The 114051-nt window shown below is 51.7% G+C and overlaps 1 protein-coding gene across 2 annotated transcripts; it reads right to left on the reverse strand.

Annotated features, from left to right (window-relative positions):
- Positions 1-31040: 31040 nt before the first annotated feature.
- Positions 31041-98515, reverse strand: MGAT5B (alpha-1,6-mannosylglycoprotein 6-beta-N-acetylglucosaminyltransferase B). 2 transcript variants are annotated; one of them, XM_043905407.1, is made up of 18 exons: positions 97827-98515; positions 93942-94054; positions 84774-84921; positions 74534-74649; positions 73960-74033; positions 72756-72926; positions 71848-72012; positions 70987-71156; positions 53757-53888; positions 52291-52424; positions 47895-48025; positions 47461-47466; positions 40672-40827; positions 39526-39672; positions 39224-39340; positions 33564-33638; positions 32984-33240; positions 31041-32573 (listed from the first exon to the last, which is right to left on the reverse strand). In XM_043905407.1, exons 1-18 carry the CDS (start codon positions 97892-97894, stop codon positions 32375-32377), a joined length of 2379 nt encoding a protein of 792 aa, XP_043761342.1. In that variant the 5' UTR covers positions 97895-98515; the 3' UTR covers positions 31041-32374. The 2 variants fall into 2 exon arrangements, with proteins under 2 accessions (XP_043761342.1, XP_043761343.1); XM_043905408.1 differs by lacking the exon at positions 47461-47466.
- Positions 98516-114051: the final 15536 nt, after the last annotated feature.

Here is a 114051-nt window from a genome sequence, read left to right on the forward strand (position 1 = left end):
AGTTCAGATATTCCCGGTTCCTCTACACGTCACTCCTTCCAGCAACCCCTTGACTCCAGGTAACCACAATGAATCTGGAGCATCGCCAAAACAGCCATAAATGTTAAGTCCCATTCTGTTATGCATTGAACAACTGTCCTTTATGAAAAGGATAAAAATCTCATGAGCAGAAATTGAAAAGTCTGCAAAAATATGTATCTGTTAATAAAACAGTGGAATTGCAAGGGGTGGAAGGATGTCTGTCATCTTGGGGACCCTGTCCCGGGGCACTCTCATGGGTAAGATGCAAACATCTTCACCGTCACCCCACTCCCTCCAAGTCATCTTTGGAATCCAGATCCACTTTACCAGGGCAGCAGTTGGGGGTCCCTGAAACCCAGAAGAGAGTCAGAATTTTGTGAGTTGAATTCCTTTTCCAGAGCCCCGGAGGTGATTGCTATTTAAAAGGGAAATTTTAGGGACTTCCCTGGTGGCCCAGTGGCTAAGACTCCTCGCTCCCATGCCTGGGGCCTGGGTTCGATCTCTGGTCGGGGAACTAGATCTTGCTTGCTGCAACTAACTTGCTCGTGGCAATGAAGATCCCAAGTGCTGCAATGAAGACCTGGCAGAGCCAAAGAATATTTGTTTTTTAAAAAGGAAACTTTAGGTGTGGTAAAAAAAAAAATATTATAATGTGCATCAGCCCTCTTTATTCTTTTTATGGTAAAACTGATTTTTAAAAAATATCTTATTTATTTGGCTGTGTTGACCCTTGGTTGCAGCGCAGGTGGGCTCTCTGTGGCAGCAGGGGGGCTTCTCTCTAGCTGTGGCTTGTGGATTCAGTAGCCCCTTGGCATGTGGGATCTTGGTTCCCCGACTAGATATTGAACCTGTGTCCCCTGCATTGGAAGGCAAATTCTTCACCACTGGACCACCAGGGAAGTCCTGGTAAAACTGACTTTTGACTCCTGTGTTTAGATCTGGGAAGAGTGTCCAGGAGGTAAAGGATGGGCAGTGACAGAAGCTTGTTGGTAATGGTCCAGCCAAATGTTCTAAGGCAACGGGCAGTTCACAGGGGACGGACACAGGGAGAACTTGACCCTATCTGCACCTTTGCGGGGAAGGAGCTACGAGGGCTCTGAGCCCTAAAGCTTCTGGTCAAGGGGACCAATGGGCTACTTTGTGGGCGGTTTAGCAGAGCCTTGGAGCTCCCCTGCTCCCCTTATCATCCCCATCTCTATCTTCACTGTCAGGGCTATCACAGATGAAGCTGCCATAACTATTTCTGTAGGAGTCTTTGAATACATATGTTTTCTTTCCTCTTGAGTAAATACATTTTCATTTCATTTGGGAGCAGAGTGATGGGTAGAAGGATGTTTAACTTCTTAAGAAATGAACCAGTTGTTTTTCGAAGTGGTTGTGCCATTTCTTCATTCCCACCAGCAACATCTGAGCATTCCAGTCCCTTAATATCCTCTCCAATAGTCATCTTGAGAGGTGTGTGGGGTTATCTCAGGATGGTTTTAATTTACTCACATTTCCCTGCTGGCTAATGATGGTGAACATCTCTTCATGAGCTTCTTTGCTAGCTGTATATCTTCTTCTGTGATGTGCGTGGTTCAAATCTATTGCCCGTTAAAAAACAAATGTGTCATTTGTCTTCTTCTCTCATAGCAAGAGTGTTTTATACATTTTGGGTTGGGAGTGGGTGGGACATGGTGGCCAGCTCTTCATCTTTTCACATACTAATCCATCAACTCTATATCCTGAATCCTTCAAAGCTTATTTTCAAAACCCCAGATCCCAGGTTTTTGCCAATCAGAAGTCTTGGTTTTAAAACTCATAAGTAAGCCAGAAAGATAAAGACCAATACAGTATACTAACGCATATATATGGAATTTAAAAAGATGGTAACGACAACCCTATATGCAAAACAGAAAAAGCGACACAGATGTACAGAACAGACTTTTAGACTCTGTGGGAGAAGGCGATGGTGGGATGTTCTGAGAGAATAGTATTGAAACAAGTATACTATCAAGGGTGAAACAGATCACCAGCCCAGATTGGATGCATGAGACAGGTGCTCAGGGCTGGTGCACTGGGAAGACCCAGAGGGATGGGATGGAGAGGGAGGTGGAAGGGGGGATCAGGATGGGGAACACGTGTAAATCCCTGGCTGATTCATGTCAATGTATGGCAAAAACCACTACAATACTGTAAAGTAATTAGCCTCCAACTAATAAAAATAAATGGAAAATTAAATAAATAAATAAATAAAACTCATACTCACCTTCTGCTTTTCTGCTCTGTCCTACCTCCCTTGGCTTTGGCAAGCGAGGTGATAAGCTGGACAGCTCATTTCCAAGCAACTTTGTCCTTACCCGACCCAGGGTCTCTGCCTGCTTCCAGAGAGTCACTCACCATCCCGCAGTGTGCTCTCTGAGCACAACCTCCCAACATCCAGGTGATAACCAGAGGGGTTTCAACAAAGAAAGCCTTTAATGTCCAAACCTACGAATTCTGGGTTGTGAAATTTCGAGCTGGGATGAGGGGATACCAGCTTTCCCCCTTGGAGTCTGTAACTCCTCTGGAATCCTGTAATTCTTGTCTTTGCATAAAACAAGCACCTTTCTGAGTCCCATGTGAACCCAGAAATAGGCAGGTAGGGCTCTGTTTATGGGCACTTGGATATCCCCCCTCCAAGACGGAGCTGCCTTATTACTTCATAACAAACCTCTGCTTCTCCCAGTTGCCAGTCCCCAGTGCTGCTGTTTCTTTTTCCACAACATCTACCAGCACTATTTGTTATGCGTGTGTTGTGTCTGTGGTACCTTGTCCAGTTTCCCCCACAAGGATGTAAGCGCCTCCAGGGCAGGAATCTTTGTCACATACATCCATCCCTGCATCTCTGGGAGTGTGTCTGGCACAGAGGAACACCAGAATGACTATTGCTTCAGTAAGGATAATCCCAGGAGGCCAAGTTCCTTGGGGTCAGCCTCGGGGCCTCTCCCTCCTGATGCCCAGTTTCCCCAGCAGGGGGTCCTTAAGTTGTTGGGGTCTCTAAGGGGTGGGAGAATGCTGTATCTCCCCATCCTGTACACAGAGGCTGAAATTACATCAAATTCCTCCCCCACTTCCCCAATACTGCCTTTCTGCCTGACATGATCCTCAATTCCCTGAATTTGCTAGCAAATGGTAGAGGATTCCCTCCAGTACCTCCCTAGTCAGCTCAGGAGACACTGGTGAGGTCTAAAGCTGTTTCTATGGCAACAGGATCAAGGATTTGATGCTGAAGGGCTTGGTACAAAGAGGGGTGCCTCCTGCCTTCCTGGGGAGGGATGTATGAATTGGGTATGGGTGAGGCACTTGGAATGGGACCTCATCAGGAAGTGGAAACCATGGAGCCATTGATATACCTGGATGCTTCTTGTAAATGTGACCCTCGGCGCCCACATCCGTAGAAATGCGTCTGGATTAGTATCCGTGAGGTGCCCAGCATGGGCCTCGCATGCAGCAGGAGTCAGTAGAGAGGGCCCTTGGTCACCAAGAGCCCTGGCATCTGGGGGCCACCACTCAGGGTCAAGGGCTCAGAACCAGCGGGAAGGGTGTTGGCTGGGAACAGTTCCCAACATGTCCTGACTCTTTCTAATCCCATCCCAGTCTCCCAGCTTGTAGAGCCTTCACTCAAAGACCCTTTCTTGTCCCCACCTCATCCCCGCAGCTCAGTTCCCAAGAGACACTTGACGGTCTCGCTGCTCCCGTCACAGCAGACCTGTCCAGGGGTGTGCTCCTTCGGGGCCTGCTTCCAGCTGGAGAAAACGCACACGGGGCTTAGTCAAGGCACCCAGGTCTCTGCCGGGGTGTTTCCTAGATGGCATCTTGCCTTTCCCAGGGGACAGCAGGCTGGAATCCGTGTAGCATTTGTTTCCACCCCAGCTCTGAGGAGTGGCTCTAAGGGCAGGGAGTCCAGGTTTCCAATGGGCTGCAGGGCAGACTCTGCAGGCATAGGTGTGCAGAGCTCAGGAGTAAGCCGGCCACAATATTTTTACAAATGTGAGTAATATTAGTCTCATAGGTCTGTCTTTCAATCCCTCCCAAGTGGCATGATTAGCCATAGAATATATTAGTCCCTAGAAAGGCCTCAAGAAACCACCAGGTCTGAGTTCACAGACAGCTACAGGGCTGGGTATGGGGGATGGAACTGGGTGTGGGGTGCCCCAGGGTGTGGAAAACTGGAGAGCAAGTGACCCTCTAAAGGGGGACTGCTACCCAGTTCCCCAGGGGTGTCACCACACAGGTACCTCCTAGCTGGGCCACCTCAGGCAAGGCCACCTCTCTGAACCACTGTGTCTGCATCTGTAAAATGGGCCAGATGAGAGAACCTACTGTATCTCGAAGGATCCAACGAGACAACGGGTACACACAGCTTGTCCAGGGTCAGTAGATGGCAGCTGTCTCTGTCACTCCTCTCTCCAGGCCCCTCCTGTGTTTTGCTCGCTTGACAAGTATTTATTGAGCACCTGTGTGGTGGGTGCTGGAGCCACCCAGACCCCTACTCAGGAAGGAAGGACTGGGGCCCTGAGTCACCGACACCCAGCCCACAGCTGGCAGCCCCTCCTGGGGAGGTTTACTTCAGCTGAAGACAGCTGCCTTGCATGGATGACATTCCCTTCGCAGAGTGACCCGTGCCAAAGGACTGATCGACACAGGGATATAAATAAAGTCTGGGCCTCTCCTCCCACCTCGGGATGGCTCTGCGGGGTCCCCTGGGGATCCTGTTGTGACCACATCACATCCCAGCTTCCCCCTTGGCCCAATCTGCTTCCTTCCCTCCCCCCAGAGGTGTGATCCCAAGAGAACCCTATCCACCTTGTGATGCTAATCTCTGGCCCAGAGTCTGCCCCCTGGAGAAACCAGCCTCGGGTGCTCGAAGGGTCCAAAAACACCCACGTGGAGTCGGATTTCGGAGCTGGGTCACCTACCAACTGGTTGGCAATGAGGACCCCAGCTATGGTGGGGGGAATTGTAGATCATGGTGCAGGTAGCAAACTTTGTGAAAAATTTCCGCTGTTGCCCTGGCATGGTGGGGGAGGAGAACGCACCAGCTAGAATGGAGTGTGTGTTAGTCACTCGGTCATGTCCGATTCTGTGACTTCATGGACTGTAACCCACCAGGCTATTCTGTCCATGGACTTCTCCAAGCAAGAATACTGGAGTTGGTTGCCATTCCTCTTTCCAGGGATCTTCCCAACCCAGGTTGAACCTGGATCTCCTGCACTGCAGGCAGATTCTTTAGCGTCTGATCCACCAGGGAAGCCCCAGCTGCTGTGGTATATCTGGCATTTGATAAACACTGAGGAAACCCCTGAAGATGAATGATGCTTTGGGAAGAGATAATATAAAGCTGAGAGGGATTAATGCACAATTAAAAGCCAATTGTTGGGACTTCCCTGGTAGCCCAGTGACCAAGGCTCCGTACTTCCAATACAGGAGGCCCAGGTGTGATCTCTGGTTGGGGAACAAGATCCCACATGCCACAGTGAAGAAAGACCTGGCATAGACAAATAAATAAATTTTTTTCAAAAGCCAAGTGTGAAAGATGGAGGGCCCTCTTGGAAAAACATGACAGACTCTGATCTCTTGGGATGAGGCCTCAGTTTTGCCCCAAGACACGGCCCTAAAAATAGCAGAACTCTGTAGAAGGCTAAACTCCCAATCCAGGAAGATCTGCCATTGCCAAGGGCAGAGCCCTGGTTGGAATGAGTAGGACCCTGATACATGGGATCAGAACAAATGCGCTGATGTTCCCCAAATCTTGAATCCCAAGATTTCCCCAAATGCTGTGAGCCTGCAGAGAGGTTCATGACCACACGTGAAGGGCCAGCACCCCTACTGCTTGACAACAATGTGGAGGCATCTCCCCTGCAAAGCAAGATGCATCCTTTCCAGAAACTGCTCCCTGGCTACCAACAAATGGGGCAAGGTTGCAACATAGCTCAGCTGAGGGCACTCTGGGCCTAGTGAAAGAGGAAGACCAGACCACAAAGGAGCTTGGGAAACAGCCAGCCAATTCCTGCAGGAGGCAGACAAGTCTATATGGGACCAGTGCCAGAGGTGCTTGACCAGGTAGGTGGAACCTGGGACTAGGGAGGGGGGAACTCTGCTGGGCAGGGACCCCTGGATGTGATTTGAGCACTGTATTGGAACAGATCCCAGCGGGGTAGGAAGGTGATGACCCAGATCGAGAGGTAGAAATGTCAGAATTCCATACGGTCAAAAAGCGAGACAAGTGGGCATGTTTGAGGAGATACACCAGGAAAAGCCAGAAAACCATCAGATGAGCAGGCCCCATGGGAAGGCCCAGAGGACACACCATTTACCAAAGGGTGTGGAATGTGCTGGAGAGAGGGCAGCAGCAACTCCAGGAGGTGCCTTGGAGACTCCTCGGTAAGCCCAGGGTGATGGTAGGCGGTACCATTGTCCTACCAGCATTGCTGATAGCAATGGGAGGGAGAGGACCTCCACTCCAGTCTCCACAGAAGCAACAGAGGCCATGTGGCAGCACTTAACCATCAGCATCTCGGTGAATGCAATGAGCACAATGAGCGTAAGTTCAGAGGCCGCCATATTGGTACCACGCCTTGGGGCCTCCAGGGCCATATCCATGGCCATTACAAATGCATATACCCCTGAAGCCAACAAGTCTACTGGCAATGTATCCCACAGCTGTCCCACATTAAGAAACTTAAAAGCTTTTGCACAACAAAGGAAACTATAAGCAAGGTGAAAAGACAGCCTTCAGATTGGGAGAAAATAATAGCAAACGAAGCAACAGACAAAGGATTAATCTCAAAAATATACAAGCAACTCCTGCAGCTCAATTCCAGAAAAATAAATGACCCACTCAAAAAATGGGCCAAAGAACTAAACAGACATTTCTCCAAAGAAGACATACAGATGGCTAACAAACACATGAAAAGATGCTCAACATCACTCATTATCAGAGAAATGCAAATCAAAACCACAATTAGATACCATTACACGCAAGTCAGGATGGCTGCTATCCAGTCTACAAGCAATAAATGCTGGAGAGGGTGTGGAGAAGAGGGAACCCCCTTACACTGTTGGTGGGAATGCAAACTAGTACAGCCACTATGGAGAACAGTGTGGAGATTTCTTAAAAAACTGGAAATAGAACTGCCATACGACCCAGCAATCCCACTCCTGGGCATACACACCGAGGAAACCAGATCTGAAAGAGACCCATGCACCCCAATGTTCATCTCAGCACTGTTTATAATAGCCAGGACATGGAAGCAACCTAGATGCCCATCAGCAGACGAATGGATAAGGAACTTTGGTACATATACACCGTGGAGTATTACTCAGCCATTAAAAAGAATTCATTTGAATCAGTTCTAATGAGATGGATGAAACTGGAGCCCATTATACAGAGTGAAGTAAGCCAGAAAGATAAAGACCAATACAGTATACTAACGCATATATATGGAATTTAGAAAGATGGTAATGATAACCCTATATGCAAAACAGAAAAAGAGACACAGATGTACAGAACAGACCTTTGGACTCTGTGGGAGAAGGCAAGGGTGGGATGTTCTGAGAGAACAGCATCGAAACATGTATATTATCAAGGGTGAAACAGATCACCAGCCCAGGTTGGAGGCATGAGACAAGTGCTTGGGGCTGGTGCACTGGGAAGACCCAGAGGGATCGGGTGGGGAGGGAGGCGGGAGGGGGGATCGGGATGGGGAACACATGTGAATCCATGGCTGATTCATATCAATGTATGGCAAAAAAACCACTATAATATTGTAAAGTAATTAGCCTCCAACTAATAAAAATAAACGAAAAAAAAAAAAAAAAGAAAGAAACATAATCCCAAACTGGAGGTTGCTTGTCAGTGTCCTACGGTGGCGGGGGTGGGGGGGTATTGGTGACTAGGCTCACAGGATCATCTAATTTTTATGGACGTGTGCACCTTGGTTTGACCTACTTTTTAGTGTGGGTTAGGAAATTTTACAGTGCTGAAGGGCAGATGTCAGCTTGCAGAAAACTGTTAGCTATGCAAATGATTCTTGTCTAATAACAATTCAAATGAATTTTGTCTGGCAGAGATGCAAATAATTTCTGTCCTGTAGAAATGCTAATCCCAAAGGGTACAGTCTTAATGCCCTGGAGTTTATATATTAACCAGTTTTCTATGTAACCCAGCTGCCTTATTCCGGATTTCTTTCAGTGCCTATATGTATCCAGTCTCTCGAATTCTCTTTGAACCAGTTTTGCCGTCCTGCTGCTTTCTCCTCTAATGAGTTCAAGGTCTTTGACACACAGTCACTTTATAGTGGAACAGGAATCATGCTTTTTCACTTTTTGAAAATAAAACTTTGACCCCCTAGCACATATACACATAAAAGCATTTGTGGCATTATTGCTTGAAAGAGATGTATTAGAAATGAATGTCAATCAGAAAGGAACAGGTTAAATTAATTATGGTGCATAGACAAAAGGCATACTGTGCAGCTCTTACAAAGGATGAGGCAATTGCATTTATATGGAAAAATCTCTGAGATTTAATGTTCAATTTAAAAATAGCAAGCTTTAGTATGACATGAGCTCGTTTGGATAAAAGAGGTGAATACCCTCCCCTTCTCTCTCTAGATAAAATTGATAGATTGATTGATAGATAGATTTCTATATATCTCTTAACCTGTATCTACATACACACACACATACACACACATTTTTCTAAGTGCATCTCTGGAAATCTACATAAGACACTTGTAACTATTAACCTCTGGAGAGAATAGATGGATTGGAAAAAGGGAGGTAAGACGGCAAGACACTTTTTACTGCAAAATCTTTTACTTTTTGTGTTTTGTATCATTTACATATATATTCCAACAAGCAAGTTAATAAAAATTTAAATAGGGGAAAAGAATGCTCAGAAAAGAACACAATATTCTAGAGGTAATAGAACAGTGTACAGGGCTTAAGACCACAAGCTCTGAGATTTGAATTTCTCTGACTGTGGACTAAGTCTATAATGGCTTTCCCCTTAAGGTTTATTGAAGTATTGAAGCTAAATACAGTTAAATTTATAGTTTGTACATGTACATTTTGACAAAAGTATGCAGTCACCTAACCACAACCATAATAAGCAAGGTGCAAAGCATAACACTTTCAAGCGTCATCTGTGTGATTGCGTCATGACAGCTCATTCCTCTTTACAGCTGAGAACTGTTCCATCGCATGAACACACCACAGTCTTATCTGTTCACCCATTGAGGGGTATTGGGTTGTTTCTAGTCTTTTGTGGTGATGAGCCAAAGCTGCTGTAGACATCCTCAGATGAGTTTCTGGGTGAACATATTTTTTAACTTTTCTTGGATGTGGGAACTTAGTGTTACCAAACCAAATGTGGGTAATGGCTTGACACCTGCGTCAGTAATGACAGTCTGATGACACTGGGTTGTGGTGAAGGCAAGGGCAGAACTTATTGCAAGCACCAGCCAAGGAGTCCAGGGTGGCTAATGCTCAAAACTCCCTGATGAGTGTCAGGGAAGCATTTATAAAGGAAAGGTGAGGGGGAGTCGCAGGGTATGTGATCAGCTCTTGCACAATTCCGAGTGGCGGATGGTGAGGTGGCAGGGCGTGTCACAGGGGTTAACCTCATCAGTCCTCAGACTCCAGTCGATCTGGAGGCTACATGCTCATGGCTGTGATGTAGTTAACCTCTTCCATCTGGTGGGGGATTTTAGTACCCGTAAAACAACTCAGGGATGTACATCAGATACTGCCATCCATGTGCTTCAGGAAGGAAGTAAAGATTCTGTGGCCACCATAAGGCTGATTGCTAAGTTGTTACCAGTTTTCCTGACCCAATTGTTATTTTTATCACTACCTGTTCACACCCTTTCAATCATTCATTCCTGAGCCAGGATTTTGTGTCTCAGAGGAGGCCTGGGAGACTACAGGTATCCTACAAACAAGAGGCCGGCAGAGGACATGGGAAACGTGGCCTGTCCTGGGAAGACCCCATGGGGTCCTGCTTGGCTACACGAGGAGAGGGCTGCCAGGTCTGCTTAATTTTGTAAGAGGCGGTCAGATATTTTCCAGAGCAGCCGTCCCATTTTTCATTCCCACCAGCAGTATTCTGAAAATTTCTGTTGCTCTGTATCCTCTGCTACTGTGTCACTAGGCTTCTCCATCCCCTCCGGAGTGAGAATTCAACAGAAGCCTCCTCGTAAGGTCATGTTTATTTTAGAGAGAGCTCCTCAGCTGCCCCAATACCTCCCAGTGCTAACGGGTAGGGCTTTACAGTACCCTCCTACGTGCCACAATCCTGCTTGGTGGCCTTAGTTTTCCCTAACAATTGTTTTAACATCTTTAGCTGGGGTTTGGTTGGGCGAGAAGCCCAGGGACGGGGAAGGGTGAGCAGTCACTGGGGCTCTTGTCTTATAAACAGACCCTGAGTGACTCCTCTGTCCTCAGCAGCCCCTCTTTACTCTTGGGTTCTTCAGTGTCTCTTGACCTGAGCCCTGAGCCTTGGGGGGTCCTGCGGCCAGTCCCTGATCCCTCTCTCTGCACCTGTCACAGCCTATTCTGGGCTGAAACACGCTCTCCCAGGGTAGCCCCACAAAACCCTCCTATCACTGTCTCTTCCAGGGACCCGGGATCCCCCTTCCCAGGGCTGTCTTCACCGTTGTGGCTCTTCCTCTCCTGCTTGTACCCTTGCCTTTTGGTGGGGACTTGATGCTAGTATGCACAGCTCTCAAAATGGAAGCCTCACCCCAAGATTGAATTGGGGCTCGGCAGGAAACAGAAGCTCTCACAACATGAATGAAATTGGACATTGATCGACACTGGTAACACCCCAGGCGCAAGGCTTCACATGCTTTTCTCATTTATTTATTTTTAAAGATTTGGTTGCATCGGGTCTTAGTTGGGGTACATGGGTGTAGCTGCTCCAAAGCATGTGGGGGGGTCTTAGTTTCCCAACAGGGATCGAACGCATGGCCCCTGCATTGCCAGTTGGATTCTTCACTACTGGACCACCAGGGAAGTCCCTCATTTATTTCTTGTTGTTATTCTTTCCCCATTTTACAGTTTAAAACTGAACCAGAAAAATCATCTCACTCCAAATTGAAGGAAACCAGAATTCCAACCCCAGCATGTTTGACACGAAGGTCCAGGTGACTCTGCAGCCTCCCTGAGGCCCTGCAGGACCATTGTCCATGGGCAATACAGCTCCAGCCTTCAGGAATCAGCAGAGTCCTCACTGAGCAACGGGGTGGGGGAGGGGAATGTTCCTGTCTACCCAGACCCCTGCATCCTGAATCCTCACCCATATTTGTGTTCCAAGAAAATTGCCAACACTAGCTTTCTCCAGGCCCCTGCTACCCCTTGCGGTGTCTTTCTCTCCTCCAGGTTATGAATGCACCTCAATTAGAGCCTCACCTGGGGCCACCTCCTGCTCTCATGGCAGTTGTAGGAGGAAGGAGATGAGATGCCTGGTGGGGATACCTGAGATCATGTCATCCAGTCCCATCACTTCATGGCAAATGGAGAAACAATGGAAACAGTGACAGACTTTATTTTCTTGGGCTCCAAACTCACTGCAGATGGTGACTGCAGCCATGAAACTAAAAGATGCTTGCTCCTTGGAAGAAAACAATGACCAACCTAGACAGCATATTAAGCAGAGATATTACTTTGCCAACAAACGTCAATATAGTCAAAACAATGATTTTTCTAGTAGTCGTGTATGGATGTGAGGGTTGAACCATAAAGAAAGCTGAGTGCTGAAGAATTGATGCTTTTGAACTGTGGTGTTGGAGAAGAGACTTTTGAGAGTCCCTTGGACTGCAAGGAGATCACACCAATCAATCCAAAAGGAAATCAGTCCTGAATATTCATTGGAAGGACCGATGCTGAAACTCCAATACTTTGGCCACCTGATATGAAGAGCTGACTTATTGGAAAAGACCCAGATGCTGGGAAAGATTGAAGGCAGGAGGAGAAGGGGATGACAGAGGATGAGATGGTTGGATGGCATCACCAACTCGATGGACACAAGTTTGAGCAAGCTCCGGCAGTTGGTGATGGGAAGCCTTAGGTGCTGCAGTCCATGGGGTCGCAAAGATTCGGACACAACTGAGCAACTGAACTGAACTGAAGGCAGAGCTCCTCCCCATAATCCCCCACCTGATCTGCAGGTAACACCACCTGTAGAGCTTCAGAGAAACTGAAACATATTGAAGGTCTGGGCTTCCCCGGTGGCTCAGTGGTAAAGAATCCATCTGCCAATTCAGGAGACGCAGATTGGATCCCTCAGTCAGGAAAATTCCTTGGAGAAGGAAATGGCAACCCACTCCAGTACTCTTGCCTGGGAAATCCCATGGACAGAGGAGCCTGGCGGGCTATAGTCCATGGAGCCACAAAGAGTTGGGCACAAATGAACAACTAAACAGCAACAACATTGAAGGCCTACCAAAGTCACTAGCATTAGGGACACTGTCTCTAATTTTCCAATAACCCTTTCAGGTAGAGAACAACCATCTCCATTCTTGTGATGAGGAAGCTGAGTCTCAGAGGCTAAGAAACTTGTTAGAGACCAGCAGCTGGTAAGTGGCATCAACATTAACCTGCTGGTGTCTGAAAGGTGCTCACATCCGTGTGTCTCATACACAGTGACAGGACTCCCACCCCCACCACAGCCTGGCGTGGCCTGGGGAGGCGGCTGAGCCCAAGAGGCCCCAGGCCTGGACATTCTCAAGGCCGCTGGGTTGGGACCCTGGGGAATTTTGGAGGGTGAAATCTGGGCACCCCTCTCCCCAAGGTCCCAGAGGAAAAAGCCACATTGTTGTTGGGCAAGATTCTGGGTCAGTCTTCTGTTGCCTGTGGGGTCCTGCTGGCCGCCCAAGACCACGCAGCCCCTTCAACCCCTGCACAAATCGACTAGGCATTTCCTCACCTGTGCAGAGCGGGAGAGGCAGCCCTGACAGAGGGTGGAAAAAACCCAAGGAGGCAAGCAGAGAAGGGGGTGTGGTACGCTGGAAAGGAAAAGGAAGAGGAAGTGAAATTTGACTTTTAAAGGAGAACGGTCCCCAAAATTGGTAATTGGAGAGAACTTTGGAGAAACACCTGGTCCGGCGCCCTCGCCCCTCCGCACTTCCCACCCCCAGCCCCTGCCAACTTTCCCAGCAGAGTGCGTACCAGGGCGCGAGGCGGGGATGGGGTGGCGTCTTGGTTCCCCGTAGACACGGAGGGGCTGGAGGGAGTGGAGGAGGCTGGGGGCCAGCAGCTCGCTGGGTGGGGAGGGCGCTCAGGAGCGGGAGCGGGGTAGTGAGGACTGGAAGGAGCTCCTGCTTCGTGCCAGGCTCCGTGCCAGGCGCCCGCATGCTGAGCTCGTTAAATTCCTACACCGCCCTCCCCCCGCCCCCGCCCCCCAACCTCGAGCCTCAGGAGGAGGTCTCACAGTCTCCAGGTGAGGAGGGGGAAGCCTGGCCTTGGGAAATTTCCATTCTCACCGCCAAGCGCTGACAATCAATCGATCCTGCCCTCTGGGCACCCTTGCCCTGAGCCCCCAGTCTCCTTCCCCACCTGGGAGGCAGAGAAGGAAAGGCTTGAGGTTGTTACTGGCCACTGGGGTCCCCTGCATTCCCAGGCAGGGCTCCTCATACATAAAACAGGAGGAACCTTTTCCTCCGCAGTTAATCAAAACCTCTGGGCAAAGGCTGCAAATGAAGGGCCCCTGTCAAGTCATTTCCCTTGCAAATGAAGCCACTGCTCAAGCATCTTTTCCTCTTTTAAACCTCATCAACTCAGCAGTCGACCCAGGAGCCTGGGGCTGCTCGGCTCGCCTGGTTCTCGAGCAGGTAGCTGGCACGTTTCAATTAGCTTGACGAGTCCCCTGTGAGTAGGGGGGCCATCTTCGGCCCCTGACCACCTGCCCTCACTGAAGCCCAGGGGACTGGGGCTCCCGCCCCCAGCTGTAATTAGTGGATTTACAAGGCTGGTGCCCCAAAGCCAGGCCCAGCTGAGAGATCTGAGCAGGTCACCAAGCAGACACACCAGATCTTAAGGAGCCCCCAGTAGGGCCTTGGTGGAGGGACCTCAGCTTGCAGAGCTCAGCCCCAGATAAACCAAGAGATGAAGAAAAGATCCATTACTCACTCTCTGGGCACCTGGAGTTTCCCTATCTGTAAAATGCGTTAATATGATTATCTGCCTTGTAGAGCCATCGGGAGTAGTAAATGAGATGATCTGGGCATAGCCCTTGGCACAGTATCTGGCACTTATAAAGCATTTCATAAATGTTAGCCAGGATTTATGTCAATATTCTATCAGCACCAACACCAGACCACCTCTGCTGTGGACAGCTGCCAGATTGTAGCATCAGCCATTCACCAGAAGAGCAGGAGCTTCGATAAGTTACCTAACCTCTCTGTGCCTTCCTGTTCTCATTCCACAAATAATGTACTTATTTTGTGGGGTCAGTGAGGGGACTTAACTCAGATAAAAGGGCTCGAGGATTCTGAGAGGCACACTGACTCTAGAGCCAGATTCCCAGGTCCAAATCCCAGGTCCACTTGTCTGTGTGACCTTAGGCAAACTGCCTTGCCTCTCTGTGTTCCCTGGTCTTCCTCTGCAAAGTGAAGGATTACAATGTTACCCATGTTGAGGACTAGGAGAGGTCACTAAAGGATAATTTCTATAAGTAAAATCGTGGCTCAAACAGAAAATGAACATGTAGCAAAGATTTTCTTGAACTCGTTAATTCCTGAGGGAACCACAGCCAGTACAAAGGAGAATTCAAAGAACACACACATGTGGATAGTTGGGAATGCGGAAATGAATTTACAGAGGCAAACCTGCGATAGTCAGTTGCATTCCATTAGACTCAGCTCCTATGCATTCCTATGGACAAAAATTGTGTGCCTTACTATCCGTTTTCTACAACTTGAAATTGTAAAATAGCTCCAAGATGACACAAAGTGGAGATAACCCCAAAGGTGTGTGAGACAGGACACACAGCAAGAGGTTGGGGATTTTTGTCTGTGTCGGGGTCTTTCAGCATATACATAGAGCTTGCCATAGAGTGAGTGCTATACAGGTTTTTGTAAAAAAAAAAATAATGTGAAAATACATAAATGAAGGTCGACCAAGTGAGAATAGGCAACACCATTTATTCAAGGTTCCTATAGCCCCCATCACTTTTCTTCCAGAAGAAACACAATCAGGCAGAGGAGCGGGAAGGCTTTGCAGGGGCCCCACGTGTGTCCTGGGAGCCGGCAGCCTGGGCAAGCTGGTCGAGAGGGTGGTCCACTGGCAGCGGGTCACCCGACGTGATTGGTTAGAGGTGCATATCTGGTGCTCTCTGATTGGTCCTAAGTTGGAGGTGGGGTCAAAAACTAGGGATGCTACTGGTTATGAATCAAATCCTGACTGTTTGGGGCCAATTGTTACAGGGGTGGTTGTTAGGCTCCCAGGATGTTTGCTAGAGACAGTGGTCTGACTTCCCCCAAATCTGACTTATAAGCCAGCAGGCCAGCTTTCTGGACTGGTTACTGTAAATAGTGGGTTGGTTTCCTGGGCTGGTTGCTGCAGGCTGTGAGTCAGAGTTCTATTTTTATATACAGTCTGGCCATAGCCTTTGGATATTGAGTCTTTCAGTAACCACAGTGCCTGATGCCTTGGACCCTCCATCAGTGGTAATTACCATCAGCTGATACTCACTAATTACACATGATAGCTAATCCTGACTGGTTTAAGCAGAATTGGGAACTTACTGCCTTGGGAGCTCAGAAGCTGTCGGGCGGCTGGAGAGCCAGGCCAGGGAGGACGGGAACCAGAGTGGCTCCAGCCCCATGCCTGACAACACCTGTGTCAGCTCCGTGTCACTCTTGGAGATGAGGTCCTAGGGAGGATGGGCGTCTCTGTTGATCTGCCTTGGGTCATACGCGACCAAAGGAGAGAAGTGACTGTTCTCCCAAGGAAACCGGGGTTTTGACACCGCAAGAGCAATGCTCAGTTACTGCATCTCCAGAAAAATACCAACATCCACTCAACCATCCCAGGACATGGGTGCCATGGAAAATCCATGTTTCCAAGTGGGGACAATGAGGCACACTGGAGGTCAGTAATTTGTGGGATTCAAACAAATTCAAAGTCTGCTCTCTTCAAAGCCCAGACTCTTCCCCTCTGTGTCCTTTTGCCTTGTTGTGTAGGTAATCCTGGTGTTCCCTGACACTTAGGTACTTCGGAGCTCCCACCTGCCCGTGGAGTCCTTCCTGTCCTTTAAATTTGGGTCCTTCTCTGCTTGAACACCCTTGAAAGTCCATTCGCATCACTAATCACTATGTGTGGCCTCCTTCCCCAGCAGTGGACAAGCTCCTGGAGGTCACCTGTCAGTAAACATAGGAAAACTTTAAATGGAAATCTTGAAATCCAAGGGTCTATGAGAGAGGAACTAACAGCAAGGAGAGTGAGCAGACGTTCTGGGGTTGTTCATTTTCTTATTGTTGAATTTTAAGAGTTCTTTGCATATTTTGGATCACAGTTCTTTATCAGATGTGTCCTTTGGTAAATATTTTCTCCTGTCTGTGACTTGTCTTCTCATTCTCTTGAAATAGATCACACTTGACTAAATTCAGTTAAATCTTACTCCAAAATCCTGCTTCTGAGAGAGGCAAGAAATTTATGCCCCTCTCCACCCTCTCAGAGATCCCACAGGAATGGGGAAGCCCCCATCTTCATCCATGGGTGATCCCCATGGAGATGCTTCTCTTCCAAGATACTGATGGTCCATTCAGTTATGGGCAGCTCCATCCCTGGAGGTACATTTGGGATTGGGATTCTTTGCCAGGGTTCCCAAGGCCAGAGCTCTTTAGATCCATCTCTATATCTGTGCACCATCCCTTCTGAAGACCTGTCATCACTGGTAGGGGTCCTCATGGACCTGTGACACAGGTTTCCCCACCATCAGAATCATCCAACCTCAAAGCTCTGATCTGCTTCCTTCCTCGGGAAGTTGTATCCAAGAGTAGCTAGTGTCCCCATTTTGAAAGCCCCGGAACTGTCCAGCCCTAGTAATTCAGTCATCTGGACTCAAGCCCACCCCACCTTGTTCTTTTGGGGGTGGGCAAGAAAAAAGAGATCTCTGAAGTCGGGTTCTTTTACAGGAAGGACAAATTAGACATGCCACAAGGGAAATTAACCTGTCTCAAATGGTCACCAGGAGCCCAGAATAGTGCCTTTGTTCGAAGCTGGGTTTTCTGAGTTCTGGAATTCTGCCAGGAGTCACTGCCTCCAGGGAGCTTTTTCTTTCCCCACCTCCCAACCATCCCCAGTCAACCGAGCCACCCCCGCCCCCTGTGTTGCCATAACATCATGGCTGCAGCTCTGATGCCACAGTGATGGGATGGGGGAGTCACCAGTCCATCTCCCTGATGGGCTGTGAACTTCCTGAGAGTAGGGCTGTGTCTTACAGAGACAACTCAAACATCTGGCACAGATGGAGCCAACGTATTCCCCATTGTTGTTCGGTTGCTAAGTCGTGTCCCACTCTTTGCGACCCCATGGACTGCAGCACGCCAGGCTTCCCTGTCCTTCACTATCTCCCTGAGTTTGCTCAAACTCATGTCTCTTGAGTCAGTGATGCCCTCCAACCATCTCATTCTCTGTCGCCCCTTTCTCTTCCTGCCCTCAGTCTTTTCCAGCATCAGGGCCTTTTCTAATGAGTCAGCTCTTTGCATCAGGTGGCCAAAGAATTGGAACTTCATCATCAGTCCTTGAAGGTGCCAACTCCAAGTCTTGGGTTGGTGCAGGAGGCGCCCCACCTTGGGGAAGCTCCTAGGCTGATGGGGTTGGGGGTAAGTGCTGGAGTCCTTGGCCTTTGGGTTCACCACACCTGCTTTGACTCCATGTTATGCCAGTTTCCTCTGCCTACACATACCCCCCTGCTGGTGAGAGCAGCTCCTTTGAGATGCCTTTTGCATTTTCATTCATTTCTATTGAATAATTGAAACCAGAAAATTAATACTTTCAACCTAAACCTGAATTGCTGTGTGTGTGCTTTTTATAATTGTAATTCCACTGGAGTCGGAAACATTCGAGCAAGTCCTTCTTCTCCAGGGATGGAGGGAACAAAGCTCTGTCTGGAGGGCTTAAAACACAGTGCTGGGCTCAGGCTGGGCACCCAGATGTCTTTTTTTAATTAACGGATGGATGGAAGGAAACAAGGACCCCAAAGATCAAGCCAGCCATAGAAGCTTCCAAAATTAGGGATGATTCTCCTTACTTTCTGGCCTGGAACCAATTTTGTTTCTTTCATCAAAAATGAAGTGGAAATTGCAGAATACCAAGGGGCCGAGGACCTGCCCTGAAAAAGTTTTGCTTTTCCTTTCTTTCCTATCTGATGCCAGTCCACCTCACTTCTGGATGTGACCTTCCTCCAGCCTTATCCCAAAGGCAGAATTCTTAAAGTATGGGCACCATCCTGGGCCCTGGAGCATGTTTAGTGATGACGGGGAAGCAGAAAGCAGAGAGCTTTGGTCTGCAGTCCTTAGCGTGGTCCCTTTTGGGGACAGCCATGTGACAACTCTAACAGGCATGGACACCCTTCTTGTCCCTTTTACTACTACTTCCCCACTCCGGGCAAGAATTAGGGGTCCTCGGTGTTCCCATTAGCCTTAGTTGGGATGCAGAAGGATGAACATCTTGGATTTTAGGGAAACATAAAGAGCAAGTGAGCAGGGCAAACACAGATGGTCACGTTCACGTGACCGCTGATCTGTGGGAGGAGCCCTGGCACCCGGATGTGTCCTGTTAATACCATTCTTTCCCCAGGAGAAGGGGAAGGACACAGTTATTATCCAGAGTCAGCAGTGACTCATGGCCTCCTGGAGGGGGTTTTCCCAAGGGGGTCTCAACAGGAAAAGAATAAGGCTGATGCATCCAGGGAAGCCAGGAGAGAACCCAGTTGGAGAGAGATGGAAAGCTGAGTGGGAGCCAGTCCCCGCGAGAAGCTACCTCCCGGGTCCACCTTGGAGGCCCCTGGAGAGGTGGGAGATGCAGAGGGGAGAGTTCTCTAGGCTCCACCACCTGTCCTTGTTCACGTTTGGGATGCCTCACCTGGCTGATCATCACAAGCCCTGGTAGCTTACGGTTCTGCTGCTACATTTTTCACTGTAATCTAAATGCCTCTCCATTTTGGGGTCGACCACAGTACCTCGAGGGTCTAGCTCAGGTACAGAACTGGAGTTTAGGACTCAGTGTAGAAAGGAGTCTGATCACCACTGTCCACATTCCTGTCTTTGCTCCACCTGCATCTCTTTTTGTTTTTTCCCACCTTGCTCCTCCCTGCCTCAGGGCCTTTGCACAGCCTGTTCCCTCTGCCTGGGGTGCTGTTCCTTTTGCCTCACTTCCTCCAGCTTCCTGGCCAAATGCCGTCTCTGTAAGTACCTTCTTATAAATCAATAGCCACCTTCACACTCCCGCTCCTTGCTGTAGTTTTCTTTGTTTTGTTTCTTGTCTATCTTCCACCAGCTGCAGTATAAGCTCAATGGGAACAAGTATCTTTTGTGCACAGATTCCCTACATAGGATTCCGCACATAGTAGATTCTCAATAAACACTTCCTGAATGAACGAGCAAATCACAATTGCTGGCAAGGGAAGGAGAGCAGGGTGTTGGGTCTAAGAAGTAGAAATCTCAACTTTGGGCTCAGTTGGCACAGAACTGGGCTATGTCTTGCCCCTTCCTGGAGGGCAGCCATCTGCTTCCCTCCCCGCTGGTGGCCACAGCTGCACCAGCTCTCTCAGACTTGAGGGCCCACTCTGATCTCTGGGGGGCCCCCTCCCCAGGGCCCCTCCCATGCTTTCTGGCTGCACCTTTATCCCCATGACCAGGCCCCCCACTCCCACCTTCCCAGGCCCCATCTGCAAAGTTGGGATCAGAGAGAGGAATGGGGGCATCTGAGCCAGCTTTCCATGGCAAATCAAAGTTTAAAAGATGCCACTTTTAATTATGCTTGAGCACAATGTACCCTGAGGCTTTTTGTGGTAAATGGCTCTCAATAAACAGTTTCTTCATTAGTTATTTAATTATTTTCTTAAGCAGTGGCAAGGCAGGAGGCAGGGTCCTGCTCAGCCCACAGCCATAAGTCAGCTGTCAAACCCTGGATGAGTGGGGCTCTGGGCAGCTGCCTGCCTGGGCCCGGGGGAGCAGGAGCAGCCTGTATGGAGCCGGAGCCATGAAGTGCAGACTTTGGGAGGAAAGAAAGCAGGGGAGGAGGGAGGGCCACAGTGGCACAGACACCCCTTCCACCCCATGAGACATCCTTCTGGGGAGCCCCTCCATGGGGTAATCAGGACTTTAGCAGAGGGGGAAAGAGAAGAGAATTATCACTTACTGAACAGTGACTGAGGCACCTTACATGTGGCAGAAACCCATTTTTCATAAATGAAATGCAGATAAGACATAAAAAGCCCTAATTTGTAACATGTGCCAATTTCCAAGGCGTAAACACTCCCACCACAGCCAGTTTCAAGACACCAACTATGTGATACTTGGCTTGTAAAATTGCTAAAAATTTAAAAACCGTTTCTGCGAGCCAGTAGGAACTAGCCCCCCCCTCCAGCCCCCCAGTATATATGATGGGATTCAAAACTTCTCTGCAAGGAGGCGTGATGGTTAGTTAATATCATGTGTCAGCTTGACGATGCCACGTGTGCCCAGATATTTGGTCAAATGTTATCCTTGGTGTGTCTCTGAGGGTGTTTCTGGATGAGTTTAGTATTTGAGTGAGTAGGCCAAGTAACGCAGATTGCCCTCTCCCATGTCAGTGGGCCTTGTCTAATCAGTTGAGGACCCGAATAAGACAAAAAGGCTGACCCTTCCGTGAATAAGTCCTGACTGTCTTGAGCTGGGATATTGACTGTTTCCCACCTTTGGACTAAAACTGAAACACTGGTTCTTCTGGGTCTTAAGCCTGCTGATTTTGGATTGGAACTTACACTATTGGCTCACCTGATTCTTTAGGCCTTTGTACTCAGACTTGAATTACACTATCAGATCCCCTGGGTCTCCAGCTTGCTGGCTGGACATCATGAGTGCTGCCAGCCTCCATTTTATAGATAGATAGATATCTCCTATTGGTTCTGCTTCTCTGGGGAAACCTAATTAATACAGAGGTAGCTGTGGTCACCAGAATAATGCCCCTACCCCATCAAAGATGTCCATGTTCTAATTCCAAGAACCTATAAATATGTTACATCATCTGTTGATTAATTTTCTGTGTTGACTTCACAGGGCCATAGTGCCCAGATATGTGGTTAAACATATTGTGGATGTTTCTGTGAGGGTTTTGGGATGAAATTAACATTTAAGCAGGTGGACTTTGAATAAGGCAGATTGCCTTCCCTAATATGGGTCGGTCTTAACCAGTCAGTTGAAAGCCTGAATAGAACAAAAGACTGAGCTCCCCTAGGAGAAACTTCTACCTTCAGACTTGAACGGGAGCATCAACTCTTCCCTGTGTCTCCAGCCAGGTGGTCCACTTCAGAGTTTGTACTATCCAGTCTCCATAATCATATGAACCAATTTCTTAAATCTCTTTTGATATATGTACCTACCCTGCATATGCACATACATACACATCTACCTCTCTCAAGAACACTAACACACATGGCAAGGGAGAAGACGGGAGAATTACAGTTGTAGATGGAATTAAGGTTGCTAATCTGCTGACTTTGAAATAGTCAAAGTCAGGGAGATTGTCCTGGATAATCCACAAGGGCACAGTGGAACCACAAGAGGGGCAGGAGGGTCAGTGTCCAAGTGATGAAGTGAGACAAGGACTTGACAAGCCATTGACAGCTTTGAGGATGTAGAGGGGCCACAAACCAAGGAATGCAAGCAACCTCCAGAAGGAGGAAAAGGCAGGAATAGGTCCTTCCCCAGAATCTCTAGAAGGGTTGCAGCCTTGCTGACACCTTGATTTAGCCATGAGACCCATCTCCGACTTTGACCTCCAGAATTGTAAACTGATACATTGGTGGTGTTTTATGCCACTAAGTTTGTGGTCATCTGTTACAGCAGCCGTGGGAAACTAATCCCAATATGTTTTGTCCACAGTTAACTAGACGATGCTCCTAAAGCTCAGAGAAGCGGATTGCCCAGGTTGCCATAGTGATGAGCATCAAAGGGGTTTGAGCCCAGGGGGTGTCTGATTCCAAAGCCCAAGTTCTTTGTTCTGTCTCATGAGAAAAGCCACTCTAGAAATATAAATGCCCTTGGGGAGGTTACCAACTTAGTTCTACTTCAGCCTAAGTAACTGGAAAGTTTTCTTTACAGAATATAAACCACCACAAAAGGCAATGTCCAGGTGAAGGCACAGCTGAGCTTGTGAGAAGGACAGAACCTCCGCCTCCTCAGGGTGGGTGTGGCCCAAATGAAGCTGGATATGAAGACTACCAGGTGGTCAGAGTAAGCCAGCAGACTTTAAGTCTATGAGGCCGAGGAGTGTTTCTAAGCCCTGCACCAAGAGGCTTGGGTGTTGACCCCTCCCTGGAAGCCAGAGGCGTGGCCTGGGGTTTGGGGTCGGGAAAAACAACCTCTTAAGGACCACAGCTTCAAAAGAAATTACCTGTCCCAGGGCAAGGAGATGAGGAGGAGGCTGGTCTGTTTTCCTGGAAGAGGTGAAATACGAGGGGATGCCGGTCGAGCACTTTCCAGAATGGATGGAAACCAAGCATTATCAGATGCAGGAAGCCCGGCGAGTCCCATTCCCCAGGCCTGGGTGCTCGTGCCCAAGACACGGGCACTAGATAGGTGAACTTGTATCTCGTGGGTCAAATGCCACGCCAAGTGCTTAGGCTGGTTGCCAACGTTTGTTGAATGAATGAGTGATAGGGAACAAGATGGAAAATGAGGATGCCAACTTTAGACAAAATGCGTAATTCACAATCTCTACCCACCCCTCCATCCCCACCTCCTGAGGACCCCAGAACGTGGTGGCCAAGAGAGGGCGGTTCCGGAGGTCCGAGGCAGGGGCTCGGGCAAGGGTATCAAGCATCCAGGGGCGTCTAGCATGGGTCCAAGGAGCCCCCACACGGCCCAGCCCCCCAGCTGCAGTTTTCTCCAGAATCACTCTCTCCAGAGCCCCATATTCAAATAAGCTAGAAGTCGAGCCTGGGCTATATTTAGAAGAGTCAGAGAGAGACGATCTAAGGCTGAATCAAGCAGAGTCGACCTGGGAAGTCCGGCTCGAGGGACCGAGCCTCTCCCACTGGACGTGCCCTGATGACGCTCCCAGGTGCCCTGAGAGCCCGCACTGGGGGTTTGTGCGGGACCGCCGGCGTGATCCGCAGCCTGCCTGCACGCCTGGGCACCAGCGTTGTTTCTCCTTTGAGGGCTCTTACCGAGTCAGCACCACGCTTTTATGAGAAAAGATGGACTGGGCTGTGTTCTGGGGCCGACAGCCTGGCCAGGGAGCCATCCGGCTTGTGACCGCGGGCATTCGGCTCCGACCTCTGGGCCAGTAACCTCTCGCTCCTGTTATTATCTTTAAAAGCAGCAGCAATCTGACCCCTTGAGTATTAGTTTCCTGCAGTTGCTGTAATCAATTCTCACAAACTGCGTGGCTTAAAACAGCAGAAGTTTTTTCTCTCACAGTTCTGGAGGTTAGAAGGCTGAGCTGAAAAAGGTGTTGGCAGGGCCACGCTCCCTCCGAAGGCTCTGGAAAAAAACTTCCCCTGACTCTTCCAGCTTCCTGTGTTGCAGGCATGCTTGGTGTTCCGTGCTTTGTAGCTACATTGCTCTGCTCCGTCTCCACATGGCCTTCTCCCCTGTGTGTGTGTGTGTCCAAATTTCCATCTTTCCTAATGACTCTGGGCCCATCCTGATCCGATCGGACCTCATCTTAATTACATCTGTGAAGACTTTCCAGATAACATTCACAGCCACCGGGGTTGGACTTCGATACATCTGGGGTGGGGAGGAGTGTACAATTCAACCTTGACACCATCCATCTCCTTCTACCCAAGGACAGCATCACCCCCCACCCCCGTCTCCTTCAACCGTGGCAAAGAGAAGGTCCTCCAGGTGGAGGTGGAATATGGGGTTCAGCTGCAAGCTGGGTGCCGCTCTCATGAGCCTGACTGATCTCACCGGCCAGGTACCCGGAGGCAGCCCTCAGCCTTCATAGCCCACTCACTCAACACCCACCTCATCTCACTCATTGCATCCCGGGTCGTACCTGCCTCACCTCTTTTCATCCTCAAGTCCTCTGTGTGCTGGGATCATTTCCCTCGGATCACACAGGAGGAAACAGGAGTAAAATCAGGTGAGCCCCACGGCAGCAGGTCGGGTGTCCGGAAGCCAGCCCGGGCCTGACTCGGCCCTTGTAAGAGCTGGAATGGGGGCTTTCACCCCCGTTTTCCCTTCCAAGCTGGGGGACAGGAGTCTGCGCAGGAGGAACCTGGGGAAGAGCAGGAGGGTCCTCTCCCTAGCACAGTCCTGAAACGATCCCCCTCCACCTCCACTTAAGGAAATGTTGTGACCACTTTAAAGGTAACTAGACAAGATGCTGGAGGAACCAGAGTGACCATGGGGCAGAAAGATAGAAGTTAAAACATGGGCCTCTTTCTCCTGAGACTTTACCCTGCCCTGGCTCATCTCCCCAGACATGACAGGAGGAACATGTGGGGTTCTGGGGGGGACTTTGAGTCAGCCAAAGAGAGGGGGTGCGGCTGTGGTGCCAGGACATGGGGGAGGCAAATCCGCCAGCCCCGACCCAAGGTTAGAGGGTCCCTGGTGACCAGGAGGAGAAACGGGAGTCAGGAGCGCCTCCCAGCCCTCTGCAGAGACCAGAGGAGACCCTGGCCCCTCGGCAGCCCTCCCGCCTCCCTGGTTCTTGGCAGGCACGCTGGTCGGTAGCCTCCCTGACTCTCCCTGCTGTCCTTGAACTCAGGATTCGGTCTGGGAGCCAGCTGAGGCCTGTGTGTGCTCTTGGCCCCAAGCCCGGGCTGGACCCAGTCTCTTTCCTCCTCACTCCCAGGCTTGGCAGCCTCCTGAGCCCTAGGCTATAGGGAGTAGCTGCTCTGGGTCTGGAGGCTGCAGGGGGTGGGGGTGGAGGGGGTGTAAGCCTTTAAATGAGGCCTCCTCCAGCACCCTCAACCTAGCCGAGACCCTAAGAACAAAGCTGAAGGTTGAGGGAGCATAACGGAGCCATCCAGGCATGATGGGGAGGCCCGTGGTTCATGTTGGATGCACATTAGAAACACCAAAGGAGGTTCTCAGGCCTTCCCATCACCCAGAGATTTTGGTTTAATTAATCTGGGTGCATCCTACATGTGAGGATGGCTAACACTCCCCACGGAGGACTGGGATGGGGCTTCACCATGCTTGTGGCCACTCTGTGCCTATTTCAGCAGGGGTGGGGGTGGAGCAAAGTGTGGCCAGCTTCGGTTTTAGGGAGGAAGGGCCCCCTTAAAACTAGCATCTGGCCTTATATTGGAGTTGCAGTTTCTTCCCAGGGCCTGGCTTCTTTCTCCTGCCACTCACCTGCCCTTCCAGCTTCACCTGCCACCTCACATTAAGATTTTAAGAGAATTCAAATGTAGGCTTCCATACAAAAAACTCTCAAAACTTACAAAACTTAACAATAAGAAAGCAACCAGAGTTTAGAAATGGGCAAGAGACCTGATCAGACCCCTCACCAAGAAGATATATACCGATGGCCAGTAAGCATATGAAAAGATGCTCCACATCCTATGTTATCAGGGGATTGCAAGCTAAGACCCTATTAATAATAAGTAAAACACCTACCCTACTCCAGTGTTCTTGGCTGGGAAATCCCACGGACAGAGGAGCCTGGCAGGCTCACAGTCCATGGGGTCACAGAGTTGGACACTACTGAGCGACTAAACAACAACCCAGTTGGTCTAGACCAGTGGTTTGCAACGTGTGGGCATTATCTTGGTAAGAACTCAGGTTCCCAAGCCCTACCCCAGACTGACTGAATCAGAAACTCGGTGGGGTGAGGGCAGCCTGGGCTTTAATAAGCTCAGAGTCAGATGACTCTGATGCTGCCAGAGTTGGAGAACCACTGGCCTAGAACAGGGTTTCTTGCCTTGGTTCTGCCGATGTTCCAGGCCGGATGGTTCATGTTGCTGGGGGCTGTCCTGTGCCCTGTAGGAGGCTGATACACATCCCTGGCCTCTACCTACTGATTTCTGGTAGCAGGCCACTCCCCCAGCCCCGTGTGACCATCAAACATCTCCAGACAGTGCCAGTTGGTGTCTGGGGAGCTCATTGTCCCTGTTGAGAACTAGGGGAGCGTCTCAAACACAGAATTATGCAAAACCATGAATACATCCTATGGCTTGGGCACCATGCTGGGCTATCCCTCTATTGAGTCATTTGATCCTTGCTTTATGGCAAATTCCATCTCTCTGCTTGCAAGTTGTGTGACCTTGGGCAAGTTACTTAAACTCTCTGTTACCTCAGTTTTCTCAACTGTCAAATGGGGGGTAAGTCAGTTCACTTCAGTTTCTCAGTCGTGTCCGATTCTTTGTGACCCCATGGATCACAGCACTTCAGGCTTCTCTGTCCATCATCAACTCCCGGAGCTTGCTCAAACTCATATCCATCGAGTCAAGGATGCCATCCAACCATCTCATTCTCTGTTGTCCCCTTCTCTTCCTGCCTTCAATCTTTCCCAGCATCAGGGTCTTTTCCACTAAGTCAGCTCTTTGCATCAGGTGGCCAAAGTATTGGAGCTTCAGCTGGGGGATAACTAGAGCCTACCTAATAGGATGGCACATAAAGTGACCAATTGTATACCAAACTCTCAGCATGGTGTCTGAAGCACAATAAATGCCCAGGAAATATTGGCCTTTTTTTTCTAAATTGAAGTCTAGCTCATTTACAATCCTATATTAGTTTCAAGTGTATAGTAAAGTGATTCAGTTATATATATATATATATTTAAGATTCTTTTCTGTTATAGATTATTACAAGATGTTGTCATTCTCTCTGCTGTACAGTAAATCCTTATTATCTATTTTATGTACATGTGTGTGTGCTAAGCTGCTTTAGTCATGTCTGCTCTTTGTGACCCTATGAACCATAGCCCGCCCGCTCCGCTGTCTATGGGATTCTCTAAGCAAGAACACTGGAGTGGGTTGCCATGCCCTCCTCCAGGGGATCTTCCCCACCCAGGGATCAAACCTGTGTCTCCTTTATGGGCAGGCGATTCTTTACCACTCGCGCCATCTGGGTAGCAGTGTGTATCTGTTAACTTCGTACTCCTAATTTCTGTCTCCCCTATCCTTTCCCCATTGGTAACCATAGGTTTGTTTTGTCTCTTTCAGTTTTGTAAACAAATTCATTTTTATTATTTTTAAATACATATAAGTGACATCACGTACACCACATCTAATGAGATGACTGTGTGGATTTTGTATCTTGTTGATGTGGTGTATCACATTTGTGTATGTTGAATCATTCTTGCAACTCTGGAATGAAGCCAACTTGATCATGGTGTATGATCCTTTTTATATATTGTTGGATTCATTTGCTAATATTTTGTTGAGGAGTTTTGCATCTATATTCATCAAAGATATTGGCCTATAATTTTCTTTTCTAGTGTTTTTGTCTGGTTTTGGTATTAGGGTGATAGTGGTTTCATAGAATGACTTTGGGAGTGTTCCCTCCTCTTCAGTCTTTTGGAATAGTTTGAGGATTTGTGTAAGTTCTTTGTATGTCTTTTTAGAATTCTCCAGTGAAACCATCCGGTCCTGAACTTTTGTTTACAGGGAGTTTTTTGTTTTATTAAATTACAGATTCTATTTCACTTCTAGAGGTCAATCTGTTCAAATTATCTGTTTTTTCTTGACTTAATTTTGTCAGGCTGTATGTTTTTAGAAACTTGCCCGTTTCTTCTAGGTTGTCCAATTTGTTGACATATAAATGTTCATAGTGTTTTCTTATGATTTTATTTCTGAGAGATCAGTTGTCATTTCTCCTCTTTCATTTCTTATTTTGTTTATTTGGGTTCTCTCTGTTTTCTTGTTGCTGAACCTGGCTAGAAGGTCATCGATTTTTTTTATCCTTTCAAAAAAACCTTATTGATCTTCTGTCCATCTAGTCAAGGCTATTTTCCAGTGGTCATGTATGGATGTGAGAGTTGAACTATAAAGAAAGCTGAGCACCGAAGAATTGATGCTTTTGAACTGTGGTGTTGGAGAAGACTCGAGAGTCCCTTGGACTGCAAGGAGATCCAACCAGTCCATCCTAAAGGAAATCAGTCCTGAATATTCATTGGAAGGACTGATGTTGAAGCTGAAACTCCAATACTTTGGCCACCTGATGCAAAGAACTGACTCATTGGAAAAGACCCTGCTGCTGGGAAAGATTGAAGGCTGAGGAGAAGGGGACGACAGAGCATGAGATGGTTGGATGGCATCACTGACTCAATGGATATGGGTTTGGGTGGACTCTGGGAGTTGGTGATGGACAGGGAGGCCTGGCGTGCTGTGATTCATGGGGTCGCAGAGTCGGACACAACTGAGCGACTGAACTGAACTGATCTTCTGTTTGCTTTTTTAAAAATCTCTATTTCATTTATTTACTCTCTAATCTTTATTATTTCCTTCATTTTGCTGACTTTGGGATTTTTGCTCTTCTTTTTCTAAATTCTTTTAGGTGGTAGGTTAGGTTGTTTATTTGAGATTTTTCTTGTTTCCTGAGGAAGGCCTGTGTCTCTATGAACGTCCCTCTTAGAACTGCTTTAGTTGCATCCCATAGATTTTTGTTTTCATTGTCACTTGTCTCGAAGTGTTTTCTGATTTCCTCTTTGATTTCATTGTCAGCCCATTATTTCTTAGTAGCATGTTGCTTAGTCTCCATGTAATCTTTTTTTCTCTCATTTTTCTTTCAGTGGTTGCTTTCTGGTTTCATACCATGGTGGTCAGAAAAGATGCTTGAAATAATTCCTATTCTCTTAAATTTGTTGAGGCTTATTTTGTATTATACCTTGTGGTCTATCCTAGAGAATACTCCATGAACACTTGAAAAGGGAAAAAATTATTTCCGGTTGTGCTGGGTCTTTGTTGCTGCACGCCGGGCCTGTTCTTCATTGTGGTGTGCAGGTTTCTCACTGCGGCAGCTTCGCTTCTCGCAGAACACAGGCTCTAGGGCATAAGGACTTTAGCAGTTTTGATGCACGGGCTCAGTAGTTGCCGCACAGGCTTAGTGGCCTTGCAGCATGTGGGATCTTCCTATATCAGGGATCAAACCCGTGTTCCCTGCACTGGCAGGCAGATTCTTAACCACTGGACCACCAGGGAAGTCCCCATGCTATGTCTTTTGATCATTTAGTCCACTGAAATTTAAAATAGTTATTGATAAGTGTGTATTTGTTGCCAGTTTAAACCTTGTTTTCTAGTTGATTTCAGTCCTTCTTTATTCTTTTTCTTTAGTGTCCTGATGGTTTTCTCGTGTATTGGGCTTGAGTTCTTTCTTTCTAGTTTTTTGTGATTCTTTTGTATGTGATTCTTTTGCTCTCTGGTGACCCTGTGTAGACTGTGTGTATTTTTGGTGTGAGGGCTGTTTTTGGTTTGGGTGCCTGCTACGTCTTTCCTCAGGGTGTGCTGGCCATTGTCCTCTTGATGGGGAGTATGTTTGGTGTTGGGGAGACCAGAGCCTACACTGGATGTTGGGTGGAGCAGCCTCTTTGCTCTGTGGTTGTCACAGCCCTGATGGGGGCAGGGTCTGCTCCCCAGTCGTTGGGAGTTAAAAACCCCAGATCTGGCTTTAAGCTGCAGTGTGAGGTAGGCAGGAGTGGAGTGCTCCTACTGGGAAAGAAACCCTGGTGTATTCCTCCCCACGGGTTGTCCACAGGGGACATGCAATTCAGTGATGCTGCCCACCACCCAGTGTGCGTACCAATGAAGTCTGCTGCTGCTGGACCCGCCCTGGACTCACCTCTGCTGAGGGAACACTGACAATCGGCTCAGATGTCAGCCCTGCCCCTACAAAGCCCATGGCCACTGTAGCCACACCCTGCCTGAGCAAACTGACAGTGGATCCTACGGCAGACTCATGGCCCATCTTGTATGGGTTGACAGTGGTGGACTAGACCACATTCTAGGCCCTTTGGGCTATTTCTATGCAGCTAAATCGAGCCTTCTCCCTGGGTCCGTCAGCTGAAACCCCATCCACTGCACACCCTGCACATACTGGCAGGAGTGTGTTTCTGGCTGGGAAGTACAGCGATGTGACAGCTGTCAGTGCTGGTCTCTCTCTGCCCTACCTGGCAGCAAGGCAGCACCTGCACAGTCCTCTTGAGCAAAGACCAGGCCATTTCAGCTCCCTGTCTGCCCAGCAGGCCTCCCAAATGGCCAAGGGGGTTCCCAGGATGAGGGACCTTTTCCTTTTTCACAGCTCCCTCCCAGGGGTGCAGATTCCATCCTGCTTTCTTTCCCCCCTGTCCTACCCAGTTACATGGGGATCTTCCTTGCAGCTTTGGTTGTGAAGGATCTTGTGCCAGCTTTCAGCTGGTTTTCTGTGAGAATTGTTCCATGTGTACATGTATTTTTGATGTGTTCATTGGGAGATGAACTCATCTTTTTCCTCTGCTGTCTTGACCTCCCTCTCGTAGTCAGTCATCTTATCACGATCCAGCTCAGAGATTCTCCTCAAAATGCATTTCTGTTCTCTGACCTCACAGCAAGCACAGCCAGCAGAGATCAAACCCAGGCGGACAGAACCGGGGACAGCCTGCTGGTCAAGCAGGGTCCCTAAAGTCACAGTGCTGGGGTGGTCGGAGGGGCCCGTGGACTTCTGACACCTGTAGGGATTTCCTCTGAGCAGCCTGCCACAGCACTAACCTTGTAGATGGAGTGACAATGTGGAGGAGGGGCCCACGGGCCCCAGATATCTGCCCCCCACCCTGGGTGTTCACACCCCACTCCTCCTCCAGGCCTGGGCATCCCAGGAAAAAGATGAGAAACAGCACAGCTCCTCCTCTGCACCTCACATCCCAATAAAATATTTATTATTTCAAGAAATAAATTTTTAAAAAAAGAGAGAGAGAAAAGAGTATCTCTATTGCTTTCCCCCGACAGGTCAGGTCCTTGGTGACTATTGAGTTTCTGTAGCCACAGGGGCCACTCAGGCCGAGAGGGCTCTCTGATGGGAGGTGTCCACCCTCAGGCCCACAGCGGGGCTCGTCCCCCCTCTCTGGACTCAGGGTCCTGTGACTGCCTCCCCAAAAGGGTGGAGGGGCAGGCCTAGGTGGGTGGGGCAGGTTTCCAGAAAGGGAGTGGGATTAAAAACCAACTGGGGTGGGGTGGCAGTGTTTCTGAAGTCCTGGTCTTTTTCCTCAAGCAGGGCTCTGGACTCAGGGTGAAGGGGAAGGCATGCCACACGAAGATGGATGGACAGCTGGATCCAGAGGAGGTCTGAGGCTGGAGGAAGCTGGAGGTAGGGACGCAGATGCAGCATTGATGGGGTGGGAGGGCACAAGGGGGTAGCAGGTCTGGGGAACCAGGAAATAGGCCAGGTGTGCTGTGGGGCTGAAGGTCCATCCCAAGCCTACGAAAGATGCTTGGGAGGTGGGGCGGGGCCTGAGGCTTTGGAAGCAAGTCCACGGTCTGGAGTTGCAGTCATGCTGGGGGAGATTTCAGGAAATGCCCAAAGTGAAGAGAGTTGGAACAAGCAAGAGGGAGACAATTCAACCCAGGTTCCAGGTGGTCCCTGCAGCCTCTGACTGTAGTCCCCAAGTGTGGAGGGCAGAGGGAATTTGAGAAAGCTAATAGGAGGCATAAACAGGGTCCCCCAGCCTGGCCTTCGCTCCGGCCCCCCACCCTTTCTGTCCACATTGCAAATAGCTCCAGAGGGACAAGGTTGACCCCTCACGCATCACTACCCACTCTGCGGACTGTTCAGTGGGCCATCAAGCAAGCCTCACCCTGCTTCCTCTGTCGTATACCCAGAGGGCCCCTCCTGGGCCCAAGAAGGACAAGAACCCTCTCCATCTGGTTCAGATCTGGTCTTGCACCAGCAAGGGACCTCTGGCCACCTGCTCCTGGGCCACTCAGTGAGACCCTCACACCAACCCCCAGCTGCTTGGCCACTGCACTGCCATGCGCCCCTGGGAGGAGCATGAGGAGCCTGCCTAGGGCAGGCACCAGGTGCTTGGCAGAGTCTCCCCCCTCCCTAGACCTACGCACCAATCTGTCCTGCCCACGTCCCGGTCAAGGAAGAAGGCTTCAGTTCGGGGGCGTCGAGGGGAAGGAGGGTCACTGGAGCTCGGAATCTGCTGGTGCTTTCTCCTGCAGTGGGGAGGGCCAGCTGGGTGGTCACCCTCACAGACAGTCCTGGCACAAGGCCACCTGGCCCTTGCGGAAGTCTCGGCAGGGGCAGAGCCGCCGGTATTTCGTGCTGGAGCCGGCGCAGCTGAAGAGCAGAGGTTCCTTCTGCAGGAAGCACTCCTGGCCGGGCTGGGCGAAGGCCGGGTACAGGTGGTTCATCTCTGACTCAATGCCGTCACAGGGCACCTGCAGCCTGGGTGGGCACCACCAGAGGTGGTCACTGCCCATTTCCCCTGCCCCGGCCCACCCATTCCAGACCCAGGGAGGTTTCTAGGAGGTGCTGGGAGAAATGCTGGGGTGGGCAGCTCCTGAGCGAGTGGGCAAGAGGGTGGGGCCACAGGCTGATGCATCAGGGGAATGGGGCAGTTTCTGCGGCTTGGACCTAGAAGATGCCCAGACAGGCTGGGCAGGGGTCTGAGGCTTTGCCAAGGGTGTAGAGCTGCAATGTGGATACCTGTCTGGAAGGTGCCTTCCAGATCCTTCCTCTCTGGGAAGCACTGAGTCCCCCTCACCCTTGCTGGCAGGCCAGGGGGCAAGGCGGTCAAGGCAGTGAGGGGCTACAGGGGAGGTCAGCTGGGCTGGGTCAGGCAGGGGCTCACTCACTTCTGGAAGGCGTCCTGGCTGTTGAGGAAGGGGAAGAAGGAGGGCTCGCAGATCAGCCCGTGGTCCAGGCAGGCATCCGTGCAGGACCTCCCCGTGGCAGCCAGCCAGGCCCGGAGGGAGTGCGCTGGGGGCCAGGCCCCCGGGGCCAAGCTGGCGTTGCGGGTCCATTCCAGGTGGGTGGCGTTGGGAGCCAGGATGAAAGGGCTCTGCGGGGCTCGGGCCCCAGGTGGGGCAGGACCCAGGGATGCACAGAAGTCCTGCGGGAGGAAAGCAGTGTTAGGAGGGAAAAATGGGGCGCCTCTCTCCCGCCAACTCATCCTACACCCTACTACCCCCTCACTTGCTAGCAAACTTTTAAACAGCTTTATAATAAAATGAAAAATAAAAGTCTTTGCATTTCCATACTATGATATGGAGGCTGGGATGCTAGAGCTGGGGGTCCAGGAGAGGGGTGCTCCAGGGAAGGAAACAGACTGGAGAAAGACTAGGGGGTTAAAGCACCCTGCACCCCAGGCAGAGGTGGGTCCTCAGACTCTGAAGCTGCCCCACCCCAGAGACAGAGAGTGGGGGACCCACACACCTGGTGCTGGATGTAGGCATGGATTCGCTCCAGCATCCCCTCACACGTGTACTCATAGGGCAGGTAGGGGTCCACCTGTGGGAGAGACAGGCGGACACATGGGTCAGGAGAAACCCTGGGGCTCCCCAGACCTGGCCGCTTGGCTCTGGGAGCAGAGATCTGGGGGCTCAGGCATCCTGCACTCAGCAAGCCGATCACCCCATCCACTAGGACGCCCTGCTCCCCAGTGCACCCCGCAGTGGCCCCCAGGAGCTCAGGGCAGCGCATGTCTCCTCAGCTCCTTTCCAGCTACACCGTTTCTCCCCTTTCCCTAAAGCTCAGTGTTCCATCTCCACTTGGGCTGTGATGTCTGCTCTTTCTGAGCCAACCCCTGGATTCATCCTCACCTTCCCAGGTGGCTCAGTGGTAAAGAAGCCACCAGCGGGAGACATGAGTTCTATCCCTGGGTCAGGAAGTTCACCTATAGAAGGAAACGGCAACCTACTCTTATATTCTTTGCTTCCCTGGTAGCTCAGCTCAGCTGGTATAGAATCTGTCTGCAATGCAGGAGACCCCGGTTCAATTCCAGGGTCCGAAAGTTCCCCTGGGGAAGGGACAGGCTCCCCACTCCAGTATTCTTGGGCTTCCCTGGTGGCTCAGTTGGTAAAGGATCTGCCTGCAATGCAGGAGACACAGGAGATGCAGGTTTGATTCCTGGGTCAGGAAGATTCCCTGCAGGAGGGCATGGCAACCCACTCCAGTATTCTTGCCTGGAGAATCCCCACGGACAGAGGTGCCTGGTGGGCTATACAGTCCACATGGTCACCTAGAATCCAACACGACAGTGACTAAGCACAGCACAGCTTAGATATCACCGCCTCCAGGAAGCAGACCCAGAGGACCACCTCCTGTTTAACTCCTGTTAAAAGACCATTTCCTTGGCCCCCACGCCAGACTTCCCCAGTAGAACCGGCACCTGTGTCATCATTTCTGACGTGTCCCTTGTCTCCCTCAGGTTAGGAGCCCCATGGGTTCTGGGACCATGACTTGTCCACCTGTGGCTGCACCCAGTGCCTGGTACACAGTCGTCACCAGGGAAGTGGTCACAGAACAGAAAAGTATCCCGGCTCTGCCTGTGTCCTGCCCAGGATGCAGAAGGTTCACACAAAGGAACGCAAGGCATCTCTCAGCTTGAAGGAATGAGATCACATTTGTGAAGCTTCCTGCCCAGACCAGGTATCTGGGAGCTCCATGAACAAGGGTGCCCCAAACGGAGGCCACATACTGTCCACCTAAATATCAAAGTTACAGAGTAGTGCATGCTGGGGCTGATGGGAGCAGATGGATTTGGCAGCTGGGGCCCGAGAAGTGAAGGGAAGAGAGAGAGGAAGTGATGAGGAATCCGCCTCCTGGAGTGGGGACCCCCACCTCTCCTCCACTCTTCTTACCTGGCCATCCCTGCCCTGTTTACACCAACCCCCCAGTGGCCCAGCACACAGCCAGCTTGGAGGAAAGATTGGCCAGGTGGGCAGGAGGCAAGGTCAGGCTGACATGGGAGATAGTCCATCTCAGACTCAGAGAAAGATCTGTTTTAGCCTTCAACACCCCTGCCCCATCACCGTGTGTGTGTGTGTGTGTGTGTGTGTGTGTGTGTGTTGGCACTACACCCAGCCAGCCCACCTCCTGTTAATGCCATTTTCCAGCCAGAAGCACCAGAAATCAGGTAGCTTCAGCCCGGGCAGTGAAATCTTGCAGGTCTGCTCAAGGCCACACTCCCCCCCTCCAACCCACCCCCACTCACCCTTCCTCCTCATCAGAGGTGGGTGGAGTCAGAGCCCAATCCTGCCTCCTGGAGACCCCACCTTGAGGGGCCGCAGGCCCATCCTGAGGCCTCTGATCAGGGCGACATGCCCAACATCAAGCTGAGGAGGGTCTTGGGAAGCGGCAGCCACCACCAGGACCGAGTCTCGGGACAAGACCCCTCCCATCTGACCTTGCCCCAGTCCGCACTTCACCTGCACTGGGAGCAGGTGTCTTTAATCCAGGGGCAGTTCCAGGGTCCCAGAGAATTCCCCGGGTCCACACCCAGCCACATCCTTCACAGCCCATTGACCAGCACAGCTTTTCAGCCCTGAGCTCTGCACGGTCAGTCCCAGCCCGAGCTGCTGGCTGCCGAGGCCCCGGCCGCCAGCTGCTGTCCTAGCAGTTCCCCAGTTGCCTCGGGTACAAGGCTTCAAGTCCTGGTTATAAATAAACCCCCTGGAGAAGAGACTTCCCCTCCAAATGTCACTGCCTTCTCTAGCAGCAGCCACCGAGTTATCCCCTTTGTGGTTTGAAGCCCATCACGCAGTGATTCAAAGCTGTGCCCCCCCTCCCAATGAGGGGACCATTCAGAGCAGCCACATCCCACCTGCCGTGAATCTCCCACCGGACAAGCCAGCCTGCCTGGAAATTACCCCCATTAGGTCTAATTACAGGTGTGCACAGTGATCCGTCTCACAGAATGGCAGGTGCTGGTCCTGCTGGAATTACCGGCCTGTGATAATGAGCACGGCAGGCGGGGAGAAAGCAGGCGTCCCTCCCCCAACCTCCCTTCCCCTCCTCTCCCTCCCCTCACCTCGAATGGCCTCACCCTGGACAGAGAGATGCTTGAAGGGCAAACCCACCGAGGCTGAGAGACCTGAAAAGAGCCCCCACCTGGAGCCTCCTCGCTGCTTGGGGGGGTGGGGGTGGCAGGCAAAGGGTGGGGGCCGCCGGGCTGGTGCCTCAGGTCCGTCTCGGCCCTTCCCCCTCCCTCTCCCTGCAAAAGGCCCCACAACTTGCAGAAGAAGCTGTGTCCCCCGATGGCGGCCCTCATTCTCTCTCTGAGCTCCTGCCAGCTATCTCTGTTTTCTAAACTAGGATGATCAGATTTACCCAGGGGGCTTGTTTAAAATGCAGACTCCAGTCCAAGTTCGATGCATGAAACAGGGCACTCAAAGCCGGTGCTGTGGGACAACCCAGAGGGATGGGATGGGGAGGGAGGTGGGAGGGGCGATCGGGACACATGTACACCCGTGGCTGATCATGTCAATGTATGGCAAAAACCACAATATTGTAAAGTAATTAGCCTCCAATTAAAATAAATTAATAAAAAAAGAGTAAAACGCAGACTCCAAGCCACACCGGTCCTTTGAAATCAGAAGCTGGGGACAGGCCCAAGAGTCTGCATTTTAAACACCTTCCAGGCTAACTGGGAGGTGGGGTAGGAGTCGGGGTGGTTAAAGGCAGAGGGGCCTTGGGCTGGTTTGGAGTCCAGCTACAAGAGTCAGCCTGGTGAGTCTGCAATACCTTAGTTCCTGGACCCTTATGTTCCTGTGATTTTTAATTAACTAATTAACTCAATTAAACAGATGTTCATGGTTTTAAAAAATCAAGAGAAAACAAGACAAAGCAAGTTTTCCTCTGACCCCAGATGCCCAGACCCTTCCTGGGGGCAGCACGTTATCAGTTTCTTGTGTGTCCAACCAGAAATAATGTGTGAATAGATGAACGGGCTCCCCTGCACAGACCACCCCCCCACCCCCCGCATTTTAGGTCTGCAGCTGGGAAAACCGTGTCCACAGGGCTGGGATCTCACTCACTGAGTTTCTCTCCAGGGAGGGATCCTGGAGGTGGGGCCAGACCTGCGGCCTGAGGGTGGACAAAAGCCTTCGGAGGTGCCCCTCTCACCCCCACCTCTGCTCCCACCTCCGGGTGGAAGCCTCGGATGATTGCTTTGGCAAGGGGTGGGCAGAGGGAACGGGAAGAGGGTGGGGGGTTTCCTCCAGGGTAGCATCCCACCGCACCCTCCCCCATACCTTCCATGGAGGTGTCTGCTCAGCCCCGTGTTGAGAGCTGACCCCTCCCCCCTGCCCATCCAGCGATGGATGGAGCTGGGGGAGGAACACCTCGGTTTCCTCATTTCTCAGATAGGAGAGCTCGGGATCTGAGCACCCCACCTCCCACAGGTCCCTGCTAGCATTGAGCACCAGCTGCCTGCAGGCAGAGGTAACCTCCATTACACACCCTGACTCACTGTCACACTAGAACCTTCCTTCTTGGGATCACCCCCCAAATAAACTACTTGTAGTCAAATTCCTATCTGGGGTCAGCTCCTGGAAGAACCCAGTCTCAGTCTGTGACCTGGAGGAACTCCCAACAGAGGAGGATTTGCTTACGTGGATGCTTCAGAAGCGGGCGGAGGGCTGTCCCCGCACCACTGATGGAGGGTCCCGGGGTTCAGCCGTTTCGCAGGTCAACCTGGCCATGTCTGCTACAACTAGAGATGTACCTAGGCTGTAACACGGCAGTTTCCTTGGCACTTTCTCTAAAGAAACAATCACACCCACTCAGAAGGGAAGGACAAGGGTGTAGTGGGTAGAGGAAGGGACTCTCTGGGGCCATTTGCTGAGAGGGTGGGCTAAGTGGAGAGGGCTGAGTGGGAGGGACTGACCCATGGGATGCAGGAGGGTGTTAAAAGATGCCAACCTGGCAGTCCAATGGTTAGGACATGGGGCTCAATTCTTGTTTAGAGAACTAAGATCCCACAAGCCACATGGTGTGGCCCTCTGCCCGCCCCCCCCAAAAAAGAAAAAAACAAACAAATGCAAACCTGCCTATGGTCAGGGCAACCAGGCAGAACTCTGGACCTAGAGTTAAGTATTTAAGACTGTAGGGGGATCTATGCCCGCTGGCCTCTGCCCTGAGCCCAGCAGTGCCCCCAGCTCCCCCGGCAGGTGGACGTCCTCCTGGGCATGGCTCTCCCTTGCAGAGCCCCTGCCCCACATGCTCTCTGACTCTGCCACAAGCCCACCCTGAGCCACACATCCCCCCAGGGAGGGCACACTCAATGAACGAACAATGTGGTACTGGGCAGGGAAGAGGACCCAGCAGGAGTGGTTATTTTGGCTCAGCCTGGGGTCCGAGCTACCGCAAGAAGTGGGTCCAGAGGGACTGTGGCAAGCAGAAACCCCCCACCTCCACCCCGTTCACACAGTCTGACCTCTTCTCTATATAAAGGGACCATGAGAACACACAGGGAGCTCTCAGATGCCAGAGGTGCCAGGAGAGGAGATGAGCTCCACAAGCCCCTCCCTGCCCCCTCCCATACACAAGTGCACCCCACCCCCAACACCTACTTGCTGGAGAAAACACAAATGCTCCACCCACTTGCTACCCAAAGGTGACACCACCAGCGCCACCCCAGATCTGGTCTGAAAGGCAGGGCATCAGCCCCACCCAACCTGCTGAATCTGAACCTGGGCTTTAACAAGATCCCAGGTGATCTGTGTGCACTTAGACGTGCTGCCCAAGACCACAGAGACACCAAGAGTCCAAAGGACCTTCACGCATTCATCCTGGAGACCACCCTGCACCTAACTTGTGCTAACACCACCTGGCCTACAAAGACATTCAAAAAGTGACTCTGGATCCAGGGCTGCCATGTAAGGTTGTGCAGGCTGCACACTGCACAAAAGCATATCTCCATCTCCACTTCCTTGACAAACACACACACATCCAAGTTGGTGAGTGGGGCCCCTGCGCAAATTTGCCAATCCAGGCCTGAGAGTCTGAATTCACCAAGAGGAGCATCTTTTTCCAATTACAGCAAAGACGCAAAGTATAGGATATTGGCGGTCCTGACTGGATCCGAGCCTCACCTGGGTTGTCATGATGGCCTGAATGGCTGCTTCAAACTCCTCTGAGTTGTTGTAGTCGACAGTCCACACGTGGGGCTTGCCAATGAAGTTCTCTGCATAGGGATGCTGGGAAAACACCTAGCCAGGGCACAGAGACAGTCAGCTTCTCTCTGTGCTGCCAGGCTGGGCTGGGTGAAGGGGAGGTGCCCCCACCCCATCTGGGCCATATCTCCCTTCATCCCAGGCTTCAGTCTTCCCCTTCCAGGAACTTTGGGATCCCATCTCAGAGCCCCTGGATGTGGGCTCAGGCCCTTCCCACTCACCTCTCTGGAGGTGGGCTTGCCCCGGAAGAACTCGTGGTTGAGAGAGCTGTGGGGTGGGCTGAACCGGGACTGCAGGAAGACACAGCCATTGGCGATGGCCTCCAGGGGGGCAGGGCCCTCATAGGGAAAGCCAAACCCTATGAAGAGCTGCAGAACCAAAGTGGCATGATGATCAGGGAAGGTTGGGTATCACAGCCCAGGAGCCCCAAGAAGTTAGGGGTGAGGTTGAGGTCAGGACATTCACAGGAGGCAATCGGGGCAGTAGGGAGCGCAGGCCAGCTGTGTGCCTTGGCCATTGTGAAATGAGGAGGTCTATTTAGGTAATATCAATGGCCTCTTCCTGCTCCAAAGACTATGATTTGGAGAGGAAAGAAAAGAACAACGGTTCCCAAGCTTACAAGGCTTCAGGCCACTCCTACATTTGATCTCAAAGGACCTTTACTCACTCACCCAAAAGACATTCATTCAGCACCTGACTTGTACTAGGAGGAGTGCTCATAGGGTTGGCCCCTGGAAGATAATATAAGTGATTCTGAATCTGGGGTTGCCATGTGATGTTGAGGTTGCTCACTGCACAAAGGTATCTTCTTCCACCCTAACACATACGCACCACACATATCCAAGATGCCTAAGGAAAGGAGCTATCGTCAGATTAGGAGAGGACCTAGCAGCTAGCTAGAGACCTTCCAGCTTCAGCTGGCACTTCAGGGCCCAACAGCAGGATCATGCTCCAAGGACACATTTCAGGGACTTCCAGGAGCAGTCAGTGGCCCGATGGAACTCTAGCCTGGCTGCTCCTCCTTCCTTTGCACCTAGAATTTCTACCCCCTCAGTGGCTCTGAAATCCATGCCTGACCCAGGAGTTGTCTGGACTGGAAGGGAAGGCGGGAAGCCCAACTCTTTTTTCACATCAATGAACCCCACCCAGCTCCCTTTCCCTGATGGGTATCCCTATCTCTAACCCTGGCTCCGACTATCACCTAGGAGGCCTGGACACGAGGTTCAGGGCAGCAGAGTGTGCAGGGGCATGTCCACATGTAGAAGGGGGCATGAATGATGGTGGCAGATGTGGCAGGCATGTTTGGGCTCCCTCCTGGGCGCCTATGGCCGGGTTGAGGTGAAGATGGAGGAAGGGGTGGGGCTCACTTTGGCCTTGCGCAGCAGCTGCTGGAACTCAGGCTGCGGCAGGAGGCCATGGTTCTTCACAAAGGCCGGGACTTCAGGGGGCCGCTGGCTCTCGTAGTACACAGTGCCGTGGATCTCCATGTACTTGTTCAGAATGCTCAGGAACTTCTCCTTCCCCTGCAAGAGGAGAAGGAGGAGATGGGGGCCTTGCTCTGACCACAGATGGCAGTGCCCACTGAAGAGACATCACTGGTCGGGAAGTCAGAAAACATGGGCCCAGTGTCAGGTTGGTCCCTAACCAGCTGTGTGACCTTGAAGACGCCCCCCTCTCCTCTCTGGACCTCAATTTCTTTATCTGTGAGTTGCAGAGGTTGGACTAGACCAGGGGCCCTAAGCCTGTTTAGCCATGGACCTGTTGTCTTCCAAACATCTCCCATAGAAACCAACATCCAATGCATCCAAAAGTTTGTTTAGTCGAAGCTATGGCTTTTCCAGTAGTCATGTATGGATGTGAGAGTTGGACCATAAAGAAGGCTAAGCACCAGAGAACTGATGCTTTTGAATTGTAGAGCTGGAGAAGACTCTTGAGAGCTCTAGGACAGCAAAGAGATCAAACCAGTCAATCCAAAAGGAAATCAACCTTGAATATTCACTGGAAGGATTGATACTGAAGCTGAAGCTCCGATACTTTGGCCACCTGATGAGAAGAGCCGATTCACTGGAAAAGACACTGATGCCAGGAAAGACTGAGGGCAGGAGGAGAAGGGGACAACAGAGGATGAGATAGTTGGATGGCATCACCAACTCAATGGACATGAGTTTGAACGGGAGACGGTAAGGACAGGGGAGCCTGGTGTGCTGCAGTTCATGGGGTCATAAAGAGTTGGACATGCTTAGTGACTGAACAACAAATGGAGCTACTTGGCCTCCTCTGAAACCTAATGACCTCTGAGGACCTCTGCAGAGGTGTGCAGTATAGATGAATAGATCACACCTCAGCGCCTGGGCGCCCATCTGACCCTACAGCCTGGGTCCTGAGCTGGGAGCTGTGGTCAGTGTAGGACCTCAGTAGGAATAAGCATGGGATCATCTGCTGGGTTCTATTTTTTAGAGTTTTTTGAGGCTTGCAGAAGAAAGGAAGGGATAAGCTGAGGGGAAAGTAGCTATAAGATCATGAATCAGGGCGGGACTTAGAGCTCTTTTCAGGGCATGTTGGTTCCCAGTAGATCAATGGGTCAGAGAAAAAGAACCCATGGTTCCCCATGTCCTACCAGTCAGCATGAAGTCAGACCACCAGGAGCTCCAGCCCAGGATTAGTTTATAAACCACATCTCTTGAAGAATGTTATCAACAAATATTAAAATAATTAACAATTCACATTTTGAAACTCAAAGTGCATAAATTTTTCTCAAGGCCTTACACATTGAGTAATGCAGATCAGCCCTGTCTCTGAGAATGACCAGGAAAGATGGGAAAAACATCTATGATTGCCCTGAAAGTCTAACAAAGAATGAAAAATTACGAGGCCAAGACCTGGGAGAAAGAGAAAAAGAGACTGTTGAGGCTAGTGTCGGGTTTGGTTTTCCTCCTCGGGGGCCCACCCGCTGATTCCAAGGGCAGGATCTAGGCAGCTGAGCAGACCTGGGAGATGAAAGTCCAAGTTCAAGGCCTGCTAAAGATAGGGAGTGTTGATGGAAACTACACTTTGGGTTGGAATTCTGAGAAATTACATCATGGATGAAAGGGTAGACCAGAACTAGAAGCACAGTTAACAGTGGCTGAATTCTTTAAAAACGGTCTCAATCACTATCACTGATTAAGGTGATCTAGGGGACTTCCCTGGCAGTCCAGTGGTTAAGAGTCCAATCTTCCAATGCAGGGGGCGTAGGTTCAATCCTTGATTGGGGAACGAAGATGCCATAAGCCATTAAGCATAGCCAAAAAAAAAAAAAAAAAGGCAATCTGGGATTGCAAGGGCCTCAGTTCTAAACCAAGAATAAAAGAAAATCCTCTCTGGAGGAAGAGAACATTATTCTTGACATCAAGTTATTTCTACGATTTTTCATATTCACTTTCCAGAACCACCCCTAACTCAAAAAGAAAAAGAAAAAGGAACCAATGAAATCCCAATCAACATCCCAGCAGGCATTTTTATAGAAATTGACAAGCTAATTCTAAAACTCATTTGGAAATGCAAGGACCTAGAACAGACAAAATAACTTTGAAAAAGAAGAAAGTGGGCAGACTTATCTGATCTCAAGACTTATTACAAAGCTACAGTAATCAAGACTGTGATGCTGGCATCTAGTTAGACAGATAGATCAATAGAACAGAACAGACAGTCCAGAAATAGACCCACACATGTGGGGTCAATTGATTTCTGACAAAGACACAAAGACATTTCAGTGGAGGAAGAGACAGTCTTTTCAACAAACGGTCACGATCACTCGATATCCATATGCAAAAAGAAAAAAGGAAAGGAGAGGGGAAGAAAATACAAATTTTAAAAAATTGTTTTTAAAGGACAGGGGAAAAAAGTACTTCAATCCATACTTCATATCGTATATAAAAGTTAATTCAAAATGGATCACAGGGACGTCCCTGGCGGTCCAATGGTTAAGACTCTGACTTCCAATGCAGGGAATGTGGATTCAATCCCTGGTCGGGGAACTATCATCCCACAAGCTGTGCAGCTTGGCCAATTTTTTTTTAGAAAGGAGAGACATTGGGGCAGAAGCAATATTTAAAGAAATGGTAGCTGAGAACTTTCTAAAATTAGTGAAAGTTCAAACTACAGAGCCAAGAAGATCTACAAACTCCGTGTAGGATAAGAAACAAAACAAACAAACAACAAAAACCAGTGAGGCTTATTTTAGTGAAACTCCTGAAAACCAAATAAACAGAAGCCTCAAAAGCAGGCGAAGGGAAACACACACACAAATTACCTTTAAAGGAACAATAAGACCCACACTGACTTGTCAGCAGAAATGATAGAGGGCAGAGGACAAGCTAGAATTTGTACATGATGAACATAACCACTAAGAAATTTTTAGAAAAATAAAAAACAGAGCAAACCCAGACTAGGGTGTTTCCTTCTAGAGAAGGACAATGATCCTAAATGGAATCTCAGTGACGTAGGAAGGAACACAAATCAATAAAAAGGATAGATGTGGGTAAACGTAAATAAACACTGACTTTATAAAACAACAATAATACTAATATATTGTGTGGTATAAAATATTTGGACAGTATTAAAATACCATAAGAGCATATCAGTTGGGGAGAATAGAAATAAAACATTTAAAGATTCTTTTACAACCCCATAAAAGCTTTACAGTATTGACTTATATTAGGCTTTGATAAGTCAAGGATGGATGTTATAACCTTTACGGTAGCCACTGGAGAAGACTCTTGAGAGTCCCTTGCACTGCAAGGAGATCCAACCAGTCCATCCCAAAGGAGATCAGTCCTGGGTGTTCATTGGAAGGACTGATGCTGAAGCTGAAACTCCAATACTTTGGCCACCTCATGCGAAGAGTTGACTCGTTGGAAAAGACCCTGATGCTGGGAGGGATTGGGGGCAGGAGGAGAAGGGGACGACAGAGGATGAGATGGCTGGATGGCATCACCGACTCGATGGGCATGAGTTTGAGTAAACTCCTGGAGCTGGTGATGGACAGGGAGGCCTGGCGTGCTGCGATTCATGGGGTCGCAAAGAGTTGGACACGACTGAGCGACTGAACTGAACTGAACTGAAAGAATACAAAAACATTAAGAAAACCAGAACCAAAAGAATATAAGAACATAGTTAGCTAAAGGAAGCTGGATTTTTAAAAATATATCAATGTGAAAGAAGATAAGAAGTAAGGGGGGAAAACATGAAACAGCTGAGAAAAAGAAAAAGAGGACTTCCCTGGTGGTTCAGTGGTTAAGAATCTGCCTGCCAAAGCAGGAGACACAGTTCGATCCCTGGTCCAGGAAAATTCCACATGCCCCAGGGCAACCAAGCCTGCCTGCTGTAACCAGAGAAAGCCCTTGCGAAGGAACAAAGACACAGCCAAAAATAAATAAATACATAAATTTTTTTAAAACAGAAAAGAGAAAAGAAACCAACTAATAAAATAGTAGACTCAGAGTCAGATAATATCAGTCATCACACCAAATGTAAAAAGGATTACTTATTATAAATTGACTCATGCCCCCATAAAAATATCAAATCAAGGATGTAACATGTGAATAAAATGTCTTCAAAGCCCCTGTTCAACTTCCTGACCCCATTACCAGAGCAGCTGTTGTTAACAGTGTCTCAAGTGCCTTCCTCAGATCTTTTATGCATGATAAGCAGATGTACATTTTCTTTAAACCACACACATACATGTACAAATGGGTTCATGTCACATGCGCTGTTCACCAACTTTTCTTCACCTAATCATATATACACATACATACATATGTGAGTATTTATGTGTGTAAATGTAGTTTTACAAAACAATAGTTACCCTTAGTACATATAAAGTCCTCTGATATCCTTTTATTCTCTTGTTTCTAGGCTATCCTACTTCATTTAGAAAGGCTAATTAAGACTCAGAAAAAGACAAACTGTAGGATCTCACTCAGCTCATCTCTTGAATTGAAAAGAGTCAATCTCATAGAAACAGTAGAATGGTGAGTGTCAGGGGCTGGGGGAAACGGGACCATGGGGGTCAAAGCAGACAAACTTTCAGTTACAAGATGAATAAGTCCAGGGATTTAACATCCAGCATGGTGCCTATAGTTACTCAAACTGTACTGTATACTTGAAATTTTCCCAGGGAGTCAACCTTAAATGTTCTCACCACGCACACACAAAGTATGCAAGGTGATGGATGTGGTAATTAGCTTGATGGAGGTGCTCATTCCACAATGTATATGTATACCGAGTCATCATGTTGTACACCTTAAATACATACAATTTCTCTTTGTCAATTATACCTCAGTAAACCTAAGGAGGAAAAAAAAAAAAAATAAAGCTGAGTTGCAGTTTGAAAAGCCGACCTTAGGTCCCCCACCTGGCACTTCTGATGTCCAGAATGATTCCTCCAGCAGCAAGGCTGGATTTGCCCTGCACCTGGATAAGTAGTCTTTCTCCCATCCTCTCACTCCCGGTCCCTGGAACAGACTCTCATAAAACAGCAGTATCTAAGCCTTAGCCTCCAGCTCTGGGGACCCAGGATAAGACAAACCTCCTCGACACAAAAGTCATCAAAACTCTCTCCCGGATCCCGGCTGCCGTTCCCCTAAGGATGTGACAAGCGCACCTTCTCCTTCCTCCTCCGCCTCTCTGCCACCCGGTCCCCCGAACTCCGGATGGCATTTGTCCCAGAATGCTGCTGCCATTCCTTTCTTCACCCGGCCGCCTCTGCCTGCCTTTGGTCACAAAGACCAGAGCAAAGATGTCTTTTTTGGAAGCAGTTTCTTTGAGGTCTCTTGCTGTGTAGCATTGCTCCTGGCTATCCCAGAATCTCCTGAGCCCGAGATAAAACCGTTCTCTTCCCAGAGCTCATGACCTCTCATTCTCTTGGGGCAGTCTCTAAACAGTGTTCTCTGGCACAAGCAGACACCGTCTGTGCTCACTCCCTTGCCCAGTGCCCCAGGCATCCTGGCAGCCAGCTTGTCTGGCATCATATGAAAATGACCCCTTGCTTCTGTCCCCACACTCCACGGTGGGCACTGATGTCTCAAACAGGGCTTGGACCCTTAGTCCAGCCTCCAGAGCTTCTCTCTGCCACCATCCAAGGCGTCATAACCGAGGAGGCTATTAAGGGTCCTGGCTCTGGAGTTAGATGTGGGTTCGAATACCAACCCCACCCACTTAACTAGTTGGTCATACTAACCCCACAGTTGATGGTCAAGCGAGAAAATACATGTGAGCACCTGGCAACAGTAAGCTCTGGCTGGATGAGTATTAACCATGGCTGAGACCTCATAGGGTTGTCTTGGCACAGATCATGAGATGTCCCTTAATTCCTCCCCCTTCCTCAGTCACAGAACTCCAGGGCTAAGCTGGGCACATATGGCTAAAGCACGGCTACTTCCAAAGTCCCCTAACCCTGGCTGTGGCCACGGGACTGAGACCTAGCCATGAGGCCATATGGCGCATATGGTGTGTAATGTTCGGGAGATATGCTAAACCTGGCCTTCCTCCTCCTCCAACCCGCCCCCCCCCACCCCGCATCCCCAGCTGAAGGGCAGATGTAATGACTGCACCGCCTGTGGTCAGCTTAAACCACGAAGCAAGACTGCAGATGAACACTAAACGCAGTGAGTCACCCAGGGGAGCGGAGCCCCAGGGGTCAACCCAACACTGACAGCTCCAGAGGGTGTCAGCGGGAAAGAGCACACACTTCCCTCTTGTCTCAATTACGGTTAGTGGGGGCTTTTCTTCAACAGCCGGACCTGATTCATACAGCGTGAGAATCATTAACTAAGATGGTCATGTGACAGCTTGACACGGGGCATGGGGGCTGCCCAACGGTTCCCACGATGGGCATCTTTATTATTACCCTTTACCCTCATGTCACCTGTCTTAGGTCAGCTGTCCATCCTAGGAGCTGCCCTGCTCCACACCGAGCTGCCGCCTGACCTCCAGGCCCCAGAGAGAGCCCACCTGAGACCCCGATGTCCCCATCACCCTCCTCCCACCTCGGTCTGGTCCATCCACAGGCACTACCAAGCCCAGAAACCCCAACTTGGGAGCACCCCTGGGGAGACCCTGCAGAGAGCGGGGAGCAGCAGGAGGTGGAAGGAACATGTGGCAAACAGTCACCATACCTGGAGCTGCCTCGTTGCCAGGAGGGAAGAGAGAAAAGGAGAGAGAGAACAGGTCAGTGGCCAGATGAGCGGTAAGGTCCCACACAGATGGTGCTTCTTGGAGGGACTTTGCCCTGAAGCTGGGGTTCCAATCCTTAGTCCTCTCTTATTTCTTCCCTGCCTCCCACCCCCAGAATCCCCACATGTAGCCTAAACCCCTTTGGTGGGTTAGTGTTTGTGGATCCATACCAGTGAGGGTGGGGGATGAAGCCTTTTGAATTTGTTGCAAAGAGTGGGGGCAGGGAGGGGAGTGAGGCAGGAGTCCCAGGGCGGTATTCCAATGGCAGTTCTTTTTTGACCACTAGGGGGGCCGTTTCCACCGTCCAGGGCTGGGGGGTGGGAGCTTCCTGGGGGCCAAGGGTTGGTGCTGGGGGCTGGGGGGCGGCGGGTCTCACCTTCCAGATACTCGCCTCCTTGCCGTACACCACCGCCATGTTGCTGGCCTTGCCATCTTTGATGAGCTGCTTCTCTGTCTCGTTAAGCTCCTCGGACACGAAGCCCATGAAGGAGTTGTCCGGGGTGTGAGCTGCAGCCAGACCACGAGGTCAGGAAGGGGCATGCCCTGGTTTACCCAGACTGGCCCCATCGGAGGGGACACCCGTTTGGCGGGGAAGTGGAAGGGGGCTAGGAGGTAAGGGGTGCGGTTTTGGTTGGGCGCTGGGGAGAGCATCCATCCGTCGGGGCCCCGGCCCCCTTCCGCGGCATCTCTCACTGCCTCCCCACTCTCTCTCCACGCAGACCTGTGCTCACAGGGCCCTTCTGAGAGGTCTTTCCTGACCCCAGCCCCTCTCCGTCTCCTTTCCCTCCTTTATCTTTTGCCCCAGAACTCACTGATCAGACACGACAGTACATAGTGATTTGTTCGTGTGTTACTGTCCGAATCTAAGAGGGCAGGAGCTGTCTGTGTCCCAGGCCCCTGGGAGCGCCTGGGCCGGCTGGTTCACGCATGCGCGGACCCATCTTCGCGTTCACACCTGCAAGCTTCTGCCCCTGCCCTTCGCTTAAGCGCCCACTGCCCTTTTCCACGATGAGAAAACCGTGTTCCGCTTCAGGGCCCCACTCGCACGTCACCTCCTCTCCTCCCAGGAGCCTTCTCTGGGATCTGAGTGCCCTCCCTTTGCGGGCCTGTCCGCCTTGCTTAAGTCTCCGGCAAAGCGCGGATTTGCACCCTGACTCGCTTCCCAGAACCCAGAGCACCAGGGGCAGGATGTGCGTTTCAGCTGCGGCTCGAGTTCCTCTGCCACGCTCCAGGCATGTCACTGATTAGCTCTGTCTGCCGCGGCCGGCTAAAGGAGTGGGCACAGGTGCCATCCATCTGCAAGGACCACGGTCTCCCTCTTTCATGCAAAGGACCTCGAGCAGAATGCCTATGGAACCGAATTACACCTACTCTACCTTCCCGGTGGGAGAGGTTGCATGCGCGAAATAGGGTGTCAGCAGCCATATGGCCTTGATTTCCCAGAACAACCCTGAGGCCAAACACCCCCTTTCTTCATTTCAGATGCACGTTTTACACATTTTAGCATTTCTGTAATTGGGATATACTTTTTTTTTTCTTTTGGCCGTGCCACTCGGCATGTGGCATCTTGGTTCCCCCACCAGGGATCGAAGTCGCGAACCCTGAGGTGGAAGCACAGAGTCTTAACCCCTGGACTGCCAGGGGAGTCCTGGGATGTATATTTTAATTCAAATGTGTAGATTTAACATAGTATGTCTACCCAACCCCCTCAATACCCACAAAATTCTTAATCAATATCTGGTGCATCTTAGAAGAGGTGGTGGTTTTCTATCCAGAAAGCTCATGGATACTTGAGTGTGAAAATCTGACCATTATAAGGACAAGTCTTTGCTGGCTGCAAAACAAAATTATCTCCTCTCTGGGCTTCCCTGGTGGCTCAGCTAGTAAATAATCCACTTGCAATGCCGAAACCCCAGTTTGATCCCTGGCTAGGGAAGACCCCCTGGAGAAAGGATAGGCTACCCACTCCAATATTCTTGGGCTTCCCTGATGGCTCAGATGGTAAAGAATCCACCTAAATGCAGGAGACCTGGGTTTGATCCCTGGGTTAGGGGAGATCCCCTGGAGGAGGGCATGGCAACTCACTCCAGTATTCTTGCCTGGAGAATCCCCATGGACTGTAGCCCGCTAGGCTGTCCATTGTCCATGGGGTCGCAAAGAGTCAGGCACAACTGAGCGATTAAGCGCACACTAGGGTTTCAGAGGCTTGGGGGTGGGGGTGGGGAGAGGGAGGGGCTGGAGGCCAGGAGTTGTTTCTGTGATGCTCAGAGCTCAGGAAGCTCTCCTGTCTCAGGAGGCTCTGCCCAGGCCGGGGAGAAGCCCCAGGAGGGCAGACAGACTCTTCTCCCTGATTCACTTTGCCTCCCCAGCCCCACCCTCGCCTCTGTACTTACTCTCTGGCTCCAGCTGGGGCTGCAACCAGGCCTCCCTCCTGCTCACCACTTTCTCCCATTTTCAAGAAAATCTCATTTTGCCAACTCCATGAGAAGTGACAGGTTTAGAAAAATTAGCTAAACTAGTAGACATGGGACAGGGAAGCACTGCAACCAATTAAAATAACAGGGACCATGGAAAAGAGCTCCTGGGGCAGGGCAAGGTGGGGGGAGGCAGCCAGCCTCCCAGTGGCTCTTTGGGTAAATCAACCAGCTAGATTGGAAAGAGGTCTGCTCATGAATTCCTTCCTGGACTTAGGATGTCATTAAGACAGGCAAGTCTGTGTTTCTTTCTCTCTCTCTTTAATTTATTCAATCAATTAACATTTTCTGAAGACCTCAATAGGCTCCAGGGAAATAAAGCTAAATCAGTCAGTGGCTCCTTTTTGAGTGTTTCCTAAGCTATCAGTGGAAATAAATGTATAAGCAAATAACTCATATTTCAATATATGCTTTAACAGAATTAGGTTTAAGAGTTATAAACACATTCTGCCTGAAATAGATAAGGTGATTAGTGAAAGTGCTGGTAAAAAGAAGAGACATTAAAAAAAAAAGAGAGAGAGAGAGACATTTGACATGGGGTTTTGGAGGATGAGTAGGAGTTTGCCCTGGTTGGGGAACTAAGATCCCGCAAGCAAAGCACAAGCGACATGGCATGACAACAACAACAACCAAAAAAGTCTTCATGACATTTCCTAGCTCAGGAACATGCAGTGACTCTCAAATTACCATATCCAATATAAACTTAGGAATCGTTGCTAAAGAGCCACCTCTCTGCTTCCAGATCCTGTGTTTTTCCTCTCTGCTGTCACATACGCTATTTCTACAGTCCAGAGCATCACCACCACTGCCCACCCATCCCACTCCAATCTCTCGGCTGGGAGCACATTGCCACCAGATGACCTGTTAGGACAGTCACTCTTCTCATGGAGAAGCCTCATGCAGCCCTGCAATGGGCCCCGGGGAGGGAGTCTGGCACCCACAAAACCATGTGACTTCAGACAGGACATTCTACCTCTCTGGGCCTCAGTTTCCTCATCTGGGCTCCAAGGAAACATCCCACCTTCCCAGTCAAGCCACTAGTGGTGGTTTGGTCACTCAGTCGTGTCCAGCTCTTGTGACCTCATGGACTGCAGTTTGCCAGACTCCTTTAACCATGGGATTTTCCAGGCAAGAATACTGGAGTGGGTTGCCATTTCCTTCTACAAATCAAGCTTGTGTATTATTCAAAAATCTCATCTACCTCTAATGCAGCCTAGAACCTGAAGAGTAACACAAAAGAAGTCACTAAACACCCAGAAGGGATGCAGTCACTTGACGGACTGAGTAAAGATCAGCTACTTTACTTATAAGCAAATTCCTCGGGACCCTGCCTGGAACCAAAGTCACTCTTAACTTAGAGACAATCCTGATGAGGATGCTTTGTCTGACTTTCTGACCCACAGCCTTCAAAGAGCCGCCAATTAGGTGTGCAAGATGCCGGGGAGGCAGATAGCCTAACAACGATTAAAAGTGACAGCTGACAGCCTCCCAACTAGGAGAAAAAGCACCACATCACACAGCGACAGGACAAGGGGCCACTTGGCAGGGGACGCAGCTCTGCACAGCTCCGCTGGCCCCGCAGGGCAGGCTCCATGCCAGAGAGATAGAGCGTTGACCCCGAGTTGTCAAGAAAAGGTTAAATTATTTTCAGCATGCTGCATGGAAGAGGGGAGGTCAGTGTGTACACATTTTAAAGCCTCATTAAAAAATCTCGAAAGCTCAGCTCAAATGGCCTCCCTTGCCTGAAGCGGCTCCAGCCCCCACCCACGGCCTGACTTCTCATCATCCCCAGTGTTGGAGCCTCCTGGAACACCTGCATTTCCAGAACCTTCTGTTCTTTCCATGTCCATCTTCACTACATCTGTTTCCGCTGCTTAGAAAGCCTCTCTGTGCTGCCCCTCACCACTCATTAGGTCTCCATCACTTTGGAATGCCTCTGGAAGGCCACAGAATCCTCTTTGGTCTGAAACCCTGTGCTCAGCTGCTCTCTGAGGGCAACCTGTGGTCCAGGAGGACAAAGGCTGCATCCTCCAGGTGTTGAAAAGGCCACCATGCCGCCCCACCCCCACCCCAGGCCGCCCCTCCCCCTCCACACACCACCAGAGGCTTCCTTTGTGGTTCACACCTTTGCTGAGAGGGGATTGAGGCTTTCTTAGCCAAGGCCGATGGCTGGATGCATCCCTCTCCTCACACAGGCTCCGAAAGAAAGGAGAGGAAGGAATGGGACCTGCCTTCTCCCCACCCCTTGGAGAGGCCCCACCCAGCCCGCCCCACCCCGTGTGGTGGCTGGACACTCACGGAACATGGTCATGAACTGCTTGGGGTTGAGGTTCCAGTAGCCCCAGTTGGTCCGGTAGCCATGCAGCGTGGCGTATTCTTCATGGTTGTATGCAGGTTCAGTTCCAAAGGTGTCGATGACCCGAATGCGGCACCTGCCCCCACCCCGCCCCCCAGGAACCCGGGTCACCAATCTCCCGGTGTCTCCCTGGGCTGGGGTGGCCCCAGCCATGGGCTCTGGAACCCAAAGGTGGCTGGTCAGGGTAATGCAATGTGTGGTCAGGGCTTGGGCTCAGACACTAGCTGGCTGTGTGAACACAGGCAAGTGCCTTAACCTCTCTGGGTCAGCTTTCCCATCAGTCAAAGGGGGATAACAACCACCAAATCATCTCAGAGCCTTGTGTGAACCATGGACCACTAACTCAGAAACTATTAGTTTTTACAGCTGCCCCAAGGGAGACTAGAAGGGGAGGCCCTTCCTGGATGCGGGCCCTCCCCCTTGCCCAGGATTCACCTGCACCATTTGCACTTTCGTGGGCAGGGAGTCTCCAGCCCCTCTGCTTAGGAGCCTGACACCCCCAGGAAGTGCCTGGCCTCTCTGGGCTTAGATGCAGAAGAGAAGGGCCCCAGGGAACCAGCTACGGCGTGCCTCAAAGTCTCCTCTGCAAGAATGGCTACTGCAGGTGGGCCTCCCAGCCGATGGGGGCTCTGTCCCACCCTGAGGCCAGAGCCCAGAACCTCTCCCTGCATCTTGGCCACCCCAGGAGTGGGCACCTAAAGAAAACCGCTGAGGCTCAGATGCCCCTCCAAGGCACTCCCCAACCCAGAGTCCTTCCAGGTGACCCAGCAGTGTCCGGACTGCTGCGGTTAGCACTCCTCCCCGCCCCAGAGAAGGGGCAGGGTTGGGAGGAGGAGGCCCCGAGTGCACGGAGAACATGCATTAATAATAAAAGCAATAACGCTGCCTGTCCCTTTTTTTCCTAATAAAATCATGTGGGATAGTCAATGAGGCTGGAGCACACGTAATAAATAGCAGGGCTCTCTGTGCTAAATTAAACCCCATATCCTGCTGGCTGCAGAGAGATGGAGCGATGGCATTGGCCTTCCTCCCACCCAAGAGGGGACCGGACGGGGGAGGGGTGGGGAGGGCGTTGCTAGGTCCTCACACGCAGGGGTCATGCCTGATCCTGTGCCATCTTCCCTCCACCACTCCCTGCTGTTCCTCTGCCCTCTCCAGCGGGGTCAGCCCTGACCTCATGCCCGCCGCCCCCCAGCCTGCCCAGCAGCAGAGAGGCCCTGGAGTGCCTGGCTGTGGTTTATTAATTGTCATCCAAGTCAGCCCTAGCCAGGAGGCAGAGCTGTCCGGGAAGGAAGGTAGGTGGTGGGGGGCATGGGAGGTGAGCCTTCGCTCCACCCTGGAACCCGGGACAGTGCAACCCCACCTTGGGGAACAGTGGGCAGTCGCCACCCTCCCGCTGCCCTCTCACCGGTACTTCCTGAAGGAGAGTCCCATGTGCTGCCTCATCTGCTGCAAGCCGTGGTAGTCGGTGTAGATGAGGTCGAACGGCAGGGGCATGGTGAGCGGGCAGTTCCCCCGGCCTGGCGGCACCCCTAAGTTACTGAGAGAAGAACCCTTCAGAGTCTGAGCCCTAAGAGGGACCCACAGACCCACTTTCCCATCCAGCCTTGTGTTTGGGGGATCTGGACCTCACCCTGGTTCCTACAGCCCAGAATAAAATGGGGAGGTGGGGACACTGTAAAGGAAAGTAAGGTCTGTGCATGAATCCTGGCTGACTCTTGTAGAGGAAGCCAACAGGGCCGCCATGTACAGTTGCACAGGTTTTTCACTGCACAAGAGCCTCCAACGAGGGGCAAATGGAACGGAGATCCGGCCTGGGCTACCTTGCCAAGCCTGCGCCTGGCCTGGGCTACATGCCAGAATGAAGGGAACCTTCTGTTCATTTGTACAAACCTGATCCCCACAGAGCTGTGTCCACCCAGAGGGGGTGTGGACACTCACAAAGTACCATGAACACCAGTCGAGACCCTCAGCGCAGCTTCAGCATTTGTTTGGAGCTGAAGGGCCCCCAACCCCAAGTCCCAGAAGATACAATCCTGCTCTGCTGACTGGTTCCTGGCCACGGAGAAGCCCAGCCCTGGCCCACTGGGGGACCCTGCCTGCTGGGTCACTTAGTTGCACGATTTCCTCTGGGACAGGGCTGCCTCTGGTAACTCAGTTCAGAGTCTCTGGGTCATCACACTGGAGCCTGGAGGACATGGCCTCCCTTCTCCCAGGTCCACCTCCCTGTAGACAGGCTTAGAGGCCCCTGCCCGGCCCCCACAGTGCCAGCATGAACTTTGTCCTGCTCACCCCTGCCCACCCTCCAGGAGCCCCTGCTAAGCCTGCCTACACACCCCCTACAAGGATGATGGGGTTTTTAGATCAGTGACTCAGTAAGTCTGTACTGAGTGGCTGAGCCTGGCAGGGAGTAGTGTCGGCCCCCAGGGAAGCCCTCCTTTTCGGGGGGGCCCCCAGCAACCTCTCACATCCTGCTGATTCCTGCCTCCCTTGGGTTCATGGTCCAGATGCTGGAAGGCATCCGTGAGAGCCCCCTCCCAGTGAGTCCCTGCAGGGATCCACCCGGCAAAAGGGCCACGATTATCATCTGTTCCCTGGGTCACATCTCGAGCTCCTTGAGACAATTAAAGCAGGCGGAACAGTGGCACCTGGACGCCTCTGCACTCTCCTGCTCACACTCAGCAGCACACCAACAGAGGCTCTGGATGCACCGTCCCCCAGAGCAAACTGCCCTAGCGCAGCCTTTTCAGCGACGTTTATGACAACCTGATGACAAAGCCATGATGGAACGATGTCAAGGGGAGCTTTGGGAGACGAGGATCAAGGTGTCAGGGGTTGGCCTGTGCCAGCAGAGAAGGGCAACAAGACAGAGGGGGGTTTCTCTGTACCGCTCCCCACCAGCCAGTGCACCCCAGCCTCACTCAGCTTCCCCACACCAGCGCCCCAAGTGTGAGAACCTTTGCTGCTAAGTGGGCACTGTGTGTGTCTGTTAGTTGCTCAGTCATGTCCGACTCTTTGCGACCCCACGGACTGCAGCCCACCAGGCTCCTCTGTCCATGGAATTCTCCAGGCAAGAATACTGGAGTGCAAAAATCTTATAACCATTTTCTCCCCATTTCTCTTGTGTGTGTGTGTGAATATGCCATAGTTTATTCATTCAGTGGAAAGGCATATGGATTGTTTTCTGATTTTTGCTCCTGTTGCCCATTGTTGATATAAATATCCTTATACATACACCTCCTGATGTACATGTGCAAGAATTTTGGGGGATATATAATCAGAAATAAAAATTCTGAAGCTCTCAAGTATTTATCTAGGAGTAATTGTTAAATTTAATAGATAATACTCAACTATTTTGCACAGTAGTTTCTTATCTTTAAACTTAAAACAGGCAAAGCTCCCCCACTCCCCACCCATCCAATCTCCAGTGATCCCTCTATCCAACCAGATGACCATAGGCAGGATTCTCAAAGCCAGGACTTCTAAGGCAGGGCCCGCCTCTTCTGCTTTTTTGTTGAAATACTCAGAAAGCAAAGAAGAAATACTTCAGCTTTTTTGTTGAAGTCCTCAGAAAGCCTAGACCTCAGAGGTCTGGAGCTATCACAGGAAGCAGCGCCCATAACCTGGAGACTTTATGAAATATCTGGTGGTATTTTTTAAGTGTCAAGCAGGTTTTATATTCTACTCTGTGGGATCCTGTTTTCTTTCAAGGATGGCTGTCTCTCACACACACACCCCCACACTCCTCCAGTCAGATGGAGCATCATTGTTGTCCTGGGTTATAGAAGCTCTGGGTTGAGGACAGACCCTGGTCCCCCTCCCCACTGCCTCCACTCCATTGAGAACCACAAATAGAAAGACAAAGTGATGACGCCTCTTGCAGAAGTGAGGGAGGGGGTGGCTGCTCCTCCCTCATGGAATCTGGGTCTGGGAAAAATGAAGACGATTCTGAAAATATAACCCGTAGGTGGGTCTAGTTGCTGCTACCTGCACCAGTCACATGATTTCCCCACACTGCCTTTCTGGCTGGTTACCAGGCAACGTGTTGTCCCTCTGTAGCCATGAGTGGTACCACAAAGTCATGGGCCCCAGCCACACCCCTGGCCCCAGCCCCAGCCCCAGCCCCAGACACAGGGCCACTGGGAGGCCCGATGAACAAGTCATGGTCCTCTCCTGGGAGGATGACTCCACACCGATGTTCTAGAGCCTCTATCATCATCTCCCTCAACTTCGTGGCTACCATTCTGAACACAGCCTCCATTCTACAGGCTTTCAACTCATTACCTTTCGTCTGGACAGCTACCCTATGAGATCAGACCCATTCCTAACCTGCTCCCCTCTTTACAGATTAAGAAACAGGTTTAGTAATTTACCCAGGATCACAGAGCCAGGGAGGAGTAGAGCTGGGATTGGGACCCAGGCAGTAGGCTCCAGCCCCCACGCTCCCACTGGCCGAGCTCTCCTTTCTCCCCAGACTCACCGGGCACCAGGCAGTACAGCGGTGCGTCCTCAGTCCACAGCGACATCCCGAAATTGGAGCTGCGGGCTGCCAGCAGAGATCGGCCCCAGTCCCAGTTTTGTTGCTAACCTTGGAGGAATCATAGCGTCTAGGAATTTCATCTTTTTCATCAGCAAAAGACAAAAAATGCCTACCTCACCAGGTTCCTGATAAGATCGAGTGAGGCAAGGAGAGTGAAAGTCCCACTGATTGTTATGACTTCAATCATCAGTTTCACCTTCTGAATTGCCAAGTCTGGAAATTCCTGACTCCCACCCCAACATACACATACCCCTCACCTAAGGCCCCAGTCGTTTTCAGCTAGAATCTGGAAATCATTTCCTCTCCCTTCCACCTCCCTCTAGTCTTGCCTGACTCTTTTATGGAGAGATGTTTCCACAGTGTCAACCTGGTCAGTCACTCCTGGTTGCATCTGATCCTTCTCAGAGCCTTCTTACCTCCTGCTCCTTGACTCAAACCTTGCTTCCTCCTCCAGGAGGGCTTCCCTGGTAGCTCAGCTGGTAAAGAACCTGCCTGCAATGCGGGAGACCCTGGTTTGATTCCTGGGTTGGGAAGATCCCCTGGAGAAGGGAAAGGCTGCCCACTCTAGTATTCCAGCCTGGAGAATTCCATGGACAGTCCATGGGGTTGCAAAGAGTCGGACAGGACTGAGCGACTTTCACTTTCCTCCTCCAGGAAGCCTTCCTTGGCCCTCTGAACAGAGTGAGACGCCCTTCTCCTTTGATACCCTTACCCCAGCATCCCACTGTCCTCCCTACCATCCTTCTGCACTGCCTTGAGTCACCTCCTCACTTGGGCACCCCTCCCCCCAGGGCAGGGCTAGATTACCTTTGAAAGCACAGAGCTGGGACAGGATCTGACCCAATAAGTATCGTGTTCATGAATGAATTAACAAAGCAATGAAGCCGGTGAACCCCCCAGGAAGAACTGGTTTAAAGGTTGAAAATACGGTCAAGAAAAGCATGTTAGGAGAGAAGGGGCGGGTGAGCAAGAGGAGCCCAGGGCTCATGTAGGCATCTCCAAGGGTTATCAAGACCTCCTGGTCTGAACTGGACACAAGTGGCCCCACGGGTCCCCAGAGGACATCATGGCAGGAAGAAGAGGAGGAGAGACAAATCAGCCCAGAGACAGCAGGTCCCCTTCCCAGGGGGAGTTAACGAGGAGCCCCACCATCCCCGCAGCCACAGAAAACAAAGATTTTCAGTTTACAGTGACTGCATTGGAGATGCGTCTGCAGTTTCCTCATTACTCTCATCAGGAGGCATCTGAGCTCATCCAGAGAAGAGCTGAGAGGGTCAGTCGAGGGGAGAGGGGGCTATGGTTTTATCACTTGTAATTTAAATTCACTTTTATGGGCAATTTTATGCTAAGTGGTTGGTTGGAGCAGCAACATGAATTGAAAAACACTCTCCTGACAACCTTCAGCCAAAGGTGCCCAGGGAGGCTCAGTTGTACAATTCCACCTTACACGCTGACTCCTTAAAAGTCCTCTGTCCAGACGGTCCCGTAATTCCAACATTAAGTTCATTTCTCTTCCGACTCTTACCCAGAGCTGCGTCAGGAGGGGCTCGGGAAGCCTCCCCACCCCCACGGCACTGTTGAGATGGGGACAAGCAGCATCTCAGCACGAAGGGGCTTCAGACGCACCCACCTAGCAGCCCCTGTCCTCCCGCCCACGGCCACCCCCAGCACTTGGGAAGTTTCCGTGGAATTGCCAATCTGGGCAGTTGGAATGAATTTCTAAGTGTTCTCAGGCCGCCTGAGTGGGAGTCTCAATGCAGACGAAGGGGATGGGGGAGGGGTGATCTAGGGACATGGTCCTTGTATCGGTCACCCAGTCATCTGGTCCGTGTTCCCAACCCAGGCTAATCCACCCATGAAAGCTAACCTGGGGGGGGGGGGTGGTGATGGGGAGTCTGGGTTTCATGGGGACAATTGCAGTCTGGGAAGATGAAAGAGCTTTGGAGGTGGATGGTGGTGACGGTTGTACAACTGTGTGAATGTATCTAATGTCACTGAACTGCACGTGGTTAAGATGGGTAAACTTTATATGTATGTTACAAAAATTTTTCTAAAAACCCCAAATCAGATTGTTCACACAATGTCCATGTACAGCCCCACAAACACATACCCAGCACTATCTCTCCCAGAGGCACCCCTACCCCATCTTCTACAGGGCCCCCTACAATGGAAGTAAATGTTAGTCGCTCAGTCATTTTCAATTCTTGGCAACCCCATGGACTATAGCCAGCCAGGCTCCTCTGTCCATGGGATTTCCCAGGCAAGAGTACTGGAGTGGGTTGTCATTTCCTTTTCCAGGGTATCTTCCTGACCCAGGAATCAAACCCATGTCGCCTGCATTGCAGGTAGATTCTTTACCAACTGAGACACCAGGGAAGCACCCTCCCCCACAACAATGGAGAGGGTCAGCAAATAGGCAGAGCAAGATGTATTAGCCACTCTTGGCCAAAAGATCAAAAGATGGTGGGACTTCCCCAGTGGTGCAGAGACTCTGTGCTCCCAATGCAGGGCACTGGGCTTAATCCCTGGTCAGGGGACTAGAACCCACATGCCCCAACAAAAATCAGACAGTCCAAGTGAAACGAAGACCCAGTGCAGTCAAATAAATAAATATTTTTAAAAAGATAAAAGATCCAAAGGTAGGTTACAAGAAGGTGGAGAAGAAAAAATACAACCCATGCCCAATAGGAGAAAAAAACAACAACAACAACTCTCAGCTAGGAATCAAAATGCTGAGTTCTATGCATATAAATGTTTAAAAGAGATGAGGGATAGAGCTAACCTTTATCTGTAAGTTTTGAATTTATATTGTTTCTTCCCATGTACCAAAAAAGAAAAAAGTGCCAAGTTCTAACAGTGAAGAGGATCCCTGGGTGTGAGCTCCAGCACGAATTTGCTGGGCTGCCTTGCACAGACGTAGAAGGGCTCCTGTGTGCTCCCATTCTGTGACCAGGACAAATCTCCACGGCCCCTCCAAGGCTAAAAACTCTTTGGGTTTATGTCTCCCTGTGCTTGGTCTGTGGCTGGAAATAAGCTCTCCAGGTAGCGCTCAAATTCTGGAACAGACTATTCTCTCTGTCTTCTCTGTGTGGGAAGGACCTAATTAAAAAGCATCCTTACAAAGTGCTCAAAGATCTTTGCCTTCAAGAGCTAAGAGAACAGGGGAACTTCAGCTTCCCTGGATCCATCTCATTACTCGGAGCACCTGGCTGGGCAACCCAGGACCCCTGTCTCCTCCGGGGTCCGCTAGCCCTCTGATGCCATCGGGTGCCCATCCCCCGAGCACTATGGCATTGACCTTGTCTCTCTCCCAAGGTCCATTGTTAAAGCACCTGCCGCCTCCTCCCCAGAACACAAGGAACACAAAGAAGCAAACGCAGAAAGTTAACTGGGCATCTAACGAGCTGCTGTAGAAGGCTGGTTAGCATCACTAACGAGGAAGGAATTAAATTCTCCTGCCAGGTTTCCTCTCTTGCCCAGCGTGAGCTGACCTTCCTGAGCGCGACAAAAGTAGCCTTATGATGCCCTCATGATGGGTCCACCCACAGCTTCTGTCTCCTGACAAGACAGTGCCCTCGGAGGGTCAGGGATCACAGCTAAAGAGAATGGCCAGGTCCCCATTGGAGTCAGGGCTCAGAGGAAGCAGGAATTCAAAGGAAAAGCAGATCAGAGCTGACTCCAGCCACGCCTCAGCCAAAGCCCAAAGGAAGTACAAGCAGGAGGATGCTGAAAGGGAACTGGGCGGCCTACATCGGGCCTGTGGTCCAAAGCCAACACTTTCTTCCCCAGCGTTCCTTCCTAGTAAGCAAACTCAGGGCTAAGAATAGGGCTGCCACTCCCAGGAGAAGTGGATGAAACCACAGACTCATTCCTCCAGCTCCCCCGGGGGCTGCGGTGCCAGGAACGCATCCCTCTGGCTGTCCCCTGCCTCCTTCCCATTTATGTAACCATGCGCGTGAGTGCTGAGCAGGAATCCAGGCTCCTCTCGCCAAGCCAGGCTTTCCGTGAAGGTGGCTCTTAGGCCCAGGTGCAGGTTTGGATCTATTCTGGCTCCTGATGGCCAGGCCGGTCCCAGAGAGGCCGCCTCTTGGCTCTCGGGTGGGGCCTGTCATTGGGATGTTGGTTTTCAGTTTTTCTGGGGATTCTCACGTCCTAGGCGCTCTCGCTGTTCTATGCATGCTGTGTGCTAAGCCGCCTCAGTCATGTCTGACTCTTTGCGACCCTATGGACCATAGCCGGCCAGGCTCCTCTGTCCGTGGGATTCTCCAGGCAAGAATATTAGAGTGGGTTGCCATGCCCTCCTCCAGGGGATCTTCCCAACCCAGGGACCAAACCTGCGTCTCCTGCATCTCCTGCCTTAGCAGGCAGGTTCTTTACCACCAACGCCACCTGGGGAGCCCCTCACTGTTCTATCCAATTCCACAAACCTTTGTGGAGAACCAACTTATAGAGGAAACAAAGATGGGGTGAGACCCTGCTCTTAGCCACACTGGAACAAGTCCTGTGGGGGATGTGGGTTAAAGACACAGCCCTGGGGTGCCAGCCATGAACCATGCAGGGATCTGAGTCCATTCCAGAACAGCCCAGGAAAGAACAGTCTGGTTCCAAGAAAAGTCTTCTCTTTACGGGAGCCCTTTGATGATTTCGGGGAAGTTGGAAGGAGTGTTAGGGGTTATTCATACCATTCTGTCTTCTGCCAGCTTCACCAGGAATAGAAAAGTCCCAGGCCAGCCCTGACCCCGGAGCAGCAGAGTTTTATCCCTCCCGTGGGGGGCACGTCAGTCTCCAGGAAGTTCATCCCACCATCTGCCTCCCTCCTCTCCTGCTGCCATGGGACAAGACCTTCTCCTGGCCAGAATGCCCCCTTCCTTTACAAGAACCCACGGCTCCTACGGTTTGAAGGTATACGGATGCATTCCTCCTCTCCCCCAGGACAAATCCCACCTCCTTACTCTTCCTTCAAAAGCCTGCAGAAGCCAGCCCTCCTCTTCCTTTCTTCTCTGACTCCCCCCAAGTTCTCCCCACCCCACTTGGTTGCATGAACCTTTCTTGAGAACCCGTGATTTCTTTTAAATCGCTCTTCCTTTGCAACCTCCCAGCCCCAATGTGGACCAGACCAGAGCTGGAAAAGGCGCCTTGGCCACTGCATCCATGAAGTCAAGACTTAGGGGACTTGATTAGCAAGAAACAGACTCCCACTCTTTGAGGCTCAGAGCAGCTTGGAGGGGGAGGAGCAGGGAATCGTCTCTCCTGGATCCCTGGGAAGGATGAAGGCTGGGGACCAGGGAGGCTCTGGGCCCCCAGCAGCAGAGGCCCCCCACCTTCTGCGGTGTCCCAGCTGTGCTGAATGGGATCCCACAACACAGATTAAAAGGCCTCCTTGGAACCCAAGGAGAAGGAAGGCAAAAGAAGGGAGAAGCAGGAATTCTCTGGGGGTTCAGTGGTTAGGACTCCTAACTTCCAGTGCAGGGAGCACAGTTGGATCCCTGGTCTGGGAGCTAAGATCCCATAAGCCATGTGGTGTGGCCAAAAACAAACAGAAGAGGGAGGGGATGGAGTATTTTATTGTAAATTAGCCACTTGCCTCTCATGCCTCCTCTAGAAAGAGGTGGAGGAGAAAGAGCCACTGTGTACAGGGTCTGCTAAGTGCCAAGCAGAAGCTGGACATGGCTCTACCTCCCCTGTTCTAATTGAACAATCAAATACTTCAAGCGTCCAGAAAGTTATAGAAAATAGTACAATGACATGATGAATATCTATGCTGCCACTTCCCAGCCTTGTCAAGTCATCAGATTTCTGCCATATTTGGTTCAAGGGTTTTTGTGAAGGGTTAACACATTAGAAGTCCAGGGCAGCCTTCGGGGTGTCCCAGTCTCATCTACTGTCCTCACACCTCCTGCCCCCTCCACCTCACTCCCAGAAGATGCTCATTCCTCCTACATCAAAGATGAAATAAGGACTTCCCTGGTGACACAGTGGTAAGAATCCACTTGCCAATGCAGGGGACACGGGTTCGATCCCTGGTCTGGGAAGATTCCACAGCCTGCGGACCAACTAAGCTGGTGAGCCATAACTACTGAAGCCTGCACCCTGCAACTACTCAGCCTACACGCTGCAACTACGGAAGCCCGTGTGTACTACAGCCCATGCTGTGCAACAGGAGAAGCCACTGAAATGAGAAGCCCAGGCACCGCAACTAGAGTAGCCCCCGCTGGTTGCAATGATGGAAAGCCCACACGCAGCAACGAAGACCCAGAGCAGCCGAAACAAGAGAATGTTCTAAAAGATAAAAAGCATCAGTGGGAAGGCCCCATCCCTGTAACCCCGTTGGCAGCCCCACTACATCCTGCTCTCTTCCCCTTACTCCTGGGGGCCACCCTCTGGGCCATGGTTCACGATAATGTCTTTCTTCCTGGAGCTTCAACCACTCCCTTTTCTGGCTCCTTCACACCAGCATTTAAACATGCTCACAGGGACTTCCTAAAGCTAATCAGTCCTGAATATTCACTGGAAGGACTGATGCTGAAGCTGAAACTCCAATAGTTTGGCCACCTGATGCAAAGAGCTGACTCATTTGAAAAGACCCTGATGCTGGGGAAGATTGAAGGCGGGAAGAGAAGGGGACGACAGAGGAGGAGATGGTTGGGTGGCATCACTGACTCAATGGACATGAGTTTGCGTAAGCTCCGGGAGCTGGTGATGGACAGGGAAGCCTGGCGTACTGCAGTCCATGGGGTCGCAAAGAGTCGGACACGACAGCAGCTGAACTGAACTGAACTGACAGGGACTTCCCTGGTGGTCCACTGGCTAAGACTCTAAGCTCCCACTGCAGGGTGCCTAGGGTTCAGTTCTTGGTTGGGGAACTGGAACCCACATGCCGCAACTAAGTTAGCATGCCACAACCAAGATCCAGTGCAGCCAAATAAATAAATATTAAAAAATATAAAACAACCCTGAGGCCTACCTGGACTGGCTGCTTAGAGGGTTTTCTGGCTACAGCTTGGTCAAGGTGGGCTGAGAACAAAGGACAGGACGTGGTCCCTGCCTTCGTCATTCTCCAGGGACCCTCCCCAGTATTTCCCTTGAACAAACATTGATCAAACAGAAAGGCCAAGAGACCAATTTCCACCAGGGCTGGTGCTTGACAGCTAAGAGTCTCCCCTCCTCGCCCTCCTTATTTAAACATTCTCCTCTCAAGCTTTCATCATTTGCCAGTTAAGTCAACTAATTTTCTACTAAACCCAATTTCACTCATGGAAGGAGGAAGAGCTGAGTCATTTTTCCTCATGCCATGTACTATTAATGATGCTTGAAATTATGCAAATAAAATGGATGAGCACAGCCAATCCTGGGCAGGCGGGAAGGGGAAAGGCTTCGTTTTAAAATGCCCACCGTGGATCTGGACATCCCTGGGGACGTCTCAGATGCAGCCAACGGGGGCTCTGGCTTCGTGTATCCTCCCGCTGCACGTGCAGGGTGTGGGCAGGACTGCTTGACATCCCCAAGCTGCAGTCTGATCAGAGCCCATTGTCCCCACCCGCCGCCACCGCCGCCACTGTCACCCCGGAAACATCTTGCAGAAGCAAAATCAGATGTGGATTCCGTGCAGTGCCCCAAACATCATGCCAGCGCGTCGGTTAATTAAAACATGAAAACACAAGGAGCAGAGAAAAGCGGCTAGTCTGTCCAGCCTCATTGTCGAGTCAGTGACCAAGACATCTGCCGTGAACATCTGTGAATAAACTACAACAAATGTACGGGCAGCATCCTCAGCCTGCTGCCTTCCCCACGTGCGGCGTTTCGCCGGCCCAGGGAGACTTTTCTGCGGCAGAAGCCAGGCTGTGACTCTCAGAATTGGGATTATCTGCACACCCTGCTGACCTATTTTCACATGACCCTGGTGCCTCTTGCATAGAACGGCTCCGCCAGGCTGGGAGACGGGACCCCCAGATGACCCCACCTCCCGCAGAGCCCACGGCAGCGCCATGCCTGTGTTCAGTGGTCTCTCTGCCTGTGACCCCTTTCTAGGCTCAAACGGTCACCATCTTGTTACGGGTTGCCTTGTTGTCCCCCCACCAAACATATGTTGGAGTCCTAACCCCAGAACCTCAGAATGGGACCTTATTTGGAGGTAGGGTTCTTACAAAGGTGACCAAGTTGAAATGAGGTCATTAGTGTAGGTCCTGATCTCATACAACTGGTGTCCTTATATGAAGGGGGCCACTGAACCCAGACCTATGCGCAGAGAGAATGCCACATGCAGAAGAAGGCAAAGATGCAGCTGATGCTTCCACAAGCCAGTGATCACCAAAGATCACCGACGACCAACAGAAGCTCAAAGCCTCCGAACCAATCAACCCTACCAACGCCATGATCTCAGACTCCCAGCATCCGAAAGCGGGAGGCCGCCCACTTCAGTTGTTTAAACCTCCCAGTCTGTGGTACTTCGTTACAGCAACTCTAGCAAACTAAATCACCTCTGTATGTTAATGTCCACTCAAGGAAAGGCCTGCAGGTATGTAGCATTCGGGTGGTCCTGGCAGAGAATGAGTTTGGGGAGCTCATAGGCTAGGCCCAACCAGCAACTGTCACCGGGAAAAAGTGCATCCAGGAAAGGGCATGGCATGAAGTATCGGGCTGACCAAAAAGTTGATTCGGGATTTTCCATAAGATGTTTCAGAAAACCCCCAAGGAATTGTTTGGCCAACCCAATACATTCCAGGTCAGCAGGTTCACACAATGTCCCAGGAGGGGTGCAAGAGGCCCAGCTTCTTGGGCCACCTCTGGGGGGTACCTCCTTGGCCTGCCTCCTCCACTCGGCCCTGCCCTGCAGCCAAGGGGTAACACGGGTGCTTTCAAGTCTGCAAAGGCGGGCTCAGGAGGAATTCACACATCTTCTCACAAATCCTCTAGGGTGCTGAGCCCTCAGCCCAGGCCTGTTCCTCGGTAACTATTCACACACTGCAGTATCCTAACTGCACCGCTATCCCGCTAAACAGACTGGGAGGTGGGGGTGGGGCGTCGAAAAGCCACATCCTCAACTTTTCTATTTCCTAACCATCACTGCTCATTAGATCATAGATCGCCAGGGTGAGCTTTGAAAACTTGATACTCGGCCCCACCCCAGACCAATTAAATGAGAGACACCGAGACACCCAAAGGCCAATAAGTTTCCAAGGCAATTCCACTACAGCCAGGGTTAAGAATTCCTACCTGAAATGAATTTCAACACAGCGGAGGCTGTTAGTTTTATAGACATAACTGTACTATGTCTCCCGGGGAAGGAGGTTTTCTTTTTTTAATTTTTATTCTTTCAGTTGTGTTAAATTGTACCTGGTATCAGATTTAGAAAAAAACCTTCCTGAGACTGTTCCCTCAGGTGGCTAAGCTGTTTACACAATCCTGCCCCATCTGAGCAAGAACATCTGTGGCACCTACACCCCACGGGGAGCCCAGGGCAGAGCTGTCTGGGCACTGCCTCGGGCCTGCCCGCTTAACAAACTGCAAAGTGGAGACGGGGTAACCTCTCAAGAGCTCCTGCTCCAGGGAGTTTCAGCTCTGCATGGGTGACACATTGGTGGGTATGGAAAATATGGATCCTCTGTGGGGTGTGTGTGTGCATGGGGGTGTACCTGTGTGCATGTGAGTGTGCTTGGGTGCATAGATGTGCACAAGTGTGCCATGGGCTGAATATCATACATAGGGGTATGTATATGTCCATGTGCAAGGGTGTGTGTTTGTGTGTGGTGTAGGCATGCCTCTTTACTCAGGGGTGTGCATGCAGGGGTGCGTATACATACAAGGGTGTACCTGTGTGATTGTGCACAGGGGCATGCGTGCATGCATAAGCGTGCACATATGCAGTGAAAGAAATGGCAGCAGGGGCGTATTTCAGGTGTATTTCACAAGGGCCTCACTTTCAGGACCGCCCAAGTGCAGTGACCTCCATCTTCACTGCTCTGGCCCTGTGATGGACATCGGCAACCTCACTGATGACAGGCTCAGCTCCAGCCTGGCCCAGTGAGTGGCCAGAGGAGGAGGAAGTAGTCTGGGCAGGTAAAGACTCAGGGTCGAAGTTGGAAGAGGAGACATCCCGCCAGGGGCTGAGCAGAACAATTGAGTTAAAGCCCTGCCTCTCGGGCTTCCTCGGAGGCTCAGCGGTAAAGAAGCCACCTGCCTGTGCGGGGACATGTGCTCAATCCCTGGTCCGGGAAGACCCCACACACCACAGAGCAACCAAGCCCATGAGCCAGGACTATCGAGCCTGTGTGTCACAACTACTGAGCTCACATGCCGCAGTGATTGAGGCCTGGGCACCCTAGGGCCCATGCTCCACAACAAGAAAAACTTCCACCATGAGAAGCCCATGCACTGCAACGGGAGAGCAGCCCCTGCTCGCTGCAACGAGAGAAAGCCCACGTGCAGCAATGAAGACCCAGCACAGCCAAAACTAAATAATAAAATAAATGAATAAAAGGTTCTTTAAATTCCCGCCTCTTAGGGAGACTTGTCGAATAGCTGCTCTCTCACACAAAGATGGTTCTCTGAGTGTGATGTTGGGCCGTCACAAACTCAGGGAGCCTGCCCATTCCCTGAGGGAGCAGTTAGGAAAGGAAGTTCTCACCTCTCTGGCCCCAGAAGATGCACAGTCAGAAGGGAGGAGTCCAGCTAACGCTGATAAACGTGAATTCATCTAACCTAGAGGTGGAGCCAGGTGTTGGTGGTGTTGACAGAAGGATGCTCCACACTTGCAGGGGACTTGTGTGTGGCAGAGCCTGAGATGCAGGCTCTGGACGGTCCCCATCCCCAGGATTCTTCACACTGCATCTTGGAGTCTCCGGTGACCCGGGGACAAGGGTCCCCAAATCCTTGCTTACTGCTCTGCCTGAGGCAGGTCTGGCTTCCCACAGCACTGGCTGCGCCATCCTAAGTTGTCTGAGATTTCTCTGACTTCCTGCACCTCGGGTCCCTTGTCTCTTTCCTCCTCCTCTTCCCCCGTCCCATCTGAGTTTCCCATAGGAAGCTTTGAGGCCAGGAAGAGATGCCTCTTTGCATCATTTGCAAATGTCAGCTGCTTCTGCAGTGTTCTGCTCCACAGTGTAGATGCGTCTCCCAAGCTCTCTGTTCAGAGGGAGCAGGGGCGGGCACTGCGCGGTGAGCAGCAGTGCGTGCTGGCGGGCAGCAAGAGGGCCCACCCAGCTCTGAAGTGGCCCGCACAATGGGAACAGCTTGTTTGACAACAAAATGCCACAGGGTGAGAGCCAGCGTGGGGGACGTGTGGCTGGTTCCCGCTCCCAACCCTGGGGAGCTAGTTTGACAGTTCAGCACCAGCCTCCGGGACAGCTCCCAGCCTCGCTCATTCCCACTCAGGTGATTCAACCAGAGGAGGCGGAGCTGCTGTTTCCAAGTGGAACCTCCTCCCCCAGAACTCGCTGCTCCTGACCTGGGATGTGTTTCCAAATGCTGCCACAACCATGCAGCCCCTTCGTCAGGCCCTGTCACTTTCTCCCCCTACAAAGCAGACCGTCTCCCACATCCACACTTACACGTGCTGTTCCTCTCTGAAGACACTTTTCATCGTTCCTAAGCCTACTGAAGACAAGCACATCAACTTAAAAGGATGATTCCAGAGGGAGGAATTTCAAGCCATGGTGATGAAAACCTTCAAACTACTAGGTCATTTGGTAGCCTCACAGCACACCCCAGTCTCAGCCTCGTTCTCCCCTGACTCTCTCTGACAACCTGAGTCACTGGCAGACTCTGAGTCACTCATTCTGAGTAGCCGCCCAAGACCAGTGCTCCCTGGGCCCTGTCGACCAAGTATTGTCCATGGCTCGGTCCCCGCCGGCATCCTCCTCTCTCCAACACTTCTCTGCTACGGAGCATCAGCATTTGTGGTCAGGACAAAATGCCCATTAAAAAAAAGAAAAGAGAGAGAAAGACATCTAGAACTAACAGACCATCCAGGTGGTGGTCAGGCTCTAGACAGGAATCACATTTTAGCTTGAAAACCACCTGAAAGTAAGTTCATGGTCCAGTGAAGAAAAGTCAATTTGCAGGCAAACAATTTAGGGGCCTTCCTTAGTTATGTGCTCAGTCATTCAGCCGTGTCCAACTCTTTGTAACCCCTTGGACGGCAGCCCTTCAGGCTCCTCTGTCCATGGGATTTCTCAGGCAAGAATACTGGAGCAGGTTGCTATTTCCTCCTCCATGGGATCTTCCCAACCCAGGGATCCAACCCACAGCTCTTGTGTGTCCTGCATTGCCAGGTACATCCTTAACCACTGAGCCACCTGGGAAGTCTCCTTAGTTAGACCCTGGGACAAATTAGGACAGTCTCATTTCACTGCCAGTGAAAGGAATAGAAATTCACCAAGCACAAAATCTCAAGCCATAAAGAAAATGTTTTGATAACTTTGAATATATTAAAATTAAGTCCTCCTGTTCCTTAAAAAAAGACATAAAGAAATCACAAAGACAAGCCACAAATAAGATTGGGAGATTTTAAAACACATATAACTTACACAGGATTTATACCTATAATATATAAAGAACTCCTATAACTCAATAAGGAAAAGGTAAACAGCAAAGCAGAAAAGTGACAAATGACACAAACAGGCATCTCATCAAGAGGAAATAAAGAGAGCCAAGCATATGATCAGCTGCTCAACCTCATCAGTTGTCAAGGAATGAAAGTTAAGACCATAACAAGATACCACAATACCCCTCCACACCCCCAGTGAGAAAGCCCAATAACACTAAGTGTGGGGAAGAATCGGCCCCCTGGGAACCTACACATGGTAGGACTCAACTGGTGCAGTCACTTAGGAAAACAACTGGCATTTTCTTGTCAGGCTGAATTTTTAGACACCTGGAGTCCCAGCAATTGTGCACCTAAGTCTATACCAAAGAAAAAACTCAGTCTATACCCAAGAGAAACTCTGACCCAGGGATACCCAGTGACATGTCCACCACAGATAGTATCATTCAAAATAACATGAAAAAACACGGGGAAATGTCCACAGATAGGAAAAATTGATGAATAATTGTAGTATAGTCACACAGTGGAATATTATATAGCAGTGAACATGAATGACATAGAGCTACAGGCAGCAACATGGAGGAATCTTGGAAATCTAATAATGAGTGAAGAAAGCAAATCTTCAAGGCTATAATCAGTAGGTAAAAATTTTACAAAGCTCAAATTAAACCAAAATAAAAACTAAATCATATATTGTTTATTGATACATAAAATTGTAAAAACAACAACAACAAAAGAACAAATTTATTTTTTAAAGCAAAAGAATGATAAACACAAAATCCAACTTCCAGGTTTCCTCCAGGGCTGGGTGGTGCCAAGGGGAGAGGGATGGGTGAGAGAAACCCCCAGGTGAACACAAGAGTCCTTGTAATATTCTCATTCTGCAGCTGGGTGGTGGCAGAATCATAGATCACTTCATTCTTGTGCTTTGTGACATATGGTACATATATTTTTGTACATATCAAATATCATATAATAAATATTGATAGATAAAATAAGAAATATCTTACATATTTCTGTATCCCACAAATACAGTGGTTAAAAATGAGCTTAATCATACACACACACACACAATCCCATCCCCTCTAACCACCAGCCTCCCACCTCCAACAGCATCAGAGGGACCCTGGAAAGGCAAGCACTGGAAGAGGTAGGCATCACTGGCCCACCTCCCCATCCTCCAGGCCTTCCTGGCCCCCATGAAGAAGCCCAGCCCCAGAAGAGGACCCCCGAGGCCGCACCAAGTCAGGCAGGACGGGAGCAGCGGGGGCCCTATCTGATGATGTGGCTCAGTTCCACAAACCAGGATCTGTCAGGCCCTGAGCACAAACAACAGGAATCCCCTTAGTCCAAGACGGAGAACATGACACTGTTTGGACAGCACTGAGCAAATACGCTCCCTGGTGCATCCCCCAGAATGACGGGGGCATCAGCACTGAGGACGGGAGGGCGGGAGGCAGACCGAGCAGGTGGAGAAAGCTACGGGGACCATCACCATCTGACAGTGGCTGGGCTCCTGGGGGACAGGCTCCCCTCCCTCCCCTCCCCCGCACTCACCTCTGCAGCTCCTTCAGGGACACTGTGATCCGGAGGCCATGGCCCAGGACATAGAGAGCAGCCAGGATGTCTGCCCACTGCACCATCTCCCCCAGAGGCCCGCCCTTCAGCACCCGCGGGCTGAACACGTCCCCCGACTCCTCCGTCAGGAAGCCGATGTGGACGAGGATCTGGTGGGGTCGGGGGTGGGGGGACACAGAGGGTCAGCTTGGGGGAGCAGCAGCCCTCGGCCCGGCCACCCCCAGGGAGAGCCGGCCAGGGGAAGACATGGTCTCCCTTCCGGCTGTGCTTTCTGGCACCAGAGCACAGCAGAAGGACCAAGAGGCACGGTGACCTCGCTGGAGACACAGGTGAGCAGGACGGTCACATCCTGCCCTCAGGGCGCTTATGTTCCGGATGAAAGAGGCAGACAACAGTAAACACAGACAAGAGAAAATTCATGAAATGACAAGGACTCTGAAAGAAATAAACAGGGCGAATGAGAGTCAGGTAAGTATTTATCGCATGGATGGATGGATGGACAGACAGATGGAGGAACCAATGAGCTGAGGAACTCCCCCAAACAGGCTACATTATTCCCAACATTCCAGGCAAATGACATGACTTTTCTGCCTGACAAGAACAAGACGTCCACAGAATGCAGGACTCCTAAGGGAGAGGGGGTGTCACTCTGCCCCAAACTTGAAAAGGGTCAGGACCAACACATGCATCCATCCTGACTCTGCCGCCGCACCACCCCAGCTCAAATTCAAATAAACACAAATGAAAGTCTTTCAAGGGTAGACCCAGGGTGCCCTTGGCAGCCTGAGGCCCCCGGCTCACTAAGTTCAGCTCCTTGAATGCACTGGGAGGATGAGGTACCTGCTTCTGGTCCCTCCGGACGCCCCCTAGTTTCTGCGCCAGGCGCTGGGCGGCCAGTGCCCACTGGGCCGCGAACCGCTTGGTGCGTTTCTTCATGAAGATTAGCGATTCCTTCCCACTGCCCATCAGCTCCAGGAGGTGGGACAGATTGCTCCGGAAAACTGCCTGGAGGGGGTGGGGTCCAGACTTCAGTTCTCTAACTTCCAGCCAGCAGCTACACCACCACCATCACCCACCACCCAGGGCATCTTCCCTGTGAGGTTGGGTCTGTTCTAGCTCCTTCCACGTTTCTAAGAGTCATGAGCCCCACTCTCATCCCCCCAACAGTCACTCCCCAGCCATGTCGGTCTGTCCCAGCCCAGCTCCAGTCAGCCACCAGTCCTGGGCCCTTCAGGACGGGGTCAGCTGTGACCTGTTCCCAGGATCCCAGCTCCGACAAGGAGGCAGTGAGGTCGTGGTCAGAGCCGGGTCTCCAAGGGCAGAGAAGCCAGGCTGCCTTTCAGCGGAGCCAGAGTATCCATATGCCTTAAGGAAGTTAACTCAGCTCTCCAGACCTTAGATCTGTCATCTGTTAAATACGACTGTGTAAGGACTGCTGTGAGATTTAAGTACAAATAAAGTGTCTGGCACACAGGAAGCCTTCAATGAGTGACAGCTATTATTACTATTATTCCAGTCCATTAAGGGAGGCGCCTCCAGGGCCCCAACCTGCCCCTCAAGTAGTTTCAGCTTTGCAGCATCCCGCAGGAGTTGGGGCGAGCACCCGCAGGCCGGCAGGCCGGGACCAGCCCACCCACCAGGCAGAGCCAGCTGGCCTTATCCTACCCGGGGGCAAAGTGTTCCCTGCTGTCCCCCAAGCACTACCCGGTCACCAGCCCCTTGCCGACCCACCCACCTCCCTCGCCTACCTGGACTTTGGGGAGGGGCTTGGGAGCCCTCTGGGTGGCCGTCTGGTTCCTCCAGGGCAGCGGGGGGCAGAACCACTCGACCTCACTGAGGTAGATGAGGAAGGAACACTCGGTGCCATCCACCCCGAAGAAGGCGTAGCAAGGGTCAGAGGTCCAGCGGGCACGCATCCACTGTGGAGAGGGCCAGCCTGGGCCAGGGAGCCAGCGCCAGTCCCTCCTGTACCCTCAGGGCCCCCTTGCGGGATGTCCTTGGGGAACCCGAGGTCCCCCAGGAGAGGGTCCCTGGGGCCCCTCCTAAAGGTGCAGCAAGGCCAGAAGCAGAGAAGAGAGACTGGACCAGGGTCCTAGGACCCAGCCCTATGTCTCAGCCGCTGAGAAACTCAGGGAAGGCCAGACTGGCCCACCATCCCCCAGGCCCAGAAAGAGAAGGACCCTGTGGGAATGAGGCCAGGTCAGGACACATGCGGTCCAACAGTGGAGGTGCAGCAGCTGCAGGCCTAGTGGGTCCCTCATCATTTGTTCTCCATCCATAACCAAGAGCCAGGTTCTGCTGACGCCAAGGTCAGGGCACAGCCTCTGAGCAGACAAAGGTTGCAGCCAGGGCAGGACTCATCCACAGTGGCCCCCACGTGGTCCCCAAGAAAGGGTCTGCAGTGCCACTGCCCCCCAACTCAGGGATTTCAGCACCAGTGAGAGGCTGGCTTTTTTTTTTTTTTTTTGAGGGGCTGGCTTTTATGGCTGTGAACTGGCTCCCCAGATAGACAGACTCCATGCAGTCGGGGGTGAGGGGGCACCCTGGGCTGGGGGGAGGGATTCTCTCAGACCAGCTGGGCTAGAAGGGATGGAGAAAGAGAATGAGGTCCACTCCTTGTGTGAAATTGTTGGGATTCAGGCTGCTGGGGGTGGCACATGTATATTTAATAACTTGTCTGCTGTAAGACAGTACTGAAAACCCCAAAACAGGACCCATTCTGGGAAATTTGGGTTGGTGGACCAGGCAGGTGGCCCAAGCAGAGAAGCAGTTCCTCTGAGGTTGGCCTCTGCAAGCTAGTGCCAGTGTGAGGGTCCGGAGGCCAGGCAGAGAGCCCCTTGGTGGTGAATGTTGCTGCTAGCAGAACCCCAGAGCTAACCTGGGGCACAGCTCCCGCCGAGGGGCCTGCTTCTCCTGGTCACCCCCACCCCAACCCTCAGCCCCAAGCCTCACCTCCACCTTCCCTGAGCAGTCAGGGAACTTGGGGTCACTGGGCGCCTCACACTGGTCCCGCCGGCCTTCAGACACTGCAGGGAGAGAAGGCCAGCTTGCTGAGGACCTGGGTCCGGGAAGGAGCCCGGCAGAGAAAGTACAAGGCAGGTGGGAAGGGGCAGCATGGGAGCACACACTGCCCTGGACCTGAGTTTTCTTCCCTGAAAGGCCACCTGCCAGGGCTGGCCTGGGCCTGAGCTGCCCCCTCTGCCACCATGCCCAGCCTCCTTAGGCAATTCAGGCCAATGAGGAGCTGGCCTGAATGGTTAAAGACCAGTTCTCCGGATGGGCAGACCTCAGGCACACATCCGAATGCACTCCCGACTTCTTGAGGGGGCTTCCCAACCTGATGCTCCCCACATCAGAGGGATAGAGGGGCCACCCCGGGATGGTGGGGTCACCCCACTGACAGCCCGAGGCAGGACCCCCCAGGAACCAGGGGAGCTGCTGCAGGGAGAAATCGGGCCCCACGCCGGACATGCCACCGCCCTGTACTCTGTCCTCCTGGGGGTCGCGAGGCGCCCCCGGCCCCCACCCTTGCTATGCAGGAGCAGGCTGTGGCGCAGGATCTGGTCCACCTTCACAGCGATGTCCGAGACGTTCTGGGCGATGGCCTGGATCCGCTCCATGAGGCCAGTCCCGGCAGAGAGCCTGAGAGGGAGAAGCCAGGGTGAGCCCGTGGTGATGGCCTTCCCGGGGGCAGGGGAAGGAGGGCTCAGCCTGCCTGCAAAGGACTGCAGGGCCCCCAGCACCCAAAGGCCAGCCTGCGCGGAACAGCAATGCAGCGACCGACAGTCAGGCCAGGAAATGGAGCCGCTGCTGTCTCAGCCCGGGCTGATGGAGCTCACTAACTAACCATCAGCATGCCCACCTGGCATGCCTCTGGGAAAACCCACAGCAGCAGGTGCCAGGCCAAGGGCAGTGCTCGGGCTGACACGGGCAGAGGAATTCCCTTCAAGAGCCTGGATGGGATGTGTTTGGGGACCCCCAGGTGATGGAGGCCCTTTTCCTGGGCTTAGCCGGCCGCCCTGAGTCTCTTTCTCTATTTTTCTCCCAGGGAGGGCTGTATCTTGCCAAAATAAATTCCACACAAAGTAGCCTGGGGACTTGCCAACTATTAAAACCTCTAGTAAAATTATTGCTGGATTCCCAAGAATGAATTCTCCCAGGACCCTAAATGAGTTCACTGCCACAGACATCACAGCCCTCCGACTCACCATCAACACTAGCGCTGCCTTAATTTTTGGAGTACCCCCTGGTGTTGATCACCACTCCCCTGTCAGAGGAGTTTATTAGACATCAGATGCAGTATTTATCTCATGGCAAAAACTTCTATTAAGACAGATTCCACTCAGCCGGCACGTGGGGCTCGCAGCCAGGAGGGCTCTGGGGGCCCTTCTCCAGAAGGCCGCTTTTTTTTCCTTTTTCCTGAAGACAGTAATTCCGTTCCCTTTGATTTTCACCACCTCCTCTGGCTTTGTAGGCCAACTGTAAGCTTCATTTATCCCTGTACAAGGACTGGGTCTTCCTTGCCGCACATAATGAGAACTACACGAAGGAGGATTTTTCCAACCTGGGCTCCTCTGGGATCTTCAAACCCCACCTCCCACCAGGAAAGGCACAGTGCTGCCCCTCCTCGGCCACCCGCCCCCCACCATTTTCCTTTTTTAAAGCTTTGGCTGTGCTGGGTCCTTCCTCACTGCAAAGTGCAGGCTCAGTAGTCGCGATGCCCAGGCTTCTTCAGTTGTGGTGTGTGGGCTTAGTTGCCCCTTGCCACGTGGAATCTTAGTTCCCCAGCCAGGGATCAAACCCACGTCCCCTGCATTCGAAAGCGTGCTTTTTTTTTTTTTTTTTGGCTGTGTTGGGTCTTCACTGCTACAAGGGCTTTTCCTCTAGTTGCAGCAAGTGGGGCTACTCTCTAGGTCATGTGCTTGGACTTCTCATTGCGGCAGCTTCTCTTCTCACGGAGCATGGGCTCTAGGGCATGAGGGCTTCAGTAGTTGCGGTTCCCGGGCTCCAGAGCACAAACTCAGTAGCAGGGGCACTCGGGCTTAGCCGCTCTGCGGCACGTGGGTTCTTCCCAGACCAGGGATTAAACCTGTGTCTCCTGTATTGGCAGGTGGATTCTTTACCACTGAGTCACCAGCAAAGCCCTGGAAGGCGGATTCTTAACCGCTGGACCACCAGGGATGTCCTCCCTGCTCCACTTTTTGTAAGGAGAGGAAGGGTGTGGGGACCAAAGGCAGAGGCAGCAGGAAGGGGGGAGATGAGCCCAGCACACACCTGTGCACACACATGTACACTTGTGTGCACACACGCACACAGGCAGTCCAGTCCACGCTCTCCAAACTCTCCTGGAAAATGGCATTGCCTTTCATTCACTTCCTGTGGCTGGGGCAACGAATGACCACAGACTGGGGGCTTAGAGCGGTCCAGATGTCTTCTCTCACACCCTGGGCACCAGAAGTTTGCAGGCAAGGTGTCGGAGGCTCTGGGGGAACGTCTGTCCTAGCTTCTGGGGGGGCCAGCGGTTCTCGGTCTCTGTCTTTCCTCGGCCTCCTTACGTGTGTGTCCAAATTTCCTCTTCTTATAGGAACACCAGCACTGGATTAGGGCCCACCCTGATCCAGTATCACCTATCTTAATTTGACTGCATCTACTGAAGCCCTATTTCTGAACAAGATCATATCCATAGGTACCATATCCATAGGCCCAGCCTTCATCCTGTTGCTTCTTTCATGGGAGATGAAGAGCAACGGGGGGTAGGGGGGAGCCTTTGACTCCTCACGCTTCTGGGTCCACTTTATTCGGAGACTTATTAGAGGGCTTTCCAGGTGGCACTAGTGGTCATGAATCCGCCTGCCAATGCAGGAGACATCAGAGACATGGGTTCAATCCCTGGGTCGGGAAGATCCTCTGGACGGGGGCATGGCAACCCAGTCCAGTATTCTTTGCCTGGAGAATCCCATGGACAGAGGAGCCTGGAAAGCTACAGTTCATGGGGTCACAAAGAATCAAACACAACTGAAGTGACTTAGCATGCAGGCATCAGACTGAGAAAGGACCTCAGAGTCAAAGGTTCTGGATTCAAATCCTGGTTCCAGTGGAGAGCTGTGTGACTCTGGGCAAGTAACCTAACCTCTCTGAGCCCCAGGGTTAGCTCATATAAAGTCTGAATAGTTTTAGCTCCCTCACGAAGTGATGAACTGCAAGGATTAGATATGAAGTTGACTGTCAAGGGCTCAGTATACAGTAAGTGCTCAATAAATGTTTGAGACACTCTCACTCCCTACCTCCAGGAGTCACCCCATCCTTGAGAGGAAGTCTCATAAGTCTAACTACAGAGCAAAGCACTTCACTTTTGGGGAGATTCAGCAATTTTCATACGATAAGCTTTTTTTTTTTTTTTTTGCATAAAACATATCACCAGCCTGGGCTTTAAAACAGCACAGATGGCATCTGTCTGATTTAACAAGTTCAACTTGTTCAAAACGGAATTACTTGGCGTCACTATTATTATACTGGACTTAGCATTTGCACAGCACTTTCTATTTTCAAATAATATAGGATTAGGCTTCTTTCCTTGGGAAGTTTTTTTTTTAATGACAACAAAAGTTGATGTTGTGAGACTTCAAACCACAGCACATCTGTGACCTGGGAAATGCTTCCGTGGAAAAGAAAAGGGGGGGTGGATTGGGGACAAGCTGTGCAGCTGCCCACCGCTGACGGTGTTTTCACTGTGGGATTGGGGTGGTGGCAGGGCTGGCTTCTCCATCAGGCCAGCGTGGTGCCCTGTCAGGGCCCACAGTGCTTTCAGGGGGTCCACAAAAATGTTCCCATTCCTCTAAACATCAGGAAAAAATTGAGGTCAGGAAAAGATTTTAATATGTAATGTTACTATAAGCATCATTATGCCAATGCAGTCATAAAATATAATTTTGCTACTGGTTAAATATGCTCGGGCATAAGTGGCTTCCTGGAGCCAGCCACCCTCCAAGGCTGACCCTGGTATGGCCAACCTCTGGGCACTGGCCCAGGGTCCCCCGAAGAAGCAATCAACACCATAGCCCACCCACTGACCTCAGGACCCTCTGCCCCTTCACCACTCAGAGCCAGGGGCAGAGGTGCAGGGAACGGAGCAGGAAACTCTGGCTCCAGTCGGTAACCAGTGGCCACTTCCCCCCAGGACACCGGCTCCAGGCATCACCTCCCATCAGGCCAGGTCCCCAGAAGGCCCATGAGGCCATTACTGATTCCAGTTCTCAGTCCCCTGGCCCCAGCATGAGCGCTCCAGGAAGCCGCAGGAAGGAGGTTTAATTTTGAGTTCCACCCATGATTTATGAGGGTTGCATTCAATTAATGAGATATTGATTTCTGCGCAGCTGGCCAGCGTGCTTGCTGGGAGTTGTTATTTTATTATAAAACTGATTGCTTTCCTTTTAAAACAGAGAGACTCGCGTTCACAGGTGCCTGAAGACACATGTACCAAGACACAAACGCTGCAGCCAGAAACACGAGCGCCGCGCACAGGAGATGGGTTCTCTCCAGGTGTCTGTCTCTCACACACCACACAGAACACAGGAAACACCCGTCCCTGGTGTCCAGTCTTCCCTGCATCTTTTTTACTGCTCTCCTCCTCTGCTCCCCCTCTTCACTCCCGTCAGAGGTCTGATGCCATCAGAGTGCTGCCAGCATGCGATCAAGGACCTGCCTGCCCCTCCCCGGGTGAGAGCAGAGAAGATGCCTTCTCTCCTGCCCTGAGAAATATATATACACATACATGCACATGTATGTATCAGAAAGACAGGATAGATAGATGATAGACAGACAGATAGTCTTCCCACTGCTGATAGGAACAGAGCTGGAGTTGGACTGTAGTTTCATCACTTGGGGAAGGGACTGGTACCCCATGGGTGGGGCAAAGCCAGACTATGGGGAACAGAGCCCCTATCCCCACCCCAGAGCCCAGTGTTCCCCTGGAGGATTTTCTTTTCTAACATCTCATATGTCGTTTAGGGCTTCCCAAGGTGGCACTAGTGGTAAAGAACCCGCCTGCCAACACAGGAGATATGACAGACACGGGTTCGAGCCCTGGATCGGGAAGATACCTTAGAGGAGGGCATGGCAACCCACTTTAGAATTCTTGCCTGGAGAATCCCATGGACAGAGGAGTCTGGTGAATTATAGTCCACAGGGTTGCAAAGAGTCAGACACGACTGAAGAGACTTAGTATGCACTCGTGTTTATTTAAGACACTGATATCCTGCTATATATGCCTTGTTTCTTGGCTCTTTTACTTAGACGAATAAATACATTGCCAGCCATTAAATAGTTTTAATGTATTTTTAGTGGTTACATTTTATTCCATCATGTGTATCCATACCATATTGACCTTTCCCCACTGATTTCTTTTTTAATATTTACTTTTATTTCTTTTATTTATTTGACTGGGCCTGGTCTTAATTGCAGCAGGCAGGATCTTTAGCTGCAGCCTGTGGGGTCTAGTTTTCCCGACAAGGGATCAAACCCCAGGCCCCCTGCATTGGGAGCTCTCAGAGTCTTAACCACTGAACCACCTGGGAAGTCCCAATAGTAGGACTCTGAAGTATCTTAAAAGTACATGTGTCTATTTGGCTGCATCCTCAGTGATAAAAATCTTATAATTAAAACACATTTCCCAGTTTGATAAGTTAAACAGTTCCTTAAGCGTGGGATTGTTATTAATAATGAAGGAGAATTCTTTGTTCTGTTATATGTTCTTTTGCCTCAAATTCTGCTTTGTTTGGTATAAATATTGCCATCTCCACTTTCTCTCCATTTGTGTGTCCTGGATACATTTCCTTTTATTTTTAATTTCTGAGTCACTGGTTTTGAGGCCTGTCTTACAAATGGCATACAGTGGGATGCTGAGAACCTTTGTCCCTGTTAGGGATGTTTAACCCTTCACATTTATGTCACATTTGACAGGTGTCTGCCCCGGAGTGACTTTCTAAACCAGTCACCAACATCTCCCCACACCCCCGTATCAGTCCGGCTTCTCCCCAGCCCAGGGTCCACACACACTCCCGGATCTGTCCCATTAGGAAGGGGCAAATCCAGAGGCTGGACCCAGCACAAGGCCTGTGAGAAGCGGGGCATGTCTTTTAAAATTGAGCCCCAAGTCATCTTAACCAGTAGCGTGTCCCCTGTCCTACACCCCACCCACACACACAGAAGCTACACTCCTGGCACCTAGCCCCACCAACACAGAGACAGCCGAGAGTATCTAGAAGCTTTTTATGATTATTATTAATTTACTTGTCTATTTGGCTGCACCGGGTCTTAGTGGTGGCATACAAGGTCTTTGATCTTGATTTCACTGAGGCATGCGGGATCTTTAGTAGTGCCACGTGGGATCTAGTTCCCTGACCAGGGATGGAACCTGGGCCCCCTGCACTGGGAACCCAGAGGCTTAGCCCCTGGATGACCAGGGAAGTCCTCAGAAGAATTTTTGAGTTTTTAAATAAAGCTTTAAAAAATCAGGGGGTGGGGGGAAATAAAACCTCAACTCCTTACTCACAGATGATAATTCTGATGGATCTTCCTTCCTGCCATCCCTTCTCCACAGGGAGGGGTTGCTGGCTCCCTCTTTCTAAGGAGTTCTGACACTCTTTGAGGACAAGAACCCTGACTTCCGTCTTCTGGGTTTCCTCCATCCATTCCTGACACCCCAGCCCAGAGCCTGCACCCAGTAAGCACTCGACAAATACAGATTGGCTCGAACGCAGACAGCTTCAAATCTCAGCTGTCTTTGCCACTGCAGAGAGGCCTTATGGAAAATTCAGAGATCACTATTTGGTTTTAGGATACATAATACGATGCCATTTGCAATAAATCGGCAAATAAACCTGAATTGTTTTTTCCTAGGCTGAATAAAGCGAATTTGCTTTCCCTAAGGATATACCAGCCATGAGTGGGAGGCACAGCCGAGAAGCTTCCAAAGGGCAGAAGGGGGGCAGTGGAGGTTGTTCTTTTTAAAGCCACAGATAATTGCAAAGTGAGAAATCCAAGTGCAGATAACTGAGAGTTTGCTGGAAACACAGCGGCGGCAGGGTTCTCATCTGCCAGCGCCATGCTGGACAGCCCGGAGTGGGGTCAGGGTAGGGAGGGGACTGCGGTGTTCGTGCCCATGGGAAGGGTGAGCAGGCAGCCTCCGCGTGCCTGGGACACACCCACCGCTTCGCTCCCTGAAGCCAGAAGCAACAGTGTCCCTGAAATTTATGGCTCTGCCTGTGGGGTTTGATGGGCTCTGCTGGTCATGATGGATTGTTGCTATTTCCTGGGATGAAGCTGGAGCGGGTGGAGATGAAGGGCAGAGCAGGGGAGGGAGGGCGGGCTGGGACGGGAAGAAACCGGAGAGACACTGAATGTGCTGGCGGGAGCACTCCCTGCCCCAGGAGGCAGGCCCAGCAGCCCAGGAGCACTTGACTCTCTGCCCTCACCCTGGTGAACAGACCAGTGGACAGAGGCTGGATCTGCAGCCCGGACAGCGGGGAGCACAGCTGGGGCAGCTGGGAAAGTGGAAAGGATGGGGCAGGGGGCTAGGGGCTAAATCAGAGGGGACACAGCAGCATCAGGGAGAAGCACCCTGGGCACACGGAGAAGAGGCGGCCTCAGACCCCTGGGGGAGTCCAGGGGCGCCCAGCACCTTTGCCTCCATCTCCCGTCTCTGCACCCTGGAGGAGGGCATGCCAACCCACTCCAGTATCCTTGCCTGGAGAATCCCATGGACAGAGGAGCCTGGCGGGCTACAGTCCATGCGGTTGCAAGGGTTGGAAACAACTTGGCGATTAAACCATCACCACCTGTCTCTGCTCCAGCCTTTCTCTTCCCCTCTCACACCCCCCTCATGCAGAGACATCCCTCAGCTCTAAGAATAGGGTTCCAACGCCACCTGCCATCACTGACAAAGCTCTAGGCCACCTGCCCGCTGCCCTCTCTCAGCCCCCACCGCACTCTGCCAGGTGGACCTTCACGCTGGTTTCTTTCCTTCAAGACACCAAGCCTGGGATTTCCCTGATGGTCCAGTGACTAAGACTCTGCGCTCCCAACGCAGAGGCCTGGTCGGAACTGGATCCCATATGCTACAACTAAAGGTCCCGAATGCTGCAACTAAGACCTGGAGCAGCCAAATAAATATTTTTTTAAAAGACACCAAGCCTGCTCCTTCCCCAGGGCCTTTGCACTTGCTGTTCTCTCCACCTCAAATTCTCTACCCACCAGCTCCTCATGGGGCTGGCTTCTCCTGCTCACTCAGAATTGAGCTCACAAATCACCCATTCCCATGGGCCTTGACAGACCATCCTGTTTGAATAGCCTCTTTCCCAGTCATCTGCTCTCTCAACGCTTGGAGCTTGGCTCAAGATCTCTACATTATCTCATTTCTTTCTTTTTCTCAGTTACTGTCTGTCTTCCCCACAGGAATGGGGACAAGGCTCATCGTTGGGTCCCCAGCACCGGGAGCAGTGCCTGGTGCTTCATTGGTGCCAAGACGTATTTCAGGAGCAGAGAGATCTCTAGTTTCTTCTGTCAGATGCTCAGGCTCTGGAGAGCCACAGCATGTAACCAGGGACCCCGACTTCCCAAGGGGGAAGAGCTCCCACCAGGAGCCGGGCACTCTGGCGAGCTCCTCACACCCACCACTGCGTTTAGTCCCAGGCTCCGGAACTGTAATTTTATTTTTTTTTAATGAATTTTTATTGGTGTATAGTTGCTTTACAGGGTTGTGTTAGTTCCTGCTGTAAAACAAAGTCAGCCAGTTATACCTTCTCTTTTTTGGATTTCTTCCCCATGTAGATCATTTAGTACATTGACTAGAGCTCCCAGGGCTTTACAGTAGGTTCTCATTAGTTACCTATTTTATACACAGTATCAATAGTGTATATATGTCAATCCCAGTTTCCCAATTCATCCCCTTCCCTTCCCCTTTTGGAGTCCCTCTTTGTTCTCTATGTCCAGTAATGTAATTTTAGTGCCTACATTTCCCAAAACAAAAAAATCACAGCAAAGGTCTAAAGAAGGATTTGTGTCTCCTGAGCTGCAAATTATTACTTATCGATATGAAAAATCTTGCAAAGGGATAAAAACAAACCCCCAAGAAACTGCATATTTAATGAATGGCCACCAAGAGCTCGGTATTTAGAAAGGTGGGCTTCTGGTGGGGCCAGCTGATCTGGGCCCTGAGCCAGGCCCAGCTCCTCAGCAGCTGTGCCACTTTGAGCAAGTTCCTAAACACCTCTGTGCCTCCGTTTCCTCCCCGTAAGGCACTGTGGGATTGACAAGCTCTCGGCGGTAACATGATATGGTGAGCTGTGAGTAAATGTCACCCATTAAGAGGACTGTGCTGTGCTTAGTCACTCGGTCATGTCCAACTCTTCTCGACCCCGTGGACTGTAGCCCACCAGGCTCCTTTGTCCATGGGAATTCTCCAGGCAAGAATACTGGAGAGGGTTGCCATGCCCTCCTCCAGGGGATCTTCCCAACACAGGGATCAAACCCAGGTTTCCTGCATTGCAGGTGGATTCTTCACCATCTGAGCCATCAGGGAAGCCCTCATGAGGACAGGGATGATGATATTTGCCCACCCGACTGGGCACCCAGAACGTTCAATCACAGAGGTCTGCTGAAGTAGGGACCCAGGGCCAGCTGTCCAGCCCAGGCAGCCTATGGGGCCGAAGATCCCCGACCAGACCGAAGGAGCGGACTGTGCTTCAGGCTCCCCCGGGCTGGGACCTCTCAAGGATCAGTACTCACCACCGTCCCTTCCTTTGATCTTACCCAACACCAAACTTCAGAAATGGCTTTGGCTTTTACATACCACACATTGGCTGAGGTATAGCTTCTCCCAAATTGTGTAAAAGTGTGGGTTTCAAACTAATTTTTCAGCAGTTAGAACACATCGGGGCTTCCCTGGTGGCTTAGATGGTGAAGAATCTGCCTGCAATGCAGGAGATCTGGGTTCAGTCCCTGGGTTGGGAAGGTCCCCTGGAGATGGGCATAGCAACTCACTCCAGTATTCCTGCCTGGAGAATCCCAAGGACAGAGGAGCCTGGTGGGCTACAGTCCGTGGGGTCGCACAGAGTTGTACACGACTGAGCGACTAACACTTTCAAAACACATTGAGCGGCTCCAGCTCATCAAGAACCCAGTATCTATTAATAAAAGGTTAAGTGCAGCTTGTCCCCTGGGATGAGTGGGGTCCCAGCCTCATCTCCTCCACATCCAAGTCTGGGGGCCAGGACTCCCAGCTGGGCCAGCCCTGGCTTCATGCCCCCTCATTCTAAGGGGCTCAGGAGGACCTCACACCTCAGACCACCACCTGGGTTCCCAGGAACAGGCAGAAGCACGTGGGGCTGCCGCACAAACCCTAAGGGAACTCTGCATATTGTGGCCTCAGCAGGGGAATATTTAGAATGTATAAACCAGGCAATTATTCTTGCAATGATGGCCCAGGTCCATGGGAGGAAGACAGATGATCACTGAGGTCATTGCATCTCATGCACGGTCACACATACTGGTCACCACGGACAGAGCTCAAAACTGTCAGATAACGTACAACGGGAAGCCATTTAGGGAAGATTTGCAAACACCACACACTTCGCATTTATGTATGTGTGTGTGTGTGTGTGTGTGTGTGTGATGCATTCTGAGGCGGTATCCCCGGCTCCATCCCCAGTATATCGGGTACCACTCCTCCCCCACTCCAGGAGCCCCTCCCACTCCTGGGCCCCCCTCACCTGTCCGCGGCAAAATGCCCATCGCCAGCAGCCCGGTGCAGCTCGCTGCTGTTCTCCAGTCTGGCCAGCGTGTCCATGCGCTTCACCATCAGCTCCAGCAGGTCACTCATCTTCCGGAGGACACCACGGGACTCTGGCCCGCCCATCACTGTGGGCAGAGGGTGGGCACGTCAGGCATGGCCCAGGCAGCCCCGAGGCCACGTGAGACCACATGGTGTCCAGTCAGGGGTGGCTCAGACCCCAGCCCCACTCGCTTCTTCTCAGAAAGAGGGGGGATGTATGGCAAAAACCATCACAATATTGTAAAGTAATTATCCTCCAATTAAAATAAATAAATAATTTTTTAAGAAAAGAAAGAAAGAGAGGGAGCCAGGAGAGTGAGCCTGCACCACCCCTCACTCCTGCAGGACAGGAATCCGGAGAGCCCTGGGCCCACCCTGCTCCCTACCAGCTGTGTGACATTGGGATAATCTTTTAACCTCTCTGAGCATTGGTTTTCATCTGCAAAATTGAGCTTTAGACATACTCTCAGGCCTGTGAGATGACAGGGAAGGCCCAAAGACCCTCAACAACAAGTTCCAGACAGAACTCGTGGATCAGGGTTTCTAAAAGTACAGTCAACCATCCACCCACAGCTGAACCTCCTGGCCAGGTGAAGTCTAGATTCCTGGGCCTTCGTGTAGATCTGCTGGTTCAGATCTCTAGGATCTGGGGCCCCGGACTCTGCATTCTGCTTGCTCCTCACGTGACTCAGATGCACAGGAGAGGCTGTGAGCCTGTATTCAAAGGGGTGGGGGCCTTGGCCACCTTCCTTTCCCATCCACTCCCCCAGACCCCACTCTAGAAAACCAGCGTGAATTTGTCTTCTCAAGCCAGTCCTTGGGTTCTCAGAGATCAACTCCAGGAGAGGCCAGGAGACCTTGTGAAGAATAAAATTAGATGAAAATGAGGTGCTTCAACCAAGATCTCGTTAACCAGCCTGAGACTTTCCACAATTTCCCATCTAATCACTCCTCATCATTAGCACCACGCATGTTAGCGTGGGACAGCAGCCCCCACCTTCCTTTTTAATTAAATTTTGTGAAGGTTTTAAATGGTCCCTCCAAACCATCCATCAGTGCTCGGTTCCAGGTGTGGCAGCTCCCACCAAGGTTGCCTGCAAACCTTAGGGGCCAGGCTCTGAATCTCCGTTAACAACTGATCTGGGTCCCTAGAGATCCAGATGCTCCTGGGGATTCCCTAGGCTGCTGGTGGGGAGCAGGTTGTCAGGCGGCACCTTGGATGGGGATCCCCAGAATCAGACCCCCCAGATAAAGGTTTGAGGGCAGGTCGTTATGGGGAAGTGAGCCAGGGAAGCAGAGACAGACCAGAGAGGCATGTTACCACCCTGGGGAAACCAGCTGGTGCAGAAGCAGCCTCACAGCTCTCTCCCTGCGGGGGCGAGGGGGCTAAGCATGTATACACCACCTCCCACCAGTCACTGCTTGAGGGCTGCTCCCCGGGACAGCCATGATCTGGTACTTTCCATGGGGCGGCAGCAGCTCCAGCATGTGACGGGACTCTCTGAGGGCTGAGCACCATTAGCATCCGCTTCTCAAGAAAGCCAGGGTCGGGGCCCGGTGGACTCAGAGGGGCTGGGGTGGACCTGGGCTCTCACCTGCCTCTGACAGCATCCCCTCAAGGGGCCATGCGGCCAAGGGTTTCATCGTAGTGTTCTCAGCCTCGGTGTCCCCAGTTCAAGGCAATAAACATTAGGTCCCATCTGCAACCCAAGTTCAAGGTGCCAGGATGCAGGTAAGAGGGATCACAGCCAGCCACAGGGAACCAGAGGCAGAGACAAGAAGTCAAGTGGGGAGGAGGTCAGGAAGGGGCCAGTCTCCTCTGCTCCATGCTTGGGACTGAGCCAAAGGGGGCCCTAGAGAGGCTGGCTGACACCCAGGATACTTGTGACATTTCCACTGTGCCTGTCCCTGTATCCCCTGGTGCCAGGCCCATTCCAGTGGCTGCAGCCGCCTTCTCATACCAAGTCACCTTCCGGCTGGGTGCCCCTGCTTGCTGAGCTGGCCTGAGCCTAGAAGGGAGGCCTTGGGGGGCTGGGGGTTGCAGGTTACTCAAAGAGCTTCAGTCTCTGGCTCCAAAGAAGACAGCGAGCATGAATGATGGGGGAAGGATGGGAGCAGAGGAGAGACATGAGGAGGGGTTGGGTGCTGGAAAAACTGGGCATCAGAAAGAAGGAAGGAAACAGTCTCCACCTCTCCCCACCTGAGTAGCTGAAAGAGCTAATGGTCTCCCCACCTCCCCCTCTCAGAAAACTGGGTGGATTTTTCCACTGGGATGGGGAAATTTCACTGTAGTGTTTGATGAAGCAAAGTGAGGTCTCTCCCACCACTCAGCCCCTCCCTGCTCACTCATGGCCTCAATCAGTTAGTCCCTCAGCAAGCAAGATATAAATAGCTCCTTCTCTCTTTCAGCTCCACAGAGTTGGGGACAGTTGACTCTTTGAAAGTACTCTCATCCAGAGACCTCCCACCCAAGCCTGTCATCCAAATGCAATACCTCACTTTCAACCAGTGCTTGGAGCACAGGGTAAAACCAGAGGGGAGTTCCCATCATTTCAGCTAGAAAAATAGGAGCCCATCAGATGACTGATCCTGGAGCTGCCTTGCACAGGTATTTTCTGGGCATCTAGAAAATGGGAGCCCCCCATGTTCAGGGTTACCCGATGGACGTCCTGGAATCATGCAGTGGCTGGCCTCCCTGGGCTGCCCTGATCGCTCATAGTGGGAGCTGGGGTGGCCCCTTCCCCAAAGGAGTTGGATGGAAACTGGAAAGTGAGACCACAGCTGGGAACACTCTCAAGCCAGAGTCTGTTATCCGAGGCCGTGCACTCGGGCCCGACTGGACCACAGAGCTTGGGCAGCATCTGGAACCTGCAGACACAGCACTCCAGCAATACTGAGCCACGTCACAGCTCCTGGGGCCGTGTGGTGTTCCCTGCAACGGCTCGGGCCTGCCAGCTGCCCTGTCACACTGCTGCCCTCTCTCCAGGCTCATCCCAAGTGTCCTTTTCCCCTCGGAGTTCACTGTCTGCACCCCTCCCAAGATCTCACTGACAATGCCTACCCCGCCCCCACCCCATTACAAAAGCTGCGAAACAGCTGATGGAGCCAATAACTGCAAGGGTCGAAAGAGCCAGACAGAGCCGGACCAAGCCTGGGGGCAGCACCAGGTCCCAGGAGAGGTCTTGACTCCAGACCTGCCCTGCCCCCCGGATGGTGCGGGGAGGGGACAGGTCGCTTTCCTTCTCTGGGCCTCAGTGTCCCCTCCAGTAAAATGTGAGGGTCTGACTTACTGAGACTCAAGGGTCTACAGGCTGAGACTCCTATTCCATCTCTTCCCCTAGCAGCCTCCAGAGAAATGGAGGTAATGGGAAAGAAAAGATGTGTTCTTATAAAAGCCTGCAGAATCTCCTTAGGGAGAGAGCTCCGCTTTGTTTTGCTAAACCCCTGGGTGGGCCAGAGCATCGTCTAGATGCCCAGAGCAATGAGACAGAGAGAAAGCGAAATGACTCTGCATATTCAACTAGGAAGACTGGAGTTTCCCAGCTCAGCCTGGGAGACTAGCAGGGAGGACAAGGCCTGGGGACGTGGGCAGGGACAGGACAATGGCTCAGAGGGGCTGGACAGGACAGGGATGCTCCACCACCAAAGGGATGACCCATGGGGAAGGGTTTCAGGGGGCTCTGAAAGGCAGGTGTCCAAGAGAGAATTGTCATCTGCTCACTGTGCTGAGCGGTGGTCCAAGCCCCCATCCCCAAATCCCCCCAATCCGTGTGTGAGGGTTTAGGGGTAAGGAATGTCCTTCCCAATAGGTCAGTGTGGGAGACACAGAGGAGGCAGGAGGGGAGACACCCAAGAGGATAATTCAATAGAAGCAGGTCAGAGCACGAGGTGTCCAGGGAGAGAGACATAAGCCCCCTAGAGTCCTTGGAGATACGTGAGTGTTCTGGATTGCCCTTCATCTGAAGGACAAAGACATCCTTCTTTAAAATTGTCAACAGAGGGAACCCCTTGGTGATCCAGTGGTTAGGATCTGTGCTTTCACTGCAGCGGACTCGGGTTTGATCCCTGGTCAGGCAACTAAGATCCAGCATGCCACACAGCGTGGCCAAAAAGACCCAAAAAATGTCAACAGAGTGACTCCAGAAGACCAGAGGGCTTATAAACTGGCTCTAAGGAGAAAGAGTCCCCTCTTGGATGAGTCTGAAGGCCACCTCCATCGCACTGGGCGAAGACCACAAGATACCCTCCCAGCACCTGGGGCTCGAGCGTCTACTCTGAGCATCTACAGATGGTGCAGGACTCCAGAAGCTCCCCGCCCATCGCTTCCCAAGGAGCTCCAGGGCACTAGGCACGTCTTCTGCCCTGCATGAGGCAGGGAGCAGGTCCCAGGAGGGAAACAGGCCAAGCAAACAGTCAGTCGGGCCGGCAGGCCCTGCCACGTGACGTGTTCCCTGGATACCGCCAGCCGGGACCACAGGCAGAGCAGGCTCCCAATGCGCCTTGCCCCGAGTCACCTCCCTGCTCTCAGCATCCGCTAAATTGAAATGTATCTAATGTGAGGTCCCTGGCGACACATCTCAGAAGTCACACATGTTCCCTCCATATTTCCATATCAATAAGGAAAGCCGCGATGCTGAGAGATACAAAGGGGCCTCACATTTACCGACAAGGGTGCTTCCTCACCCACTGAGGCCCCATCCTGTCCACCCTTGTCCCCTTTCTTCTCCCCACCCCCACCCTTTCCCACTGGTTCCTGAAAACTGAAGGAGCCTCCACCTCGCCAGATGGAAGAGACCTCCCAGGCACTCGACACGGAGGCCTGGACTTGGTGTTTGCGCAGCTGGAGAAGAGCGCACATTTGTCTCTCTGCACATGGCCACTGAGGAAACCAGCTGAGGCCACAGGAGCTCTGGGCAATGTGGGGGACAAGGGCAGGCCCTGGCACACCCACCCAGCGCCAGCCTCTGAGAAGAGAAGCCCCCTTAGCACCGAGATCCTGGGCCAGAGACAGGCTACAGAGCAAGGCACTATGTCTCCGATATTCCCAGTTCAAATCCTGGCTGGGGCCAGTCCACCGGGAGATCTCAGGGCAGACACAAGCGGCTGAATCAAGCACTTCCAGCCTGCAGCCCTGTCCCCAGAGACGGCCTCTGACCTCTACTTCCAGACGAGATGGTCAGCCAGGAACAGCCACACGGGCTCCGGGGGAATCTGCGGAGACCTCGGGAGAGAGGCCTCAGACACAAGTTCAGGTCCCCTGTCATGAGAAGGGAAGCAAGTTCCTCTTAAGACAAAAGGAGGCAACAAAGAGGAACTGGGGTGTGAAGCGAGTCCTGGAAAAGTGAAAGTCGCTCAGTCGTGTCCAACTCTTTGCAACCCCATGGACTGTACATTCTCCGGGCCAGAATACTGGAGTGGGTAGCCTGTCCCTTCTCCAGGGGATCTTCCCGACCCAAGGATCAAACCCAGGTCTCCTGCATTGCAGGCAAATTCTTTACCAGCTGAGCCACCAGGAAAGCCCTGAGGACTGGAGAGGGAGCATTAAAAAAAAAAAAAATCCTCCCCCCAAAGCGGGGCCCAACCACAGCTAGAGGGAATTAGGTTAGGACTCCTCCCGGGTCCAAGTCTCCTCCGCTCAGCCTCCTGCTTCCCTGCATGTGAGGATGAGTGTGCAGAATAGAGAATGAGATGTCTGTCACACTTCTCTCCCCCAACTAGAGAACTTCATCACAAAATAGAAACTGGCCCCCAGGGGAACCCAGAGTCTCCCCAGGGAGAGGTGGTGGAAGACACCCCTCTCTTTAGGGAAAACCCTGCACCCTGCCCCTCCCCCAGTCATGTCCTCTTGGGGACGCGCTCCCCTCACAGGCTTGACAGGCGAGGAAAAGACAGATCACTTCCCTATTTGCGCTCAGACGGTGTTATCGGCCAGAGGAGGGCTTTTCTTCCTAAGTTATTTTTTCTATTTATTTTCTAACCCTGAGTGGGTTTCCTTCTTCTAGTTCTGCCTTGGGCCTGCACAGATCCCCGGAATAAACACTATCTAACACCCAGCCCCCACTGTGACCTCGCTCCCCAGACCCCTTCCAACCGTCCCCCACTTCCAACCCATCCTTCCCCAGGCAGCTCCTGGAGAGACAGGCTGGCACCTCCTAGGTTGTCTGTGGGGCTGCCCTAAGCCCGGGGTCTCCTTTGAGGTGGCATCTCTTACTGGATCAGGATTCTAAACCCCCAACGCAAACTTGGGGCTCTTCCAGCTCCTTGCTATGGGTCTCCCCAAGAAAACCAGCTCAAACCAAGGGCATGAGGGACACTGAGGGGACAATGGGGACCTGGGATGTGAACTGTCGGGGTCACCTCCCCAGGGTTCCCAGAGGCCCCCATTCTGGTCCTGCTCCCCACCCCCCCAACATTTACTTCCATATTCCAGGCAGGAAATTCCCAGCCCAGGGGGCCTGTCCCTTGGTGTGAAAAGACTTGGATATACTTGCGTCTGAGAACTGGAGTCACAACACAGAGGAGACCTGCAGCTCCACCCCCAGGCGGACCCGACAGAAATGCCCACGTGTGTCCACCACGGACACATGCTGGAATGTTCGCAGCAGCACAATTCAGGAACGACCCAAGCTGGAAACAGCCCAGGGTCCGCCCTGGGACAGAGTGGAGAAATACATTGTGTCGTAGTCACACAATGGATGCTGCACGGCTGTGAAAACAAACCTCGGCAACCACACGCCAGGAGAGGGGTGAACCTTACAAAGGCAACAGGGAGAGAAAAAGGCGCAGGCAACAGAACAGCTGCCAGACGACGCCGTCCTCATAAAGTCCGAGAACCGGGGCGGTGCCCCTCTGCGTTATAGACGTCAGGTCCTGGCGTCCGCGGGGAAGTGGAGAGTGGAAGGAAGCCTGAGGGTGCTTCTGGGGACGGAGGATGATGCTCTGTCTTTGGATCTGGGTTGCTGGCTGCCTGGACAGATTCAGTTTCTGGATACTATACTCTGATGGGAAAGGGCTTCCCTGGTGGCTCAGACGGTAAAGAATCTGCCTGCAGTGTGGGAGATCTGGGTTCAGTCCCTGGGTTAGGGAAGATTCCCCAGGAGGAGGACATGGCAACCCACTCCAGTGTTCTGGCCTGGAGAATCCCCATGGACAGATGAGCCTGGCAGGCTACAGGCCTTCAGTCCATCGGCTGCAGAGATTCGGACACAACTGAAGCGACTAAGTACACACACAGCACACACTCAGATGGAAAGTTTAAACACATGCACCACACACACACACACACGTCTAACTCTAACTGCAGGACCCTGGGCAAGTCCTCTCCCCTTGGTAGCTCTGCTCTCCCCTTAGACACACGATCTACGTTGGAGCTGGGCCCCTTCTCCCCATGCTGGGCAGAAGTGCATAGTACAGAGCACAGTAAGACCCCCACAAGCCCTGGTCCTCTGAGCACTACCAGGATGGGGGCCACCATCAGGGAGATGAGCACCAGAACCAGAGCCCACTCATACACCCCTCCTCCAGCCCCTGATTCCCACCTCCTGGATCCTCGACCTTTCAGAGGTCAGCTTGCCCAAGCCCACCCAGACAGACACGCCCCCTTGCCCAGAGTGGCCCCCAGGTAGCCTGAACATCGTTCCTTATACCCTACCCCCGACTCTCAACCTCCCCCCATCCGCCCCCAAGCTACCCCTCAAGGGCACCTTTACAACTGCCTCACCCCCTCCTCAAATCTCAATCCTCAGAAGTCTCCCACGCAGAGATCCCAGGTCCTCGCACCTCCTTGGTCCTCTTCCCTAAACATCCTCTCCTGCATCTCAGACTCAGCACATCCTGTAAATGTTTGCGGAGCTCACACTCTTTGCCAGAAGCTGCTTGGGACCCTTCATCTATGTTATCTTCATGCCCCCTCATGCAATCCTGGGGAAGTGGGCACTGTTAGCCCCATTTACCAGAGGAGAAGACGGAGGCTCAAAGAGACTGAGGGACCTCCATGAATCAGAGAAGGGACAGATTCATTTACATTCAGGTTTGAATGACTAATAAATGTGAAATTCCTGCTGGGAGATTTTTGCAAGTTTAAAGAAGTACATGTTAAACCGAAGGCATAAATCTAAAGAGGAGACACCAGATGGCAGAGTAAGTGCCCCTCAGAGCACCCACCCCAGACGACAACCCATCCTCCTGGAGGGTTTATCCATCGTTGGGAAGCGGGGAGTCAGAAAGATGAGGCCTGGGGACTCGAGAAGGTGGATGTCAAACAAAGACTTCCTGGGGAGTGGGGGGAAGGGGAGAGTCCACAGAGCAGCCCCCTGAACAGTTACAGAAACCCCCCTTGCCTCAGTTTCCCCACTCTGTCCCTCCTTCTCATGGTTACAGGGACAGCCCCCATGACACAGCGAGCAGGACTTTCTGAACCGTTCTCCATTCTTCCTTGAGCAGGATGGAGGGGGGCAGGACCCACCTTCAGGAGGGTGGCCTCCCAGACCATCACCCGGTCACACCCCATGCCACGTGAGCTCGTCCCATCTGACCCCGGAAAACAGTCACTCCTCTCCTTCTCCGCAAGTGAGTTAAGTGACCTGGCCAACAGCACACAGCTGGTAGGTGATGAACCAGGGTACAAACCAAGTCCATCCGGTCCCCAGAGCCCACACTCTGACCCTCCATTCCCCTGCCTCACAAGTAACGTGGGCTGGGACGAAGAACCATAGAGCTTGGAGATAAGACACGTGAGCCCACGGCCAGTCTTGCCTGTGCTGTGGCCACAGCCTGGGCCAAAGGAGCAGAATGCGTGTGTCTCAAACAGACAGGGGTCATATCCAGAGACCCCAAACTGCCCCACTAGAGAAGCAACACAGACCACCTCTTGTGATGCTGGGGAGCTCCTGGCTCAAAGGCCCTTCCTGACCTGGGAACCTAGGCTAGAAGGAGGCTGATGAGTACAGACAGGTCAAGAGCTAAAACCCCAACCATTCACACGTCCACCAACAAGGTGGCCAGGCCCTCAAGACAGAGCCCCAGAAAGCCTCCTGCAGGGTGAGGCTCAAAGGCTTCCCTCTCCTCTGACCCCCAAACCTCCACACCCCTTTCCCCACCAAGATACCTTCTGTGCGGATGGTGAAGGGGGAGTCCCCCGGGCGCCGGGCCGAGAACTGGCCTCCCAGAGATGTCATCAGGAAGCAGAGGGAGAAGAAGCCAATGCCCAGGACAAAAAGCCTGCGGAGAGCAATAGGGCGGGTCAGCACACGCACTCCGATGCCGTAAGGGCTCCCTACGAATGAATGAGTGAGGAAGGGATGGACAAACGGAGGAGTAAAAGATCAGGGGGCTGAGCTCCCGGCCAGTAGGTCTCCTATCACACAGGATAAAGAGAGCTGGACTACAAAGAAGTGACCATGAGCCACACACAAAAAACCACGAGGGACACTGAGGCACATAAGGTGTGAGTTTGGGCAGCTCCTAGCCTCCAGACAGAAGCTGGCCCCTTGACAGCAGAGGTCCTCACAGTGTGGTCCCCAGGCCAGCAGCAGCAGCAGCAGCTTGGACACATTAGAAATGCTCATTCCTGGGCCCCAGTCCCTGGCTTAGGGAATCACACACTCTGGGAGGGGGATAAGCAATGTGTTTGAACAGGTTCTCTTGGTCACCCAGATACACGCTCAAGTTTGAGGACCACTGGTATAGGTGAAGACAGCAGAACCCGATGCCAGCTAGAGGGCAAGTAATTGGTCCAGACAAAACCCATCTGGATCCCATCAATCACTTGGAACATGGTCAGCTCCTGTGTACATGTGTCTTGCTGCTGTAACCAGTCATGAGCTCGCTTTAACACAACCTTGTCATGTTCAGGGTGAGGGGTAGGGGTGGAGGGGAGCTGTTACTACCAGATGGTAAGGTCTAGAAGGACAGAGTCATGTGGCCACTCTCTGTGTCCAGACTCTCCCTAACCCACATCTTCACCAGACAGGCGCACGGGAGCGTGAACCACGGACCGGTCAGAGTAAGTCAACCCCTGTGCAAGGGGTGTCACACAAGTGTGTGCTGTCACGGTGTTCCAGGGAGCTGACAAAACACAACTGTTTATACTTCAACACATAGACTCGATTACATGCCAAGTGGCACTAGAGAATCTCCTGGGGGACACCCAGCAGGGAACCCACCCTCACATCTGGCCCCAGGCTCCTGCTGCTTCTATACTAGATTCTGGGTCAATCTGGCCTTAGGGCAGCAGAGGTGGAGGCTGTTCTGGGACCTTGAGTCTATCCAAGAACTTGACGAACTGGCAGAGCTGAAAGGGGAGCTGCTCCCCTTCAGGTCAGGGTGAGGAACCCCATTTCTGTTGGAGCCAGCCACACCATGGGGAACCCCACAAGTGATGCCAGAGACCTCCATCCTCCCCACCTCCACCCCCATCCTCAAACCCTACATTTGTCTGTATCTCTATGCAAGACTTGCCTTATGCATTTTAATCTTCATTATCTGAAACTGGCAGAGCAGTATTTAATTAAAATTTGGTCCATTAAAGAAAACACATAATTGTGGAAGAAAATAAAAGCACAACAAAATTCCCAACCCATATTTAAAGGAAGCCATTAGAGATTAAATCAGAGAGGGGAGCAGAATGAACCCCAAAGCAGAGATGGAAAAGGGAGCTTCCCCCATCTCCCTCACCTCTCAGAGACCCCTCACTGAATTCCACCAAGCCTGGGGGTGGGGCTGTGGCCCAGGCTGGTCTCAGGCTAGCAGTCAGAGGGACATTGTAAGGGGAGGGTGGTCACACGCCCAAGAAGATCTTGGGGAAAAGCAGTTTGTCCCCCCAGCCTGAGGACAAGGATGGATCTCTCCAAGTTTCTTGTCCCCTACTCCTCCCTTCCCTTCCCCAGCTATGGGGTACTCGTATTTAGAACTGGACTGCCAGGGTCCAAAAACCTGCTATGAGAAGACCTAGGCCTTTACACAGAACCTCAAGCCCCAACACCTCATCTGCATCTCCCTCTGCCAGACCCCAATCCCAGGGCCATTTACAGTAGATTCAAATTAAGATGATTTTGTCCACGCTCATATCTACTCAAGCAACATTCCAGAAGCAACTAGAGAGTAAGGACCCTGCCAGAGACTCTGGGAAAACCAACAGGAGCAGTCTGCCCTGGAGGATTAACAAATAGAGGTGATATGGTTGGAGGCTGTAAACACAACTCCACCACCCCCAACCATGTGAAACGGATTTGAAGACTTCACTGATGGCTGTGGGTCTGGGCAGCCTAGGATTACCCTGAGGTGAAATTACATAACCTAGGGGGAGGGGAGGGGAACCCTAGGCAATCCCACCTCTGAATCCTGTTTTTAGGAAAGAGCCAGAAAGAGCCACAGAGGCAGGACTCCAGAGCGAAGGAGCTTAAGGGAGCTGGCGCTGTCCGTGGTGCTGCGGTCAGCCACCACCTTTAACCGTGCTGCGAAATGTCCAGCCAAGCTGGGGTCAGCGGCTGGGCTCCCCATGGCCTGGAGGGAGAGACCAACACTGGGTGGGAGAGACAGGGCTGAGGACTGCTGGTTGGCTAGGGATTTGAGGATTTCCCTGGAGGAACAAGGTCCTTTCCAGAGATGATAGCTTCCCATCCTGCTTCGCAGGGGAACTTTAGCGGGGTGGGGGCTCTTGACACACCCAATCACCCGCCCAAGGCTCTTCCCTGGAGACCCCTGGTTCTGTAGTCCTCTTGCATCCTCTAGACACTGGAGGTCCAGCTCGATCCCTGTTGCCCTGAAGGTTGTCTCCTCAACTCTGCACAATAGCCTGGGGGTGGGGGGTGGGAGCAAGGGGCGGAGGGAGGCAATGGGGAGGTGGGACCACGGTCTCCCCATCTGGAATGGGGAGCATAGGAGGGGTCCCCTGTCTCAGCCTCAGGTCTGGAGGGGAGGGGCTCAAATCTGGCCCCTCCCGCACCCCAAACTTCAGGCATCTCTGCCTGTACAGTTCCCACCCTCACAGGCTCCCTCCCTCACCCAAATCCCACCTGTGACCGCATCCGGAGTCAGGCCACCCCCTTCTCCGCCCCAGGTCCCGCAGCTCCCTCGCGACCTCCGCCGTCCAGCCCCTGGGCGAGGTGACACCCTAATTCTGCTAGGCGCTCATCGCTTAGCGTCCCAAACCTGGCTGCAGGCCTGGCTCCGACGGCACTTGGGAGGAGCAGTAGCTGCCCTGGAACCGCCAGGCTCTGGGGGTCCCTGGGGTGGGACCCGCAGAACCTAGCCAGCCCCCCAGAGTCCATAGCCCTAACTGGTCTGGACCACCCAGGTCGGACTAGGAGGTCGGTCTTGACTTCCATCCTGCCTCCACGCCCTGGCCACCCCTCCTCCCCACAGTGCCGCCCCTGCCCCAACCTTTCCAAGGCCCGCGGTCGGGGATCGAATTCCAGTGGGGGGGGGGGGGCGGTCTTTGCCCCAATCTCGGGGCCCTCCCGTGGGACAGAGGCCCGCACCCCGCCGAGAGAAAAGGAGTGCGCGCAGAAGGCGGGGTCAAAGAGGGCGGCACGGGCAGAGGGGGTGGGCGGGCCGGCCGGGTGGGGGTGCCACCCCGCTCCGAGCGCTAACTTTGCCGCGGGGGTGGGGCCGATCGCGAGGTGGGGAAGGACCCGGAGAGGCAGGGAAGGGGCGCCCTGGCTGGGGCAACTTCGCGGGCCCAGGACCGCAACATGGGTGATTTCTGCCCCCTTTCCCACCTTCGCACCCCGAGTCCTCTCCGAATCTATACCAAACTTGGTCCACGTCCCCGAATCGTACACCCTCCCCACCCGAACCGGGACCCAGCTCCATGCCTTTCCCAGCCCCTCTGGCCACCACGAAGGGTGGAAGCACAAACCGCCCCCCTCTGCTACGGGGACAGTCACAGTCACCGTAGGGACAGGCACCCTCGCAGGGGCTGACCTCGCCCACCTACCCCGCGCCCACTTGGAGAAAAAGCCCTCCCCGCGCCAACGGGAAAGAACTTTACCGAAAGGGTCTCAGGGTGACCAGGCATCTTCTGACCATTATCTTCCCATCGGGGTTGACTGTGATCATTGTTCAAACTTGTCCGGGCGAGAAGCCGAGGGCGAGGCCGGCCGGACGGTCCCGAGCTCGGCTCTGGCCACGTCCTGGCCGCGAACCCTCTGCGGGCCGAATCCAGGTCCAAGCGAGGCGAGGAGGGGGCGCGGGGCCCGGCGGCTTCGCGGCCCGCGGGGTCGACGGGGTCTCGGCGGGCAGGGGCCGGGGAGCCGCGCGGCTGCCGGAGGCCGGCGAGGACGCCCGGCCGGGCCGTCTCTGCGTCTCCGCCCTCCCCGCTTCACATTCTAGAGGCCAGGAGGCGGCGCGCCCCCAGACCGCCGGCCGCGCGTCTGCCTGCTCGGGCTCGCTCGCAGGGCGGGACGGCGCCGCGACGCGCAGACGGGCTCCCCGCCGCGGGCGCCCTCATCCCCGCCCGGGCCCGCGCCCTCGGTGCCGGCTAGCGGCGGCCCCGGACCCGCGCCCCGGCCCCCCGCGCCTCCGGGCCGCGCCGCTCCCCGGCCGCGTACCGCGCCGCGCCCATGGCCCCCGGCGAGGGCGCTCCGCGCCCGCCCTGCCGCCCGCTCTCTCCGCTGCCCGCGCTCGGGTGTCCGGTGTCCAGCCCCGCGCTGTGTTACGCCCGGAGGCGCCGCATTGTTTCCTCGGAGGAGGCGGCCGAAGAGAGGCTGGGGCGGCCCGGGAGCGGCCACCACGCTTCCTCGGCGCGCCGGCGCCACCTCGTGGCCGCGGCCCAGCGGCGCTCACTCCAGGCCCGAGGCGGGGTGCTGGGGTAGGCAGGCGGGCCCGCGGGCCTCCCTGAGCCTCCTTCCAGCCCTGCAACTTCCCCAGGCCCCCCTTTCGGAAGCATGCCGGGTGCCACCAGCTCTGAGGGCCGAGGGCTGCTTGGGCTCCTGCAGGGCACAGAGGAAGTCGGCGCTAGGAGGAGGTTGCCCCCTTAGGCCCGGTGCCAGGGCCCTCCCTCGGGTCGCTGCCCCTGCCTCTGCAGCCACAGGGCTTCTGCATCGGCCCTTTCACACCCACGATTTCGCTTTGCAACCTCCACCCATCCTTTGGCCCTCTCTGGAAAGAGACTGCAGCAGCTCTCCTTTGCTTCCTTTTTTTGAACTCGGCCTGTGACACTGAGGCTCTTCCATTGAGCCCAGAAACAGGGGCAGGTGGGTGCTCTGTAGGCTTGGGTTCTAGTCTCAGAGCCTCCGTTAACCAGTGGGTTATGCCTGAAAGTCAAGGGGACTCCTCGGTTTCCCTCACCCTGCCCCACCTCATCCCATGGCTCAGCGGTACAGAATCCACCTGCAATGCAGGAGCCACAGGAGACACGAGTTTGATCCCTGGGTCAGGAAGATCCCCTGGAGGAGGAAATGGCAACCCACTCCAGTATTCTTGCCTGGAGAATCCCATGGACAGAGGAGCCTAGCCAGGCTACAGTCCATAGCCTCGAAAACAGTCTGAGATGACTGAAGTGACTTGGCAGGCACACGTGAGGTTCACTAAGGCTCCTTCCAACTCCAGGAAGCATGCATGTCCTCCCTTACCCTCCACTTCTTGACCCTGGAGAGGTATTTGCTTTTGCAGAGAGGGGTCAGTGGCCCCTGTGAGCACCCCAAGCAAGAACCAAGCCTGGATCTGAGGATGCTGCTCAGTCAGGAACAGCACTTTCCAGACCAGCTTGGCCAGGCACAGCCGGGGAAGGCCCAGGCTGGGAAAAGCCCCAGGCCTCAGGCCGTGTGAAGAAGGACATGGATGACCCCGAGGGCCTTTCCAGAAGAGGAAACCTCTATACTGGTCCATCCAGTCCTTGTCTGGTCCAACCAGGCCCCTGCTCCCCTCCTTCCCACCCTCCCCGCCAACCACCACCTTTGCTGCTCGCCTAGCCCATCCCCCCAGCCCGATCAGGGCCATTTCTCACCAGCTGTGACTCACAGTCTGCTTTTGTTGCTCCTTCCTCATCAAAACTCACCTGTCCAGCATCCCATTACCTCATCGCCATGCTCGCCACTAATGTGAAAGCCGATGATGAATTGGTGTTGGCGGATTAATGTGTTAACTCCAGCTAGGTGACAAATTTGCATTGAACAAGGACGTGCTGACCGGGCCTTGGTGCGGAAGAGTGACAAATGGTGGCAGGAAATTTGGGCATCACGGCAGGCTGGCCAAGGAGATCTCTGAGGGCAGGAATCTAAATCATTTTGTTCCTGGACCGTTACATCTGCTGTACATTCAGGCAATAACCGAAGCCTTGAATGTCAGGGTGAAAACCATAGCCACACTCAGGCATGAAATGTCCTGGTGGCTGTGCGCAAGCTCCGGGGGTCACACTGGCATTTGGTTGGCATTTTAGGCCACAGGGGAGAGGAGAAGATGGGGGTCTCCCCAAAGGCACGGTCATGCCTGGTGTGGCTCATGGGAGGAAGTGGCCTTCTCTCAACCGGAAGCCAGATTTCTGAAGGTGACAGAGGGTACCCTCCCAGCCTGGGCTTCGAGATGGGCCGGGAGAAAGTGCCTGCTGCGTTTGCAGGCTCGAGCCAGGCAGGAAGGCTTGGGGCAGACAGTGAAGGACACTGAGCCAGACCACCCAGCTGCCTCTTCCTTTTGGAGTCTGTGCGCCCTTTGTCAGCCTCTGCAGCGTAACTCAGTGTATGTGGCTTGGCTTGCTGTCCACCATGTTGCAGACCTTCGGAGGAAACTTGTGAGTCCCCACTCAGGGGTCACCCGGCACCTTGGAGCCTTCCCAGCAGGTGGCTATGATTTTTCTTGTTATTGTCCACCTGCAGCCACCACTGCTGCTACCTCGGTCTGTTCCCCGGGCAGTCACCTCTACATGCCGGCAGGCACATCATGAGAATACATGCAGTGCTGCCTGAGGCTTTCTTCCTGGCTGTGGGAATATGCTTGAACATGCAGGGGCCAGACAGAAGTGTCAGGGAGTTCCTGCCCCAGAAGCAGCCTTCAAGGAATAGGTGCCCACCTCCCCCCTCTTAGGTAAGACCCACATTGGTTTCCCTGATTCCCAGCTGCCCGCAGTGGTAACCCGCTCTGTCATGCACCCCATGTTGACTTCCTTCCTCCCCTCCCTCATCCCCCACTCCTTGTTCCTGGGGCCACTTCCTAAATAAATGTGTGACTCCTTCTCTGGCAGTCCAGTGGTTAAGACACCACGCTTCCACTGCAGGGAGCACAGGTTCCCTGGTCAGGGAACTATGATCCCACAAGCCACATGGCGTGGCCAAAAAGTTAAGAAAAAAAAAGAATGTACTTCTGGGGACCCCAAACCGAGACCCTGCTCTGTAGGCCAGTGGGTCTCAACCCTGACCCACAGCAGAATCATCTGCAAGAACATAACAAAATAGGGAGTCACTATTTTGATTCAGTTCCCAAGGTGAATAAAGCACTTCCCAGGTGGTTCAGTGGTAAAGAATGCTCCTGCCAATGCAGGAGATGCAAGAGACTCGAGTTCGATCCCTGGGTCAGGAAGATCCGCTGGAGGAGGAAATGGTAACCCACTCCAGCATTCTTGCCTGGAAAATTCATGGACAGAAGAGCCCGGTGGGCTACCATCCTTGGAGTTGCAAAGAGTCGGACAGGACTGAGCACACAGGCACGAAGCTGAGCCCTGGACACATTTGCTTTTTAATGCCACAAGTTATGCCCACATAGCTGGCCAGGTGGAGAACCATTGGAGAAATACTCATGTTCTGGAAAAATACCTACCACCTTCAGAGAAAGAAGCAGAGTGCCCCTAAACAAACAAGAGGAGAAGAGGGGACACTCCGGCTGGGGGGCACATCTACAGACTCAGGAGGCTAGGTCACATCAGACTCCAAAACCCTCTCTTTTCTACAGTTTTTCTCTTTTGAGACTATAAACAGAATCACAAGTGAGCTCGGTGTAGGGGACTGGGTGTAGACCCTGTATTGGCCTGAGGGCTCTGAATGTGGCACTTCCTGGCTTCTCTCCCACTGCCTTCCCCACGACCTGATGGTCTGGCTAGAAGGGTCAGGAGAAGCCCAGAGCCAGCAGGAGGCCCTGGCCAGGTGGGGAGGGGGGGCCCTCTGTCCAAAAGAGGGAGCAGGACTCCAGGGAAGGAATTTGGGGAATATGGGTAATGCACCGCTGTTAAAGAGGGTTGAACTCAAAGTACCTAGATGGTGGGCCATGCACTGTGGTGCTGGAGAGACTCTTGAGAGTCCCTTGGACTGCAAGGAGATCCAACCAGTCCATCCTAAAGGAAATCAACCCTGAATATTCATTGGAAGGACTGACGCTGAAGATGAAGCTCCAATACTTTGGCCACCTGATGCGAAGAGTCAACTCATTGGAAAAGACCCTGATGCTGGGAAAGACTGAAGGCAAAAGGAGAAGGGGGCAACAGAGGATGAGATGGTTACATAGCATCACCAACTCAACAGACATGAGTTTGAGCAAACTCCAGGAGATACTGAAGGATAGGAAAGCCTGGTATGCTGCAGTCCATGGGGTCACAAAGATTCAGACATGACTTAGCAACTAAACAACAATAAGGGCCATGCAAAGAAGGGAAGGGAGCTATATAGTCTCCTAGGGATGCTGTAATAGGCTACCAGAGACTGAGGGGCTTCAAAGCATGTACATTTATTCTCAGGAATCCCCTGTGGTCCAGTGGTTTAGGACTTGGCACTTCCATTTCAGGAGACCCAAGTTCAATTCCTGGTCAGGGAACAAGAACCTGCATGGTGTTCAGTGTGGCCAAAGAAAGAAAGAAATTTTTAAAAAATAATTAAAAAAAAAAAAAGAAAGAAAGAAATTTATTCTCTTACAGTTCTGGAAGCCAGAAGTCCTAAATCAGATGTTGGTAGAGTCAGTTCCTTCTAGAAACCCTGAGAGAGACTGTCATGCGCCCCTCTGCTGGCTTCTGGCAGGAATCCTTGGCATCCTTGGCCTATTACTGCATCTCTCCAGTCTCTGCCTTTGTCTGTCTCCTTGAAAGAAAATCTCTGACAAACCTAGACAGCACATTAAAAAGCAGAGACATCACTTTGCTGACAAAGGCCCATCTAGTCAAAGCTATGGTTTTTCCAGTAGTCATGTAAGGATATGAGTTGGACCTTAAAGAAGACTGAGAACCGAAGAATTGATGCTTTCGAACTGTGATGCTGGAGAAGACTCTTGAGAGTCCCTTGGCTAGCAAGGAGCTCAAACCAGTCAATCCTAAAGGAGATCAGTCCTAAATATTCATTGGAAGGACTGATGTTGAAGTTGAAGCTCCAGTATTTGGCCACCTGATGTGAAGAGCTGACTCAGTGGAAAAGACCCCGATGCTGGGAAAGATTTAAGGGGATGACAGAGCATGAGATGGTTGGGTGGCATCACTGACTCAGTGGACATGAGTTTGAGCAAATTCTGGGAGATAGTGAAAGACAGGGAAGCCTGGCATGCTGCAATCCATGGGGTTGCAAAGTCGGACAACAGCAACTGCCTGGCCTTCTTTGTGTGTGTTTGTGTCCTCTCCTCTTATCAGGAGGTCCCCAGTCATTGGATTCAGGTTCACAGTAATCCCGAATGACCTCAACTTAACTAATTACATCTGAAAAGAATTTATTTCCAGATAAGGCCATCTTCTAAGGTTCCAGATGAACATGAATGGGGGCTGGGTATGGGGGTACTGTTCAGCCTACTTCAGGGACCTAGTAGAAAGGGGCTGGAGTGATTGGAGACCACCAGAAAAACAGAAGTCCCTAAGGGGGACATGCCACCTTTGCTTTGTGTGACTGTGGACCCAGTTATTTCAAGGGAGTCAGAAACCTGGGCTTCTTTTGTGTAGTCACATCATTTACAAATGTAGATCAATATTTTTAGCTTTTTGTTTTTATTTTTATTTTTTTTTTGCCACACTGAGAGGCACGCTGGATCTTAGTTCCCCAACCAGGGATCAAAAACCCCAGCTTCCATCTTGGAAGTGCTAAGTCAACCACTGGACCACCAGAGAAGTTCCTCAATATTTTAGATGAAAATGAAAGTGAAAGTCACTCAATCATGTCCGACTCTTTGCGAGCTCAAAGGACTATTCAGTCTGTGGAATTCTCCAGGCCAGAATACTGGAATGGGTAGCCTTGCCCTTCTCCAGGGAATCATCCCATCCCAGGGATCAAACCCAGGTCTCCCACATTGCAGGCGGATTCTTTACCAGCTGAGCCACAAGGGAAGCCCAACATTTTTAGAACATTGTGCAAAAACGATAGGATCCATTGGAGGTCTGGCATCGGCATCCCCCTGCAGATGTCACCTGAGGGCAGAGCAGGGAGCCTGCCAGCCCTGCCCACCCCTCTAGTCCAGCTTCCCTGAGGCCAGGCCCCCCTAACCCCAGCAAAGATACAGTTCTGCTCCAGGAAGGACAAGAGTCCTAGTGACTCTAAGGGCTCCATGGGGGCTTCCCTGGCCCATCATGAACCCCCCTGAAGCCTCCAGGGACATCATAGCTTTGACCACACACCCACCTGCTCGAGGCTTCCAGGTAGCTTCTGGGAGCTCACAGGGGCCTGGGGTGGAAAGAGGAGAGAAAGAAACATGAGGTTTCTGGTGTCTGAAATCCCCATTTAATGTGCTCCGACTGCCGCTGCAGATAGCACATTAAGAGGCAATAGGCCATTGTCCTTTGCCGGGGAGCAGAGCATTAATAATGTCATAACACGTTTACCGACACTCTGCACAAATCATCAGCTGCCTCGCCAGGCGGGAACAAGCAGCCGCGAGCCGGCCAGTGCGGCCGAGGCGCGGGGAGAGCTGTTGCTCCAATGCATATTTCATGCTTTCTGTTTCACAACATTTAGGCTAATCCTCTGATTGAAAAGCAGCGTCTGGGGTTTATTTTTATTTATGCCGGAAGGCCATTCTGCCGCACAGCTTGTGGGAGTTGGGAGCGTAGCTATTTTATTTTCTTATTCCTCAGGGAAGTTCACGGCTATGTCTATGTCTGTGCATGCATGTGCGTGTGTGTGTGCAGGTGTGTGGACAGGTAAGGAAGCCTGGGATGGACTAGACAGGGGACCCTCCCAATTGGACCCCATCCCGGCACTGGAGACAAAGGTGAGCTCGTCATTTAACTCGATTGTGAGATTCCATTTATTGAGCACCTACTAAGTGCCTAGAAATGATTCAGGGGTTCTAAATCTTGCTACCATGGCTGAAAGTGAAAGTGAAAATGTTAGTCATTCATTTCCAACACCTTGCAACCCAATGGACTCTAGCCCACCAGGCTCCTCTGTCCACGGTTGCCATTTCCTTCTCCTGACCCAGGGATCAAACCCTGGGCTCTTGCATTGCAGGCAGATTCTTTACCATCTGAGTTACCAGGGAAGCCCGTTACCATGGCTACGTGGCTATTTTATTTAAATCTTCTTTAGTAGGGCGATTGAAAAAAAATGACCCCTCTAAGAAAAATAGAAAAGGGATTTCTTTGGCAGTTCAGTGATTAAGACTCTGAGATGCCACTGCAGGGGGCACAAGTTCGATCCCTGGTCAGAGAACTAAGATCCTGCATGCCATGGGGCATAGCCAAAAAAAAAAAATGACCCCTTTTCTTTCTGGACAGTTTCCCCAGATGCATCACAGGTCACTGTAGGAATATGGGAGCAGTTATCTAGGGTGAGTAGAATCATGGTCTCTGAAGATGACCATGTCCAGATCCCAGGAATCTGTGAATGTGTTATGCTACATGGCAAAAGGAGATCAAGGTTGCAAGTGGAATTAAGGTTGTAAATCAGGGGTCCTTAAAATAAGGAGATCATCCTGGATTATCTGGTAGGTCTAATGTCATCACAAGGGTCCTTAAATATGGAAGAAGGAGGCAGCATGAAAAAGACTCGACCAGACACTGCTGACTTTGAAGATGGAGAAAGAGGCCACAAGCCACAGAATACAGGTAGCCTCTGGAAGCTGAAAAGGGCAAAGAAATGGATTCTCCCCAGAGCCTCCAGAAAGAAGAGAGCCCTGCTCTCACCTGGACTTTAGCCCCATGAGATGCATTTTGGATGCTCAGTCTCCAGAACAGCAAAATGATACATCTGTGTAGCTTTCAGTCACTACATGTGTGGCTATTTGTTATAACCACATACTGTCTAAAAAGGGCCACCACTGCCAAATACTGTAAAGCTTGATGCTCGCCATGCATAAGCTCATGTCTCCACTTCACTGATGGGGAAACAGAAGTTCAGAGAGGTAAAGTATCTTGCTCAAGGGTTCATTGCAGATCCAGCTTCCAAATTAAAACCTGGCAGACCTCAGAGCCCAGGTCACTCACTGCTTTCAAAACCCTGGCCCAGGGGTCCTGGGAGGCTAACTTGATCAGGCATCCTTCAGAGAATGCAGCCCCGGGAAGAAAGCTCCCCACCTCCGAGAGTTGCTTGTTGACACAGGGACACAGGAAAGCATCCAGCTTCCTCAGTTTCCTCCTTCTGCTCCCCGAACATCCCTGGGTCATCTCAAAAGAACAACTGCCCAAAGCTCCTCTCTCTGGTTTCTGCTCAGGCAAGGCTGATGCAAGATTTCATGTCTCAGAGGATTTCAAGTTCTGTCTCAAACCAGCTTGGAATCTGTCCCCTTTTAGCAAGATCTCCTAGCATCCAACCCCATGTGAGATCATACCCTTGAGAGACAATGACCTCTCAACATCTGGGAGTGCGGCAAGGGGTCCACGCCCCCTCTGTGACTCCCTCCCCACTTCAGCAGTCCTCCTCCCCTTCTGCCTCCACGCTGCAGCTTGTGGTGGGAGAGCGGTGTCCCTTTCTAGATCCCTTGAGAGGTTTGAGGAGGGGGCAGATGCAGGAGGTTAACGATGCACTCCTCCCAACCAGGAGAAGGATTTTTTAATCTCTGTTTCACCAATGTGCCCCAAATGTCCTAGACAGTATCTAATACAAGTTACACCCAGTAGAGAAGGGTTTTTTGTTTTGGCCAAGTGCAGCAAGTGGGATCTTAGTTCCCTGACCAGAGATCCAACCAAAGTCCCCTGTGTTGGAAGCACGGAGTCTTAACCACTGGGCTGCCAGGAAAGTCCCTACATCCAGCAGAGAAATTTCAAATGAGTGAATATGTACATGGACAGGGCCGTTTCTAAGCCCACCCTGACATGTGGTCAGCTGGAGCCATCTCTCACTTTGCCTTCTGCACCCCACTTTTACTTTACAGGCCCCCTTCCCTTCATGAAATAGTCATTCCCATGCCATCCAAAGAGTTCCTGCCCCAAACCTAGCTAGCTTCCACTGTCACCAAATCTGGTTTCTTGTGCAAGTCCCCACTCACTCTGAGTATCACCCCCAGGGTCAGTCTCCCTGTTCTGTGTTCAGTGGTTTCAGTCATGTCTGACTCTCTGCGACCGCATGGACTATAGCCCACCAGTCTCCTCTGTCCATGGGATTTTCCTGGCAAGAATACTGGAGTGGGTCACCATGCCCTCTTCCAGAGGATCTTCCCAACCCAGGGCTCAAACTCGCCTCTCCTAAATTTCCTACATTGTAAGTGGATGGATTATTTCCTGAGCCACCAGGGAAGCCCCTCCCTGTGCTATTCCTGGCTTTTTTTTTGGGGGGGGGGAGTTATGCACATGGTGCCCAGGGCATGGCCTAGCTCCAGCCCTGCCTGCAAGGGGACAGGCAGCTTCGGGGGACAGGCAGCACAGGGAGGCAGCCTGCTCACCAGTGCACCTGAAGGGCAGCAGTGTCTGCAGGATGGTGGGGGCGGGGGAGTGGTCAGTCCCAGATCGAAGCTGCCTCGTTCTGTGAATTCCTTGGCAGTCCAATCCAGTAGTGAGGACTTGACACTTCCACTGCCAAAGTCCAGGTTCAATCCCTGGTCATGGAACTAAGATCCCACAAGTCGCCCCCTCATTCACAGTGTGAGTCTGGAGTTAGAGGGGCCTGTGCTCCAAGTTTGCATTCACAGCCCAACTGTGATCTTGGGCAAATTACTCTCAGAGCTTCAGTTTCCTCATCTCTACAGTAAGAATTGCACCTATTGGGCTTCCCTGGTGATTCAGTGGTAAAGAATCTGCCTGCCAATGCAGGGGACATGGGTTCAATCCCCAGTCCGGGAGGACCCCACAAGCCATGGACCAACTAAGCCCGTGCACCACAGCTATTGAGCCCCTGCTCTAGAGCTGCAGCAACTGAAGCCTGTCCTCTGGAGTCTGTTCTCTGCAACAAGAGAAGCCCGCGCACCACAACCAAGAGTAGCCCCCACTCACTGCAACTAGAGAAAAAGCCCTCATAGCGATGAAGACCCAGCACAGCCAAAAATGTAAAAGTAAAAAAAAAAAATTGCATGTACTATATAATACAAGGAACTGTATTCAATATCTTATAATAATCTATAATGAAAAAGAATCTGAAAAAGAATATATATATATATATGTATGTATACAGGCTTATGTATATACAGGCTTCCCTTATGGCTCAGACAGTAAAGCATCTGCCTATAATGCGGGAGACCTGGATTCGATCCCTGGGTCAGGAAGAACTCCTGGAGAAGGGAATGGCAATCCACTCCAGTACTCTTGCCTAAAAAACCCCATGAATGGAGGAGCCTGGTAGGCTACAGTCCATGGGGTTGCAAAGAGTCAGACACGACTGAGCAACTTCACTGGTTCACTGGTGTATACATGCATACGTATGCCTATATAATGAAATCACTTTGTTTTACACTTGAAACTATCACACCATTGTAAGTTAACTACACTTCGATTTTTTAAATGGTTCAACAAATAAAGTGAAGGTTACACCTGAGAACTTCTCATGGGGCCTGATACACAGGAAGTGCTGATCTTTTGTCTGTCTTATTAATATTTTCCATTTCTTGGGCACCCACCTTGCACCAGGTATGTATCTCATCCATTTATATGAAGCCTGCAAGGTCGCAACTACGATTTCAGGAACAAACCAGCTGAGACTCAATGGATGAAGTAATTTCATTCCTAGGGCTATTCCCAAGAGAAACAAGAGCACACAGCCAGACACACACGCCAGCACTCAAACATTCATAGCAATGCAATTCAGAATAGCCAAGGAGGGGAGTCAGCCCAAGCTTGCTTGTTGATGGATGAATGGATAAACTGTGGCATATCCATAAGATGGAATGCTATTTATTCAGCCTTAAGAAGGAATGATCCTCAAAAGATTAAAATAGAATCACCATAGGATCCAGCAATTCCATATCTGGGTATATACCCCAAGGAATTGAAAGTAGAATCTCAAAGAATAGTATTATTCACAACTGCTAAAAGATAGAAGCAGCCCAAATATCCCACCAATGGATGAATGGATAAACAAAATGTGGTCTATACATACCATGGAATATTATTTGGCCTTAAAAATTAAGTTCTGACACACACTACAATGGAGTTGGACCTTGAGGACATTATGCTAAGTTAAAATAAGCCAGTCACATAAGAAAAATCTATAGAGACAGAAAGTAGATTAAGGACTTCCCTGGAGATCCAGTGGCTAAGACTTCAGGCTTCCAATGTAGAGAGCTCAGGTTTGATTCCTGGTCAGGGAACTAAGATCCCACATGTCACAGATTAATGCTTACTATGGGCTTGTCAGAGGGGAATGGGAGTGGCTGCTGATGGGCAGGGGGTTTCTTTGTAGGGTGATAAAAATGTCTAAGACTGGACAGTGGTCATAGTTCTGCAGTCTCATGGATATACTAAAACCCTCTGGATCGTACACTCGAAAGGGGTGATTTTGATGTGAATTATACCTCGATTTTTAAAAAATGAGATAAATAGCTTGCTCCCAAGTACACAGCTAGTAAGATTTGAACCCAGATTTCGTCTCCGAGCCCAGGCTACTGGTTGCTGTGGGCTCTTTTATACTTGTAGACACGGCACAGAGCAAGCTGTGGCTAGACAGGGAACAAATGCTGCTCTGATTGGCAGACGCTGAAGAAGTGGAGGATGGGGACCGAGCCCCAGGATTCCCAGCGTGAAGACAGCCCTTGACTCAGGCCTGTGACCCACCAAGCCCCCGTGAGGGCCTCTAGCCTGTTATTGTAGGTACTTAAAACTTTCCTCTTAGAATATGGGTCACAAGCCTTGTCTCTTCCCCCATCTTCTCTTCTCCAACTGCTGAGAAAGAATCTTAATCCAGTGCCCCTTGGCTGCTGGTTTAATTTGATAAATATGAAATTGAAGCGAGCTAATAAAGCCATCAGTCATCCCAGAGCCCAGCCGTTCTCCAAGCTGAGGGCCCTTTTTTTTAATATGTACAAATCAGTGTTTAAGATGATAATGAATTGGGTCTTGTTTGGAATACTCAAGAAAGCGTGGCCCAGGGAGCGGACACTGAGGAAAGAGGGACTTGTCACCTCCGCATGAAGTCTCACAGGACCCTGGGGGGCACACACGGGCCCCCTGCCGCTGTGAGGCCCGGCCCCCACCTCTCCTCCGGCCCCCTCCGCTCAGCCTGTTCCTTCTTGCAGCCGCCCTGGGGCGGGGTGGGCGTGGAAGTGCGCCCCCTCCTGGTCCCTCTCCCTCACTTTCCAGGAACACGTTGAGCCGTCTCAGAGAATCCCGCCCTGCTCCTGAGCTGCACTCAGCCCCACGTGTCCGCACCTGTCCCACAGGTGTGACCTGTCTAGTCTTAGCCTTATCCTCACATCAGGGACGGGGGCTTCCCAGGTGGCTCAGTGGTCAAGAATCTGCCTGATAAGAAGGAGACTCAGGTTCATTCCCTGGGTTGGGAAGATCCTCTGGAGAAGGAAATGGCAACCCACTCCAATATTCTTGCCTAGGAAATCCCGTGGACACAGGAGCCTGGCGGGCTACCGTCCGTGGGGTCCCAAAGAGTCGAACTGAGTGATTAACACTTCCACTTTTCACTTTCATAACTCTATATATGCTATATATATGTGTGTGTGTGTAACTGAATCACACCTGAAACTAACACAACATTGTAAATCAACTGTATTTCAACTAAAAAACAAAAAACTGTGAGTGAATAAAAACCCCATTTATTTCACTCAAAAAAAAAAAAAAGTTGGTCTGAGCCTGCTTCTGGGCACTTGGCACTTCAACCATCCCTCCCTTCCCTGGCTGAGAAGGCAGGTTCACTGTGCCTGCCCTGCTTGTCCAAACGATGTAGTTTGTGATGACCATCTGCCATGCCCAGAGGACTCTGAAACTTCGATGGTTGCTCAGCATAGACACCCCTGTGACCATTCCCCAGTGAAAACTCTAGGGGCTCAGTCTGTAATGGGCAGACACACTGCACACATATTACTGCATTTATTGCTAGGAAAGGAGCACGGTCTGCACCCCCACCCCTATAGGAGGAAAGGGCCGTCAGAAGCCTGTGCATAGATTTCCAGACTCCACCTGCGTGTTTTCTCCTGGCTGATTCAATTGTGTGTCCTTTTGCTGTAATAAGCCTTAGTCCTGGGTACAACTCTATGTTAAGACCTGTGAGTCCTTCTAGTGAATTACTAAATGTGGGGGCAATCTCTGGAACCCCCAACACAGGGGAACCACGAAGATGGGGATTAAGTGGAAATCCAATAAAAAACTGTCTCCATCCAAAACAGAAATCAGTTTATGCAATATTGATGGGTTCCCTTGGCAACAAATTGTCTAAAAACTTAGAACCCCTCTGGCAAAATAGTCATGGGGCTGGCTTGGGTGAGGGTTGCAATAGCCAGATGGGTCAATGCCCAGAGAGGCATTGTAGGCAGCCAAGCCCTCAGAGAACTGTCCAGCATCCCAGGAGTCAGGCATGGACTAAACAGTCTGCATAATCCACCCAGGATGGTTACGATAGGGGCACCCCAGGGCAGAAATCCTGCTCCCCACCCATAGTAAAGTGGGCAGCTCCAGGCCCTGGGGGCCTAACCACAGCCCCCTTCCCTTTTCCAGGCCTGCATATTCCAATCTGTCCCAAAGGAGGTCTTTCTGGTGACTCATCTCCACATCCTGGCTTCTCTGATGGCTCAATGGTAAAGAATCTGCCTGTGATGCGGGAGATTTGGGTTTGATCCCTGGGTCGGGAAGAACCCCTGGAGGAGGGCATGGTAACCCACTCCAGTATTGGAGAATCCCCTGGACAGAGGAGCCTGGCAGGTTACATCCATGGGGTCGCAAAGAGTCAGACACAACTGAGCAGCTAAGCAAAGCACAGCACATGTCCACATCCAGCCCCCATCTCTCCTCCCCATAATGCAGTCCAGCGCCCATGACTCCTCCTGAGAGTGGCTCCCCTGGGCTGTGCCCCACCCAAGGGGAAGACTCACCTTGCTTCTCATCTTGACCCACAATGTATCTAGGGCATCACGACTTGGCAGTGACCTTCGGAAGGTCTCTACCAATGAGAGTGGCCAGCGGGCATGACTGGGACATGGGTCGGGGGCGGGGGGGATGGCAACAGCATGACTCAGAGGCCCAGAGACCTGCAGGTGCTGGAAGACATCCATCGGCTCCACACCAGCTCTGCTCCCGTTTCTGACATCACAGAACAGATGATCCGGGACAGCCATGCTCAAGGAAACACGAGCCGAGCGCGGCAGCTCCTGCCCTGACCCGACACTGATTGATATTCTGACATCCTCCTAGAAACAGCACGCTGCAAAAGCAAAAGGGACAGAAGAGAAAATAGACAAGTGGGACAATGTCAATCTTTTTAGATTTTTTCTTCTACAAGAAAAAAACCAACTTCTAGACAGCCAAGGAAGTCAGCAACAACATGAAAAGGCACCCTCTGAGATAGGAGAATATATTTGTAAACCATGTATCCACTAAGGAGTTAAAAACCAAAAAAAAAAAAAAAAGACAACAACAAGGAACTTATGCAACTCAATAGCAAAAAAACCAATTTTTTCTTTTATTTTTTAAATTGTGAAAATATGATAACACATTTACAGGAGACTTGGAAAATACAGAACAAGGTTACATATAGTTCCACCATATATTACAGTTTTTTCAAGTAGAGAAATTAAGATTTTTCAGTTAGAATTTCAATATCAAGCTCTCAAAAATTAATAGAACAAATATAGAGAATTAGAAGGATATAGCAGACCTGAAACTCACTAGGAGCCAATTCAACATAATTAAGATCAAATAATCCAATTTTTAAATGGGCAAAGGGGGACCTCCCTGGCAGTCCAGCAGTTAAACTCCATGCTTCCACTGCAAGAGGCATGGGTTCCATCCCTGGTCAGGGAACTAAGATCCCACGTGCCCCATGGCTCGGCCAAAAATAAAAATAAAAAATAAAATAACAATGGGCAAGGGGCCTAAATGGACATTTTCCCAAAGAAGACATACCAATGGGCAACAGGTACACAAAGAGAAGCTCAACATCACCAACCATCAGGGAAATGTCAAGCAAGACCACCACGAGATATCACCTGAAACCTGTTAGAATGGCTGACATCAAAAATCAAGAGCCAGACTTCCCTGGGGGTACAGTAGTTAAGAACCCACTTGCCAATGCTGGGGACTCGGCTCGATCCCTGGTCTGGGAAGATTCTACATGCCTCGGAGGAATGAAGCCCGTGAGCCACAACTACAGAAGCCCACGTGCCCTAGAGCCCATGCTCTGCAACGAGAGAGGCCACCATGATGAGATGCTCAGGCACCGCAATGAAGAGTAGCCCCTGCGCACTGCAACTAGAGAAAGCCCACACGCAACAATGAAGACTCAGTGCAGCCAAAAATAAAATTAAAGAAAGCAAGAAAGAAAAGGCAAGAGCTCAGTGTTGGTGAGGATGTGGAGAAAGATCTTCTGTGCACTGTTGGTGGGAAAGTAAGCTGGTGCAGTCACACGGGAAACAGCATGGAGGTTCCTTGAAAAATTAAAAATTTTCATGGGATCCAGCAATTCCGCTTCTGAGTATATACATGAAGGGAAATGAAATCACTATCTGGAGGAATCATCTGTACTGCTATGTCCATTGCAGCCTTATTTGCAATAGCCAAGGCCAGGAAAACAATCTCAGTGTCCACTGACAGATGACAGATAAAGAAAATAATACATATGTAATGGAATATCATTCGGCCTTTATAAAGAAAGAAATCCTGGGAATTCCTGATGGCCCATTGGTTAGGACGCTATGCTTTAACTGTCAAGGACCTGAGTTCTATCCCTTGTTGCTGAACTAAGAGCCCACACGCCACTTGGTATGGCCAAAAAACAATCTAAAAAAGAAGGAAATCCTGC

Source organism: Cervus elaphus, chromosome 5 (genome assembly GCF_910594005.1).
Source record: "Cervus elaphus chromosome 5, mCerEla1.1, whole genome shotgun sequence".
Lineage (NCBI taxonomy): Eukaryota > Metazoa > Chordata > Mammalia > Artiodactyla > Cervidae > Cervus > Cervus elaphus.

Excerpts from the sequence above, each read along its gene's own strand:
- MGAT5B (XM_043905407.1), bottom strand. The coding sequence starts at position 97,894 with ATGATCACAGTCAACCCCGATGGGAAGATAATGGTCAGAAGATGCCTG. Across the intron at positions 71,157-71,847 it reads TCCGGAGGGACCAGAAGCAG|ATCCTCGTCCACATCGGCTT; the intron begins GTACCTCATCCT and ends CGACCCCACCAG. Across the intron at positions 33,639-39,223 it reads AGGCCATCATGACAACCCAG|GTGGACCCCTACCTGCCCTA; the intron begins GTGAGGCTCGGA and ends TCTCTCCCACAG.